The sequence below is a fragment of the Notamacropus eugenii genome, chromosome 3 (assembly GCF_028372415.1).
Source record: "Notamacropus eugenii isolate mMacEug1 chromosome 3, mMacEug1.pri_v2, whole genome shotgun sequence".
NCBI lineage: Eukaryota > Metazoa > Chordata > Mammalia > Diprotodontia > Macropodidae > Notamacropus > Notamacropus eugenii.
The window spans coordinates 207,874,322-208,018,500 of record NC_092874.1 but is presented as its reverse complement, the minus strand read 5'-3'; the positions used below and the strand labels follow the sequence as shown (position 1 = coordinate 208,018,500).

The 144,179-nt window shown below is 37.4% G+C and overlaps 2 protein-coding genes across 5 annotated transcripts; both read right to left on the bottom strand.

Annotated features, from left to right (window-relative positions):
• Positions 1-32,107: 32,107 nt before the first annotated feature.
• On the bottom strand, positions 32,108-82,466 carry LOC140533858 (aldo-keto reductase family 1 member C1-like). Of its 3 annotated transcripts, none has more exons than XM_072654185.1 (9): positions 82,282-82,466; positions 51,520-51,687; positions 50,141-50,257; positions 44,082-44,159; positions 42,715-42,837; positions 41,947-42,056; positions 41,380-41,545; positions 35,909-35,991; positions 32,108-33,106 (listed from the first exon to the last, which is right to left on the bottom strand). In XM_072654185.1, the coding sequence occupies exons 1-9, from the start codon at positions 82,288-82,290 to the stop codon at positions 33,064-33,066; spliced, it is 897 nt and encodes a 298-aa protein (XP_072510286.1). In that variant the 5' UTR covers positions 82,291-82,466; the 3' UTR covers positions 32,108-33,063. The 3 variants fall into 3 exon arrangements, with proteins under 3 accessions (XP_072510286.1, XP_072510285.1, XP_072510284.1); XM_072654184.1 differs by lacking the exon at positions 82,282-82,466 and adding an exon at positions 57,441-57,652; XM_072654183.1 differs by lacking the exon at positions 82,282-82,466 and adding an exon at positions 55,912-56,051.
• Positions 82,467-117,003: 34,537 nt separating this feature from the next.
• On the bottom strand, positions 117,004-142,341 carry LOC140533857 (aldo-keto reductase family 1 member C1-like). Of its 2 annotated transcripts, XM_072654181.1 has the most exons (9): positions 142,105-142,341; positions 140,419-140,586; positions 138,308-138,424; positions 136,902-136,979; positions 135,551-135,673; positions 134,776-134,885; positions 129,401-129,566; positions 120,965-121,047; positions 117,004-118,091 (listed from the first exon to the last, which is right to left on the bottom strand). In XM_072654181.1, exons 1-9 carry the CDS (start codon positions 142,189-142,191, stop codon positions 118,049-118,051), a joined length of 975 nt encoding a protein of 324 aa, XP_072510282.1. In that variant the 5' UTR covers positions 142,192-142,341; the 3' UTR covers positions 117,004-118,048. The 2 variants fall into 2 exon arrangements, with proteins under 2 accessions (XP_072510282.1, XP_072510283.1); XM_072654182.1 differs by lacking the exon at positions 136,902-136,979 and having other exon boundaries at positions 142,105-142,331.
• Positions 142,342-144,179: the final 1,838 nt, after the last annotated feature.

The following is a 144,179-nucleotide window of genomic DNA, read 5'->3' as shown; positions in this document are numbered from 1 at the left end:
AACCCAGATCCATTGTTGAAGGTCTCCCCATAAACCCCCTGAGGGAACTGAGCCTGTGAGGCGGCTCTGCCCCAACCTGAGCACCTGAACATAATCTCACACTGAATAGCAGCCCTACCCCCTCCCAAAGCCCTGAGGCTGGGAAGCAGCATTTGAGCCTCAGACCCCAAGCACTGGCTAGGAGGATCCAGAGGCGAGGTGGGTGTGAGGAGAATATTCAGAACTCAAGTCACTGGCTGGGAAAATGCCCAGAAAAGGGAAAAAAAAACAAGACTATAGAGGGTTACTTTCTTGGTGAGCAGGTTTCTCCTCCCCTCCCTTCTGATGAGTAAGAGCAGTGCTCACCATCAGGGGAAGACACAGAAGTCAGTGCTTCTACATCCCAGCCCACTCAATGGGATCAGTTCTGGGAAAAAGTCATAAAGAGCTCAAAAATTTTCAAAATTATGTTAGAGAGGTGGAGGAAAAACTGGGAAGAGCAATAAAAGACTTGCAAGCAAAGTATGAAAAACAGATCAGCTCCCTGCTAAAGGAGACCCCAAAAAATGCTGAAGAAAATAACACCCTGAAAAATAGGCTAACTCAATTGGCAAAGGAGGTTAAAGAAGCCAATGAGGAGAAGAATGCTTTCAAAAGCAGAATTAGCCAAATGGAAAAGGAGATTCAAAAGCTCACTGAAGGAAATAGTTCTTTCAAAATTAGAATGGAACAGATGGAGGCTAATGATTTTACGAGAAACCAAGAAATCACAAAACAAAACCAAAAGAATGAAAAAATGGAACATAATGTGAAATATCTCATTGGAAAAACAACTGACCTGGAAAATAGATCCAGGAGAGACAATTTAAAAATTATGGGCCTACCTGAAAGCCATGATCAAACAAAATGCCTAGACATCATCTTTCATGAAATTATCAAGGAAAACTGCTCTGAGATTCTAGAACCAGAGGGCAAAATAAATATTGAAAGAATCCACCAATCACCACCTGAAAAATATCCAAAAAGAGAAACTCCTAGGAATATTGTGGCCAAATTCCAGAATTCCCAGGTCAAGGAGAAAATATTGCAAGCATCTAGAAAGAAACAATTCAAGTACTGTGGAAATACAATCAGGATAACGGAAGGTCTAGCAGCTTCTACATTAAGGGATCAAAGGGCATGGAATAGGATATTCCAGAAGTCAAAGGAACTAGGACTAAAACCAAGAATCACTTACCCAGCAAAACTGAGTATAATACTTCAGGGGAAAAATTGGTCTTTCAATGAAATAGAGAACTTTCAAGCATTCTTGATGAAAAGACCAGAGCTAAAAAAAAAATTCAAACACAAGAATGAAGAGAAGCATGAAAAGGTAAACAGCAAAGAGAAGTCATAAGGGACTTATAAAAGTTGAACTGTTTACATCCCTACATGGAAAGACAATATTAGTAACTCTTGAAACTATTCAGTATCTGGGTACTGGGTGGGATTACACACACATACATGCACACGCACACACTCATAGAGACAGAGTGCGCAGAGTGAATTGAAGAGGATGGGATCATATCTTAAAAAAAAAATGAAATCAAGCAGTGAGAGAGAAATATATGGGAGGAGAAAGGGAGAAATGGAATGGGGCAAATTATCTCTCATAAAAGAGGCAAGCAAAAAATTTTTTTAGTTTGGGGAAAAAGAGGGAAGGTGAGAGAAAAACATGAAGTTTACTCTCATCACATTCCACTAAAGGAAGGAATAAAATGCACACTAATTTTGGTATGAAAACCTATCTTACAATACAGGAAAGTGGGGGACAAGGGGATAAAAAGAGTGGGGGGGACAATGGAAGGGAGGGCATGAGGAGGAGGGTACAATTTGACGTCGACACTCATAGGGAGGGACAGGATCAAAAGAGAGAATAGAAGTAATTGGAAGCAGGACAGGATGGAGGGAAATATAGTTAGTCTTATACAACATGACTATTATGGAAGTCATTTGCAAAACTACACAGATTTGGCCTATATTGAATTGCTTGCCTTCCAAAGGGAGGGGGTGGGGAGGGAGGGAGGAAAAGAAGTTGGAACTCAAAGTTTTAGGAATAACTGTCAAATACTGTTCTTGCTGCTAGGAAATAAGAAATACAGGTAAAGGGGTATAGAAAGTTATTTGGCACAACAGGACAGAGGAGAGGATGGAGACAAGGGCAGAGAAGAATGATGGAGGAGAGAGCGGAGTGGTGATGGGGGCAATTGGAATGCTCGATGTTTTGGGGTGGGGGGAAGGGACAAGGGGGGAGAAAATTTGGAGCCCAAAAATTCTGTGAAAATGAATGTTAAAAGTGAAATAAATTAATTAATTAATAATTAAAAAAAAAAAGGAAATCTATTTTACCCTTCAAGAAGGAAAGGAGGAAGGGGGTAGCAGAGGGAAGATAATAGAATGGACAGCAAATTGGAGAAAGGGATAATCAGAAGTAAACACTGTTGTGGGAAGATAGGTCAAGGGGGAGAGTGGAATAAACTGAGGGCAGGATAGGACAGAGGGAAATGTTGTTAGTCTTTTACAACATAACTGTTATGGAAGTGCTTTACATTGTTATGCATGGATGACCTATAATGCATTGCTTGTTTTCTCAATCAGGGTGGGTAGGGAGGGAAGGAGAGAATGTGGAACTCAAAGCTTTAATAATGAATGTTAAAGATTGTTTTAGTGTGAAACTGGAAATCAAGATCTTCAGGCAACGGAGGACAGAAATATATTTTGCCCTACAAAAAAATAGAGGGGAAAGGGAATGGAGGCAGGGTGGGGAATAGAATGGAATACAAGTTTGAGAAAGGGGTGGATGGGGTGCATGCTTTCGTGGGGTGACAGGTGGGGAGAGATGGGGAAAAAATTTGAATTCAAATTCTTGTGGAAGTGAATATTGAGACTGAAAAATATATTATTTAAAAAAAAAAAAACTCTTTGGATCTTACCATGCCTGTTCACTATTGTCCTATGGCTTGCTTTTCTCAGCAAAAAAAATGCTTGGGAAAAGCCATTAAGAATCAATTCTTCTACACTGTTTAATTCCTCAACTCAGTGGAGTCTAGCTTCTGATCTCATCTTTCAACAGAAACTGCTTTCTCCCAAGTTACCAGTGATATCTTAATTGTCAAATCCAATGGTGTTGTCTTGGTCCTCATCCTTCTTGATATCTCTGAAATCTTTGGAACTGTGGATCACTCTCCTCCTGGATTCCTTTTTCCACTCAATGTCTTCAGGATACTCCTCTCTCCTGGTCCTCTTCCTATCTGTCTGACTATGCTCTCTCCATCTCTTCTGCTGGATTTTCATCCATGCCATGTCCCCAACCCTATCCCCATCCACCCAGGCCCTCTTCTATTTCTTTTCCTTAATTTTTTCAGATTGTGACTTTACCAGCTTCCATGGATTTAATTATTATTTCTGTGCAAATGGTACGTAAATCTATTTTTTCAGCACTAGTCTCTCTTCTGAACAACAATCCCATATCACCTCCTACCTATTGAACTTCTGAATGGAATATCCCAGAACTATCTCAAAATCAATACATCTAAAACAAAACACCTTCCTAAAGTCATCATTCTTCTGAACTTTTCCATTCATCTAGTCACCCAGGTTAGCAACTTCAGTATCATCCTTGACTCTTATTTTCCCTCACTCTGCATATATGTTGTGTAAATTTAGGGAAGAGTTTGGGTGGGTGGCATGTGGCAACACTAGGATTAATAATCACTAGATTTATTAATACTTGTGATCGATCTCAACATAATAGTGTATGAGGAGATGAATAACAATTGAGGTAGGGATAGAATTGTATGCAGCCTCCTTCATGCACTGTTTCATGGGTCAGCCTGTAAAGTAGTGGTCTCATAGAAATATGACTGCAGCTCACAATCAAACAACCAGAGAGTTTCTGCTCCATGGGAATATAATGTCGCAGGATATAGATAGCAAGAGGAAGTCTCAACTGACTTCAGGTAACCTAACCTTAGAAACAGGCTCTTGTTTATCTACCTGTTAGTGTTATCAATAATTTATCATGGGCAACTAGAGTAGATTAATTCTGGTGGAAGATTAAAACTAAAAGAAACATTTTTATCTATTGGCAAATTTCCTAACCTTTTTACAAACTCACCTGGTTGTGTATTGGCTTGAATTGTAAATCAGACTTGTTCAAAAGTCTCTCTATTTGTTTATGGTTGACATCTGAAACCCCTATAGCTTTCACCAGTTCCTCACTCAACAGATCCTCCATGGCCTGCAGGAAAACAGAGAGTATATTTAACAGAGTGAAGGAAGGAAGGAAGGAAGGAAGGAAGGAAGGAAGGAAGGAAGGAAGGGAGGGAGGGAGGGAGGGAGGGAGGGAGGGAGGAAGGAAGGAAGGAAGGAAGGAAGGAAGGAAGGAAGGAAGGAAGGAAGGAAGGAAGGAAGGAAGGAAGGAAGGAAGGAAGGAAGGAGGGAGGGAGGGAGGGAGGGAAGGGAAGGAGGGAGGAGGAGAGAAAAGGAGAGAGGGAGGGAAGGAAGGAAGATAAGGAGGAAGGGAAGGATGAAGGGAAGTTTAAGTGCTTGCTTAACCTCTGTACTAAGCACTTTACAAATATTACACCATTTGATTTCCATATTGGCCCCAGGAAGTGGATGCTAAATCTGTAACCTTATGAAGTTGCCTCTCTGCCCCATTCTTCCTTTCAGGAAGAGCACTCACCAGAGCAGAACTGTAAAATCCATGCTTCACTGGGGAAAGGAGCAGCAGTCAATCCACTCCATTTTGGACAGTTTTTCCATGGGGATGAGTTCCATAACCTATAATATATCATGTCCCTATCCCATGCATGCTTCATATCTATCCATCCCAGACATCTTGCCATCTGTGCTGCTACAGGGTCATACTTCTCTTTCCATTCCTAATCCCTTCCTGAGTTTAAGATCTAGATTGTCTATTGTGTGGCATAGATGAATCACTTTCTCTCCAGGCTTCAATTTACCCATTTATAAATGAATGGCTTAAATTATACTATTATTGAATTCTTTGGAGACATAATTCAGTAAGTCAACAGAAAAGTCTTAGTTTATTATGTAAAGCAACCATTCTCTAATTCAGGTACACAGACCTTTATGGGTTTCCAAGACCTTTCTTAGGAGAACCAAGAGGTCAAAACTATTTTCATAAAAATACCAAGATGACCCCTGCCAATTAATATAATCCTCATATTTCCAACTACATATCTTTGTGAGGTTGGATTTTCTTCACATATTTTCAAATTTAAAAAAAATAAACATGCAACAGATTGAATGTAGAAGCAGGTTTGAGTATACAGCTGTCATCTATTAAGTTAAAAATTGAATAGATTTGCAAAAATATGTAAAATATGGACATTCTTTTTACAACATTTTCTTTTAAAATATAGTTCTTTTCATTAAAATATGCCATTTAAGATTTAAAAGTTTTATTTTTATTTTAATGCATTAACAAATACATTCTCATTTCTAATATGACAGATATTGATACATATAACTCACTAAAGGAAAGCTCTTCAGATCCTCAATAACTTTTAGAATGTGTAAGGGTCCTGAGAACACAAAAGTGTGAGAATTGTTGATATACAAGAACACTAAAGACCAAGAGATCTTGGTTAATTAATCACCTTCTAATTTGCCCTTCCTTGAAGGGATGGCCACAAGATTTTGGTTTAGGGCATGGAGGAAGCAGGGGATAGGTTGGGATGAGATGTTATTATCACTAAATCTGTAGGTTAGAGGAGAATTCAGTGTCCTTCCTAATTAGTAGCATATGTGAATATTTTGAAGATTCTGGATTTTTCAGCAAAGTGTTCTTTATGATTCATATGGCAAAATTTACATTTCAAGCTGAAATATCCAGTTTGTGGAAAGACAGTCACTCTTGGTGAAGACCCTACATCTTCCTAAACCAAAGACAGGATGCAAGCTGTCTTCATCTATGAGAATGTGGGCTCACCTCTCATGTGTCCAAGTAGTCTATTTCACTGGCAATATTCATCCCATTCTGGTCCGTTGGTAAGTCATGATCTCCTGCCTGTAAAGATAAGGAAATTAGTTTAATACACCTTTCTTTTTGTTCTTCTTATCATATAGAACAAGAGTCCTGTTTCCTCCACTTTCAACATCAAATCACTTGCCAAGACTCACAAATTCTTCCTCTATAATCTCATCTCCATTAATACCTTCCTTTCTCTTCCAACAATCAACGCCAAAGTTATGAACTTTGTTATATCATACCTCTTAGCCACTTTCTTTTCCTCTAGCCCCTTGTCCTTCCAAACTATCATTTTAAAAAAAATACCGATATTTTGTTTCATACATCAACATAATTTCTGAATATCTGTCCAATAAAATCCTCTTTTACCTCTCAGCAAAGCAGAATAAACTGTCACAAAACCTGCATCACATAATATACACAATATTCTTTGTCTGTGGTCCAAAGGCAGGAAGAGTTTATCATTATCAGTCCTCTACAGCCAAGCTCTTCCAGTCAATCCACTGGAAAATTACTTTTTCTCAAATAAAGAGTCTCATCATCAGATTGGTTCGAGTGAGGAATTTTTTGTTATATACCTCTGCCAGACCATTTTAGAGAGAGAAAGTGATCTATGTCTGAGGAGGAGCAACCACACTGACAAACTGACACATCTTTTATGTGCTGATGTGTACATAAATCAGGTTATCATTCTTTGCACAATATTTCAAATGTCTCATTTCCTACACAAAAAAACAAATTCCTTAACTTGGGATTCAACGTTCTCCACAAGCTTACAACCTCAGAATTGGAATGAATCTCAGGGTGCATTTTTCTCAAACTCTTTCTAAACAAGAAACATTTCTTCAATATCCCCAACAAGAGATTAGCCATCCTTTACCTGAAGACCTTCAATGAATGGAAGCATTTTATCTCCTTAGATAAGTATTGGTCTTTTGCCTATTCCCAATTGTTAAGAAGATTTTTCCTCATTTCAATAAAAAATGTTTCCTTCTACAGCCTCCACACATTTTTTCTAGTTGTTGTAGAGCCAGTAGAACAAGCTGATGAGGTAATCAAGTGAGAAGAGTACAGACAAAAAATAAGGGCCCAACACAGAGCCTTGATGTAACTCATAGTTAAGGGATATGATATAGAAGATGATATAGCAAAGGAGACTGAGGAATGTTCAGAAAGGTAGAAGGCAAACAGGGAGAATCCTGCATCATGAAAATACAGCAAAGCGATAGTTTGGTTGTGAAAGGGAGTAGAATATAAAGTAAAAGTTAGAGGTGATGGTAGGGTCTCGTCAAGGTTTTTTAAAGATGGTGAGACCTGGACGTGTTTGCAGGCAGCAAGGATGAAACCAATAAGTACAGAGAGATTAAAGATCAGAACAATGGGGGATGATTGAGAAGAAATATGCTGAGAAGACAAGAGGGAAGGCAAGGTTACAATGAAGGGCAACTGTAGAGGAGATGGCTTTGTTCAGGAGAAAGATCATCTCAATTTATGAGACTGGAGTAAAGGAGGAAAGAACAGGAGATGATGTCAAGGGGTATTAATGTGGTCTAGTCTCTGGGAGCCCCCTTGAACTTTCTTTGAAACCTCCAATCTGATCTATAATTTGTCTAATGCCATATGCTTTTCATTATCACTGTGGCCCAATCTCTACTACCCTTAAGGAGTCTAGTCCTGTTATCTCTAAGCAGCCTTCAGCTACTTCCCATCCTTAATCCCTTTCTCTTGATTCCTGGAGGTCAACCTTTAGTTTCACCAGTCTCCAGATCACTCCCATCAAGACCCTCACCAAACCCTTTCTCTAGTTACCCCAGACTATTTGGCCAACTCTAGATCCCTCCCGCAATCTTTCTGTATATGAGATCCATCTTGTCTCCATGAAAATGCTCAGATTCAATCCAGCACAGATTCAGTCTGGCCCACTGGTATTAGTTATAAATGCTCAAATTCGTTAGAAGTCTTCCCAGTGTGGAGGATCTTTAATAAACTTTATTTTAATTTAAATGAAAGAAGATTTGGGTCTAATTCGTTTAAGCAGGACCCAGCAGGTGACTATATTGGGTCCCTAGCATGCCTAAACCTCAACACTACGAGGCAACGTCCTCAAATGAGATCGTGGGGAAGGGGGAAATGTAACTGGTTAGAGGAGAGAAGAAAAGATTTGGAATAACCTCATTGGGAAGTGGGGAAAAATAAATTAGGGAGGAGTGAAAATACTATTACATACTGAAAGTTTTCAGTCACATTTGACTCTTTGTGAGCCCGTTTGAGTTGGTAAAGATATTAGAGTGGTTTTAACATTTCCTTCTCTAACTCATTTCACAGATGAGGAACTGAGGCAAAGAGGTTAAGCTCAGATAACATAAATTTGTAATGACCCAGGCAGCTCAATTGTGTTGCATTAATTCCTTCAGATCTGTTCAGCAGCAACTAGGAACAGAAGAGGAGGATGATAGAAGTAAAACAAAATAGGGTTTGTAAGACATAAGTGACAACATAATTTTCTGTAAGAATGTTGGAAGTCACAGGTTTCATTGCTGATGCATTTCTTCACCTTTGCTTCCTGTGAATTTTTGGGAGTCTTTATTGTTCTTCTTTCTAAATTCTAGCTAATTTCTGTGCTTAACAGATAGATATGTAAATAGTTTTACTCTTCCTTTTCTATTAAAAGTCCTTTTCATTAAATTTGTAAGACTACAAGCTGCTTAGCATTCAGGGACTGATAAGGACTTTCTGATTCACATTAGTCTATTATTTCTAATAGCAGCTATCAGAGATTCTGCCCCCAACAACCTCAGAATATGTTTCAAAGCTCGAATGTGAAATCACAAAAGAAACAAAGCAAGAAAAGTAAATAAATCAGAGAAACTGTCTGTAGCACCAGTAGCTATTCCCAGGAGGGATGTATTTCTAATGCTTATTATTGGTTTCTAACCCTGTAAGCTCTAAGAATAATCTAAGTTTTAGACAGGTTTTTGAGAGGAATGTGTATCTTAGAGGATGAAAATAACAAAATGTTGGAAATAGAAGAGATCTTGAGATCATCTAATCTAAATCTTGACCTTCCTCGCATGAGGAAATTGAGACACAGAGAGATTAAAAGAGCTGTATGAGGGCACAAAGCAAACTGGTGACCAAACTGTAAATAAACCTCAGATATTCCCACACAACTTAGTTCAATTCAACAAATATGGAATGAGTACCCACTATGTGCAAGACATTATTCTAGGTGCTGGGAATATTTTTTAAATTGCCATTGAATCAGAAAGCTTACCTTCTACAAGGGGATTCAAACAAATACAGAAACAGAAGGTAATTTAAGGAAGGGGAGAACACTACCAAGAAACAAAATTTTATTGCCTCCTCTGGAATACATTCAAAGGTTGCAAACCTGAGTACCACCCACTCCCTATGTTTAGGGGCAGGAAAGAGACTAAGTCTGAATGATGAACTTAATCACCACACTGTACAAAAGTAGTTCAACTATAGATCCTTCAGGCTATTTTGGCAAGCATGTTCCACAAGGTCTTTCTCATAGAAGGTATTCCAAGGTTATAAAAAGGGATAATTAAAGTATCACCATTATACAACCATGCTAAAAATTTTCTGAATGTGGGCTCTCCTAGTGAACAATGACATGGGCTGTATGAAATGACATGATCCATTATCCAAAGAGATTAAAGCAAGTTAATAAGCAAACAGGGGAGAAAGATAAAATTCATATTCAAAATTCAATATAGTGATGTCAAGATCAAAGGGACAAAAGAGGGAAATCTAACCTATACTCATACAAGAGTTTTTTAAATGGACATATACAACAAGTCTGATTTTAGAAAGAGTTAGGTATATCTGTAATTTAACTTGGCAGTGTAATGATTCAGTCATTCAAACAAGAATTTACTAAATATTTACTGTGTGGCATCCACTATTAGAGGCTAGATTTAAAGGGGAAATGAAACAGTTCAAACCCACAAGAACTTGGATTCTATTGGAGGAAGTCAATAAGAATATATAGAGATATGCAATATGTACATATATATGCACATACACATATTTATATACACACAAGCATCTATGTATAGGTATATGAGTATATATAATTTGTGTGTCTCTGTGTGTGTGTGTGTGTGTGTGTGTGTATGAAACAGATGTTAGTCAGTTGGGGAAGGAGGTACTGAGGGAATCAGGAAAGACTACATGTGTCAGATGACTCAAGTTGAATCTGAAAGGAAATTATGGTTTTCAAAAGTCTAAGATGAGGAAGGAATGCATTCCAGGCATGGGGAACAAATTGCAAAAGCAACAAGATAAAAGAATGGCAGGCATGAGGGTGAGTGCTGTAGTTGTGGTTGAGTTGTTTTCAACTCTTCCTGATTCCATTTGGGGTTATCTTGGCAAAAAGCCACTGGAGTAGTTTGCTATTTCCTTCTCTAGCTCATTTTACAGATGAGGAAAACAGGATTCAGTGGCTTGCCCAGGGTCACATAGCTACTGAGTGTCTGAGACCCAATTTAAACTGAGGGACAGTAAGAACATCTATTTGGCTAGTCACAGACTACGTAAGGGGAGCAATGTGTAAAAGAGTGGAAAATAGGTTGAAAACAGGTTGTAAAGAGCTTTCAATACCCAATAGAGGAGAGAAAGTCACACCTCCTGAAAGAATCCTTTCCCAGTCCTCCTTCATCTTAGGACTATAAAGGGAATTATGGTTTTTGTATTATTCAATATGGTATGTGTAATGAATATACCAATAATTTAGATTTCTTAGAATTGTCTCTTCTCACTTGTGAGTCAGAAGCTTATATAACGCAGCTTGAGATGATCATTCAAACCTTGAAAATGCTCTCACCATCACTACTTTCTTGTGCTTATTTACCTTAAGTGAAGCAGATCAAATACTATAGAACCATTCCCATCGCAGAACTCTGATCCCATGTTCCACCAAGTAGTGAACCCCAAGGACGTGAAACAATACTGTTCCCACAGGACTAGAGAACACCTGTGTGGTGGATTATTGTGCTTGTCCTGGGAAATCCCTCAGGCTCAGGAAATGATTTTTTGTCATCTACCTTCCCCATTCCCTTCCCACTTGTGATTGACATATATGATCTCTGCCTTCACTACAGTGAAGTGAAATTCTGATCAGAAGAGGTCCTGATTTGCAAATCTGTTACTCATAATGATATAACTTAAATGATCAGGAACTTGATTACTGGCACTTTGTCTCTGGACTGCTCTGTTTCATCAGCAGTTTTCACGGGGTTGGATGTAGGGTGAAGCCTTGAGCTTTCCAATACTGGGGAGAAGGAACTAGGTGTCACTTGACTTTTTTCCAGACTCTCAACTCACCTGTCTGACAGGTTTAATGTCACAACACAAGATTACACAAAAGGGCTTATTTGTTTTACTGACCACTTACTCTGATCATAGAAAGTTGCTACTGAAGGGAAAAAAAATCATGAACTTGTGACATACCAAATATGACAGGATAAGACATTCTTGACTGTTTGAATTCAGATACGAGTCAAAATTCCCCAGTCATGTAGTATCTGTTCCAATTCATAGACAGATTCAGGAATAGTAAGGTGAAAATTATTCCTTTTCGAAGGAACACATTGGGAGCCAGGAGGATCCCATACTAGATTGAGGCTAACATCGTCCCCAATGTTTACCCAAATGCAAATCTTCATCTGTTAACAGTACAGTATCAAATTCCCTCTGATGAGTCTGTTGCATTTCTCTGATACTGATTTAGTGCAGACACTTATACCCAAATTCAAACACAAAAAAAAAAAAATTTAGTTATGGTTCCAAGTGCCTTTTACATAAACAGCAAGTTTCACCAATCATGGTTTAGAGCCAAATACATTTAGCTTTATTCTCATGGAGCTGCAATGATCAACAAAGATTATAAGAATTCACATACATAAGGGATTCCATTTAACATCTTTCCTTCTCCGATTTAAACTTGCTATGTTGTAAAAAGCCAGTTGTTAGAAGTCCATTCTCCCCATTGTACATATACTTGCAACTTCTGAGCAAGCCAGATTCATTGTTTAGCAATTTCATAACCCAAACAAGTTCTTTTCCTAAGGCTGATGACCCTGCTCACATAGATTTTTTCCAGAATAAGAAAAGTCAACATGGACATCAGGGAAGGAATGATACTGGTGCCCCTGGCTTCTGACCACCATACCTGCAGGAGAACTGTTCTGAATGGGTAAAACCAATCTGGATAAGGTTTTCACCCAATCCCCCATTTTCCATACACAGTAATCAATGAACAATTTTATATTTTAGTATTAATATCAATTAATATCAAATAACTTAATTAGCAATTGCACAAATTCTATAAATGACAGCAAAATAATTATAACTGAAAATTCCCTTTAAACAGATATAAAACTTGGAAGTTTATGATTTCTTAAATCATAATAATTGAAAATATTATGACACATGGTCAAGGTTGACAGTACACCCCACAGTCCCACTGGAAGAAGAGAATTACCTTGACAAAGGGGGCAGAGCCAAGATGGCAGAGTAGAAAGATGCACACACTATAGCTCTTCCCCCACAGCACGTAAAATACCTGTAAAAAATGACTCTCAACAAATTCCAGAGTAGCAGAAGTCACAAAACGACAGAGTGAAAGATATCTCCAGGCAAAGGTTACCTAGAAGGCCAACAGGAAAGGTCGATCCCACATGATGCTGAGCCAAGCAGAGCCCTGCCTTGACCATGTAGCAGCAGGAGCAACAAGACCAGAACACGCCACCTGGTCAGAATCCACAGCAGGGAGGGTCTCAGATCCCTCAATCCACAAGTGCTAAAGAAAACTTGAAAGGTCAGTGAAAGAGTTTTCCAAGTTGGGCGAGAGGGCAGCAGGGATTCCCCCCAGCACAAGCCCCAGGCAGTGGTGGCAGCAGCAACAGTGAGGCTGCAACACTACATGGCACTGGTAGAGTCAGGCAGCAGCCTCCATTGTGGGAGCAGCTCAGCTTAAAGCCCCTGGGGGAATTCAGCAGCTGATCTGAATGTCAGCTCTGAGTACAGGCCCTGCCCCCACCTAAAGCACCTGGGGGACTTGAGCAGCTGATCTGAATCTCAGCCATGAGTATGGTCCTGGGGTGAGGAAGAGCACTAGGATGCTTCTCTTGACAAAGGATTCAGAAGTCAAGCAACTGGCTGTGAAAATACCCCAAAAAGGGAAAAAATATAAGACCACAGAAGGTTACTTTCTTGGTGAATAAGTATTTCCTTCCATCCTTTCAGATGAGGAAGAACAATGCATACTGTCAGAAGAAGTCAAGGCATCTGCATCCAGTACCTCCAAAATGAATATGCAATGGGCTCAGGCCATGGAAGAGCTTGAAAAGCAAGTCAACAGCTTGCAAAAGGAGACCCAAAAAAATGCTGAAGAAAATAACACCTTTAAAAATAGGATAACTCAGTTGGAAAAAGAGATCCAAAAACCCAGTGAGGAGAAGAAGGCTTTAAAAAGCAGAATCAGCCAAATGGAAAAGGAGATTCAAAAGCTCCCTGAAGAAAATAGTTCACTAAAAATGAGAGTGGAGTTCAGGGAAGCTAATGATTATATCATAAACCAAGAAATTATAGAACAAAACCAAAAGAATAAAAAAATACGAGGTAATGTGAAATATCTCATTGGAAAAACAACTGACCTGGAAAATAGATCCAGGAGAGAGAATTTAAAAATTATGGGACTATCTGAAAGCCATGATCACAAAAAGAGCCTAGACATCATCTTTCATGAAATTATCAAGGAAAACTGCCCTGAGATTCTAGAACCAGAGGGCAAAATAAATATTGAAAGAAACCACCAATCACCTCCTGAAAGAGATCCAGAAAGAGAAACTCCTAGGAATATTGTGGCCAAATTTCAGGGTTCCCAGGTCAAGGAGAAAATATTGCAAGCAGCTAAAAAGGAACAATTTGAGTATTGTGGAAATATAGTCAGAATAACACAGGATCTGGCAGCTTCTACATCAAGGGATCGAAGGGCTTAGAACAGGATATTTCAGAAGTCAAAGGTACTGGGATTAAAACCAAGAATCACCTACCCAGCAAAACTGAGTATAATACTTCACAGGAAAAAATGTTCATTCAATGGTATAGAGGACTTTAAAGCATTCATGATGAAAAGACCAGAACTGAATAGAAAATTTGACTTTCACACAGAAGAATCAAGAGAAGTATGAAAAGGCAAACAAGAAAGAGAAATCACAAGGGACTTACTAAAGTTGAACTTCTTACTTTCCTACATGGAAAGAAAATATTTGTAAACTCTTGAGACTTTTCTCAATATTTAGGTAGTTAGAGGGATTATATACATATAAACAGAGGGCACAGGGTGAGTTGAATAGGAAGAGATGATATCTAAAAAAATAAAATTAAGGGTGAAAGAGGAATGCATCAGGAGGAGAAAGGGAGAAATGAAATGGGGCAAATTATCTCTCATAAAAGAGGCAAGAAAAAGCTTGTTGAATGAAGGGGAAAAGGGGGAGGTGATAGGGGAAAGTGAAGCTAACTCTCATCACACTTTGCCTAAGGAGAGAATAACATGCACTCTCAATTTGGTATGGAAATCTATCTTACACTACAGTAGAGTGGGGGAGATGGGGATAGGTGGGGTGAGGGTGGTGATGGAAGGTAGGGAAAATGAGAGGGGGGTAATTAGAATTAAACACTTTTGGGGAGATACAAGGTCAAAAGAGTGAATAGAATGAATGGGGGGCAGGATAGAATGTAGGGAAATGTAGTTAGTCTTTCACAACATGACTTTTATGGAAGTCTTTTGCATAACTACACATGTATAACTCATATTGAATTGCTGACCTTCTCAGTGGGGATAAGTGCGGAGGGAGGAAGGGAGAGAAGTTGTAACTGAAAGTTTTAAAAATGAATACTTAAAAATTTTTACATGCAAGTATGAAATAAGAAATACAGGTAATGGGGTTTAGAGATCTATCTCGCCCTACAAGAAAATAGAGGAGATAGGGGTAAGAGAAGAGAGAGGTGTGATGGAGGAGAGGGCAGATTGGGGGAAGAGGTAATCAGAATGTACGGTGTCTTGGGGTGGGGGCAGGAAGGAGATAGGGAGAAAATTTGGGACTCAAAATCTTGTGAAAATGAATGTTGAAAACTGAAAACAAATAAATTTCTAAAACTTTTAAAAAAAAATCATAATCAAAGCTTATGCATAACCAAATGCTTTGTCAAATATTTATCATTATCAAATATTTATCAGTTATATACTAGATTTGGGACAAATACAGATGCATAAACATGAATAAATGTTGTTTACCAAGTTTGGAGGAGACACACATCATTAGAAGTTGAACAAATTTAGGCAATATAAACTTGTTTTATAGTAGTTGTTTATCAAATATAGGAGACACACACACACACACTTGACAAACTAGTTCACCCAAGTGCTTATCTTATTATAGAAAAACAGGTTACATAATATCTAAGTCACAAAATGAAAGCTTAAAACAAAATAGAATTGCTCATTGTAAGTTAATGAACTTATTCTCACTAAAAAGGAGATTCATATTAAGGAAGATCCAACAAAGGAGAATTAAATGAAATACTTACATAGGTAGGAAGAGAATCAAGGATGAGAAGAGTCATAACAGCACATAGACGAGAAAGTAAGGATCCAGGAGACAAAAGCAGCCAATAGTCTTATAATAGTAAATACGCAAATAAATAATGATAAATAATAAAGCCATCTGATAAATAATAAAGCCAGCTAATAAATCTCTCTACCAACTGTGTCCTAGTTTGGCACAAAAAAAAAAACTAAGGCTTAAATATAATCATAAGAAATCTTTTAGAAAGGTCAAGAAATTTTCTCATACTGCAAAGTTTGCATTAAAATTACAAATCAAGGTGGGGTGGCAGATCAAAGATGGCACAGTGGAAAGATGGACTTGAAGAATCTCCCCCCTCACCCACATAGCTCATGAAACACCTGTAAAAAAGAACTCTAAACAAATCCTAGAGAGCAGCAGAAGCCACAAAATGACAGAGTGAAAGAGATTTTCAGGCTGAGGCAGCCTGGAAGGCGGACAGCAAAGGTCCACCACACCAATGTCAGAGGAAGCACAGCCCATGGAGCCCAGTCCAGCCTTGGCTGCAAGGTACAGGCAGGGACAGTACAACAGCAGGCCTCCAGTGCAGAATCCCCGAACAATGGCTGCAGTTTCCAGATCCTTCAAACTACAAATGCCAAAGACAGCTTCAAAGGTCAGTGACAAAGTTCTCTCACTGGGGTAAGAAGGGAATGAGGTCTGGCCCTGCTGGCAGCAGCAACTGCAGAGGCAGCATCCATCTGGGGAGCCCTCAGCCTAAAGGTCATTGGGGAATTGAGTGGCTGATCTGTATCTCAGCCCTGAGTGACTGTCCTGGGGTAAGGAAGAGTGCTGGCATGGTGGAGGTACTGGAGGCTCTGAAGAGGGAATTCTAGTGAAACATCCTGGGCAGCACAGAGGGCCTGCAGGTGCCCACAGATAAGAACACAGGCCAGAAGAGGAGTAAACTCCTCTCCCTTGACTGTGCCACCTTGGAGGAACTGAGAACTTACAGGTCTCTAGAGTATACCCTCCTCTTCACAAAGGACTCAAAAGTCAAGTAACTGACTGGGAAAAAGCCCAAAAAGGAGGGAAAATAAGATTATAGTAGGCTACTTTCTTGGTGAACAGGTGTTTTCTTCCATCCTTTCAGATGAGGAAGAAGAATACATACCAACAGAGGAAGACATAAAACTCAAGGCTTCTGCACCCAAAAATGCCAAAATAAATATGCAGTGGTCCCAGGCCATGGCAGAGCTCAGATAGGATTTTGAAAACCAAGTAAGGGAGGTGGAGGAAAAATTGGGAAGGGAAATGAGAGTGATGCAAGAAAATAATGAAAAGCAAGTCAACAGCTTGCTAAAGGAAAGCCCAAAAATGGTGAAGGAAATAACACCTTAAAAATAAACTAATTCAATTGGCAAAAGAGGTCCAAAAAGCCAATGAGAAAAACAATGCTTTAAAAAGCAGAATTAGTCAAATGTAAAAGGAGATTCAAAAGCTCACTGAAGAAAATAGTTCTTTAAAAATTGGAATGAGGCAGATGGAAGCTAATGACGTTATGACAAACCAAGAAATTATAAAACAAAACCAAAAGAATGAAAAAATAGAAAATAATGTGAAATATCTCATTGGAAAAGCAACTGACAAGGAAAATAGATCCAGGAGAGACAATTCTAAAATTATGGAACTACCTCAAGGCTAAGATCAAAAAAAGAGCCTAAACATCATCTTTCACGAAATTATCAAGGAAAACTGCCCTGATATTCTAGAACCAGAGGGAAAAATAAATGTTGAAAGAATCCACCAATCACCTCCTGAAAGAGATCTGAAAAGAGAAATTCCCAGGAATGCTGTAGCCAAATTCCAGAATTCCCAGATCAAGGAGAAAATATAGCAAGAAGCTAGAAAGAAACAATTCAAGTACTGTGGAAATACGATCAGGATAATACAATATTTAGGAGCTTCTACACTAAGGGATTCAAAGGTTTGGAATACAATATTTCAGAAGTCAAAGGAATTAGGATTAAAACCAAAAATTACCTGTCCAGCAAACCGAGTATAATACTTCCGGGGGCAAAAATGGTCATTCAGTGAAATAGAGGACTTTCAAGCATTCTTGATGAAAAGACCAGAGCTGAATAGAAAATTTGAGTATCACACACTAGAATCAAGAGAAGCATAAAAAGGTAGACAGGAAAGAGAAATCATAAGGGATTTACTAAAGTTGAACTGTTTACATTCCTACATGGAAAGATAATATTTGTAACTCTTGAAACTTATCTCAGTATTTTGGTATTGGAGGGATTACACACACATACACACATACACACACACACGTATATAAATATATTGAGAGAAAGAGAGCATAGGATGGGTTGAATAGGAAGAGATGATATCTAAAAAAAATAAAATTAAGGGGTGAGAGAGGAATATATTGAGAGGAGAAAGAGAGAAATGGAATGGGGCAAATTATCTCTCATAAAAGAGCAAGAAAAAGCTTTTTTGAATGGAGGAGGAAAGGAGGGAGATGGGAGGGAAAAATGAAACTTACTCTCATCACATTTGGCTTAAAGAGGGAATAACATGCACACTCAATTTGGTATGTAAATCTATCTTACACTTCAGGAAAGTATGGGAGAAGGGGAGAAGTGGGTTAGGGGGATAATAGAAGGGAGGGCAAATGGGAGGATGGAGTGATTAGAAGTAAACTTTCAGGGAAGAACAAGGTCAAAAGAGAGTATAGAATAAATGGGGGCACGATAGGAGGGAGGGAAATATAGTTAGTCTTACACAACATAACTACTATGGAAGTCTTTTGCAAAACTACACGTATATAACCTATATTAAATTGCTTGCCTTCTCAGTGAAGATGGGTGGTAAGGGAGGAAGGGAGAGAAGTTGGAACTCAAAGTTTTAGGAGCAAACGTTGAGAATTGTTTTTCATACAACTGGGAAATAAGAAATACAGGTAATGGGGTATAGACATTTATCTTGCCCTACAAGACAAGAGAGAAGATGAGGATAAGAGAAGAAAGGGTTGTGATAGAAGGGAGGGCATATTGGGGGAAGGGGTAATCAGAATGTACAGCATTTTGGGGTGGGTGAAGGGGAGAGATAGGAAGAAAATTTGGAACTCAAAATTTTTGTGGAAATGAATGCTGAAAACTAAAAATAAAGAAATAAACATAAAAAATAAAATTACAAATCAAGAATAGATATAATGTCAATACAGGGAAAATGAGTCAAAGATACATATATCATGTTAGAGTATAACAAGTAGTAATATACAGCTCAAGGACTCCAATATGTAATTAAGTTATTACAAATCACAATAATGCCCCCAAAAATAAATTATCAGGACAGGCCAATCACATTGATACAATTGTTAGTATCTTCTGATACCTCACAGTGTGTGTGATAACACATGGGCATTTGACCCACAGGCCATTTGTCTTGATCAAAACTATGAACTTTTAAAGTCAGAATCTACAAAATGCTGCCAAGCATATGGTCTTTCTTGATTTTCAAATATACCTTTAAATTTTTGACCTTCATTTCATGTTTCAATAATCCTCTTTCCTGTATTTAATTAGCACAACAAAGGACATCTCAAACTTCAAACATTTCAGCATATACCTATTTTTTGTTCTGGATTAAACCCTTTGGCATCCAAATCAAAAGATGAGTCAAGCAACATCGTACAAATTACAATTACCATATAAAGGCAAAGAAGTGCAATAGTTAATATGAAAAATACAGGTACAATGGTATAATCAAGGAATATAAAAATAAAATCATACCAGGATTTAAAACTCAATTGTCTCTCTTCCTGGGAATTTATCTCCTGCTTTCTAATGTAAACAGACAAATTGTGAATATGCTCAGGTGTATCAAGAATGTGAGTATAGCCTATTCTCCTTATAAAGATATATATTCCACAACCTTAGCTAGGATGAAATTCAGAGCCAATCAGTTTTGGAGAGCTGTTGTTCTGACAGCAATCACCATGGTAGGAAATCAACAATATCTTTATTTACTTTCTCTATACATCAAGATAAGAATGTTTCTTATTAACATTTGTACCAAATTAGTATGATCATAATATATTTTTAAAACGTTCTTGCTCAGAGATTATTCTTAATATCAAATGAAACCTGAAGGGATTTGTGTGTCATTGTTTTTTTTAATGGATTTGAACAATGACAGTCAATAAAATTTCTATTCTTTTCAGAGTGATTTAAATAAGTAGCAATATCTTTTGATCAGTGTTAATTTCTCATAGTAATTAAGAGCTTGTGAGTCTAGAAATATCTAAGATATAGTTATCATTGAGATATCATCTTATGAGTGGTCAGAAACAAGAGAATACATCCATTATTTAGGAATATTCAAGTCTTCACAAAACCAGAGGGAAACATCCTCATATTCATTTACAAGATTCAGTGGTCTTCTTGTCTAAAACATCTGCCTTATTCTGATACTGTCAAATAATACAGTTCAGTCTACTGAGGAATTGATAAAAATATTAGTAATCACATCTAGTTTGTGAGCTGGGTGTGCTAAATGACCTCCAACGTACCTTCCAGTTCTAAATTTATAATCTTATGATTCTTTCAGATTAGAAAAGAAATTCCATACTAATTACAGAATGTATAAAATATGTATGAGTCTAGCTATCAAGATACACAAAATTATGTAACTATGGCTATAAAATTTCTTTGCAGAAATATAGACAAATAAATGAAGAGATAATCTTTGCTCTTTGTTAGGTCATGTTAACAGAATAAAAAAGGCAATGCCATCAAATTAATTTGCTAATTCTGTGCCACACCAATCAAACAACCAAAGGATTACTTTGAGGAGCTTAAAACATAAAAGTAAAAGTCATAAAAAAGAAAAAAAGCAAGAAAGTGAAAAGAAAATTTGAAAAGAAGTGAGGAGTGGAGTTTACTAGTACTAGACCTCAAACTATACTACAAAGCAGATGACATCAAAAACAATTTGATAACGGTTTAAAAAGAAAAGAAAAGTTAATGAGTTGTATCGTCAAGTCAATATTCACAGCATGGAGGATGGTGGTGACCATGAATATGCCAGCATAGTTCTCAATTGTAAATTATAAAACACTCTCCATGTGGAAGGTAGAAGAAAGATATTTATTTAGACACAGCAAGCCAAATTCCAGAACCAGAAAGCTAAATCTGTCATGGTGACCAAGAAATTAATAAACATGATCACTGCAGCAGGCAAAGCCATTCCCAACCCTCCCCACTTCTGCCAGGGCCTTCTCACAAGTCAACACTCATGCGACTGAGCCTTGCCATGCCTGCCTGCCTGCCTGCATCCTCTCTCCCCTGACCCTCACTTCCTCCCATTTCTGCTCCACCCTTCCTGTTTCAGCTGTTCAGCCATCTCCTCCCAGCACATATGACTTAGGTTTTCACGTGATTTAAGCAGGTCACATGTGCCTATTAATGAATGAGAAAGATCTTTCCATTTAAATTGCTATTACTTGAACACAACAGATTAGAAACACATTCTAGAGAAGCAAATGAAAATAGTAACCTAATATTTGATAAAGCCAAAACTACTGAGGTAATAACACTCTTTGGACAAAATCCTCTGGGAAAACTGGCAACTCTGTCACTCTTAAATCCAATTCACATACAAGTCAAGACATAATCTGTTATGTCCTTGGGCCTCTTGGAAAACAAAGGATGATCAACAATAGAATAGGATCAATTAACTCTTTTTTAAAAAAATATTTTTTTAAACCAATATCTCTAAGAAAGAACTGAAATCTATAATAAATTGGGAATTGATATAAATATGTAAGAATTAAAGCCACTGTCCAATTGAATAATGGTCAAAGGATATGAACAGGCTTTTCTTTAGGGATGAAATTCAACATATCTTCAGCCCTTAGTACAGTGTCTGGCACATAGTAGGCACTTAATAAGTATTTATTGATCTATTGACCTTTTGGGGAATGACTGAACAAGTCACGGCATAGGAATGAAATAGAATATTATTATGAAAGGGACAGCTCCAAAGAAACCTAGGAAGAGATGTATGAACTGATGCATAGTGAATTGAGCAAAACCAGGAGTACACTTTCTATCTTAATCACAACATTGTAGAGGATAATAACTTTTAGAACTTTAATCATAACAATGATGTACCTCTTGGTGCAGATTCAGAATTAAAACATATACATTTTAGATACAAATTTAATGTAATTGAAGGTACTTCTGTTTCAAGAGAGAAGTTTCATACGAGAGGGTAATTTTTGAAAAATAGTTTGTGGGAGTGATAGTAACAAAACAGAAAGAGGAAAGAAAATAGTAACAACGAATCATTTAAAAACAAAAAAAAAAGAGCCAAAACGGAACATACACAATCAGTTCATCCTACTGTACTAAATTTAATATATTTTAAAAGAAAAATTACCTCTAATAAATTCACAGCTTCATGTAAAATTCAGATTTTCTAGCCTTGTCTGGATATGCAAATATTTAGGTTTGTTTATGATTTTCTAGTTCATAATTTAAATACCTGTTAAAGAAATACCAAATCGTCTTAAAGTCTGTAAAGCCATTTGGAAATTGAAAGCCAAGTGAATGTGAACAAGTGTTCAAAGACGTGGTCAATATCACACATGCAGATGTTGCTGGCCTTTGGAGATCTAAGTAAGCCTTTTGTCCTGCACACAGAGGCTAGCCTGGAAGATTTGAAACTGTCCTATATCCAGAAAGTTACGATCAACAGAAACCAATTTAATTTCCCAGCAGAGAAATGATGCACAAATCCATTTTCAAAAGCAACCAAGAGATAGAATTCTAAGAAGAAACTTTGGAGTTTAAGAAACACAAGTTGGCAGAAATATAACAAATTAACCCTCACATAGTTATTGAGACATTAGGGAACTTTTCTATTTACAAAATAGTTCCAGAGGGTGCAAAGGACTCAGTTAAGACTATTTATCATAAACACTTATTGTCTATAAAAGTGCTACTTCCACTTTCTAAAGAGCAGATGAAAGAAAAGTAATAGATATTTACCTCAATGAACTCTGACCAAAAAAGACTGCCCATTGGTTGAACGAAGACTCTCTGAAACAGATACGGCCTCTGCATATCATGTTTTCAGGACTTCAGAAACCTGACAATCTTGCCTTAAAACCTAAAAGCAATTCTTTTTTTGCCTAAAACTTCACCTAGAGGTACTATTAAAACAAGAAAACACACAGGTCAAGAATATACTGATACTCAGTCTGGCTCTTCTTGTAAGTTCAGGTTTGGGAAAGTAGGCCTATAGTTATGATGAGGATGATCAGCTCAGGTATAAGGGTGAAGAGGGTAGGAGGTGTGTTGATGATGTATTTTTGCTTATTGTTAAAGTAATTTTGTTTCTTAATGGGAAGATCTTTCCCATTCATTAACAGCCCCTTGTAACTTGCCCTAGTCACATGGAAGTCTGAGTCACATGGAACTTGTGGTGGGAAGAGCTTGCTGAATAGGTGGAACAGGAAAGTGTGGAGCAGGAAGGGTAGAGCAGAAAGAGGCAGAGCTGGAGCAGGCCTGAGAGGAAGTTGGTCAGGCTAGTCAGAGCTGGGAAGGACTCAGTCAAGCAGACAGTTGACTGTGAGTGAGAGAAGGGCATTTTTACTTAGGGGATCCTGTTTATGAGGAGGCGTGATAATGTGTATAGACTTCTTGGTTACAATGATGGATTTCTGTTGCTACAATGGATTTGACTTTCTGGTGTTGGGATTTGGCTTTCTGGTGTCTGAATAAATGTTTTTCTTCTGTCTTCTATATGGCGAGTCTGTTATACTTTGTGATTCAAAACTATGCCAAGATATTCATTGTCACTGTTGGTCCTGTGAATATTGTTTTGTTTATATAGTGGGTCATAAAATCAGTGAACTCATTTGACCTGTGACCAAACTATCTTCAGATGTTACAGGTGAACAGGAAGTAGTTACACATATAGATAAACACCAATACTAGGGTTTGACATAAAATCTCTTACACATCAATATTTATGTTTATTGATGCACTTGATAATTACTGCATGATTGACTTATGTTTCTGTTTCATTATTATTATTATGCTTGTTTGTTTTTGTACTAGTGTGACTCTTATAGTATAACATCATCCATCAGGGAGGTATGTGCTGTACAATTTATTTGCATATAACCTACTGATTACATTTATAACGGTTTTTATGCATCTGGTGATATTGTTGTGGCTTGCTAGCTTTTTTTGGCTATTTATGTTAATTTCTTGTATTCAGTGAATGTGCATGCGCCTTTCTCATTTAAACATTTAGTTGCTGAAGCACATCAAGACATACTTTGTATTGTGCATGTATTCTTCATGTGGATTTGCATTGAACATTACCAAGGGAAGATTATCTGGGATTCTGGGATAATTAATCTTGTCATATTAAAGTATTGATGTTTCTTTCAATGCTATTTGTGTATAATGGAAGATGTCAGCTATGACCTAGTTGATTTTTATAAGGAGACTGCAAAATTTTTGGTCCTGTATAAGCTTCCTGCTTGAGAGAGAAACTCTTCCCTGAATCCCTTGCATTTCTTTCAAGTGGTTGGTGGGAGTGAGAGGAGGAGTAAGGTAGAGAAGGGGGTTTGTGTCTAAGGCAGAAGTTCTGGGATCCAGCCCTGCTCCTGCCTGCCGCCTCATTCTTCTATGTTCCTCAAAGGGAAACATACTCACATTAAATTATTTATATGCCTTACAGATGGATTTCCTCCCCCTTGAATGTTACATTAATAATTCCTGTGCTTCCACATATTAGACACTGATCTCTAGTCATGAAGTATCATGATGACTTTATTCTGGTATTCAGAACTTACCACAATATTCTAGCTGGGATGTGATCAGGGCAGGGTATGATATGTCACTAAGCTTCTACCAATATAGTTTAATGTCAGTTACCTTTTTTAATGTCATTTCATGTCACACAATAATGTGTTGAATATTTACTGCAGCCAATAAACACAAAAGCCAGAGAAGGAGGAGGAAGGGGAAGAGAAGGGAATAAGCATTTATATAGCATCCACCATGTGCCAGGCACTGTGCTAAGCACTTTACATGCAAACAGGTATCCTCATATTTCAATAGAGAAGGATAAAATGGAAAACAAAAAGAATATAGAATTGATTAATCTTTGGATAAATAGGAATACTAATTCACTGATGAAGGAATTGTCAACTGCTCTAAACATTCTGGAGAACAATTTGGATCTATGTCCGAGGGAGATAAAGTAATACCACTACTAGGTCTGAACCCCAAAGAGATCAAAGAAAAGGGAAAATGATCCATATGTACAAAAATATTTATAGCAGCTCTTTTTGTGGTAGCAAAAATTGGAAAGTGAGGGGATGCCCATCAACTGGAGAATGGCTGAACACATATGGTTGTGATGGAATAATATTGTCCTAAGAAATGACAAGTAGGATGGTTTCAGAAAAACCTGAGCAAACTTATATGAACTGATGTAAAGTGAAATGAGAAGAACCAACAGAATATCGTATTCAGTAGCAGCAATAGTCTAATGATGATCAGTAAATTAGTTCCTCCTTTGAATACAATAACCCAGACATTTCCAAAGCACTTATGATGAAAAATGCTATCCACGTCCAGAGAGAAAACTGATGAAATCTGAAAGCAGAATAAGACACATTTTTTTTCTTTATTTTTTTTCCTTTTTTCTTTCTTTTTACATCATAGCTAATATGGGAAATATGTTTTACATGATTTCAGATGTATAACTGATATCACAATGTTTGAATTCTTAAGGATCGGGTGAGGTATACAAGAGAGGTAAAAAAACATAAAACCATAATATTTAAAAATCAATAGTATTTTAAAGAAAAGAAGATAAAAACCAAAGCCCTCTACACTGTTAGCTAGTTTGTTTCTTTGCTTTTTTACCATCAGGAAGTGAGACTTGTCTTTGCTTCAAAATCTGAGCCAAAGTTAATTCACATATATTTACTTAGAATTTCTGTATCCTTTTAATTTACATACTATTTGCCAAGAAGAGTGATTGTTAAGGCTGGAATCTTGAAATGGAATTGGGTCAATGATATAAAGACTATGTTTTTTAAAATAAGAAATTGTAACCTTCAGTTATAAGGGTTTGACTTCTTTTTGCCTTTTTATGAATTTTTTTTCCTTTCCTCATGTAAAACAAAAGAGAGAAAGAAAAGAGAAAGAAAGAATGGACACAGAGGGAGAAGAGCTCAGAACAAAGACTTTGGTACAATTCTGCTTAGGGGAGGAAATTATATTATGATTCACTAAATGAAAAGAAGCATCAGAGAGGTAGGAGAAAAAACAGGAGGCAGCAGTGTCAGGAAAAACCAAGAATAGGGAATCTAGGAATAAGTGAAGGTAATCAACAATGCCAACTGCTACAGAGTGATCAAGAAGGAAAAGAACTGTGAACAGATTGGGCAATTAAGAGATAACCGACGACCATAGAGAAAATAGTTTCAGTTCAGTGTTGAGGTCAGAGACCAAAGTAAAAGATTTTAAGAAGTGAGTTAATAATACATAGGTAAAACTAATGAATATAGATGATACTGATTTTGTTTTCCCTAAGAATACTCTAATGATGTTCAACTGTGAAAAACTTGACCCCTCTGAGTAAGACAATGATCCAAGACAAATCCAAAGGATGCATGATGAAAAATGCTATCCACCTCCAGAGAGAGAACAGATGAATTCTGTGTGTAGGTTGAAGTGTACTATTTTTTACTTTCTTTATATTTCTCACCAAAGGAAGCCAAAGGAAGGGAGATTATAGAGGAAGAAAATATGGTCAATGATAGCAACTGCTACAGCACAAAGCAGTGTGCTGCCAGTATGAAGAGGTGGGATGGAACTACAATTATCCCTTCAGCATCTTGCGAGTTAGTGGCATTGATACCCCCTTGATGTGGATAATCTGTGTAAAAAATTTTGACTCTCAATTTGTAGTAGAGGAGTCTGAATTATTATGGTATTAAAAATAAAATATATTGATATTATACATTATTATACATATACTTGAAGCATTTCTGTCTTTTTCAGTGTCATCTGAAACTTCCACAAAACTCCCCAAAAATTTCCTTTAATTTCTTATGCCAATCCCAGGTATATCAAAACTGTGATAGGGCAAGTCACGATGTGGAAGGGATAACTATAGATCATCTCTTGCATACCAAGCTAATGAATTAATTTTATTTGGCAGGCAAAGAAATCACTGATGGGTTTTGAGTGCAGCAGTTACTTAAAGTGATTTGTACCTAAAGGAGATTATTTACATAAAAGTGTAAAGAATGGGCTGGAGGGGAACAGAAGGGAAAAAGAAGGTGAGTACAAAATGACACTACATAGATCCCATAGAAAGAGCTTTGTTCCAGCAATTATATGGTAAAGAAAGAATACAAGAAAAATAGTGGTGCCTATCTTTAAGAGATCTTAGTGTTCTATTGTATAATCTAGCCATGTTAACAGATTACACACTCATGAAACAGCTCATATATGTTTGTGAAGCAGCAGGTGGGCAAGTGCAGGCAAAGAGAACTCAATACATACTGAATTACAAAAGTTCTGGGAAATCCAGACTGAATGAAAAAAGAAATTATCAAGAGCTCAAGTCCTATGCTAGAGCTGGTAGAATTACAAATACAAAAGTGAGACAGTTATTTCCTACAAGGAGCTTACATCATGTCGGGGAAAGAGGACAATACAAGGGAGTTGTGGCCAGAGAAGGTCAGTTTTGTTTTGAAAGTCACAGAAATGGTGAGTGGATATTGATTCAATCAATTTTTTAGTAAACTATCTAGTGTTCTCTAGTGATCCAAAATATCATCTGTAAAAAGTGTATATTCCCTAAGTTTCTTTTGATATTACTGCTGTAGACAGCATTTCTATCACTACCCTGAATAGTAATGGACATCCATGCTTTACCTCCTTGCTTTATGATCCTTAATGGAAAAACCCCATTACAGATAATGTTGGCTCTTGGTTTTATGTAGATATTACTTATCATTTTAAGGAAAGATTCATTTGTTACTTTGCTTGCTAGTATTTTTTAACAGGAATGGATGTTGGGGCTTATAAAAAGCTTTTTCTACATCTGCTGAAACAATCATATGTTCAATTATGCTTATAGCTTGCCTAATACAACTGGTAAAAATCCCACCTGATCAGTCTAAAATCTTTGAGAAATGTTGCTATATTCTCCTTGCTAACATTTGTTTTAGGGTTCATCTCCCCCCCCCCATATTGTCTATTCTTGGTTTAAATACTAAGATCATATTTTTCACAGAAGGAATTTGGTAGGACCCATTTTTCCTATGTTTTTCTTGAACAATAATATTGGAATGAATTGACATAATCCACAAAGCATTCCATAAAATCCTAAGGTTTTGGGGGGGAGGGAATTCATTTATGGCTTGTTCAATACACATATATAAATATATACACATATATACATATGTGTGTGTGTACATAGGATTAGGTAATTTAAGACCTCTATTTCTTGGTCTGTTAATCTAGGCATTTCATATTTTTGTAAATAATCATGTTTCTTTTAGACTGTAATTTTAATCTGCATATAACTCAGTAAAATATTTCTTAACTATATCTTGATTCATTGTGAAGTCATTTTTTCATTTTTGATATAGGTGATCTGAATTTCTTTCTTTTCAAAAATTGAGTTAGTTAAGATTATATTTTATTGGGTTTTGAGAAGAAAAAAACACAGTCATAGTCTGAGATGTATTTTTTACTTTCAGTTTTGTTAGTCTCATCCTTGATTTTCAGGATGTCTATTCTGGGTCTAATTGGAAGTTTGTAACTTATTGTTTTTCCAAGGATTTTTTTAAGTATATGCTCAGTTCATTAATCTACTCTGACTGCTTTGGCTTCATCTCCAACATTCTGGTAGATTGTCTTGTTGTAATTATCTTTAATGAAGAGAAGGGAAGGAGAAATAAGCATATATAGTAGTACCTCTTACCTCCCAGGCACTGTGCTAGGTGCTTTACAAATATCTCATTTGATCCTCCAACAATCCATCAGCGTAGGTGTTGTTATCTCCATTTTATAGATGAGGAAACTAAGGCAAATGTAAGTTAAATGACTTACCTAGGATTACACATGCAGTAAGTATCTGAGACCAGATTGCAACTTGAGTCTTTCTGACTCCAGGTTGGTATTATACCCACTGTGCCACTTTGCTCCCTCAATGAAATTAGAGATTTTTTTTGTATGGTTTGTTCTTTCAGCCACCCATTCTTTAAGACAAGCTATTTCGTCCACAATTAAATAATTTTTTCATTGTCTTTTTAAAGTATTTTTATTGCATCAGAGTCCATTAAAAATACATTTGCTTTTCTACATTTATTTGTGAACTTTTGATGCCCAAATATATGATTAAATTATGGAAGTACTATATGCAATTGAATTATACCTATACTCCTTTTCATTTCCATTCAGCAATCTCCAGAGGTGCATGATATCTAATTTTTAAAAATTTTATTCAAGTCTTTAATTCTCATTTGTTTAGTTTTTGCTTATATTTATCTAGGTCAGAGAGAAATAAACTGAGGTAGTGGACTCCAATGTGTGTTATAAGTGGGGCGTGTTGTAGAATTTCTCAATCTTTTGGATTCAGGCTCTCTTGGGAATGTTTCATCCACCAGGCCATCCTTGGACTGGAGGGTAAATTAAATAGAAATGAGATTGGCACAATAAGGAAGACATGTGATGAAATGGGAAATTGTTATTGCATACTTTGAACTTCGCCCTATGTGGCTGAGAGACCAAACCTGTTGCTTAGAGAACAGATTTTGGTTAACTCCGGACTGCAAGTTACACTGACTAGAAATCTTCCAATGGAGGCATATCCATAGGTGGGTATAACGAGTTTTCTCCTTTTATACATCTTGATAAACCCGTGTGTCTTGTTTGAAAACTGCCTCTGTGCTGCTGTTTTTTCTTTCTTTTTTGAATCTTATATAATTCTATAATATATTCAAGGATTTGTAGGAGCAGACCACATTTTTTCACCTCTCCCCCCTACTAGATGACTTCATAACCTTTTTTTTTAGTTCTTGGTTTCTACTCTGTCAAAATGTGTGGTGTCACAAATGGGATCTCTCATGTTCAATTTGACAAGCCCAAACAAGGACAGAACTGACCTAGATGGGCTCACTCTATATGATGAGAATGAGGTGTTTAACCTTAGGGATCCAATGGAATGCAGTATTTGTTCCCTTCCTTGAAATCTGTGTAACGAAGGGGGCTGTGTGACATACTGACTCAGAATTTTCTCAGAGTAGGCTTAGAACAAGCCTAGTCACCCTCTTCAGTAAATGAGTAGTCCTCTAAAACTGATTACCTAAGCAGTCTAGAGGCAATGCTGCCACTTGTTAGATTTGACCATTAATACTGTCTCAATCTTTATCGGTTTTCATGCTTTTTTCCTCTCCCTGCATTTCTCTCAATTGTCCTCCCCCTGTATTTCTCTCAACCCTCCTGCAGTCATTAGAAATACACTAGATACCTGTGTCTAGTGGCAACTACCTTGACATCCAGGTGAGTATGGCACTGTGATCCAGGACACAAATGCAAAGGCCACCAGTTGAACCATGTGACCTGCCCAGAGGCAATCTTTTATCAGATATTTGTGTTGTGTTTTCCCATGTTCTAATATCCCTTTAGTTGACTGAGTGACATTGATGAACAGTTCACCTAACATCAGTCCTATACCTATTCACTTTGGATAACCCCAGGTTAACGAGGGAAGCTCCAACATGTGTTAGATAAACTATTAACCAGAGCTGGGTGTTTGTGGGCCAAACACCAGCATCCCAACAGTAAGATACACTTTTTTCTCCCACCCTGTGAGGTTCTCAGGAAAATGTGCCATATCATGTCTGGTGTTATTAGTAGGTTCTGCTACCTTTTAAGATTTCTAAGGGGAAAATGCAGCTGAACAATAAAGTGTACTGGAAAAAAAATGCAGAAAGGAAGTTTAAAATGGTGGTTGGGGAAGATGAATGAAGATTCATACTTGAAACAGTTCTCCCAGTGTTCGGCCTAGAGGTCGATGAGCTACCCGAGTCTAATCACCTTTCGCAGGTCTTTGGAGGCCAACTGGATAAACATATTGAGAGAAGAGACTTTCCAGAGTCAAACAAGGGTTAGGCTTTATTCAGAGTCTTAGTTATGTATCCATATGCAGGGTGAATTCTTCCTCAGGAGAGAGGAATCCTCCTCCTCCCAAGGGGCAAGGATCATACAGCAAGAGGATGGGAGCGGAAGAGAGGAGGGACCCTCCTCCCTCCAAGGGTCCCGCAGCAAGAAGAGCCCCCGGAGGGGACCCCACATCCAGAAGATGGCCTTCAGGATTTCCTGTCCCTACTTAAGCTCTCCCAGCCACATAGTTTGCACGTGAATACCGTGCATGCTCTCAGCCCCTAGCTAACTAACAACAGGTGTGCTCAGACCATAGGCCAATCTCAATGGTGGGATGCTCTCCCCAGCAAGTTTCCCACTGAAAAGAGGTGGAAATGCATGAGATAGCCCGTGTTTCATGCCTCAATCCCCAGCTGTTCCCTGGGGGGCCTCGTGAGAACTCTGAGGTTTAGAAGTCCTCACTTATACCTGCCCAAGGCTGTCCACATGAAAACTGAGCTTACACCCCCAACATCCCAGCTTTCCATAATCTGATGCTAAACTCTCCTCAGTAATGACAGATTTACTCTCACTTCAGACTTTTAGCTCAAGGTAAGGTTTTAGGAATTTGAAAAGAAAAAGAAAAATCTTCAAGATACTTTGTCATTTCAGTCATCAGATGGGAGTTACAGAGATAAAGTTAGACAAGGAAAGAAAGGAAATATTTTTCATAGTTTCTAGAAATTTATGGTACTATAAACTAATTAGAGGACCAATTTATAACTGAGATATGATATTATTACAGCAAATTTCCAAATTAGAGTTTAAAAACCTTTGTAAATGTTGAAATATTTTAAGGAGATGAGAATGTCAAACTTCCACTGTAAATTTTTGGAATGGAGATAATTTAAAGGAGTGCCCTCTATAATTTAAAATGTTGGCAACTAGTAGTCCTTGGGAAATTGACATTTTGATGAGATGATTTGCTATTTTTAAATCCAAACTAAATTACTATATGATCCATTTAAAGGAAGATAATCTTAATGTTTTACCCTCTATACGTAGATCATACCTTAATGAAAGAAACATTTGATATTTGGCATTATGGTGATATTCTTAAAAACTAAATGAAAGAATTAAAAGACGAATTATTCTAGACTGCTCTTTGGTATAAAATACCCAATTGATAAGGAATTGATGCTTTTATATGTAAGATACATAAATGCAATTGGATCAAATTGATGATATTTGACTGGCAATGAGTTTAAAAATCCATAACACTAGATATGTTATTGTTAGGCTTACAAGTTTATTTTACACACAATACTTTTTATCTGACAGATTTAAAACAACATATTTTTCATACAATAGAATTTTGGTAGATTATCTGAGCATTGATTATTAACATTAAATTGCACCTAGAATAATAAGCATTGAAGTTACATCTTCTTTACTGCAGACAGATCCCAGATTCAAAGATTTATTTTTGTCTCATGTGTTACCTCAGATATGGGTATTTGTCAGCTTCAGGGTTTTACATAGGTCAGTGTTCTTCTGGGCTTTGAGTGAACTATGATATTTTCATCGCATGTGTAATCACAGTATGTAATTGTTTTCTGAATTTCTAATGACTGATTTCTACTCATGCATATATATGATTGACTTACTTCTGTATACCAGAGTTACAGAAATTACAATATTTGTGCAGGATGTGAAAGTAACTGGGATTAAATCATAGAGAACTGTTGGGGACTGCCATTCTTAAGTGCACAACTATATAGATGGTGAAGTGAAGTCATCCATGATAGAATCTCATTAAGAAACTGGGTAGCTAGGATGCTCGAGGGCATATCAACATATAGGTTAAAGTACTTAGAATAATGGTAAACTGAGAAAAGAGGAAAACTGTGAGCTCGATACCACCTCTGATACATCCTCTCTAAGCAAAGGCTACCTTTCTTGGGAAAAATGGATAATACTTGCACTACTGCATGAAAATGACCTGGTAAACTTTGAAATGCTACATAAATGTGTACCATTATGTCTGTCTTACAGGGGGCAGGAAAGGTAAAGTTTATAATAGAACAACTACCTTTAACTTATGCCGTGGTGTAGGCTTTGCGATATTGCATGGTTTAACCATTATACTGGATTTGATTTTCATAAAAATCAACAGAATGTAAGCTATTTCTTTAAGAGAAACTTCACTGCCTCAGGGACACAAATCTTCTGAGTCAGAACTTCATTAATATTCATCATTATACGGATAGTTGGGAAGTTCCTGGAATCTAAAAAGGGACAAACAGACATGTTCAAGTATTATGCCTTAAAGAAATCTCTCCAACACAACAGCTCCAACAACCTACCTCCTCCCACACTCAATCTCCTCAAATACCCAGATTAAGAAATACCGTCTTTGTGGTAGATTGTTTTCATTGACCCATGCATCTAAATACTGAGTGAAGACTTAGCTATGGATCCCTCTTGCCTTGGATTCAAGCAGGCTTTGCTCAGTTTCCTTAAACAAGAAAACATTTCTGAGATACAAGGCAAATAAATGGGTGACATAATAGACCAGGAGAAAGAAATGGCAAAACATTTAAGTATCTTTGCCAAAAACCCCAAATGTGGCCACAAAGTGTCAGATGTGACTGAATCAACTGAACAGTAAACATAATACATCCTGGATCTGGAAACAGAAAAGTTGTAACTTGTGTTCTGACTTTTCAATACTGGGCAGTAGGACTATGGGCAAATTACTATAATCCCTCATCTTTAAAATGGAGAATAATATTTTTTGGTCTACCTGTTTTACAGGGTTATTTCAAGGTTGACTTGCGAATATGGGGTACAAAGGACTTAGCAATAAATAAATTACCATGTAATTGTCAATTATTATCATTAAGAAAGACCATATAACAAGGGGTATTTGGAAGGGTCTGATTTAGGAAACTGAAGCCAAGAGAGGGGAAGTGAGCTCCCCCTGAGTCAAAATGGTAGAGATTGGCAGAGAGAACAATCAAAGCTTAAATTTAAGACTTGAAATTCAGTATTTTTCCCATGATAACCATTACACTGCCTCCCTACACCATGGCATACCTTTATCCACATCAATCAACAATCAATAAAGCAGGCTTTGTTCCCATAGCATGAAGCGAATGAAGAGGAGGAAAAGCATTGTGGTGGACTTTGGCCAGGCTCTACTATGAACCCCATTAAATTCTGATTTTTTTTGTATAGAACCAGATAAAGGAGATATTCCAAGGACAATCAATAGCATAGTAAATATTCCACTATGCAGCAAGTCAGTCAGTCAGTAAGTGTTTTCTATACCTACCATATGTGAGGCATTGTGCTAAGCAAGGGGGATACAAAGAAAAACAAAAGACAGTCTGTGCCCTTGAAGAGCATGTAATCTAATGGGGAAGACTGTAATTAAAGAAATGTGTAAAACAAACTACATGGATGAAAAAATCCAAACAGAGAAGGCATTAGAATTAAGAGGGAGTGGGAAAGGCTTCCTGTAGAAGGTAGAATTCTAGTTGGCACATGAAGAAAGCCATGAAGCTATGAGGTAGGAGGCATGGGGGAAGATACCTTGTTTGCAAAAAGGCAAGGAGGCCATTGTCAACAGATTGAAGAGCACATGACAAGGAGTAAAGTGGGAAAAGACTGGAAAGGTGGAGGGGGGGGAGGTTATAAAGACCTCTAACTGCCAAACAGAGAAATTTATATTTCCTTCTGGAGATGATAGGGAGCCATGAGGGTTTGTTAGGTGACCTTTGTTAGGGTGAATTAATGGAGAATGGATGGGAAAGGGGGAGATTTAAGGCAAATAGACTTGTCCAAAACCTACTGCAATGGTTCAGGTATTAGGAGAAGAGGGTATGCACCACAGAGGTGGCAGTATCAGAGGAGAGAAGACAGAATATTCAAAGGATGTTACAAAGGTGAAATCAACAGGCTTTGACAACATAGTGAATATGAGAAGGTGTGAGGTGAGAGATAGTGAGGAGTTAAGGATGACACCTAGGGTCTAAGCCTTGGGGTTGGATGAGAGCTGTGCCCTTGAGAGTAATAGGAGAAGTTTGGATGTGGGCAATATATGGAGGAAAGATAATGAGTTCAGTCTCAGATACAAAAAACAAGGTTTCAAAGTTAAAACAGAGAAAGATATGTACCGTGCTTACTTTAATGACCATGTTTACATAATTTCCAAATATACCTAGGCTAACATGGGACCTGTCACCTAATGAGAATTAAAGCAGTCATGGAAACAGAAGTTGGGCTTCTCTGAACCTCACTTCCTAAGGAATTATAGAGTACAAGAATCCTTAAAGGAAATGAGTTTGGAGGAAGTCACACTAAGTTATCTTCATCTTTTCTTGAATGCCTGTGATTATACTCTTCCACAGTTACATTACAGGTCGCTATAGCGATCATCTTCACACAATCTAGGCCCTAGAGTACCCTTCAGGCCTAATTTGGACTCCTCAAAGATTATCTAATCCAAACCCTTCTTTTTCCAGATTTGCTAAGAAACTGAGATTCAGAGACAATAAGGGATTTTTTGTTTTTGCCTTATAGTTAGGAACCACCAGAGACATAATAAGAACCTAACTTTCTGACATAAGGTACTGCCCTATTTGTATGGGAGAAGTTTGGTTACTGAAAGTGGAAGAAAATGACCTGTTGTTCACCAAAACCGTAATAAAATCCATGTGTGGAAAAAATATATTTTTTTATTAAACTATCACACTAGATACATGAGAACCACAAAGAACAGCCACATTTGAGGGCAGACAAATGACTTAAGTTTCAAATATCTTATTGCAATTTTACACTTGAGACTCTATTACTAAAATGACTTTTTTTTATACCTGACCCAGAATAAGTGCATAGGAGAGGTCCAGAGTGCTGCTTCAGATAAAAGGAAGAGAAGATTTGATGACTGTAAAACATTATACCTTGTAAATATTTAACTTCTCTGTGAAGGACTTGAAAAAAGGACTCCTACCTCTAAAGAGCTGTCCCATGTCCCTGCAGTCACAGAAATCTGAGATAGAAAGATGCTAAGAGCAAAAACTCACTGATCAAGGATCAGGTAGCGAAGGTTTCTATTAAGGCCATCAATGACTTTAATGTCTTCTGGGGTCAACTGAAACTCAAACACCTGCCAGAGAAGAGAAATTGTTATAAGTAGGGTCTGTTTATAGCACCTCAGAATGAAACAGGCAAGCTGAATGATGGGACTTCTGTAACTCTGTTCTGGAGTTGGAGGTGTTTAGGGTAGGTGAAAACTAACTAATCCCACCTGATAGCTCCAGTCTTCCTGTGGGAGGAGCCACCCTTTCCTAACTCCACCTTTTAGAGTTGCAGAATTCCCCTTAATCTAGAACTTTCCATTTATTTATTCATGAATGCCTTAGGGATTCAGTATATTCATCCTATTCATTCAACAGGGTCATGTTTAAACATTTTAATCCTGCTTTATATAACAAATAATTGCACAAAATTTGTTGTAAATGTATTTTCCCCCGAGATAACAATCATATGTATGTTTGAAGACATATAGGTTTTTTTCTCAAAAAAATTCAAAACGATCAAACACACAATGATTTCGATGTATCTACTACACCAAACTGACCACTTCTGACTTAGTGCAACATGTTCTTGAAGTTTCTCCACTTGTCCACAAATTGTTTCCAAATAGCCATGGCCACAGGAGTGAAAAGTTTGAGTGAAAATATATTTCTAATAGGTGATCATATGCATGGCCATACTCTCATTTGCATTCTGTACATCACAGAGCTCTTTCTTTCTCCTTTGTTACCATATAATTCGATCTCATCAGTGATATAATCACATGATCAACATGCATTCTTTTTGCATTTGCATTCCTGCAGGGCAAATAAATGTCAGGCTGTTTGAAATCCATGATCACTTAAAAGTCATCTTGAAACTATCATGGACTATCCCAAGCATTCAGGAGAAACAAAACTTGTATTGTCTCTCATTACAATATCAAGGCAGCTTCCTGATTTAACTATATCCTCCACTTATGACAATATTATTCAGTTTAAATGAACTGGTCAGCAACACATCTCAGCATTTCAGTAGAATTTCTTTGAGGGTGTAGCCAGTATGGTGGTGGGAAAGAATGAAGTTATATCTGAAGAAATTCTCTCCTGAAAAGATTAATGTAGCTATAAAAATTGTTTTAAAATGAAGCAATATATACAATTACAACACAGATATATATATTTATCATTTCATACAATGTTTCTTATTAACCAGTAGAAAAGTTCATTTTTTATATCCTCTCTTTATTTTTCACAACAGGTTGAGTAGCTAAAAATTTTAAATGAACTTGCATCTTCAAACAAGATAGCTTCAAAATTCTCCTACCATTTTTCATCACACTATGGGAGCAAGCATTTTCACTTTATGCTTATTTTAAATTAAAATACAAACATAAACTTCATGTAGAAACAATTTAAATGTGTGTATCTATTGTTAAGTCAAATATGATAAAGTTCTGTTCAAATAAAAAAGTTCCCTATCAAAATTAAGATTATATATGAAAATTAGGTAATGTTAAACTAGGAAATTTTAAAAGAGAACCAAAAGGATGAAAAAATAGAAGACAGTGTGAAGTATCTCATTGGAAAAACTACAGGCCTGGAAAATGGATCCAGGACAGATAATTTAAAAAGTATTGGACTATCCAAAATTCATGATCAAAAAAAGAGCCTAGACATCATCCTTCAAGAAATTATCAAGGAAAATTGCCCTAATATTCTAGAACCAGAGGATAAAGTAGAAACAGAAAGAATCCACCAATTACCTCATGAAAGAGATCCCAAAAGGAACATTCCTAGGAACATTGTAGCCAAATTTCAGAGTTCCCATGTAAAGGAGAAAATATTACAAGCACTCAGAAAGAAACAATTCAAATATTGCAGAAACACAATCAAGATTACACAAGATTTAGCAGCTTCTACACTATGGGACCAGGGGGCTTGGAATATGATAATCCAGAGGTCAAAGGAGATGGCATTGAAACCAAGCATCACCTACCCAGCAAAACTGAATATAATACCTAAGGGGAAAAAATGTAACTTAAATGAAATAGAGGACTTGCAAGTATTATTGCAAAGACTAGAGCTGAATAGAAAAGTTGACTTTCAAATATAAGAACCAAGAGAAACATGAAAAGGTAAACAGGAAAGAGAAACCATAAAACACTTGTTAAAGTTGAATTGTTTACATTCCTACATAGAAAGATGACATCTGGCATTCATGAAATCTTTCTCAGTATTAGGATAGTTAGAGGGAATATATAAGTATATACATACATACATACATACATACATACATACATATATATATACATATATATATATATATATACTCACACACATACATGTATGTACATTCCAGGAGGGAATAACAAACATTCAATTAGGAATGGAAGTTTATCTCACACTACAGGAAAGCAGGGGGGAAGGAGATAAGAAAGGGGGAATAATAAAAGGGACAGCAGATTGGGGGAAGGGGTAATTAGAAGCAAACACTTTGGGAGAAGGACAGGTCAAAGGAGAGAATAGAATAAATGGATAGCAGGAAAGGATAGAGGGAAATGTAGTTAGTCTTTCACAATATGACTGTTATGGAAGTGTTTTGCATCACTATACATGTATAACCTACATTGAATTGCTTATTTTCTCAGTGATGGGGGGGTGAGGGAAGGGAGAGAATGTTCAACTCAAAGCTTTAAAAATGAATGCTAAAAATTATTTTTAAATGCAATTAGGAAATGAGATATATAGGAAATGGGATATAGAAATCTATCTTACCCTATAGGAAAATAGAAGGGAAGGGGATGGGGGTGATAGAAGGAAGGGCAGAGTGGAAGAAAGGGTAATCAGAATGCATACTATTCTAGGGTGGGGTCAGGGGAAAGATGGGGAGAAAATTTGAAATACAAATTTTTCTGGAAGTGAATCTTGAAAACTGAAAATAAATAAATTTATGTTAAAAAAATAAATTTTAAAAAAGGTTAGCCCAATTAAAAAGGAGGTACACAAGCTAACTGAAGGACACAATTGCTGAGAAATTCTTATTGGTCAAGGGAAGCTAATGACTCGATGAGATATCAACAATCCATCAAAAAAAATGAAACAATAGAAGAAAATGTGAAATGTCTCAATGGAAAAAAAAACTAACCTAGAAAATATATAAAAGGGAGAAAATTGAAAACAATTGAAACTATGATCAGAGACAGAGATCTTGGACATCATATTGCAAGAAATTATCAAGGAAAACTGCCCTGATATCCTAGAACCAGAAAGTAAAATCAAATTAAAAGAATCCATCCATCACGTCCTAAAAAAGGTCCATAAAGGAAGACTCCCAGGAATATTATAGCTAAACTCCAGAATTCCCAGATCAAGCAGATGATACCTCAAGCAGCCAGGAAGAAACAACTGAAATACTGTGGAGCCAAGTCAGGATTATACAGGATTTAGCAGCTTCTACATTAAAGGACTGAAAGGGCTTGGAATATGGTATTCCAAAAGGCAAATGAACTAGTTTCACAACCAAAAATCATCTACCTAGCAAAACTGAATATTTAACCCTCAAGGAGAAAAATGGATATTTAGTGAAAAAATGAGCTTTCAAGCATTCTTGATAAAAAAAGACCAGAGCTGAACAGAAAATGTGACTTTCAAATACAGGACAGAAGAGAGACATAAAAAGGAAAAGAGAAAAGAGGAAAAAAAACATAAGGGATTCAATAGTGGTAAACTGTTTACATCCCTAAATGGGAAGATGATATGTGTAATTTTTAAGAAGGGTTTCACTACTAGAAGGAAAGTACAGAGAGAGAGGGTTCAGGCATAAGTTGATTTTGATGAGATGACATTAAAAAAAAGAGATGGAAAAGAGGATTGCACTGGGAGAAGAGGAAAAGAGAGGTAGAATGGGAAAATTATCTCACATGAAAGAGGCTTAGGGAGGGAATAATATACAAACTGAGATAGATATAGAAATCTATGTTATCATATTGTGAAGTAGAAGGAGAGAGGGATAAGACAAACAGGGGAACTGATAGAAGGGATAACTGATGGAGGTAAATGGTGGCCTGCAAAACACTGGTGAGGAGGGTCAGGGCAAAAATAATGAGAAGAATCAACAGGGGAAAATAGGATGGAAGAAAATACACAGTAATCATAACTGTAAATGTGAATGGACTGTACTCACCCATAAAATGGAAGCAAACACCAAAGTGGATTAAAAACAAGAATCCTACAATATATGGTCTACAAGAAACACATCTGAAGAACAGACACACAGTAAAGGGAAGGGGCTGGAGCAGAATCCATTACGCTTCAGCTGAAGCACTAATTAAAACAGAAAAGTTAACAATTTTAAAATACAAAGAAATTCTGGATGCAATATCTGCATTCTCAGGCAGTCAGAAGGGTGGGGAGAATGATAGAAAGGGTGGGAAGGAGGGACAGAGTATACTTTTATCAGATGTCCCAAGGAGACATTTCAAATTAAATATCTGAGACATCTCAAATTTAATATATCCAAAAAACATCATCATCATTTCCCCAAAAAATAATATCAAATCCAATTTTCCCAATTTCTGTATAAAGAACCACAAATTTTCTAGACTCTCTGGTTCATTATCTTGGTGTTCTCCTCAATTCCTCTTTTTCTCTCACTCCACAAATGTATTCAGTTGCCAAATCTTGCTGTTTCTGCCTCACCATCTGACATCTCATCTCATCTGTCTGCTCAGACAGCTACCATCATCATTTATCACCTGGATTATTGGTTACTTTCCTTCAAGTCACTCCCCAGTTCAGTCCATTATCCGCATTGCTTACAAATTCATTAACCTTATATGCAGATCTCACTGTATCATTCCCTTATTCAATAAAATCCTTATCACCTTGAGGATAAAATATAAACTTTTCCACAATGTGGCCCCAATCTATCTTTCTCTTGGTTGCTCACACAGAATACTGCATCTCCTATCTTCTTCCCTTTGTACTAGGAAAGGCATTCTCTCTTCACCTCTACCTCACAGAATCCCTTTCTTCCTTTGGTATATCTCAAGTACCAACTTCTATATGAAGTTCCTCCTGATCCCCTTAACTGCTAATGCTCTGCCTACCTTACTACTATGCATTTATCTCATTTGTATTTTTCTTTATATTATACATATGCATGATATAATGTGAATACATACAAACCAGATATTGCAAAGTGTGTGTGATATTTTTGTCACATACACTGTCTCCTCAGAAAACTGAAGTGAACAAATTGTTTCTTGGAGATCTTTTGAGAATAGCAGAGAATGTGGGTGAAGTCTCACTTCTATCCACCAGATTGAATCCCTGAAGGCCACTAGACTCTTCAGGAATCATCTCCCTAATGACCAGTTTTCAGACTTCTCTATTTTTCATCATTTTCTCCAATATTCCATTCACCAACACCAGTATTTGTGCAGCTGCTTAAACCAACTCTGCCCCTGCTGCTTTACCTGAAAGTTCTCCTTGATCTCCTTTTCACTGCAGCTCCCTGCCAAGACTACCACCCCTCGTTGAATCTGGTATCGGAGAGCAACCTGGGCTGGGGATCGATTGTGCTTCTTGGCAATGGCTCCCAAGACTGGTTCTTTTAGGAGAACCGGAGATGTTTCATCTACCCTACAAGGGAAAACAAAGATTTTGAGATCTGTGCTCAGGGAAAAGGGGCAGAGTTCAATGCTATGTAGATAGTAATCACCCTTTAGCTTTTTTATATTTTTCAAAGTATTTCCATAAATGTATCATTTAGACCTCATAATAATACAAGAGGGAGGGGGGTTGAATTTATTATCTTCTCTTTACATACAATGAAATGGGGCTTAAAAAGGTTAAATTATTTTCTCAAGATCATGCAACTAGTAAAGTGCCAGAAGTCAAATGGGAGTCAAATCCAGTTTACTATAATCCCACAATCAATGCTGTTTCCACTAGTCAATGTTGCATAATTTGTAAGCATACAAAAATTTGAGTCATCAGTGTTATTAGTGATTAAGTAATCAATTACAGACCCCCTTTCTCACCATGGAGCCTCTCTCTGGGTTCCCAAAGCACTGTGTGCTATCAATATGATATCTTTTGACTTGCAGAACTCCAACAATTTGCTCTGATTCAGGTAAGGATGACATTCCACCTGCAGTACAATAAATACTGAACTTTTACCTTAGAAAAATAAGCTATATGAAGCCAGAAAGAACAATATTAAGCATTTTTACAACTGAAGGACTTGAGAAATACCCCAAATACACCCCAAATCACAGAGTATATGTCTACTTAGGGCCCTTTCCACATACAGCCATTAGTTCTGAAATAGGCAGAAAACATAGTTTTGAATAAAGGAAAAGACTAAAATCAGTTGATAAAGGATGTAAGCTTCAGATAATGCCATTGATGAATAGTTTGATGCCTGAAAGAAGTAGGAAAAGAACTTTCATTTAATGAAAAACTGTTTAAATGTGTTGAAAGAAACAGAGCTCTCAGGTATTAATTATCTGAGCAGACATGAATAGAAAATCAACACTTTAATAAAAATAGACTCAAAAGATCTTATGAACTTTATTAGATGAAACCTTGAATGTCTGAAAAGTTTTCCAGTTGAAAGGATTAAAGAAATAAGTTTTATTTATTAAAAACTAGGAAAATGTGAGTAGGAAGAAATCGTTTCAAGAACAAAAAATGAGATGTAAGATGATGATGAAGATGAGAATTACAGGGAATTATTATTCCTCCATTCATCTGTCAAGAAGAGGAAGGAGAGGAAAGAAACTGCACCAGAAAAAGAATTATTTTACCTGGTTGCAGACAGGTTTATATTTCAGCCCAGTTTTGTTCAGGATCATCTCCAATTGCCTGCGGTTGAAGTTGGACACTCCAATGGACTTCACAAGGCCTGCATCCTTACATTTCTCCATGGCCTGAGTACAGAAGGATTGTGAACCACTAGGGAACCTTGAAGAACATGTTGAGTAGAATCCCCCACTGATCACCTAGCCTTGGTTTTTTCACGTCCTTGCCTCAGATTTGAAAAAAGAACCTCAAGAGAGGATATACCACAGAATTAAAACCTGGAAGGGACTTTAGATACAACTTAGTTAAAACTTCTCTTTCTTTTCTTGTTTGGTCAAGGAAAGCAGCATCAAGAGAAATCATTGCCAAGTGCAACAAAGTGAGCAACCAAACGATGATTTGAGTACTGGTCTTCTGACCTCTTTGCTATACTGGTTCAGAAGACAGCTCTTCATCAGGCATATTTCTAGTTTTAAAAAGCAAATATTAACTGAATTTCTTCTATGTGACACAGACTCCCATATACATTTTCAATCAAAGTATGAAATTCTGGAAGTTAGGTGACAATTTCAGTAAATGACATTTAAAATCATAGGATCCAAAGGCAAGGTATTCCAAAATATCAAATTAGCCTTTCATTCTGAAATGGGTAACAAAATCTCTACTGCCAAGAAACAAAAATAGTAACAATCACCAGAAAAAGAAATTCCCCCACCCACAGCTTGTATCTACTTTCTCTTGTCTTTACTTTTTGTTATTTTCTAGCACACCAGTTATTCTCTCACTTGCCATCCCCATTCAATGAGTCCTGGGATCTTTCCCCTTGATCTGAATGTGACAAGATGTCTAAATTTCTGGGAGGTTAGAAGAAACCCTGGGAGTGCACCTCTTCTCTCCATCCTATAACCCACCTCAGGGGACCTAAGATCCTATTGTTACAAACAGAGGCTGCTTCAACAACATCTTAAAGTACAACATTCTTAAAGTACATAATTCCCTGGATTTTCTGATTAGTGTGTGAAGCCTCATTTAATCCCCACTGACATTCATTTTATATTAATATGGAATAATAGAGTATATCACTAGCGTCAAGAGACCACTATCTTTTAGTCCAATTGCCCTCATTCTTCAAATGATAGCTGAGATGACTGACTCAGTATCCTCAAATCAATGTCAGAGCTAAAGTTAGAGATTTATGTTTCTAGCCCTGCACATATTCCATTTAACAAAGTGTCTTGCACCTTTTCATTTGATAAAATTCAGTTCCAGCTACTGAGGATCTTCCTCTCCAGTTACAATAACTTTTAGGTGGGCTAACTTCACCTCAAAGCAACAGGATATTTTTTGTTGTCTCTTTCCACAATTCACCTACCTCCCAAGTATCACGCAAATCTACAGAGTCACCAATAAGTTTCTGATTTTCATCCAATGGAAAATTCTCTTTGAAAGGCTGTAATTAGAGAAGGAAAACTTGTCTTAGAGACATTCAAGCACATAAGTGATTCTATTCAATTCCAAGTACTATGTATGTTGCATAAGGCACAGTGCCACATACCACAAATAAAACATGAAATGGCAATGAATTTCTGGACTTATAGGAGCTCATCAACTAGTAGATATCAAATACATAGATTATTATAATACAAATCCAAAAGATCAGAGATCTAGACCTGGAAAAAATCTTAGAGATCATGTAAATCAAACCCTCTCATTGTATGATATATTTAAAACTCTATTGCTAATTTTACACAAAACATTTATCAATACACATTGAATTAAATCCCATAAAGGAACATATTTCCAGAATTAAGCAAAACTGCCTAATTTAATCACATGGTTCTGTATGTGCAAGTAACACTTTTTAACTTGATAGTATGTTGATATTTAAAAAGAAAAGATGTATCCTTTAACTTGAATAGCTTACAATTTTTTATAAAATTGTAGTCATGTATATCCATTCAGTCACTCACTCATAAAACATTGATTAATGAACTATGAGAGCTTAGTGGCCCTGAGCTAGACTCTGGGTTTACCAAAAGGAAAGAATTCACTATTGGACAGTTTTAGTAATTCCTATTTTGTAATCTGTGGCCCAGAACCAAACTGCTAAACCTTCCATTCATTTTTATTTCTTTGTCTTCCATAATTGTAGGGTTTTTTTGGTTGAAAAAATCCAGCCCCCCCAACACATTCATTCTTCCCTCTCTCACTCTCATCTTCTCCCTCCTCAGTTCAGTAAAGTCTGCTGTTCATTTTATCCTTTTTCCTTATGCTTCCCTTTGCAAGCACACATAATAGTATGATTCATGTATCCCTTCAACCTCAATCCTCTCTTTCTATAGATTATATCCTTTAAAAACCCATACAATTTTTCTTTCCTCCTCACTGACCAAAAGATATAGTGAGGTTCCCCTTTTAATATGTAAGCATTGGACCATCATCCTGACTCTTATGGCTACTTGGACTTGTTGACATTTCACAAATTACTTTGATCCCTTGCATTTTGTTTTGGACACAACTGGGGCTAAGTGACTTGATCAGTCGTACACCTGGTGAGAATGTGAGGCCAAATTTGAACTCAGGTTGAAATGTGAATTGAAGTCCTCCTTATTTGAGGGCCTGTGCTCTATCCACTGTACCACCTAGCTGCTCCTGCCCCTTACATTTCAAAAGCTGTTAAAGAAGGCAGCCTCTAGAAGTAGAGTCAGGCAGCCCAGCTCCCACATACTTACTCTAGCAAAACTAAACTTCATATCACACAGAATAAATGATCATAAACTAATGAGAAAGTATAGTAAGTAAAATCTTCTACTCCAGAATTACACAAAATCATTCAGCAGCTCACAGACAAGAAAAGCACTCCCTTTCCCTCCTCCTGAGCATAATCTGTAGTCTGCAATGTTCTAGGTCTAGGTTCTGCAAGAATGGAGGACTCACTTGAGAAAGCTCTAGGGTGAAGACCTGGAAAACCCTGAGGAGGAACAGCTAGAAGAATTGCTGACATGCTACTGAGCTTAGGTCAGAACAGCCAAGATCAAAGATAAGAGGATCTAAACACTCTGAAATGTGATGCCATAGATTACCCTGAAAATGCAGCTCTACAAATGTCAAAGAACTTGGGAAGCCAAATTCTAAGACATAGAGGTCAGTGCAACAACCCAAGGAATCATGGCAGAGCCAAGAGTAGTATGACAGGTCTATTCTAGCTCTACCCCAATAGTCCTTAAAATGCCAGTAAAAAATTACTCTAAACAGCTCCTAGAGCAGCAGAAGCCACAAAAAGAAAGAGTGAAAGAGATTTCCAGCCCAAGACAGCCTGGGAGGCTGACAGAAAAGGTCTATTGCACCAGACTCATAGGGGAGCATAGTTCAGCCTTGGTTGCAGGGCATGGACAGGACTAGAGCAAGATTCAGGGCATGGAATCACAGGCATTAGCTGTGGTTCCCAGATATCACAACTCAAAAATGCCAAAAATAGTTTCAAAGGTCAGTGAAAAAGCTCTTTCACCTGCGTGAGAAGGGAGTGTATCTGGATCTAGCCCAAAGGCGGTGGCAGCCACTGCACAAACAGAATCTATTTTTGGAACCCTCAGCCAAAAGACCCTGGGAGAATCAGGCAGCTGATCTGATCTCAGTTCTGAATGGCAGTCCTGGGGTGAGGAGAAGCTCTGACAGTGTGAAGTTGGTAGAAGCTCTGGAGAGGGAACCCTAAGCACAGATCCTGAGCAGAAAAGCTTGTAGTTGCTCCAGATCAGAGCAAAGGCCAGGAGAGGAGTAAACACTTCTCCCTTCATTGTATCCCCTTGGGGGAACTGAGAACTTACAGGTCCCTCAAGGATACCCCTCACTTGACAAAGGACTCAAAAGTTAAGTAACTGACTGGGAAAATGCCCAAAAAATAGGGACAAAAATAAGACTACAGAAGGTTACTTTCTTGGGGAACAGGTATTTTCTTCCATCTTTTCAGATGAGGAATAACAAAGAATATCATCACAGGAAGACCTAAAATTCCAGGCTTTTACATCCAAAGCTTCCAAAAAAATATGCAATAGTCTCAGGCCATAGAAGAACTCAAGAAGGACTTTGAAAATCAAGTGAGAGAGGTGTAAGAAAAATTGGGAAAAGAAATGATAGAGATGCAAGAAAATCATGAAAATTCAATTAACAGATTGCTAAAGGAGACCCAAAAAATGCTGAAGAAAATAACAGCTTTAAAAATAGAGTAACCCAAATTGCAAAAAAAGGTCCACAAAGCCAATGAGGAAAAGAATGCTTTAAAAAGCAGAATTAGCCAAATGGAAAAGGAGGTTCAAAAGCTCAATGAAGAATTCTTTAAAAATAAGAATGGAGCAGATGGCAGCTAATGACTTTATGAGAAACAAGGAAATTACAAAACAAAACCAAAAGAATAAAAAAACTAGAAGACATTTTGAACTATATCAGTGAAAAAACAACTGATCTGGAAAATAGACCCAAGAGACATGCTCTAAAAATTATATGACTGCCTGAAAACCATGATCATCTTTCATGAAATTATCATTATATTTTAGAACCACAGGGTAAAATAAATATTGAAAGAATCCACCAATCACCTCCTGAAAGAGATAGAAAAGGAAAAACTCCTAGCAATATTGTAGCCAAATTCCGGAGTTCCCAGGTCAAGGAGAAAACATTGCAAGCAGCCAGAAAGAAACAATTCAAGTATTGTGGAAATACAATTAAGATAACACAAGATATAGCTCCTTCTACATTAAGGGATTGAAGAGCCTAGAATATGATATTCCAGAAGTCAAAGGAACTAGGATTAAAACCAAGAATCACTTACCCAGCAAAACTGAGTATAATACATCAAGGGGAAAAAATGGTCATTCAATGAGATAGAGTACTTTCAAACATTCTTGATGAAAAGACCAGAGCTGAATAGAAAATTTGACTTTCAAACACAAGAATCAAGAGAAGCATGAAAAGGTAAACAGGAAAGAGAAATAACAAGGGACTTACTAAAGTTGAACTGCTTACATTTCCACATGGAAATATAATATTTGAAATTGCTGAGACTTTTCTCAGTATTTGGGTAGTTGGATGGATTATACACATATAGCCGGAGGGCACAGGGTAACTTGAATAGGAAGGGATGATATCTAAAAAGTAATAAAATTAGGGCTGAGATAGGAATATATTGGGAGGAGAAAGGGAGAAATGGAATGGGGCAAATTATCTCTCATAAAAGAGGCAAGAAAAAGCTTTTCAATGCAGGAGGAAAGGGGGAAGGTGAGAGGGAAAAAAGAGATGCTTACTCTCATCATATTTGACTTAAGGAGAGAATAACATGCACACTCAGTTTGGTATGAGTATCTATCCTACACAACAGGAAAGCAGGGAAGAAGGGAATAAGTGGGGTGTGGGAGGGGATGAGAGAAGAAAGGGCAAATGGAAGGAGGGAGTACTTAGAAGTAAATGCTTTTGAAGAGAAACAAGGTCAAAAGAGAGAATAGAATAAATGCGGGGGCAGGATAGCATGAAGGGAAAGAGAGTTAGTCTATCACAACATGACTATTATGGAACTCATTTGCATAACTACACAAGTATGGCCCATTTTGAATTGCTTACCTTCTCAGTGGGGATGGGTGGGGAGGGAGGAAGGGAGAGAAGTTGGAATTCAAAGTTTCAGGAACAAATGTTGAGAATTATTTTTGCATGCATCTGGGAAATGAGAGTTTACAGGTAGAAGGGTATGGAAATCTGTCTTGCCCTACAAGAAGGTGATGAAGATGGGGAAAAGGGAGGGCAGTGGTGTGATAGAAGGGAGTGGGATTGGGGAAAAGCACATTCAGAATACATGGTATCTTGGGGTGGAGAAGGGAGAGATGGGGAAAAAATTTGGAACGCAGAATCTTGTGGAAATGAATGTTGAAAACTAAAAATTAATTAATTAAAGAGAAAAAAAAACTCAATTCAAGAAAAAAAAAAGAAAAAACCCAAGGAATCCAGACCAAGACCAAACAGAGCCAACAACTTCAACCAAAAGCCCAGCAAGTGCCCTTGCCTGGCCCTGGAACAAAACCCCATTTAAGAAATTGAATACTGAGATGAGTAGATCAAACACGCAAAATAATAATTTAAATAATTATTGATAAACTAAAAAACATAGAAAGGTTTGACAGTGTAACAGATTAAGTTTATAACATACTGGTGCAAATATTCAACAAAAAGAGAACCCCAGTTACTGGAATACATACTCACTATTTAACAGAAACTGCTGGGAAAATTGGATAGTAGTATGGAAGAGATTAGATTTAGATTAAAACCTCACAACTTATGCAAACATAAAATTCAAATGTCTATGTGGCCTACATGTAAGACTACATCAAAAAATTAACTAAACAGTCTTGCTATGTTTCTAACCTACAGACATTTCTCCCTTCTGAGCAGATCTGGGGAACTCACTAGATCTGTGCTTGTCTTGGCCTGAACAATGGGTAGGTAGTAGCACTATTGCTCAGAACTCTCTAATTCAAGCAGTCTACCAGCCTTAGCCTCCCCAGGAACAGGTGTGGAGAAAAAATAGGCAACACCAATATTATGTGACATCTTGATGGACTAAAAATGTAGAGATCTCCAAATGTTCTAGTGGTCTAACATTAGAAAGTCCCTCTCCCCCATACAATGAGAGTATGAACTTGAGGATGGATTATCCTACTGCTGTAGCTTCTTCATGTTTTTAATAAGTGATACTGAAGGTTTTTCTACAAGGACTGCTTTCACAATGGTCAAAGACTAATTGTAAAACTTCATTCTCTTCTGTTTATCCCTCATTCTTGTACATCTTTTTTTCATTAACAGTAAATCCTACCACGTACGTTGCAATTACTTCTTTTTTCTCCTTTGACTGATACCCCAAGACTTTTCTATAAAATGCTTTTTTTTCTATCCTAAGTTGCTATACAACACTACTGATTGGCAGTGTACTCTAAGCTGCCTGAAAGTCGTAAAAACCAAATCTAAATTAAAGGAATATGAACTTGGTATTATCAAGAGCAGATTCCTTAGCACTCTAATAAATCTCTAAGTTTTTTCCTACTATCTTTGACCCACAATTATCGGACCCTGCTGACTGTATGCCTCTCCCTAGAAATCAAGAGAATTCTCCGACACAGGACTATGGGCATTTGCCATCAGGACCAGTCTCATCTCTTAAGGCTAAATCAGGATATCCTTAGGAAACGTGTACTTGTAGGTATCTAATTTAAATATTAACACACTGACACACAAGTCTATCAACACTTATCTGTAGTCCTTTAGACAAAGCCTGAGCAAGGGCAAAACATTTCTCCAATTCTTATGGAAGCAGAACTGAAAAATGCTAAGGCGGAAAATAGAGACATGTGACCCAAAAGTCTTTGTATACCTAGAGGGGGTTCTAGTACTTACTGTAAGAGAGACAGGAAAATGTATAATATAAAGGTCAAGGTAATCAAGCTGGAGGTTCTTCAGGGTCTCTTCCAGGGCAGGCCTGACCAATTCTGGGCGGTGGCATGTGCTCCATAGCTAAAGGGATTGAAGGAATATTCAAAGTAATGTTGTATATTCTTTATCAAAGCAATATCAACAGAAGGGACAAATTATGTCAATGACAGGACAGCAGACTGAGTTCCCAGAATAGCCAAATTACAGAAAAATTATGAAAAGCTCCTAAAGTTCGTTCTTATCACTTAATCTCTGTGCCTGTTCCTTTCTTTGTAAAATGAGAGATAATAAATAAAATGCTATCTAACTCCAAGAGTTCTTCTGAGGTTGAAAAGAGACATCACATGCTTTGTAAACTGCAAAAGTGGCCTCTTTGGGAACTCAAGAAATTTACCCACTAGAGGGAAGGTCCTGAACTGCCTGTTGAAGGAGGTTCTGAGTGAATGTACACCTAGTGTGGAGACATCTCTGAATCAGGGGGTTATAAAAGAAGTACTAGACAAGCCTGGAGCTAGAAAAGTAAAGAGGAGAAGAAGTACTCATGGAGTACCCCTGGGCCAAAACTACCTGACCCACTGAACAATGAAGTCACCTCCCAACTCAAGTTAATGCTAGAATTTTGGATATTCTTGAAAGTGTGTTTTGGAAACCTACTGAGATTTTCTTCCACTTATGCAAGGAAACAGTAGCTACAGAATCAAATGTCAAAAAGATGACAGACAAGTAGGCATTGAGATACAACACTTTCACCTTCACCTTGTCAGTTGGGTAAGTGCCTGGTTTTCCCTATATTGTTTCCTAAGATTGAACACAAAGATGATTTAGTACAACACAACAGACAATAGGCTAGACTTGCAATTTTCTATGCCTGCAGCTTGGTAGGAGGTTTTAGGAAATGGTAATCAACATTGCTATTACTTTAATCCCTTATTATTTTCTTTTCTCTCTATTCCATTATATAAACCTTTGTACAATTTAATTACCTGCCCCCAACAAATTAATGTAATGACTGGCATCTTCTGCAAGTCTCAAGGTCGAAGTGCTAAAAACCAGTCACCATGGGGGACCAAAGGAAAAGAATAAGAATGAGTTAGATCTTGCTTGTTAACTGAGTGGCCAATCTACTTTTGAAATTAAATGACTGAGAGTTAAATTCCATTGTTTCTCATCAACACTAGCTAGCTTTCCTCTTTTCCTTTATGCAGCAAAACTCATTTTGGTTGTTTAGATTGCGTTGGTTGGGAGGATTCCTCTTTGTTCCACATAGGATACTATTTATGGTTAATCACAGTTTTTTTAACATGAAAAAAAATCTCACAAAACTCAATCACTTTTTTGTATACCTTCCCTGTGCAGAATATGTCCTTTCTGGTCACCGTCCCATCTGCAATCTTCACTTGGATGGCCTGTCCAACTTCTTTTTCATTTTCATATAGAAAAGCCCCATCAATATGGCGGAAGCCCACTTGAATAGCCACCTTTGTGGCTATCACAGTTTCATTTTTGGGAACCTAGAGATTCAAAGGGACAGAATTTCAGCCTGGATAAAGACACCTTAACCCAATGAACCTCCTTCCCTAAACACGGTCTTTTAACTGTAGTTTCTCCTTCCCTCTATCTCTCCAGCTGCACTTTCTCTCTTGCTTGTCTTTTTCTTGGTCAAGTGCTACTCAAGTTCCTCCACACACACACAGCTGCATTTTGTTATTTAATTTCTGTAGATCCTGATGCTTGTTTATTTTTCCATTTGGCCATTCTAAGCCATTTTGCTGTTAGGCAATAGAAAGAATTAGACATTTTGAATGGTAGACCCAGGGTCAGCTGTATTCTTTGGCTTAGACTTTAGTCTTCAGATTTTAGTTTGCAGATCTGCTGCTACATTCCATACCTTTCCTCCTCCCACAGCTCACAGTTTAATAGAGTGTTTTGTTTGAAGTATATTGAATTCCAAGCTACTGGAAGGCACCAGAGTACTTTGCAAGAAAAGTGAGCAACACTAATTGACATTGCAAAGTCAGTAAAGGCCTAAAGGAGGAGAAAAGCTTTCAACAAAGAAAAGTGTGAGAGAAAACATTCAGTGCATTAGGGGAAAAATGAAAAAAAGATGAACTTCAGAGAATCACTACCAATCATGGATTGGGGAAAAAGAGAAAATTGACTTGATATCCACTATCCATGGCTATATACTTAAACTGAAATTCAAGAATCCCCTTAAAGGGCAAGACAGAGAGTTCAGAATTACTGTTAGGGAGTCTATACCTATAACCTCAGCTGTCATATTAATAAGGATAAGAGGGCAAAATCATAGAGTTAGAAACATTGGGAGTGAGATTTTGCCAACAACTACTTTAGGTACAGATGTGGAAAGACAAATGAATCAGAAAAGAATTAGAACCATCCGATCAATAAATAGGCGAAATAATGATATTGCAGTGTCACTGGCTACTTAGCTCAATATAACTTATTTTTGAATTATATACAATGTTTTGTACTTTTTGACATGTATGTATGTTGCTGTTATGTATTTTTTTTTGCCGTTCCTAGAGTTTGCCTCATTGGAAGCAGCTTGTAAGTGGTGCTTTGAATTCTGACAGGTATATTTTCTGTATACTGTATTTATATTGTGAGAGTTGTACTATAAGGAAAGCTGAGCATCACAGAATTAATGCCTTCAAATTGCAGTGCTGGAGAAGACTTTTGAGAGTCCTTTAGACAGCAACGACAGAGATCAAATCCATCAATACTTAAAGAAATTATTTCAGGCTATTCACTGGAAGGTCAAATACTGAAGCTGAAACTTTGTGTGGCCACAAAGTGAGAAGATGGGACACAATGGAAAAGACCTGATGTTGGGAAAGAGGAAAGGCAAAAGGAAAAGGGGAAAGCAAAGGAGGACATGGATAGACAGTGTCATGGAAACAATGAACATGAACTTGGACAGACTGAGAGATAGTGAAAGGCCTGTTGTGCTATGGGGCATGGAGTCAGGCATGACTGAACAGCAAGAGACACTAAATGTCACTTTAGGGTGAATGTTACATATCCTAAAATGATTTTCAGAAAAAAAAATTATGGGTTAGAGGAATATAGTACCAGGTTCAGCAGCTTCTCCCACAGACCACTGGTACTATTACCATATTTTTAAGGGAGAATAGAAAGAAGAAGAAAAAAGATTGTGACACAAAGAACAGTAACCTCTCTCCTTCTCCTTAAGGATTACTCTTCATCTAGGTTTCTCTCACCAGAGGAGGGCATGCATGGAATAACTAAGAAGTGAAGAAAAGGCTTCTCCTTCTTCTCTCTGTCTGCTCAAAGGAAAAGCTATTAAGTAAGGCTGACCAGAAGGAAGGAGAGCTTTGGAATCCATAGTGACGAAAAAGACCTTTAGGACAAAGGACCATGTAAAGGAAAGGTGCTCAACCTAATCTGGTCCTTCAGAGTAGAGGAAAGCTAGAACTCAACTCCTAAGGGCTCACTAACAAAAATGAATCAAAAATTACAATAAAAAGCGTTTATGAATGCAGAGTGTACAAACGCACAAACCAGAAGAGAAAAATGCAAAAACTTTTATAATGAAAACCACATGAAAAAAGCTTGCCCATAAGAAAACTTCTATTTTTTTTTAAATTATAAGAGTTTTAAAAAGGTATTACAAAAGAAATCAGAATTATGGAGAAGAGAACTGGGGAAAGGAGCAATAGCTTAAGAGAAGAGGTACAAAACTTTAGAAACAAACTCCCTAAAAATCAGAATGAACCAAACAGAAATGAATGATTTTAGGAGACAAAATGAGAAAATGAAGTGAATGTGAATGGGATGCATTTATCTGTAAACTAGAAGCTGAAATGGATTTGGAAAACAAAATCCAACAATATATTGTTTACAAAAAACATACTTGAAACTCACAAAGAGTTAAATAAAAGGTTGGAACAATAATCTGTTATGACTCAACTGAACACAAAACAGCCAGGGCAATAATGATGATTTTAGTCAAGGCAATAGCAAAAACTATAAAGAGATAAAGAGAAAACTATATTCTGCTGAAAGGTAATGCAATAACTGATTTCATACTTAATCCTTCCTTCCTCCTTGTTCGTCCTTTGTTGCCAGAGAAGATCATGTCATCAGAGAAATAATGACATGACTTGCACTTGACTTTGTTTTGAGTGAGGGAGGGCTGTGCAGGTCACCAGCCTCACTTCTCCTCCAGAGTCATCTGAATCCAGTGACCAGATATTCATCAGGATGACTGGAGATGACCCAGGATGAGGCAATTTGGGTGAAGTGACTTGCCTAAGGTCACACAGTTAGTGAGTGTCAAGTGTCTGAGGTGAGATTTGAACTCAGGTCCTCCTGACTCCTGCACAGGTGCTCTATCCACTGCACCACCTAGCTGCCTTCATATTTAATATACATGTAGTGAATGGCATAACTAATAAAAACAAAGGAAAAACTAAATGAATTACAAGGAGAAACAAACCCTAAAGCTATAATAATGAGTTACTTCAATTTACTCCTTCAGACCTAGATAAATATAACAAAAAATATATGAAAAAATAAGAACATGAACAGAATCTTAGATAAATTAGATATGACAGATATCTAATGTTTATTGAAAGGAAATGGAAATGAATGTTCCTATTTCTCAGCTGTGTGTGATTACTTAAGAATAAAAACAAATGGCAAAAAAGCATAAATGTTATATGTGTATATTGTATATGCTTACTTGTCATAATGCAATGAAGTTATATAAGAAATAAAGGGCCTCTGGAAAAAGTATTAAAAATAAACCATATCACAAAGCTCAACGTCAATAACATTTTGTCCAGAAAGCCTTCCCTTATTCCATCTCTCCCTCTCCCCACTTGGTTATTAGTCTGCACTTCAAACTTCTCATAATTCTTTGTGGTATAACTCTCTAATGCAATTATCGTATAACATATATTTATAGTTTTCTGCATTTGTGTCTTATTTCTCTTTTAGGTGGTCGGTTTCTTGAAATTAGGGGCAATGTCTTAGTTAAGAGACCAGAAAGTATTAAAGTGATTCCAGTTTGTACTCCCAAGATCAAAGGTGCCCAAATACCATGCTCTGTATTTTTGTCAGGGTAATCTTGCCTGGGCTTGTACCTTTCCCTAGCTACTCAGTCAATAAGTCCAGAACTTCACCCTATATAACCTCAACATTCATAAAATTTTAGGTAGAGAGCTGTACCTTAAAATGACAAGTCCCTTCACCATTCCCCCATCCCCTTTTCCCAAAGTCCCCATTTCACCAAAAGGCAGACAAAGCATATCTGACAGTGAGACAGTGACACCTAGGGAGAAAAAGGGTTCAGAGCTGTGGCTGTTTGTCTCTTCTCAACTGAGCTATTTTCCCACAAACCCTAAACTCCTTCAAGAGCCCTGCCATCCTAAATGAAGGAAGAAATAAACTGCCTGCTTTCTGGAGAACACTACGTGGAAGCAGAGAGATGGAAGGACTGGAGGAAAGCTTTTTCTCTTGGCTGGCTACCATCTGTGCTCAGATGTTAGGCAAAAGACACACACACACACACACACACACACTACCCCACTCCCACTATTACCTTTACTATCTAAAATATTCACAAAGCAGCAATATTCACACACAAACAGCACGAAATAAAGCTTTGCTTTCTGTGCACTCTTTTCTCCCCATTGTTCAGACTACTTCAATATCCAGGTGCCCTCATGCTGGTCCTGCGTTTCCTGCACCTGAATTTGCCTTCTCCTCATTCCCTGGAAGGCAGGAGAATCCATCCACCCATCTTCCAACATCCACACTGCTGCACAGGTTCCATAAGTAGTCGATGTTCATACAGCATCACTGGTTACTCTAAGGAGGCCCTCATCTGTGGTACAGATTTACTTCAAAGATGGTGAGAATATACAAAAAACAATGAACAGGCAGACTTCAGAAAAATCTGGAAGGATTTATAGGACCTGATACTGAGTGAAGTGAGCAAACCAGGAGAATATTGGACACAGTAACAGTCACATTGTGCAATGAATGACTTTGATAGACTTAGCTCTTCTCAGCAAGGCAAGGATCCAAGACAACTCCAAAGCACTCAGAATGGAAGATGTCACCTGTACATCTAGAGAAAGAATCTGAATGCAGATTGAAGCACACTATTTGTTTTCTTTTTGGTTTTGGTTTTTCTTTCTCATTGTTCCTCCCATATGTTGTAATTCTTCTATACAACATGACTAATGTGAAAATGTCTAATAAAAATGTTTATGTAGAACTTACATTGGATAGCATGCTGTCTTGTGAAAGGGGGAGGCAAGGGAGGCAGAGAACATTTAAAACTTATGGAAGTGGAGAAAACCAAAAAAAAATTATTTAAAAAAGATGGAGCATGTTCATAATAATTTTGTTATTGGAAGTGTAATTATGAAATGGTTTCTGCTTATGCCCAGAGAGCAATAAGAGCTCCTTGCCTTGCCCTGAGCGAGATCCCCCTTTCCAGTGTGATTCCCATTTCATCCCAAGCCTCAATCAAAGGAATACCAGGCAAAGTTAAGGATCCAGTCAACCACAGGCCAAAAATAATATCAAAATTAATATAATTAAATAAAAACAAAATTAATTTTATGTAATAATTATATTTCATGTGCCTTATACAATTTATAAATGTAACTAAAATAATGAAAACTAATATTAAACCTGGTAAATATTATTTAGCAGAATTTTTTTAAAAACACAACTAAGCAGAAGTAAAGAAAACAGCAGGACCTATTTTTCTCTGAGCCCTCTGCCTCCTGGATCGATCGTGTATAATAATACACAATCCCACATCTCTCTGCTCATCCATTTAAATATCATCTCTCACGATCTCAAAGATGGGAAAGGCAGATATGGCAGACACTATCTGCCACAGACGCTCCTCCCTCTCCTCGTACAGTCCTAAACACTTTTTCAAATTCTGGGCTTAGTGAAAAACCTTCCTCCCTCCCATCTGAGGGCTGATCTCACCTTAACTTTCTTTTCTCAGTCTGGGAAAAACTACAAACCCCAGGGTCTCCATACTCAACCAGTGGTGACTAAATTCGAGATGTGGTACTTTTACACAGTGTCAGGTTTACACAGAAATTCACTATCCTGCATTTGCTACGTAATTGTGTATTTCTCCCCCCAAAGAGTCTCTAACGCCAAACTGGGTAGCACAGGAAGGGAATTAGGATTACACACTTCATCTCCCCTTCCAGCGCCCACAAACCCCCCTGCTCTCTATACTTACACTTCTGGGTGCGTAAGTACCAAATCCCAGCACCGGGATGGTATTCCCATCATTCATTGTCACCCTGTGAGATCTGGAAAGAGCCATTTCTTTTCACCTCACAGGTCAGGTCAGCTCTGAGCAGTCGAAAAACCCACACAGAGGCAAAGACTAACTGACAGAAGCCTTGGCTTTATACACTTCTACTCTATTGCCCAACGAAGCTCAGAGAGAGGGGCAGGGTTTAAAGTTGCACAGGCAGGTGTGGAGGGAGCAGCAAGCCAGAAATCACTTCTTTACAGTTTCCCTAGAAGTGTGGCTGCATGGAAATGTTTGAGTAGATAAAGTATTCATTTGACTTCAATGTGATTGCTGTCCCCTTTTTCGGTAGTTGTTCCTAAAGAATGGTGGGGTCAGAGGGGGACGACAAGGGAGGGAGCGGGGGAGGGCAAGAGGAAGGAAGAAGGGGGTTTAGGGAAGAGAGATAAGGAAGTGGGAGGAGAGTAATGGGAAGGAGGAAGGGAGAGGAAAGCTAAGTAGGGGAGCTGATATGGGCAGTCTTCCTGCCCCTTTTCTCTGGAAGGCAGTACACACTGACTTTGAAAGGAAGCAATGTCCCTAAAGTGCCCCTGTAGGAGAATGAGTTCTGCAGGCACGGCTCCATCTGCCTTGCTTGCCAAAATCTCCTTGTGGTTACGTACTGGGTAAAAGGAATTACTTTTTTTTTTTCCTGTTATTTGTGGTTTTAAACAGGTTTATCTACTATTCTAGTCAGAGTAATATTGTCACTGAAATATTTATTTTTTCCTTTATCTTTGACACTTTTGAGTTTTGAACTGAATTAAGACCAGCATTTCCTAATATTTTTGAAAATTTTTCTGTCTTTTTATAATGATTGGTGTATGTTTTTTAAACTCTTCCACTGGGTTTACCACTTGAATTTTTTAATCTAGTTTCTAATTTGTTTTCTTTTACACTGATTTAGTTTCTGATGAGCATTTTCCTCTGTTGGGTTGATTTACACAATTTATATCACAAATAGTATTTTTTCAAAATCAGCTGTCCACCTGCTACTAAAATGCCACAAATAATGTGCTGAGATTATTCATAGTATGCATTGGAATATGCATATTCCAATTATATTGACTTGGGAGCTGCATTGCTGTTGAATGATTTAACTCATATCCACCTCTCTGTGACCCTATTTGGGGTTTTCTTGGCAAAGATACTGGAGTAGCTGACTCCGAAAGCCAAGCCAGAGCCCGAAGCCACATTCTGGTTTGCCAGGAGATATGACCTTGATGGAGTTGTCCACAAAGCTGAAATAGAGGTGAAATGGCAATGAAATGTCTCAATTATATAACCAGTTACAGGCATATGCATGTAATTTTAAGTGCAGACTCAGACCTGCTAACATATTCCCTTCAACACTTATTATTTTCCATTTTTGTTATCTTTGTCATTCTGATAGATATAATTTCAATAGAAGGAGTCTCAAACTTACTTTAATTTGCATTTCTCTAATTCTTAGCAATTTGGAGCATTTTTCATATGGCTATTAGTTTAAAAGTGTTTCTACAGTTTGAGATCTGTTACCAGTAGGCTCCTTTCCTTCTGTCCTTTTTAAGATTGTTGACCTCTATTCCTTCAGATTAGGTGGTTCTAAACCACCCCAAGATGTCCATAGTTTTCAAAGTGTTCTATGACCTTGGATGGGAAAAATTACATATTTATTTTAATATAATTCATTTCTTTTGTAATACTATGTATTTTATTTTATGTATTTAAAAACATTATTTTGAAAAAAAAGTTCACAAGTTTTACCAGACTGCCAAAGGGGTCCATGACACCAAAAAAGTTACCAACCCTTATTCCAGATGAATTTCATTATTATTTTTGGGGGGTTCTTTAAAATAATACTTGGACTTTTTGGAAATGAATAAGTAAATTACTCTAAATTATATTACCTGTTTTATTATATTGATTCAGAGTACCTGAACAATTACTATTTCTCTAATTCTTTATGTCTACTTTATTTTCATAAAGATTAGTGTAAAGTTATATTCATATAGTTCTGTGTGTCTTGGTAGCTAAACTTTCAAGTGTTTTATACTTTCTACAAAATTATTTTAAAGGGAAGTATTTTATGCAAATTTAAAAACTCTGAGGTACCACCTCACACATATAAGTTTGGCTAATGTGACAAAAAAGGAAACTGATAAATATTGGAGAAGGTGTAGGAAATTGAGACTTTAATGCATTTTTTGATAGAGTTGTGAACTGATCCAACCATTCTGGAGAGCAATTTGGAATTATGCCCAAAGGACTACAAAACTGCTCAGCGATGCCACTAATAGGTCTGTATCACAGAGATCATAATAAAGGACCTGCATGTACAAAAATACATCAGCTCTTTTTCAAGAGGCAAAGAGTGGAAATTGAAGAGATGCCCATCAATTGTGGAATGGCTGAACAGGTTGTGTTGTACTATAAGAAATGGCATAGGCACATTTCAGAAAAACCTGGAAAGACTTACATGAACTGAAGCTGAGTGAAGTGAGTGGAACCAGGAAAACATTGTATGCAGTAATAGCAACATTGAACAGTGATCAACTTTGATAGTCTTTGATACACTGATCTATGAGAATTCCAAAAGACTCATGATGGAAAATGCTATCCACATCTAGAGAAAGACCTGTGAAGTCTGAATGAAAATTGAAGCATACTGTTTTCTCTTTATTTCTTTCTCATGGTTTTTCCCTTTTGTTCTGATTTTTCTTTCACATTATGACTAATGGAGAAATATGTTTAACATGACTATACATGTATAGCTTCTATCAGATTGCTTGCCATCTTGGGGAAGGGGGAGGAGAGAGAGGGAGGGATGAAAAATGTGGAAATGAAAATCTTGCAAAAGTGAATGTAGAAAACTATCTTTACAAATAACTGGAAAAAATAAAATACTACTAAGTGGAGAAAAAATAAATGGAAATATTTTAAATGATTTCTCTTTCTATATCTTCCTGTTAGGTTTCATTGGTAATATACAAAAAGGCTGATTTATGAGATTGCATTTTGTATTTCACAATTCTGTTGAAGTCATCAGTTAATAATTAGTTGACACTCTAAGGTTTTCTATGTATCAGCTCTAAGTAATCATCATATCATCTACAAAAGGGCATTAGTTCTGTTTTCTCTTTACGTATCTTTATTCCTTCAATTTCTTTTTCATGTCTTATTGCTATTGGCGTCATGTCTTATGCAATATCAAATAGTAACTCTGATGATGGAAATCTTTGCTTTATCCCTGATCTCAATGGAAAGGCCTCCAGTTTATTCTCATCAAATGTCATGCTAACTCTTGGTTTTAGATAAATACTTCTTACCATGTTATCAAATTTATTATATTGATGTCACTACTTACTATATTAAGGAAAGATTTATTTATTCCTATGTTCTGCTGTGCTCTTAAAAGAAATTGGTGTTGAATTATATCAAAAGATTTTTCAGTATCTATTGATATGATCATGTGATTTTTAAGTTATTGCTCCTATTAATACTGTCTAAAGTAGCCTTAATTTTCCTAATATTGCATCATCCCTACATTCAGGATATAAATTCAGCAGGGTCATAGTTTATAATATTTTCATATGTTGCCGTAGTCTATTTGTTAATATTTTATTTGAAATTATTGCATCAGGGTTTTATCATTTTCTTTCTCTTCTGATTCTCCACAGTTTAGACATCAAGATCAAAAACAAACTTTCAATCTCAATAATTAAATCCTTACCTACTGCCTTAAAGGCAAACTGAGTGCCTTAAAAAAAAAAAGTTCCAAACTTAAGACACAAAACAAAAAAGGAGTAGATAAAGCTCTGGATCTGGTCAGGAAGACCTGAGTTCAAATCCAGCCTTAGACACTAACAACATGGAGTGACTCAGGCAAGTCAGTAAACCTCTGTCTGTTTCAATGTCTTGAACTATGAAATGGGATAATAATGGCATCCACTTCCCAGGGGTGTTGTGAGGATCAAATGACATCATATTTGAAAAGTGCTCAGCATGGTGCCTGGACATACTTGGCACTTAATAAATGCTTGTTTCCTTCTTCCTTTCACATAAGGGAAAACAAAAAGGATTCTATATGAAACCATGAATCTCAATAATATATAACTTTTTTATAAAATTCTTAACAAATTCTGTACATTGCTTGCAAAACTACCCTGCTTGTCTGTGCTTCCTTCTGAACTTCTTTTTCTTTGATGTTTTAAACTGTTAAAAAGGTGCTCCTTCTTTTTACATCATTACATTACATTCTTCTTAGCCTCTTTCTTTCTCTTTCATTGGCTTTCCCCCAATGAAAAGCAGAGAGAAAAAGAAAAAAATCTTGTAACAAGTAAGTGTAATATTGCAAAATGAAGTCCTACAGTGGCCATGTCTAAAAGTGTATCTCTGTACCTCCCAGCTCAATTCACTCTCTGGAGTTGGCCATCTCCACATCAGCAGATTTCCTTAGTTCAAGATGTCTAAACCCTAGCGCCTGAAGTCCTGATTGGTCGTATCAGCGATTACTATGTCAAGTGAGACTACAAAACTGAATTCATTATCTTTTCCCCATAACCTTGCTGTCCTCCTAAGTTCTCTAATACTCTCAAGTGTACCACCATCGTTCCAGTTATCCAGCCTTTAAAAATAAGTGTCTTATATGGCTCCTCACCTTCTCACTACTCATAACACTCTGTTGCCAAGGCCTGTCAATTTTGTTTTCTTAACACAAATTACTCTTAACTATATGCCCCCATCTCACCTCTGTTACTGAAATCACCTAGTGCAAGTCTTTATCACCTCTTGCTTGGACTATTGCAATAGTTTCTGGTTTACTACCCTTCCTCAAATCTCTTTCTAGGGAAGGTAGCCTACCCATAACAGCTATTAAAATTGTACTCTAAAGCAGCAATCCTCAAAACTATTTGGTATTACTAAGAAATAGAGGGGGAGATGAGTGAAATAGGTTAAGTACACAAGACTCAGCAGTCAATGATTATAGAAAACTCCTATTTGATAAAGCCAAAGAACCTACTTTCTGAGATAAGAACTCACTACTTGAAAAAATTTGCTGAGAAACCTGAAAAATAGTATGGCAGAAACTGGGTACAGACCAACATCTGACATCATATTAAAAAAATAAAGTCCAAATGGTTACACGATTTAGATATAAAGGCTAATACTATAAACAAATTAGGGGAGCAAGGAATAGTTTTTCTGTCAGATTTATGGAGAATGGAGTGATTTATGACCAAAGAAAATATAGAAAACATTATGAAATGAAAAATGGATAATTTTGACAATATTAAATAAAAAAAATTTTGCTCAAACAAAGTCAATGCAACCAAGATTGAGAGTGAAGAACACTGAGAAAGAATTTTTATAACTAATGTCTCTGATTCTTTTGAAAAACATATGGAGAACTGTCAAATTTGTGAGAACAATTCATTCCCCAAATGATAAATGATCAAAGCATATGAAAAGGCAGTTTACACAGGAAAAAAATTAGCTATCTGTAGTCATATGAAAAAATACTCTAAATCACTATTGATTAGAGAGATGCAAATCAAAACACCTCTGAGGTACCACATCACACCTATCAGATGGACAAAACAAGAAAATGATAAATATTGGAGAAGATTTGGAAAAGTTGGAACACTAATTCATTATTGGTGGAGTTGTGAGCTGATCCAACCATTCTGGAGAGCAACTTGGAACTATGCCTAAAGGGCTACAAAAATGGGCATATTCTTTGACCCAGCAATATCAGGTCTAGGGCTACATCCTAAAGAGATCATAAAAATGGGGGAAAGACATATGTACAAAAATATTTATAGCATCTCTTTTTGTGTTGGCCAAGAACTGGACAGGAAGGGATGCCTATCAGTTGAGGAATGGCTGAACAAATTATGGTATATGAATGTAATGGAATGCTATTGTGCTATAAGAATTGATGAACAGGTGGACTTCAGAAAAACCTCAAAAGACTTCTATGAACTGATGCTGAAGGAAGTGAGCAGAACCAGGAGAACGTTATACAGAGCAACAACTACAGTGTGTGAGGCTGACCTTAATAGACTTAGCCCTTATCAACATTTCAAGGAACTAAAACAATTTCAAAGGACTCATCATGGAAAATGCCATTCACATTCAGAGAAAAAACTGTGGAGTCTGAATGCAGAGTGAAGTAGACTGTTTTCTTTTTGTTTGTTTCTTTTGTTTTGCTTCTTTCTCATGCTTCCTCCTATTCATTCTAATTCTTCTATACACCATGACTAATGTAAAAAATTTTAATGAGAATATATATATATACATATATGTAAAGTATATAACAAATTGAAAGCAGTCTTGGAGAAGGAGGAAAAGAGGGACAGAAAGGAAATTTGATACTTACGATAGTGAATGTTGAAGACTAAAAATAAGTAGATTAACTTTTTAAAAATGCTGCATCTTTAACCCAGTCCACAACCTCATTATTTTGCATCTCAGGACAGAGTTTTAAGGAATTCAAAATCCAAGAGTCCTGGGTTACTCTAGTCTTAGCACTGTGGCACCACACTGCTGTCTTGTGTCCACTACTGTCCTCTTGTGTCCACTACTGTTTTCCTAGACTTATAAGATGTTCACTTTGTCTCTTTTCCTTTAATTAAACACCCTGGAGCTTCCTGAAAATTTATATTCAAATATAAGGCTGCTGAAGAAAGGATCAAAAATCAATTGGAGACTAAATAATTTAATTTGAAAAAACTGATTAGTCAAGAAAAAATAGAGAAATACTAGAGAACTTCATCAAAGAAAATGATGAGACAACATACCAACATACCTAAAAAGAAAAACATCTTTTATCAACAAAAGAAAGAACAGCTCAATAAATCTGGCATCTAAAACAACTAGAAATGAAACAAATTTTAAAACTCCAAGCATACATCAAAATAGAAAAACCAAAGAAGCAACTGATTAAAATTGGAAGCAGAAAATCATTTAATAAATAAAACAGGGAACAGGTTTTTTAAAACTTCAACAAAATAGATGAACCATTAGGAGTGTGGTTAGCAAAATGATAGAGGAAAATCAAATTTCCAGTATCAAAACAAAAAAGGAAGAACTCATAATAGATGAAGAGGAAAAAAGGTTACTATTAGAAATTATTTTCACTAATTAAATGTCAATAAAATTTACACATTAAATAAAATGAATAAATATCTACAGGAATACAAAATTTTCAGATTAACAGAATAAGAAATAGGCAATTTAAAAAATTCAAAACTTTGACAAATAAATTGAATGGGCCATAAATGAAGACTCAAAGGGGAATAAAAGAAAAAGAAAGAAAAGTAAGATGAATGCATTTACAAATGAATTCTTCCTAAGAAAAAATATTACATAAACTGCTCCTAAAAATAGGAAAAGAAAGTGTCAAAGGTGCAGCTCTCATGCCAGCACCCTCTTAATTCAGATTCCATGTTGAGGCAGAATGAGACACTTGGATGTCATTGCACAGTTCAACAAAGACAGTTTATTTTGCCCCAACAGAACAAGACTATGCTTCAAGGATACAGGGGCACCTACCTTCTCTGTACACAACTCCACTCATTTCCATCTCTAAATTCATTTGGCTAGTAGGTCATCAGGGTATGGTCACTTGTGATCTTAAGACACTAACCAAGTCTGAGAAACCTAGACTCTATGGGGCTGGGACTTTTTATATGTGTCAGTGATCAAGATGCTACATCAAGGAAGCTGGAACCAATCAGGTACTGGAGGCAGCTTTGTCCTATCAAATATCATCCTTTAGTAATAAGATCCTAAGGATCTTCTAGAGCAGTGGTGTCAGATTTGAATAGAAACAGATCCCCGGGAGTCACATATTGAATTAGAAAATTAAAAATTAACATTATGTTGCATTTCTTATACATTTCCCAATAATATTTCTATCTGGAGCTTTGCGGGCCAAGAGTCTGATACTTCTAAAGGAACTTTTAACATTGATATGTTTATGTTGTTACTGGACAGTCCTCCCAGCATGGGCCATACGAAGAGGAAAAGGGAAGGAAGAAGAAAACAAATAAAAATGTGGAAAAGAAAATAAAAGTCAGAAATTCTTAGCCTTTCCTCCCTCCATCAGAAGGAAAATCTCATGTGGCAGGTGATGCTATAAAGTTGATTTATATCAGAAAATTTTTAAATTCCTTAATGGGCCTATGTGAACTGTTTAAATCACATGGAAACCTAAGTCAAATGTGGCAGGAGAAGCTAGTTGAACAGGTGGAACAGGAAGGGTGAAGCAGAGCTGGGAGAAATTTGGTCGGGCTAGTCAGAGCTGGGAAGGACACAGGCAAGCAAACAGCTAGGTTCACGAGTGTTTGTTTCTTTGTGAGAAGAACCTACCAGGGGTGGAGAAGGCTTGGAAATGCCATTGTTCCCTGCAGGGCAAATGCGTATTGACTTCTTGACTACCATAACTGATTTGGCTTTCTGATTTGGGGATTTGGCTTTCCGCTGTCTGAATAAATGTTCTTTTTCTGCCTTCTGTATGCAGAGTCTGTTATACTTTGTGATTGAGAACTATGCTGGCATATTCATAGTCACCACCAATGCTGTGAATATTGCTTTGGTAATACATTTGGCATCAGGAACAGGATCAAGGGGTACAAAATTTCTATTTGGAGGCAGAAAGGATTTAGAGGAAGAAATTAACATCCCAGGAAGGGATGATTTACTGTATTCTTCCCTAGCAGAGGAATGGGCTAAAAGCACAGGACCCTGTGAAAACTGGGAAGCAAGGTTAGAGGAAGGGGAACCTAGATACTTGGAAAGGTATTTGCAAGGAATATCACAAAGACCAGGGAAGGAACTGGTAGGGGTATGTAAGAGATTTATTAACAGGTTATTGTATTATGTATGAAATCAGAGATGAGCTGCTGAAGGAAAAAAAATCAAATTGGAAAAGAGTTAGCTAGCTTGCATGGGAATTCTCAGCATTCTGGCTCTCCTTTAAAAGAGCAAGGTAGGGGGTCTCAGGTTGAAGAAAAGCCAAGAAGAAGCAGAAGACTGGAAAAAGAATTGTCCATGCAATATTTGTACAGACCCAGACTAGTCTCCATAACCACAGTTGCCAGGACAGTGTGTAGGCAGAAAAATGTAACTAAGTAAGAGTTAGAAAATGAAATAATGTTGCAGGGGGAGACTTCTAAATCCAAAGCATGCCCTTTACTAAGGCAAAAACAAGAGAACCAAGCAGGGAACACAGCTTTTAGGGAGATCATTGAGGATTTTACTCAGCATGATGTCAGATATTTTGAGTGAGTTCACCCAAAGGATGGAGAAATCATTAATACCTTGGATGGTAAGAATCAGTGATAAAGGAGTTGGAGGAGTATCAATAGATTGTGTGGACTGCTTGAAATCTATAGGTATCAGTCAGAATCCTTTTGCACAGCAAGCCTTTAGAGACTACAATATGTAAAGAGGTGACAATACGACTAATCTGCTAGCTTTGGTTGCAAAAGGGTGCAGTAAACAGTATCCTACTGACTCAGTGTGACCTCATGGAGATAGACCCTGATATTCACTTAGGTACTATATAAGAAAATTAAAAGAGCAGATAATGAAGACTGTCATAATGATTGGAAATGCAAATGCATACTATGATACCATTAGCAGTTTCCCATAGAAATATAATAGTGAAGATGGGGAAAGCACACAGGAAAGACAATACTGTAACTTGTTTATTCAGGAGAAGATGATTACTAAATTGTACCCTTAACGCATATATTCTATCAGGAATGAGGCTATGATAATGGGTTCATGGACTCCAGGAGCATGACTGACCCTATATATCCTGCTTCTGGTTATTTTCTACTTGTTTCATTTTAGCTATTTGACTGTTAAATTTGTTTGCTAGATTTGTTTTCTGCTAGTTTAGTATCCTCCATCTGAGTATGACTGATTGCCTAAGCCAGATGTCACCCCTTATCCTCAATTGCAATGTGTCATACCTGGTCCTGGCATCAATCGAGCTCCAGATACTAGCTAAAGAACTGACCTCTTGAATGGGACTTCTCAAGGCAGGGACAGCTCTATATCCAATCTCAGCAGAAAGTAGCTGTAGAATAGGAGAACTATGTCCCTTACCCCAAGATTTGGGGCCCCTTTTGCTTGAAGGGGGATAGGAGGGTTGTTGAGCTCAAGCCTCACCCTAAGATATTGGTTTATATGCTTATTGTGTGTGGTCCCTCTTATATTGCTGTAAAGTTCTGTTGACACCAATTGCCTAAGATATTGTTTAATATGCTCATTTTCTATTACACCTATTATAAATCTGTTCATACCAGTTGTCCCCCCAACCTATATAATGTATAGAAAATATCTTTGGGCCAAATGTAATGGTAATTTAAATGGAGAAATCTTGCTCATTCATTAACAGGCCCATGTGACCTGCTTAAATCACATGGTAACCTAAGTCACAAGTGGTGGGAGGAGCTTGCTAAATGAGTGGAACTGAAAGGGTAGAACAGAGCTGGGAGGAAGTTGGTCAGGCTAGGGCTGAAGTGGGAAGGACACAGGCTAGAAGAAAGCTAGGCTCATGAGTGTTTGTTTTTGGAAAAGCCCCAACTGGGAGGGGAAGACTTGGAAATGCCTTTGTTCCTACAGTGCTAATGTGTATTGACTATTTGGCTACCATGACCGATTTGGTTTTCTGGTTTGAGGGTTTGGCTTTCTGCTGTTGCAATAAATGTTTTTCTTCTGCCTTTTATATGGAAAGTCTGTTATACTTTGTGATTGAGAACTGCATTGGCATATTTATAGTCACCAGCAGGGCTGTGAATATTGCCTTGGGGTTACAGATGTCAAATTTTTGCAATTCATGATAGGTTTCTGAATGCAAGATGGTGATGATGAACCGAGGTGATGAGATCTCCAAAATAGTCCCAGATTTCTTCTCATGTGAGGTGGCGATGACAAACAGGAACAGGGTTACAGCATGGACAATTCTTGTATAGTCATCAATTCTATATCAGGCACCAGAGTTATTTGTATTAAACTGACTAAGAGATGATAAACCTCTTTCAAAAATTTTATACTGGAGCTGTGAGCTCTTCCACCCAGCATGCACTCACTTGTCCCCTGCCTCCAGGTGCGGCACCACCTCCTCTCTCTCTCTTAAGGGTTTAAACTTGCCACATCGAAGTTTGAAATGGATGATGATATTGCTGATCTTGTTGTTGACAATGGCTCTGGAATGTGCAAATCTGGCTTTGCAGGAGACAATGCCCCTTGGGTCGACTTCCTCTCCATTGTTGGGTGCCCCAGACATCAGGGTGTGATGGTGGGTATGGGTCAGAAAGACAGCTATATGGGGGATGATGATCAGAGCAAGAGAGGTATTCTGACCCTGAAGTACCCCATTGAACATGGTATTGTCACCAACTGGGATGACATGGAGAAGATCTGGCATCATACTTTCTACAATGAGCTCCATGTGGCCCCTGAAGAGCACCCAGTTCTACTCACAGAAGCCCCCCTGAACCCCAAAGCTAACAAAGAAAAGATGGCTCAGATTATGTTTGAGACCTTCAACACCCCAGCCATGTATGTTGCCATCCAGGCTGTGCTGCCCCTGTATGCTTCTGGTCATACCACTGGTAATGTGATGGACTCTGGTGATGGTGTAACTCACCCTGTGCATCTCTATGAAGGTTATGCCCTTCCCCGTGCCCACCTCCATCTGGATCTGGCTGGCCGGGATCTGAAGGACAACCTCATGAAGATCCTGCCTGAAAGAGGATACAGTTTCGCTACCACAGCTGAGAGGGATATTGTGCATGACATCAAGCAGAAGCTGTGTTACGTCGCCCTAGACTTTGAGCAGGAGATGGCTACTGCTGCATCTAGTACCTCTCTGGAAAAGAGCTCTAAGCTCCCTGATGGCCAGGTTATCACAATTACCAACAGGAGTTTCTGATGCCCAGAAGCTCTCTTCCAGCTTAGGTATGGAATCCTGTGAAATCCACAAAACTACCTTCAACTCAATCATAAAGTGTGATGTTGACATCCATAAGGATTTGCATGCCAATACTGTATTGTCTGGTGGTACCACCATGTACCCAGGCATTACCAACAGGGTGCAGAAGGAGAATACAGCCCTAGCTCCAAGCACAGGGAAAATCAAGATTATTGCCCCACCTGAGCACAAATACTCTGGATTGGGGGCTCCATCTCAGGTTGGAAAGAGATGTCACCATCTCTTTCCATCTTCCAGCAAATGTGGATCAGCGAGCAGGAGGATGTTGAATCTGAGCCCTCCATTGTCCACGACAAATGCCTTTAAATGGGCTGTTTGTGTTTTTTTATTTTTGTTTTTTTGTCAAAAGGGTGTGACATGATAATTGCCCAAAAAAAAGAGATGAGATTGGCATGGCTTTATTTGTTTTTTTGTTTTGTTTTGTTTTGTTTTGTCTTTTTGTGCATTCCATTTAAAAACTGGAATGGTGAAGGTGGTGAGCAGCCGAAGTGTGTTGGAGGCAAACATCCCCAAAGTTCTACAATGCATCTGCAGAACTCTGATTGTACATTTGTTTCTTTTTTTTAATAGTCATTCCAAATATTGTATAATGCATTGTTACAGAGTTATGATCCTCCTTAAAGGCTCTATTCTGCTAGAGCAAAGGAGCTAAGTAACAAATCCATATGGGGAGGGGAGAGGGGGGTAGTACTAGTACTGATTTACATGTAATTTAATGGAATCCTTTAAAAAAACTTTTTGTATCTTCAACCTTAATACATATTCCTTTCTTTTAATTGTCAGCCATATTGAATGGCCCCCTAAATTCTCTCCCTACCTCCAACATAGATGTAAATGAAGACTTTACAGTCTCCCTGAGAGTTTTATGAGATTGGAAAGGGGAGGAGCTTTACCTGTATATTGACTTAAGACCACTTGAAATAAAAGTGCACATATTCAAGAAAAAAAAATTTGATACTGAGGTTCTCCCTCCACTTCTACCCACTCAGCATTCTCTGGCCCACTTGCCAAAAACTCCCTGAAAGCCATTTTGGGGGAATGATAGAAATTTTTGCCCCCTAAGAAGTCTCTGGGAAATATCTGTCCCCTTCTTCCAGGGTGGCAAAATAAAGACTCTCCCTCACTTTCATCCAATGACTCAGAATTGCCACCAAGTCAACTAAAGGATTTATGTCTAATGTGGTCCAGGACCCAGGAAACCCCCTACCTTCCCCCCAAACTTCTGAATTCTCCCAAATGGCTCTGATGTTAACTTGAGTCTCATTTCAGTACAATAATTTGGACTGCCCTTTCATTGTGGCCTTCATTGTCTATACCTGCCCCATAGGCCACCACTTCTGAATTCCATCTGTACCCTTTCCACATGGCACAGGTACCTGGTATTCACTTCAGGCAACAGCTCTGACATCTGGAAAGAAAAAAATTTTTGAATGGAAAATAAAAAGGAGCAATTTGATACTTTAGGCCTGAAAGGAGTTCTTCAGGAAGTGATGGAGCGAGGTATGTGCCAAAAAGAAAGGTCTGAAACTAAAGAAAGGGCACGAACAAACTCCCAAAAAAAGGGTAAATTCATGTTGGGCTAGAGCTACTCAATATTTTTACTGTTATCTAATGGATATCTGCAGCTTCCCAGACATAAATGACCCTACCTGACTTGGCTGCCCCAGTACTCAGACAATTTCTCCTATGTCTCTTACATCTTGGACTCAGGCACCCCAAATTTCTTATAACAGTGTAATAAATGCAACATCACAGAGTCACAGATTCAGTTAGAAGGGAATTGGCAGATCATTTCTACTTCAAACTCTTCATTTTTTTAGGGTGATCAATCAGGCCTGGAGGAGTGAAATGACTTGTTCAGGGTCATACAGGTAATAATCAATAGAGTCAGGTTTTGAACCCAGCTCTTCTCACCAGCAGTCTAGTGCCTGTCCACTCCATCTTCCTATCTCTAATTCCCTGAGCCTGAAGAAATCTCAGGAGACTGCAGAAGGACAATTACCTTTACACTTTTGACCTGATGACTGGTAAATTGTTGGCCCTGTCATCCACCAACCAGTGAATGTTTATCTGGAAGTTCTCTTTTATTCAACTTGGTGTGGCAGACTTAGACATTACTGCCACATTTCTCTGTATCTGAAACTGAATCAAAACCTGTGGGAAAGACTCATATTTGGAGATTGTATGGAGTGAGCTAATTACACTGTTTCCCAACAAAAAGTATATTGCTTACATTAATATCTCTCCACCACCAAAATAATCATCCTAGTAGGTAGTTTTTATGATATCATCACCAAAGTCTGAAATTATTCAGCCAGATTCTGGTTGAATGTCACATAGGGAAGATCAAAGAACTTCAGCACTATGGTAATTGACAGCAGAACAAAAGGAATTTTAATAGAAAATACTCTTTTCCAATACACCCTTTTTTATACTTAAGACTTTAGGAGTTTGGTGACTACATACTATAGAGATTACTTTAGTGGGGAATGTGACAGATACCTCTGTTGTTATTCCAGTTTGTAGGGAACATATTAAACAATGAAGTATGGATGGAACTGGAAACACTATAGATTTTGTGAACTGCTGAACATTTATGTGAGCTGCCATCATCATCATCTTCATTGTCACAATCAAGTCTTCATTCCATTGGGAAATCAATACTCATTGGAATTTCTAATGTGCAGAGCAAACCTAGGATAACTGACTTTGGGACTAGGGAATTCTATTTTTCCCTCCTTTGAAGGCTGGTTTATGGCTCAGAGCCAAAGAGTCTTTCAAACTCTCTATGATTTGACTCCAAACCACCTTTCTAACTTCATTGTCAACACCTTTACAAATAGACTAACTCAAATAGCAAAAGAGTTACAAAAATCCAAAGACGAGAAGAATGCTTTAAAAGGCAGAATTGGTCAAATGGAAAAGGAAGTTCAAAAGCTCACTGAAGAAAACAGCTCTTTGAAAATTAGAATGAGGCAGATGGAAGTTAATGATTTTATGAGAAACCAAGAAATTATAAAACAAAACCAAAAGGATGAGAAAATAGAAGACAATGTGAAATATCTCATTGGAAAAACAACTGACTTGGAAAATAGATCTGGGAGAGAGAATTTAAAAATCATTGATCTACCTGAAAACTAGCATCAAAAAAAGAGCCTAGACATCATCTTTCAAGAAATTATGAAGGAAAACTGCCTTAATATTCTAGAAGCAGAGGGTAAAAGAGAAATGGAAAGAATTTATCAATCACCTCCTGAAAGAGATCCCAAAAAGAAAACTTCTTGGTATATTGAAATCAGATTCCATAGTTCCAAGGCAAGGAGAAAATATTGCAAGCAGCCAGAAAGTAACAATTCAAGTATTGTGGAAATACAATCAGGATACACAAGTTTAGGAGCTTCTACACTAAGGGATCCAAGGGCTTGGAATATGATATTCCAGAGGTAAAAGGAGATAGATTTAAAACCAAGAATTATCTATGCAGCAGAACTGAGTATAAAACTTCAGGGGGAAAAAATGGAATTTCAATGAAATACAGGATTTGCACGCATTCTTGTTGAAAAGACCAGAGTTGAATAGAAAATTTGACTTTTGTATACAAGAACCAAGAGAAACATGAAAAGATATAAAGGAAAGAGAAGCCTTAAGGAACACATTAAAGTTGAACTGTTTACATTCCTAGGGTGGAACAATTTTATTTGTAACTCGTGAGACCTATGTCACTATTATAGTAGTTAGAGGGAATATACATGTAGGTGTGTATGGGTATTTATGTGTATGTATACTATATATGTGTAGGTATATATATATGTATATATGTACATGGGTATATGTATGTATATATGTAAAGATATATATGTAGAGATATATAGATATGTACATAGACATAGGGCACAAGGTGAGTTAAATATGAAGGGAGAATATCTAAAAACATAAAATTTACTTTTGAATGGAATGTACTAGGAGTAAGCAAAAGGGTAAACGGTATTAATGTGGTATAGGCTCTGCGAGCCCCCATGAACTTTCTTTGAAACCTCCAATTTGATGTGGCATTTGTCTCACACCATATGCTTTTCGTTATCACTGTGGCCCAATCTCTGTTACCCTTAAGGAGTCTGGTCCTGTTATCTCTAGGTAGCCTTCAGCTACTTCTCATCCTTAATCCCTTTTTCTTGATTCCTGGAGGTCAACTTTTAGTTTCACCAATCTCCAGACCACTCCCATCAAGACCCTCACCAAACCATTTCTTTAGTTACCCCAGACTATTTGGCCAACTCTACATCCCCACCACAATCTTTCTGTATATGAGATCCATCTTGCCTCCAAAGTTCTAAATGCGAATTCACAAAAGAAACAAAGCAAGGAAAGTAAATAAGTCAGAGAAACTGACTAGCACCAGTAGCTATTCCTAGGATGGGTGTATTTCTAATGCTTATTATTGGTTTCTAACCATACAAGTTCTAAGAATCTAAGCTTTAGATGGATTTTTGATAGGAATGTGTATCTTAGAGGATGAAAATTACAGAACGTTAGAGGTGGAAGAGATCTTGAGATCATCTAGTCTAAATCTTGCCCTTCCTCACATGAGGAAACTGAGACACAGAGGGATTAAAAGATCTGTATGAGGGCACAAAGCTAATTGGTGACTAAACTGTAAATAAACCTCAGGTACCACACAACTTAGTTCAATTCAACAAATATGGAATTAGTACCACTATGTGCAAGACATTATTCTAGGTGTTGGGAATATTTAAAAAAGAAAAATATCATTGAATCAGAAAGCTTAAATTCTACAAGGGAATTCAAACAAATATGGAAACAGAAGGCAATTTAATGAAGGGGGGAACACTATCACTAAACAAAACTTTATTGCCTCCTCTGAAATACACTCAGAGGCTGCAAACCTGAGTACCACCCACCCCTTATGCTTAGGGGCAGAAAAGAGACTAAGTCTGAACCATGAACTTAATTATCACACTGTATCTTAAAACCCATAGGCCAAGGCATAATGTAAAGGTCCAAGTAGTTCAACTATAGATCATTCAGGCTATTTTGGAAACATGTTTCACAAGGTCTTTCTCATAGAAGGTATTCCAAGGCTATAAAAAGGGATAATAAAAGTATCACCATTATACAACCATGATAAACATTATGTGAATATGGGCTCTCCTAGTGGAAGGTGACATGGATTATATGAAAAAACATGGTCCATAATCCAAAGAGATTAAAGCAAGTTCATAAGCAAACAGGGGAGAAAGATAAAATTCATATTCAAAATTCAATATAGTGATGTCAAGGTCAAAGGGACAAAAGAGGCAAATCTGACCCACACTCATACAAAAGAGTTTTTAAATGGGCACATACAATAAGTCTTGTTTTACAAAGAGGTAGGTACATCTCTAGTTTAATTTGCTCAGTGTAGTGATTCAGTCAGTCAAACAAGAATTTACTAAATATCTACTATGTAGCTCTCACTATTAAGGGCTAGATTCAAAGGGAAAAAGGAAACAGTTCAAACTCACAAGAACTTGGATTCTATTGGAGGAAGTCAATATGAATATATAAAGATATGCAATATGTACATATATACACACATACACATTTATATATACATGCATCTATGTATAGATATATGACTATAAATAATTTGTCTGTGTGTGTGTGTGTGTGTGTCAAAGTGGCCATAACCCAGGTCTATGGCAGCCTTTACAGCTTCAGTCATTTGATTTGGAGAAGACTGCAACATGAGAAAAATTAAAAAAAATTCCTCTGTATTCATGAGACTCCCTACCCTAGTTATGTTATTTTAGCTTTAGTTCTAGAGATCAGTGAAGAGGTAAAAAATTAAAACTATAGGTATATCAGTAAGACTTAATTAAGGAAAATTTAAAGAATTAAAATTAACAAATTATTTATTAAATTTGCCATGTACTGTGATAGCACTAGGGATCCAAGCATAAAGTGCAAAACAATCCCTCCTCCCAAAGAGTTTACAAATACACATAAAAATATTTACAGCACAAATACAAAGTTATACATATATGCACACACAAAACAGGGTAGTTTGGGAGGAAAAGCAGTAGCAGTTGAGGGGAATCAGGAAAGGCTTCATGCAGAAGACAGTACTTGAGCTGTATCTTCAAAAAAGAGAGAGACCCTCTGAGGCAGAGATAAAAGTCAGGGTTCCATACCTCAAGGAGTTTACAGTCTAGTTAGTGAACCAACAGAAACATGATTACAAACAATGAGAAGCAGTGTAGATTGCTGAGGGGGATCACACTGAATCTGATGTCCAGAGGAGTGGAGCAGTGAGGTAGTGGAAAGGATAGAGGATCAGACTTGCAGTCAGGAAAACTCACCCGCTTATTACTGTCCCTGGAAAAAAAAATTTGTTTATTCCTACCTGCATTGCTTTGCTCATGGTTTTCCCACTGCCTAGAGTAGCCTCTCTCTCCTCTCTGCCTTTGTGAGTTCTGACCTTCCTTCTAAGCCCCATTTATGGCTCACCTCTTCCTCACAGCTTTCCTTCACCAGTGGCCAACAGTGAGCTCTCTCTCTTCTGAACTGTGTTTGTTGTTCTTGAGCTGTTTCAATCACATCCAACAGTTTGTGACCCTGTTTGGGGTTTTCTTCACAAAGATACCTGAGTGATTTGCCAAGCTCGGGGCACAGCTTACTTGCTGGCCCTTAGCTCTGGAAAGCAGGATGTGCCCTAATAGTAAATAGAGCACGAGTGGCCTTGGCATGGGGATCCTGACACAGTAAAATATTTTATGGTAGTAAAGAACTGGAAATAAGATCGATGCCTATTGACTGGGGAATGGCTAGACAAATGGTGGGACATGGGTATAATAAAATGTTGCTATGATATAAGCAACAACAAATACAATAAATGCCAGGAAGCATGAAAAGATGTAGATAAACGTACAACAAAATGAGCACAGCCAGACCATCGTGTGAAATTGTTCATATATATGGTACTATATTGTGTAATGAAAAATATCCAAATGTGAAATATGAAAAGCTGGGCTCTAACATTTGCTATTTTTGAAATTGTGGAAAAGCAGTCACCTCTCTGAACCTCAGCTTCCTCGTCTATAAAACGAGAATTACAAGATTTGCACTTCCTACCTCGTAGTGCTGTTGTGAGGAAAGTGCTTTATCAGTACAGAAATGTGAACTATACATATTCATTATATACCATATACTCTCTGCTGACCTCCCCATGTGGTAACAGAATGGAGGCCAAAAGTCACTTTGGTCCTACAGGTTCAAAGACGCAGGTGACCAATCAAAGGGGACTATCTCACCCATCTGTTAAATAAACTGAGCATGCTTTAAAATCCAGGTTATTTAAATTTTAAAAAATAGAGACCTCAGAAAACATAAGTACCTTTATCACTACTGTGCAGTTTTTATCCTTGGGTTATATTCATGGTGGCCTTGCTCAAATGACTCTTGCATGCATCATTGCAATGGAAACAAAATCTTTCTCTTCTCTAGTGACCCCCATTGCTTCATTGATCATGCCACCTGGAAGGGAATCTTGCTGAACTCAGTCTGCTATATCATCTGCTTTGAAGTCCAATTTGAGGAGAAATGAACATGAAAAGATCTATCAAGTCCCAGGAGCAGAAACTATAACTCAGAGCAGCTTTCTGGTTCCCTATGTTCTCACCAAACTCCCTTCTCTGCCCCACAGATACAGAAGCATCCCTTTTAATGGCAGTTGTTTCCCAAAAAGGCTTTTTGAAGGGCTCTCATGGCTGGTTAGGTAATGAGCCAGCAACTGCTTGTTAACAGACTCTCAAAGAGTAGTGATAATGCCTTGTGAAGTTGTGGAAATTCCTTTCAGGACATTTTTTTTTTTCAAATTGATTTTCCTTAAAATAAACTGCAGGAAAAACAGAGAAGGGCACAACAGTTGTGTTGTTTTGTTTTTTTTTTATATGACTAGGGTATGCTGATGACCTGAGTCCTGTGAATGTAGAGGGATGTTTTGACAAGGAGCAGATGTTGGGATTGGAAGCTCAATTCCGTGTGGACAGTCTTGGGCGGGTAAAGGTGGGAGCTTCTAAATCTTAGAGCTCTCACGAGACCCTCCCAGGAAACGGCAGGGAATAGAGGTGAACCGAGCTATCTCGAGTAATTCCGCCTCTTCCCGTGAGAAACGTGATGGGAGAGAGATCTCCCCACCCTCGAGATGGTCCCGGATCTGGGCACACTATTGTTATCTAACAGCACGGTATTGAGATGCAAACTGTGTGGCTGAAGGTTAAGTAGGATTGAGGAAGCCTGAAAGCTCTCTTAGCACGTGAGGAGCCAAGAGGACAGTAGGCTCCGTTTCTTTTCTCTTCTCTCTCCCCTCTCCCTCTCTCCCCGCTTGTACTTCTACTTCCAATCCCTTAAGAGCCTAGCCTCCTTAGGAAATCTCCCCTTCTTCCTCCTAAGGAAGACCCCCCTGCACTTGTAACTAGACCCTGAAATAAAGCTCAACCCTTGTTCGACTCTGGAACGTCCTTTCTCTCATATGTGCATCCGGCGTGGCCAGCCGAAGACCTCGGGAGGTGAGGTAAGAAAGACTCGGGTAGCCCACACAGGCCTCTAGGTCTGGCAAGCAGAGAGGCAATACATAATGCCATAATCCACTTGAATTTCAGAACCTGGTCAGCAGGGATTTTAAACTATTCAACCACCTGGATCAGTGATTTGAATGGGCTGCTACCTGGTGGACAAATTCAATATCACAATCCCTTGAAGTAGAATAATTATCACAGTGTCATAATACTTTAACTTTACTTTAAATTGCTAAATAACTTTAATTTACTAAACTTAAGAAAAGCAACCAATAATCTGTTCTTGACTGTTTCTTTTGCAGAGTCCATACAGTTTTCCAAGTACCACACACAGTCCAAATAACTATCACAGATCATCTGAGTCTTCACTCTCACTCACATCTCATATCCAGTCAGTTGTCAATCTTTTCAATTTCACTTCCACTCTGTCTTCACCATCTCTTTTCTTTTCTTCACTCACATAATTGACACCTTTGCTTGTATCCTTAACATCTCTTGCCTGGACTATATGGATTTCTTTGTAATACATCTATTCTCTTTCCAATCTGTCTTCCACAGAGTTGTCAAAATGAAGCTTTCTATTGTCTTTATGGTAAAATACAAAGTGCTCAGTGATATTTAAGACCCTCCACAATCTGGTCCCAAACCAATTTCATAGACATTACATACTCCCCCTTCTTGCATTTTACTATTTCCTACTGTTCCCTGTAGATATTCTTTCTCCTGCCTGGAATGATGAAATGAAATATTGGGAAATGCAGCTTAATTGTCATATGAGGAAATAGAGAGGAAACCGAAAATTTAACAGCCCATCTGTTAACTTTAATGGCTAGAGAGAGATTGAATGAAGTACAGAGACTGTGGACCAAGAGAACTGAATGAGTTAAATGTTAAGGAGAAAAAAATAGGAATCAGATCCTTACAGAAAAGAATTTAACTTTCATCCTTCAAAGAAACATAAAGAGAATTCTCAAGAGTCTTTGGCTGCCATTCTAAGAGATTTAAATGATGAAACCGTATTTCCAGAACTGAGCCGCATTGATTAGAGGTGATTCTCTACTCATAACTGATGCATTACAAATACATCAGTGTTGTTTATTTGTTTATTACACTTTTGATTAGTTGTAAAGTCAATAACCTCTATGGTTCCTTGAGCACAGGATATCAGGGAGTTTAATATAAATGTAGAGATAAAAACTTATGGTGGAAAAGTTTCTCCAATTTATTTAATAAATCATATTCAATAAACTAGATGGGGACACAGAGATTATTAATTAAATAATGAAAAAGATGTTATGTTGTAATTGATGAGGAAATGTCAGCATGTACCTCTTGATTACCTTGAAATTTGGGATGAGGTAGAAAGGTAAAATGGGCCCCTTCTCCCACTGGTGAGTTCTTCCCAAAATGTCCATTTTGAAGAAAGACCAGATTCATTCTCTAGACTTATCCACCTTGCCCATATTCAGGTACCTCCTTTCTCCTCCCTTTTCCACTCCTCTTTCATGTGTTGACTTCCTCCATGATAGTGTTAACTCCTTGAGGAAGGAGCTTACATTCTTTTTGCCTGTATTTGTATGCCTGGCACTGAGTACAGTATCTGGCAAATTGTAAGCTTTCAATAAGAGCAAAGAGATTTGGTGTAGTTGTTGATCACCTCAATGTAGCACATTGTATATCTGGTTCCCATGTAGGTTATGCAAAGACTTTAAACCCCGTGATAAATGCAAATTCCTTAATGATAAAGAGGAGACTCTGGACAGTCCTGAATGTGCCAGAGTAGCCAAAGTCATAGGCAAACTCAAGGTTGTTGAGTTGGATTGTATAGCATCTTTATGGAAGAGGGAGATTGTGCTGATCCTTCATTTTAGAAGAAGACCACATCAGAGAAATGATGACATGACTTGCACTTGACTTTGTTCTGAGTGAGGGATGCCTGTGCAATGTCACAAGCCTCACTTTCTCCTCCTGAGCCATCTGGATTCAGTGACTAGATATTCATCAGGATGACTGGAGATGACCCAGAAAGGGGGAGACTCCATTACTAGAGAACTGCCAAAATTTGGAAGTAGATTTCTGAGAGGTATTTGGATGTTGTCACAGGATATAAGATGTTTAGGTAAGAGATCCCTGATGGAGACATATGCGGTACATTTTAAGCTAGAAAAAAATAAATCTTAGTACATATTTTGAAAATGGGAGGGAATGAATGATGAAATCCCAAGTAACTGACCACAAGGGTCATGCTGACCCATATAACCTGATGAGTCTATTGGATAAAACTCTCCAGTTGGAAATGAAGAGCAACATTGAAGGAGAGATGGAGCACCTGATCTAAGGTAGGGCTCTGTGTGAGAGAAGGGAAGGAACAGGCAGCAAAGTTTGGAGCTTAACACAGGCATGTGTGATAGTGCTGGGAGTACAGAGCAAGTCACAATCTTACTTTTAGTCTGAAACCTTACCAGTGGCACTGGACTCAGGACAGGAAAAAGTGACTACATGGAAATGACACATGGTGAAAATAGTCACTAGAAGGTCACAAAGAAGCATATTATTACATATTTACCTTATTATTAATATCTTATCATTTTTTCCATGTCTTCTTTCCTATCAGACTTTCCCATTACTGTCAAGGACACCACCGTTTTCTCATTTCCTCTAGCTCTCACCTTCAATGTCATCCTTAACTCCATATTCACTTGGCTTATCATGCTCTCCACATTTTCAATCAGTTACCAAATCTTATTAGTTCTACATTCAAAATATTTTTTATATATGTCTGTCATGGCAGCTAAGTGGCCAAATGGAGAAAGCCCTGGGGTTGAAATCAGGAAGATTCAACCTTCCTGAGTTCAAATCCATTGTTAGATACTTACCTGGTAAAGACATTTAACCCTCTTTTACTCAGTTCCTCATTCATAAAATGAGCTGGAGAAAGAAATGCAAGCCACTCCAGTGTCTCTACCAAAAAACTCCCAAAGTGGAGTCATGAGGAGTTGAACATGACTAAAAGGACATCAGTCAACAACAAAATCTATGTCCCCTTACAACCTTAGGTCAGGCTCTCACCACCTCCCTCCTGGACTATTGCAATTACTTTTCAATGACTCCCCCTGCTTCAGTTCTCTTGCCACTCCAATCCATGTTCTACTTGCTAATGAGACGATTTTCCTAAATAGCAGATTTGATCATGTCACTTCCTACTCAGTGAGTGAGTTTGCAAACAGGGTTACATCCATCACCTCTAGGTTCACAAACACAGTTTGGGGAACCTTATCAAATGTATAAGTGCTTTGGGTTTTCTTACCAAATTATATAATTTTCTCTAATTTTGTTATCTGCATTAAGATAAATATTTTTTAATTGTGATCATAGTAAAATCATAAACAACTGTATATTGTCACAGCTTTCTGGGACACAGCATTCTCTGTTCATAATGTGAACATCCTTGGCCTCTATTTGCTACTTGTGTGAACTTAGCAATGTCAGTTCTTACTCTTAGGAGTTACATCTGTAAAATGAGGTATGATGCCCTGTACCTGTATATATTTTCTTCAGTTTTGTTTGAATTTATTATCCAGAGCCCTGGATCTAGAGTTCAAATTCAAACTGCCACTGGAACCTCTCTGAAATTGTTCATCTATAAAAGGAAGTCATTGGACTAGACCTCTAACAGCCCATCACAGTCTAGGTCTATGTTTTGTGATCCATAATCTGTTCAAAACTGCTTTTCTCAAACCTCCATTTTCCTCTCTCAAAAGCTAATGAAAATTTCTACCATGAAATAGTAAGGTGAAATAATATTTACTTAAGAATGAGATAATACTTACTAAAAATATTTATAAAACAAAGGGCTAAATCAAGAAAAAAATATTTTGAGCAACTATTTATCTAAGAACTTTATCCCCATCTACAGTTCTCAAGGGTACAAGTATAAATTTTGCAGTTCCCGTGCTGGCTTGTCAGCAGGGTGAATGCTAAAGTCTTGATGCCTTCAAGATGACCTAGTTTCTCAACTTCTTCTAGTGAAATCTCAAAGTCAGAAAAATGTTGTTTTTCTGGTATTACAATGCTGACGTTTCCATACTTGCAAAGTAGGGGATTTTCTGATATTAGCAGCAGGAATTAAGGGAACTTGTTGAAAGTCTGCTGGCACTACATCAATTTTTCTCTCTCCCCCTCCTCCTCTTTTGTTTGTTCTCTGGTTTTCTCTTACCTCTCCCATTTGACTCTTCCAAAATCCTTTTCTCCCACAGGGGTTAATGGCTGGCCTTTCAGCAGATATACTGAAAATGTCCCTCTTCCAACCAGACTTTGGTAGTATCTTCCATCACCCTCTGTACCCTAAACAGACTTGTCAGGGATAAAATTCCCAACGACAAAATGCTGTCCTTACAAGAGATGAAACTACATGATGTCTAAGATTTCTTGTAGTGAAATTTGAGAAGCCTGTTTTCAACCTCCTGTTTCCTTAAGCCTCACAGGCTTTTCCTTGTTCTGCTGTACCTCTGCAGTGTGGAAGGTTTGGGTTAATTAATCATTGTGCCTGGGGGAGGAGAGAAGGAATAAGGATGACAAAAATCATCAGTGACAGAAGAAAAAGAAAATAACATGTTAAAAACTTCTGGAAAAGAGATTACATAATGAACGAACACATGTAATTTCGTGATTCAAGATGTGGGCTTCTTTCCCACATCTCCTCTTCCTCAACTACTTTGTACACACCTGGTTGTGACCTTTGCAAAACATTAATGGAAAACACTTTATCAAATCAACCTTTGCTATATAATAGTCATCAGAGAAAGTACACAGGTTTTCTCATGGTTACTCAGAAATTCTTTTGCAGCACTTCTCTTGCCATAATCAGGAAAAGCACAGTAATTTGTCTGTGAAGTCTACAGTGGACATCAATCTCCCTCTCATTCTAAGGCTGCTTTTATAAAGAAGCAAAGAATGTCTAGGCCTCTAAGTTCATGCTCTTAAACTGTGTGCATCAGAAAGAAGGAGAAAAAGACATTTGAAAACTCTTTGTGGTTGTTCACCCAGGCTGCTTATGCTGTTTCTATGGTTGTGTTACTCTGAATTGTGTTTCTTTTTTTTTTTTGTGAGGTCACTAGGGTTAAGTGACTTGCCCAGGGTCACAAAGCTAGTAAGTGTCAAGTGTCCAAGGCCATATTTGAACTCAGGTTCTCCTGACTCCAGGGCCAATGCACTATCCACTGCACCACCTAGCTTCCCTCTGAATAGTGTGCCTTAAATATAGTCCAGTGTGGCAATGTGCCTTATGAAGTATTGGGTTAAAAAAAATCATTCTTTGACAAAAATACATGAAACAAGATACAATCAGCTGCACAGCATAATTTGAAAGGCACACAAAAGGACCTTCTGCCACAATTTGAAGTGATTTTGAAATATATTAATAATTCTTCAACACATTTGCTTCCTTAAACTATATGAAGGTAATAAATAGCCCAAATTAATTGACATTCTCAACTGCAAAGCCACAGAGCCAGCATATCAGAGCGAGATGTAACTTTAGATATCATCTAGTCAAATGCTGCCATTTTTATAAATGAGGAAGCTGAGAAATGAAGTGACTTGCCCATGAAACATAGCCATTTAGCAATAGAACTGGAACTTAGAGCTATGTTGTCTGAGTAGCAGACCACTACACAATACTCAAAGAATTCCCATAGCAGAGCAGTGTCCATGCTGCTAACAAGAGGAAAAAAGGGAATTAAAAGTCAGTTGAAGTTATCTGGATTAATTAGGTGATGAGAAAAGGATAAGGACAACATGAGCATGAATTGCCTTGCCTACTGATGAGAAAATCATACCCAAACTACATCCAACACATTACTGACATATATACTCAAGGTAAGTGACATTCTTGGTTCATTGATTACTTCCTGATGGCATTAGGTCATTGGGGGCTCCTCCATTTTTATAGAACTTGAAGTACTAACCTCTTTCCTTCTTTTCACCAGTGGCTAAATTAGAAACATTCACTAGATCTAAAGACTCCCTGTATGAGCTCCTATGTTTTGTGGCAAAGACCACTCCAGTGAGTGATTCTGTGGGAAATGCACTGGGTAAGTGGAAAAGGAGAAAACTGGCACACAAGACTTACATGTCCAAAAGAGATTTGTAGAAGAATGTCTGTACAGTTGACCAAAGAGAGGTTGGAGGTATCAGTCAGCACCCCGACATACACAGGGTGGCCTATCACAGCTACTTAAATCTGCATTTATACAAGGAAAGGCAACTTTTGAGGGGCCAACAATCACTTTAATTACATTCAACATACAGAAAAATATAAGCAGAGAGATAAAGATCAACACACAGAGATCTTACTCCCTGAATCAAAGCAATATAGCCATTCAACTTACATACTACCCTGGACTGAGAGAACCTTTACATCTGAGCAGTTGAGGGTCTGAACATAGGGCCACTCAGAGTCTCAACCAGGTAATCACAAGATCCTTCTCATAAGCAAACTCCCAAAGTAAAATATTAACCTTCCAGTATATATAATGAAGATTCTGCTCCTGATTGGCTCAGAGACAGCAAGCATCAAACCCAGATGACTCAGAACAACTGTGAACCATCAGGACTCAAAGGAGACTGAACCCTCACATGCTCACAATCTAACCTGAGCCTGAAAAATAACTCCAAACAAGCAAATCCCACCCTACTTGCTGCCACAATGTGGCAACGGGAGGCTGCAGTCTTCCCAACCTGCATCTAGATTAGGATAATGTAGTAGCCCCAAAGATGGCATCCCACCTTTATATTCTTGAACAGGAAAAGTGCAATTTCTAATGTGTTGGAAATGCTCCATCCTTTTCAGACATGCCAACATGGTGATTGGTGGAGAATAAGCTTCTAGAATTATGCTTTCGGATCCTTGAGTACAGTGATTAGTTAGAGGGGCTGGGGTGGTGTTAGAACATGACAATAGGATGTTTCCTAATTTACTCAATGTTGGTCAATTAAGGGGATGTGGAGAGTCTTAGGTATCATCCCAGATATTAGGAGGAGGAGGATGTTTAAGCCCAAGTAGACACTTATCTATTAAGGTTATAATTGTGGAAACAGATGGTAAACTTCTTGACTACTTTCAAGAATGAAAGCAAAGGTAAGCAATTAAAACTACATAAGTAAACAGGTTATTAACCAATTAATTTGAACGTGTCATTCCAGAAATTTTTGACTAGCAAGTGCCAGGAGAATAATTTTGGGTTATTCTCCTAAGTGAGGATAAAGGGAACATCTATGAAATTCTACATAGCTTTTCCCCTTAGGATTCTGCATATGAATGCTAACAGATTCTATACATGGCTAGGAAAAAACTTTTAGTCACAATGATGCTAAGGTGGAGAGAAAAATATTAGTATATAGTTATGCCTAAATGCATGCGTTCATTTATATTTTTTCTCATAAGGTATTTCACTAGAATGAGAATGATTTGAAGCAATGGCCTGAGAGCTGGTGTAAAAGCCAGGAACACCTGGATTCCACCTCCACCTGTGACCCTGGGAAAGACAACCTATTTATGCTCCAGAAAACTAATACTGTCAGTTGCAGAGAAAGTACCAACTTGAATTATTTGGAAGCAGAAAGGAATGAAGACATCATTTTGGAAGGGAGAGGAAGGGAAAAGGAGAGCCCCTCAGACTCAATCTTTGTCTTTGTCTCCTCCTCTCTCCTTGTCCAGAAGAGGGATTTGTGAACTTCAGAGTACTCCCTGGAGTCAGCAGAACCTGAGTTCAAATCTAGCCTTCGATACTTGACACTTACTAGCTTTGTGACCCTTGGCAAGTCCCTTAAGCCTAGTTACCTTGCAACATATGGATTTTTCATTGACTTATTCTAGCAGTATCCCTAGGACAACACCTGATAGAGATGTCTGCAAAGGAAGTCAGGACAGACTAGATGTGATGAGGAAAGACAAATTCAAGATTCTGCAAGAATCCCAACAGAAAAGATACAACATTACCTGGGGGAAATGTTTTGAGAATTTCAAGAGAAAGACATCCAGAACTTATATTGCCCCCCTTCCCACACATGCTATCTAAACCTGAGCCAACCTTTCCTTATTTACAGGTGGGAGACTATTCCAGAAACAGGATGGATGTTTTAACATTCTTTTATTAAAAATTTTGAGGCCCAAATTATTTCCCTCCTTCTACCCCTCCCCTACCCATTGAGAAGGCAAGCAATATGATACCAATCTAATTATACTAGTCATACAAAATATATGTCCATATTCACTGTATTGCAAAAACAAAAAACAAATCAACAATAAAAAGCAAGAAACATAAGGTGGAAAAACATATGCCTCCACCTACTCTCATCTCTCTCTCTAGAGTTTTTCATCATGCTTTAGATCATTGTCTTGGATTATTGTCCTGATTAGAGTAATTACGTTTTTCACACTTGATCATCACTACAATTTTGTTGTTGCTGGGTACAATGTTCTCCTGCTTCTGTTCACTTCATTCTGCATCAGTTCATATAAGTCTTTCCAGATTTCTTCTGAAAACATCCTGCTTGACAGTTCTTATAGCCAAATACTATAATTCCTTCACAATTATATTCCATAACTTGTTCAGCTGTTCTCTAACTAATGGGCATCCCCTCAATTTCCGATCTTTTGCCACCACAGAAAGAGCTGCTATAAATGTTTTTCTACAAATAGGTCCTTTTCTCTTTCCTTTGATCTCTTTAAAATACAGATCTTGAAGGGGGCAGAGCCAAGATGGCGGAGTAGAAAGACACACATATGCTAGCTCCGAACCAACAGCCCATAAAATATCTCTGAAAAAGAACTTCCAACAAATTCTGGAGCAGCAGAAGCCACAAAACAATGGAGCGGGTGAGATTTCTGTTCCAGAGAGCCCTGAAAACCTCTCACAAAAGGTCCTTCACGCTGCAGACCCGGAGCCGAGCCCAGCCCTGCCTTGGCCATGCAGCGCCAAGAGGAACAGATCCCAGCAGGCTTCAGGGACAGAATCTCCAGTGGCCACGCAGGTCCCTCCACCCACAGGCCCCAAAGGTTGGTGAGAGGGTCTTCTCAGCTTGCTGAGAGGGGAGTGGGGTGCCCCCATAACTCAGGCCCCCTCAGGAGGCAGCAGGAGAGGTGGGAGCAGACCTGGGCTCCCCAAGCAGGCAGGGGCCTGGATCCATTGTTGAAGGTCTCTGCATAAACCCCCTGAGGGGACTGAGCCCTTGAGGCAGCCCTGCCCCTACCTGAACACCTGAACTTGCTCTCACACTGAATAGCAACCCCACTCCTGCTGAAGCCATGAGGCTGGGGAGCTGCATTTGAATCTCAGACCCCAAGCACTGGCTGGGAGGATATGGAGGCAAAGTGGGTGTGAAGAGAATATTCAGAAGTCAAGTCACTGGCTGGGAAAATGCCCAGAAAAGGGAAAAAAAACAAGATTATAGAAGGTTACTTTCTTGGTGAACAGGTATTTTCTCCCTTCCTTTCTGATGAGGAAGAACAATGCTTACCATCAGGGAAAGACACAGAAGTCAAGGCTTCTGTATCCCAGCCCACTCAATGGGCTCAGGCCATGAAAGAGCTCAAAAAGGATTTTGAAAATGAAGTTAGAGAGGTGGAGGAAAAACTGGGAAGAGAAATGAGAGACATGCAAGGAAAGCATGAAAAACAAGTAAACACCCTGCTAAAGGAGACCCAAAAAAATGCTGAAGAAAATAACACCTTGAAAAATAGGCTAACTCAATTGGCAAAAGAGGTTCAAAAAGCCAATGAGGAGAAGAATGCTTTCAAAAGCAGAATTAGCCAAATGGAAAATAACATTCAAAAGCTCACTGAAGAAAATAGTTCTTTCAAAACTAGAGTGGAACAGATGGAGGCTAATGACTTTATGAGGAACCAAGAAATCACAAAACAAAACCAAAAGAATGAAAAAATGGAAGATAATGTGAAATATCTCATTGGAAAAACATCTGACCTGGAAAATAGATCCAGGAGAGACAATTTAAAAATTATGGGACTACCTGAAAGCCATGATCACAAAAAGAGCCTAGACATCATCTTTCATGAAATTATCAAGGAAAACTGCCCTGAGATTCTAGAACCAGAGGGCAAAATAACTATTCAAGGAATCCACAAATCACCGACTGAAAGAGATCCAAAAAGAGAAACTCCTAGGAACATTGTGGCCAAATTTCAGAGTTCCCAGGTCAAGGAGAAAATATTTCAAGCAGGCAGAAAGAAACAATTCAAGTATTGTGGAAATACAATCAGGATAACACAAGATCTAGCAGCTTCTACATTAAGGGATTGAAGGGCGTGGAATAGGATATTCCAGAAGTCAAAGGAACTAGGACTAAAACCAAGAATCACCTACCCAGCAAAACTGAGTATAATACTTCAGGGGAAAAATTGGTCTTTCAATGAAATAGAGGACTTTCAAGCATTCTTGATGAAAAGACCAGAGCTGAAAAGAAAATTTGACTTTCAAACACAAGAATGAAGAGAAGCATGAAAAGGCAAACAGCAAAGAGAAGTCATAAGGGACTTACAAACGTTGAACTGTTTACATTCCTACATGGAAAGACAATATTTGTAACTCTTGAAACTTTTCAGTATCTGGGTACTGGGTGGGATTACACACACACACACACACACACACATAGAGACAGAGTGCATAGAGTGAATTGAAGAGGATGGGATCATATCTTAAAAAAATGAAATCAAGCAGTGAGAGAGAAATATATTGGGAGGAGAAAGGGAGAAATGGAATGGGGCAAATTATCTCTCATAAAAGAGGCAAGCAAAAGACTTATTAGTGGAGGGATAAAGAGGGGAGGTGAGAGAAAAACATGAAGTTTACTCTCATCACATTCCACTAAAGGAAGGAATAAAATGCACACTCATTTTGGTATGAAGACCTATCTTACAATACAGGAAAGTGGGGGATAAAGGGATAAGCAGGGTGGGGGGAATGATGGAAGGGAGGGTATGGGGAGGAAGGAGCAATTTGAGGTTGACACTCATGGGGAGGGACAGGATCAAAAGAGAGAATAGAGGTAATGGGGGACAGGATAGAATGGAGGGAAATATAGTTAGTCTTATACAACACAACTATTATGGAAGTCATTTGCAAAACTACACAGATTTGGCCTATATTGAATTGCTTGCCTTCCAAAGGGAAGGGGTGGGGAGGGAGGAAGGACAAGAAGTTGGAACTCAAAGTTTTAGGAACAACTGTCGAGTACTGTTCTTGCCACTAGGAAATAAGAAATACAGGTAAAGGGATATAGAAAGTTTTTTGGCCCTACAGGACAAAAGAGAAGATGGAGACAAGGGCAGAGAGGGATGATAGAAGAGAGAGCAGATTGGTGATAGGGGCAATTAGAATGCTCAGTGTTTGGGGGTGAGGGAGGGGACAAATGGGGAGAAAATTTGGAACCCAAAATTTTGTTTAAATGAATGTTAGAAGTTAAATAAATAAATAGAAAAAAATAAAATAAAATACAGATCTTATAGTGGTATTTCTGGTTCAAAGGGTATGCACAGTTTTGTAACTCTTTGGGCATAATTCCAAGTCATTCTCCAGAAATATTGGGCCCATTTACAACTCCACCAACAGTACATTAGTGCACCTATTTTTTCCACATCAAGAGGGGATGTTTTATACCAACAATACCACCCTATTAAACACCCATTTGATTTTTGTGTATTTTTTAAATTTTGAACTTAAATACAGATTAAGAGGAGATAAAAGAAACAAACATATACTAAAACTAGAATAATACAAAATAAAGGGCAAAAGCATTGCCATGTGCACAGCTGAATGTGAGAGAGGATTAAAAAGCTACTATACATTGTGTTGAGAGATATTCATCTTTTCTTTGCCTACTTGTAGGTTTTCTTTTGTTCTCTGTTGTATACTTTTTACCTTGTTCTTTTTTCCCCCTTCCTCCCCACCTTCCAGAAGGCTACAATTATGTGTGGATATAGTTATATGTAGATATAAACACATACATACATGTATACACACACATACATATATATATAGACATATATACACAGATATACATATATACTCATACCTTTGTACCTATATACAATTCTTTGCTTATAAATATATTTAAATACTGATAATCCTAGACATATATAAACATATACATTCATATGCATCTGTGTAATACTATACTTATTTATCCTCTGTTTCTCTGAGGGTGGATAATCTCTTCCTTCATAACTCCAATCCTTCCATATTTTTCCAAGTCCATCAACTCATCATTTTCTACACCACAGCAATATTCCCACCTGAAACTATTTAGTTGCTTTAAATAGTATAAAACAACACTGATAAATATGGCTGACACATAGTGTTGTTTCCTTATTTTTCTGTTTTGATTAAATCTATTTTAGCCTTAACTTGGTCCAAAATCATGATTACAACCCCTGCTCCTATTTCCCTAACAGATTCTACTCCTGATCTCTCTATTTTGTATTTGTGAGAATCTCTTATTTCCTAACCCTCTTGATGCCTCCACTTTATTTTTACCCATTACCTTGCCCTTCTATGTCTTAACCTATCCTACCTCCAAGGATTCCTCCCTTCATTCCAAATCTAGAGTCAGAACTTGGATTTAAATCTGAATCTACTACATAAGAGGCATGACTTTGTTGAGGGGCAGGATGGAATGCTGTTGGAAAGTTCAGGATAGACCTTCAAGGCAACTGTTCTTTGAGACTGTGCTCATTATCATCCAGAATGGCTCTTCAAGCCCCTCTGAGGTTGCTGTCTCTGTGAGATAAACAAGAGAATTACAGAAAACAAGGGATATGTAAAATAGATGCCCTCTAGGCTAACAATCTTTAAGACAATAAGACTGGTCAAATTACTAGGATAGGGGACAAGTAGATTGTCATGTAGACTTGCAGTTTCTGCCTATAAACACCCTGACCCTTGGATCAATAAATGGAGTTGCCTTATCTTCTCCTGCCTGCCCATGCCTCTTTCTTTTTTGCCACTGTCACCGAGCCACGTAGGGACGCAGGCCATCTGCCACAAATGGCACCCAAACAGGGACCTGACCCAGGAAGGGGACTCACCTTTCAGTGATAGTGGTCCCCTTGGAAGGAGCTCCGAGTTGTGACAAAGCAACTAAAGTAAGAAGAAGCCTCGAAGTACCCCTGTGGGGGCATTTCACTTTTTCCGAGGTTCACCGAGACACAGTAAAATCTCAGCAATCACAGGCTTCTGGGGAGAATTTACTGTGTTAACAGAATCAAAAAGCAGATTCTGTTCATAAGAAATCAGAACCGACAAGGAAATAGCAAAGTAAGGTTAACAATGGAACAGATACTTTTAAAGGACAGAAACACTCAGGTAGGGGTGGATGTAGAGAAGGAGGACGGGGGTGAAGAGGTGGACTCCTGGTCAGAGGAAGCCTCAGAATCCCTGGAACCCTTGGCTCCCACAGAGCCACTGCCATTCTATACTCCTCCAGAAACCCCAGATCCAGATAGTGAATAGTTGAGACTCTTGTATTTAATGGAACCTCATATCCACTTGTAAACCTTTGCATAGTCTACATGAATGGTCAAAATGTGCAGGCATTGAGACATAAATTGTTTTCAGTATCCTCCTAGAGTTTTGATAGGACTAAAATTCATTCCAATCAATAAAACTCCAATAAGTATTGGAGAGTCTATATATAACAGAACCAGATTCTGTTGACACCAAAACCTTCCTTAGGAAATTTCAAGCTCACCTGGATGTATTCCGGGTATGGATTGCCTTTATGACTCAAGCCACCAAATCCAAGCACTGTCATAGACTTAGAGAGATTTTGCCCAAATTCTTGTCATAATAATATTGGACTATGATGATAACTTGAGCAAAGGTGGAAAGTAGCCCTGAAAAGGGCTCAGCAGCCCTCACACCAGTGGTACCAGTTTTCCCTGAATTCACCTTACATCCCATGGAAAAGAAGAAAGCAGAAGTATACACATGAGAATATAACTAGGTAATACAGGTTGGAGGTTTTTCCACTGGGAGCAATATATCTCAGCTCACTAAGAGGCAAGAAATAAAGTCCTGTTTCTTATGCAAAGAGTAAATTCCCTGAAGTCCCTAATGTAGCAAGCTGAAGATAAGGACATGATAGTACTACCAACTCTTCTTGTTGGTTTCATTCTAGAATCTTTCTTTCCCTTCAGAGCTGTGAAGAGAGATGGGCATCATGCACCTTCTCTCTAAAAGCTGGATGCTACAAGAACCCAGTATCTCTCTTCTCTTCCTCTGTCACCAACTCTGTTCCAGGGCATTTACTTCTAATTACCCATTCCTCCCATTTGCCCTCCCTTCTAGGGAAGAGCAAATCCCAGGAGGAGTTGCAAGAGAATTCACCTCTCTGGATTTTAAATTTTTAAAGGAATTAAAATAAGGGGCAATCAATTATGGACCAAGTAATCCTTACATTCAATCTCTTCTAGACAGCATTTCTCCAACAGCCCTGTGCCCCACTAATTGGTGTAATTTAGATAAAATCACTCTAGAAGGAGATTACTTAATGTGGAAATTTGAATTTCATAAAGTATGTTTGGAACAAAGTAAAAGAAATCAAGCCAAAGATTTAATTTGTGCAGAGGATTTTGGACTATCTTTTCTCAGTTTTTTGAATTTTTTTTATTGTCTGTATATGTATTCTGTCTCTATGTTCTGTGAGAGTGTGTGTTAATCTCTTTCCCAGGTTTTCTCTTTCCTTCCCTCTCATCCCTTCTCTCTGATGACTGCAATATCAGGGATGAGAATGGGAGAATGAAAGAGAGAAACTAATATTATATTGCTAAAGGCAGTTTCAGATAAGGTATACAAGGAGATAATATATGTGCAGTTTTAACAAAAGCATAAAAGTCTTGGAAATTGTTGGAAAGTTGTTGGTAAAACTCTCTCTCTCTCTCTTTCTACCTTCTAACCCTGGCCAGGTTGTGAAGGTGGTGAGAAAGACAAGAAGAAATCAAGGAAGCTTTTTCCCTCATATCAGAGAAGCAGACAGACTGACTAGAATTTTAATTATCTCATGCCTCACCTAAAAGAGAAAAGTTTTTTATAATAGGAAATAACCAAAAAGTAGTTATTCTGGTCATATTTTAAATGAAACATGTCACTCTTAATTGGATATTTAAGACAGGTCAAATTGGAAAATTGGAAAAATGCATAGATCTGAAAAACAGACACCTCAACAGAGACAAAGCTTTTGAACTCTCCAATAGAAAGGAGGGGACTTGGGGTCACTGGATAGTTGTCCAGAAGTCTCCCTCACTGTAGCTGATACATTCAAAAGCCCTCTCTTTCAAAGAAGTTCTTAAGGAGTGGACAGAGAAGTAAAATTTACTTGAGTAAAGGTTAAAACCATTAAGATTTTTTTTTTTTTTGCCCTGCAATCCTGACTCATCCAGCTAGGGCTACAGTGAATTGTTAAGACTGCTAAAGATAACTCTTATCATCTCAGATTGGATCAAGGGAAGAGAATGCTAAAGAATAGTAGGGAATTTAATTTACCCTCCTCAAGAGTAGGGGTTGGCCCACAGCAGTATGAGATCAAGCCAACCAGCCCCTACATTTAGTAAGCCCAGTCTTCTATTAATATTTATATGTGATGGTTTGGAAATGTAATTAATGACACCTAAGGTTCATTATTTGTGTTACTGTTGTGCTTCTAAATTGTAATAGTCTTGTATTGTAAAAATTGAGTAACCCCTGTAATCCAGAAACAGTGTTAAAGAAACCAATTTCTAATCTGAATTTTGTTGAAACTAAAAGATGTTGGGAAAATTGTGTAAAACCAGTTATGTTATTTTATATTTTATCAGTCCTGCCAACCTTGTCTTATGATGTTTTCTTTGTAATTGTCATTTGGAAAACCAGGTGTTTTCACCCTTGCCTGTTAAAGAAGTTTCAGTTAGAACAACCTGGCTATCATTTATAAAAGTTGTAAGACTGTTAACTAACTTATTTGGAGTTACTTTTTTAATGCTAAAATTGTTAATTTATTACTGTGTGTAGAAAGAAAGGAATTGAATCAAAACTTTATTTAGATTAGTTCTGCCCATTCAGAACAGTCCTCCTGTATGCTTGGGGATTGGCAGGCCAGGGGCCAATACCAATCTCCTTTATTTTGTAAAATTGCTAAGGACTGGAAACCATTCCTGTGCGTAGAGGCATCAACCCTAAGAAAGAAACTTGATTGGCTTATGCAAATTATAAACAATGAATAGGACTTGCTCAGAAGTTGTAATAAATGGAGAGGATTTTTGGCGATTGGCTTTTACCTCAGGACAAGTTTTAAATTTGAAAAGGAAAAGATCTGAAATGGAATTCCCTTATGTATATGAGTCCTGGTACATCTTCATTGCTTACTGCAACTCCATGAGAATAGAAATGACTATCTGGCTCTGAGTTGATTAATGAATGACATTTGAGACCATAAATATTTTTGTTTTGAGTTTGAATTTGGGTATGGTTGTTTGCAATCAGTATCTGAGAGAAATGCCACGAGCTACTCAAAGGAAATGTTTCCCACCTGACTATTCCTGAGTCTGGCTATGAAACAGATACTACATAATTGGACTCTTATCTGAATTCAGAGTCAAGAATGTTTTATCCTGTCATATCTTCTGCTTTAATCTAAATTTTTAGTCATTCCATGGCCTAAGCAAAAGTTAAAATTAGTGTTTGAACTTATTAACAAGTTTTTCTTCCAGAGTAAATGTAATCAGAGAAGGAGAAACTAGCCTCTAAAACAATGATGTACATCTGTTCAGTTGTAAGGTTCAAGTTTGAAATCTCTTCTGTTTAAGACAATACAGTTATGCTAGTGAAGAGGGATAACTTGCGAGCTATCTTGTCTATGGTGGGAATATAAAGGAAAGTGAAGCAGTCTGAATGATGGGATTCAGATTCTGGCAATCTCCCTTGAATCTTGCCACTTAACCTGGCTTTTCCTACTCAAATTTGTAGCCAGGTCTTCCTGAATCTTCCCACTTAATCTGGCCTTTCATATTCAAATTGCTTGCCCTTGGCCCAACCTGGCCTTCCTTTGTCTGTTATGCCAGGGAAATTGTCTTTTATTTATATTCCTTTTTATGCCTATTTGGTCTTTGTCTAACCTCCATGCCAGGTTTGTCTTTTCCAGAGTGCAAGCCATCAACTTCCAGATAACTGCTCAGACTATGTATCCTTTGAACAGGACCCATCGAGGCAAGGACATCTCTACATCCAGTCTCAGCAGGAAGAAATTTCAGAAGCTGAGACATTCATCTCTTACCCCAAAAGATCTTGGGTCCCATCTCATACACAACTGCCAGGGCCTATTTTAGAGGGAAATAGACAAGCAGACAGCTTGCCCACACTGACAGTTTTAGAAGCACAGCATTCTCACAACCAGTTTCATCAGTCAGCTTCCATGCTTCGCAAGCATTTTCACAGTACTAGAGAACAAGCAAGAAGCATTGGTAGCAAAATTTTGTCCATATTGCATTCCTTTTTTTGCCATCTCCATCAAATACATCTATCAATCCTCAAGGATGCAATCCTCTTGAAATATAGCAAATAGATGTCACACATGTCCCAGAATTTGGAAGGAATAAATACCTTCATGTGATTATAGGCATATATTCAGGTTATACTATTGCTACCCTACTGACTGGGGAATCAACAAAATTTACTACTGATCATCTGTTTAGGTGTTTTGCAACTTCCACAAGTTATAAAAACAGATAACAGTCCAGCTTATATTAGTCAAGCCTTTACAAAGTTTTGTCTGCCATACAGAATACAGCATAGAACTGGCATCCCATATAATCCTACTGGTCAGGCATTGTAGAACGTCACAATCATGACATAAAAATTCTCCTCCAAAACAAAAGAAAAGGGAAGAATAAGGAAAAAGAATAAGGAGAAGAGTTGACATGGTGTTGTATACCTGACACCAGATAGAGAGAGGCTTATGTCTGCTCAGAAACAGTTTCAAAAAAGGCAAAACACACCTCACTGACTGGAAAAAAAGTGAAGGTGAAATAGAATGACCCAAACTGTTAACGTGGGGGTGAGGGTATGCTTGTATTTCCACAGGAAATGGTGAAGAAATGATCTGGATACCAGAAAGAAACTTCTGACCTCTGCCATATGTTGGAAAAGATATGGATCGAGGAAAAAAAAGAAGCCATGATCATCAGACTGACAGGACAATGAAGACACTCATTCTGTTTCCAGGCACCCTCCCGCTGACCATTGCAGCAGAAGGAACTGATCAAAAGGGAGATAGATGGACTTTTGTACATAATCCACCTTGGGTTAGAGTGGTGACATGGGGAGAGGATATAGAGGAGGTAATTATGGTAGGACATGGGTCAAAGGTTTTTTGGGAAACAGATTGATATAGGTAGAATTTTTGCTTTTATGATTGGGAAATAATATGTTTCAATTGTGCTGTCACTAAATCCATTGGTTTTCATATAGCTAATACTAGCATTATATCTGTAATTATGTGTCCCAGGTTTGCTTTAATGCCTATCAAAAGTAAAGGCTGGTATATGTCTGTATCTAATCAAACTTTTAATCCGTTAATGTTTAAGACAGAAAAGATGTATAAGTTGCATTATTTTAGGCATTATGAGCTTTGTGGAAGCACTGGCTTCCTCAGTATCAGTTGGTTTATCTGTACATGCCACTTAATGGATGCTTTAAGGGAAACTGTTGTGGTGATAGGAAACAAAGTTGATGTTCTTGAAACAAGATTGTCCATGAGATGTGATTTTAGATTCATTTCTGTATGTGCTACTCCTGTCCATTGTAATAGCTCTATATTTAATTGGACTAAGATTAAAAATCATTTGAATGGGATATGGGGAATAGCAGTCTTGCTTTGAACATTGAAGATCCTAATCAGATTGCTAATAATATACATCGGGCCTCCAAGGAAAATCTTGACCCCAGTGAAACTACAAGTATGATTAGGGATCATTTTGCTAACACAAATCCCTTTGTATCCATTGGCTCATGTCTATATTACCTCTATCCTTTTGTTTCTCTGTATCAGGCCACCTATTTATAGGTGCCTTCTCTCTCATGGGAAAGGTCTTCATACCCAAGTACCTTATCTCCAGTTACAGCAAAAGAATAGGGGAATTGTTGAGGGGCCAGGACGGAGTGCTGTTGGAAAGTTCAGGATAGACCTTCAAGGCAACTGTTCTTTGAGACTGTGCTCATTATCATCCAGAATGGCTCTCCAGGCCCCCCTGAGGTTGCTGTCTCTGTGAGATAAATAAGAGAACTACAGAATACAAGGGATATGTAAAATAGATGCCCTCTAGGCTAACAATCTTTAAGACAATAAGACTGGTCAAATTACTAGGATGGGGGACAAGTAGATTGTCATGTAGACTTGCAGTTTCTGTCTATAAATACCCTGACCCTCGGATCAGTAAATGGAGTTGCCCTTTCTTCTTCCGCCTTGTCTGTGTGTCTTTCTTTTTCATCACTGTCACCAAGCCACGTGGGGACTCAGGCCATCTGCTACATGACTTAACAAATAGAGTAGGCCTTGAAGTCAGGAAGACCTACGGTAAAATTCTGACTTTTAACATCTGCTAATAGAAGCTTAACCAGGACAAATTTTACTTTCAGTGCCTTAGACAATTCTCTAAGACTGTAAGCTGAAGAACTCACTGGTACCTGGGACTTGCTTCCCTATACAGATGGCAAAATGAGAAAGAAAGGAGGAAACAAAGAGGGAAGAGAGAGGGATGGAGGGTGAGTGAAAAAAGAAAAGAAGAGAAAAGGGAATGAAAGGGAAAAGAAGAAAAGCTTGGTTCAGGGTGAGAAACATGCCATTCTTGTGGAAAGAAGTCAGAAACAAAGTGAGCAGAGGAAGGTGTTTATTACACTTCTCCAGATGTGCACGTGCTTCTCACAAATAACGCCCACGTCTACAGAAGCAAGAACAAGCCTTTATGCGTAGTGCTACTTTGTTTTTCCTTTCCAAGCTTTCCTGGGTTACAATATCTCTAATTCACCTACTATACATTACTGCCTGACATGTCTTCCCCTCCTGAAAATGGATCCCATGTGCAGAAAATGGAGGGATAACCTGGACATGGCCATGTAAATTTAGGTCTCAGTGACTGGTGCATGAACTCTCAAGTTTGAGCCATACTGCATGCTTCACTCCCTCTAAAGTCCTTGAGCTAGGAGTCCCAGACCATTAGGCTATGCTTATCTACCCACACCACACTCCCCAGCAAAGTTCCTGCATGGCAATATCTGTGGAAGCAGAACTTCATATAATACCAAATTCTTTATCTCACAAATCCCTACTCCTCCTCAATATGGATTCGGCTTCTACACCCTTAACTTACTTTCCACTTCCTGTTCAAATCTTTCCAGCATTGACTCACATTCCTTATTTTATAACCACCGTCTTGACATTCCTTACTTCAAATTTTGTTTCTACATCTTTAATATTCCCTTACTTTCTTTTTATATGAATTCTTCCCATTATCTATCTCCCCTTTAAGCAGGAAGGCTAAGAGGCAGATCAACACACTGACAAATTAGAATGGGTCACTCCCCTTTATAAATACAACAAAGGAGGTTCCCCCCCCCCCCCAAAGAAAAGATAAATCAATGAATTATCCATTTAAAAGTTTAATCTCATATAGCATTCTGCTGGGGAACATCATCTGACATTGTCTGGTACTTGTGGCTTGTTCCAGTCATCTTCAGCACAGTGTCTCAGGATCTTTCCCTTATTTTCCTGAAGAAATCTTTATGTCCATTCTCTTACAAAACTGACCTTAATACAATTTCAAATTACCAGTCCTACGCCTTATACCATTACTACCCCTAAAAAATCAAAATTGGAACCCTGGTCAATTGTACATTATTCATTCCCCCATGAAGAGGATGAGATTTCACTAAGGAATTAATAACAAGCTCCAGTACATACAAAAACACACTGAGTCCTCATTTTTAACGCAGTACATAACAAGTCATAAAACAGCTCCAACTTCTGGTCATGTTATGCTTCTTTTAAAGTTTTTACAAAATAGCCCACGAAGCATTCTCCTTTCAACGTTAATTAATTGTAACAAAACTGAGACAAGTATGATGTTAACTAAGTAACAGAATGATATTCTCACAAGCCCTTGATTTTATTGTCTCCATACTATTACAAAGAATTAAAGGACACTAACTTGTACAGGAATATATACTAGTAACTGATGTCAGGGCTAAATAGTTAGTTGTTTGGACTAAAATCCTAAGCCTGAGAGCTTAATTATAGACTTACATCTTACTGTAGTAATCTCAGATGTTCCCATACCAACCTATTATTTAATAGATCTGGTATTATGCTTGCAAAACTTTTGACTATAGAAATTTGCCATTAAGAGAGCAAAGGAACAACATTTCCCTAACTTCATATCAATTCCAGGCAGAAGTTGTATAGTCAGGCTTAAAGTCTGCCAGGTGTCATAATGGAGAAATTGAGTCAGGTGAATCCTTCCTCAGCTAAGGCAAAACAGTGGTTCTCCCAAACTTCCCAGAAGGTCACCCTCTGCAGTTCATATTTGCACCTCACAGGGTTGCTGGCATAATGGATCAGTAGCTCAGAAAGTCTTTCTTGATATCTACACCTGGAGTAAGACTAATAAAAACAGTCAGTTAACAGTCCTATAAAATCTTAAATAGAAAGCTCCAGTAATCAGCTTCAGATATGACTATAATCTCATATGGATTCAGGAACATCTTAAGGTGAGTCTTAAGTAGTTTATATAAATATCTGCACATGTTCTAATTCTAGATTAAAATAATATTTAATTTTCCAATAAGATTACACAAAATGAATTATATGTTTTAATGACCACTTGCTCTGATCAGAGAAATTTGCTGTAGAAGGGGAGAAAAGCAGGAACATGTGACATACCAAATATGACAGAATAAAGCATCCTTGACTGTGTTCAAATTCAGATAAGAGTCAAAATTCTCTAGTCATGCAGTATCTGTTCCACCTCATAGACAGACTTAGGAATAGTCAGGTGGAAAACATTCCTTTTCAAAGGAACACAATGGAAACTGAGCCAGGAGGATCCCATCCTAGATTGAGGCTAAGATTGTCCCCATGGCTTTTTCCCAGATATAGATCTCCATCTGTTAACAATATAGGATCACATTCCCTCTGATTAATTTGTGACATTTCTCTCTGATACTGACTTAATGAAAACAACTGTACCCAAATTCAAACTCAAAACAAAATTAGTTGTGGTCCCAAGTGCCTTTTACTGAAACAGCAAGTTTCATCAATCATAGCTTAGAGCCAGGTACAGTTATTTTCACTCTTATGGAGGTGCAATAAGCAATAAAGATTTATCAGAACTCACATACATAAGGGATTTCATTTAACATCTTTCCTTTTCAAATTTAAACTTGACCTAATGTAAAAAAAAAACAATTGTTAGATATTATTTCTATCTATTGTACATACACCTGCAACTTCTGAGCAAGATTCATTGTTTACCAACTCCATAATCCAAACAAGTTCTTTTTCTGGGGCTGAGGACCTTGCCCACACAGATGGTTTCCAGGGGCTTTGGTAAGTTTTCAAAATAAGAAAAATTGACAAAGGGAGGGGCTGACACTGGTGCCTCTGCCTTCTGACCCTCATACCTACAGGAGGACTAATCTGAATGGGTAGAACCAAGCTGGATGGGGCTTTCACCCAATCCCCACCCCTTTCCATAAACAGAATACAATTAACAATTTTATGAACAGACATTGGATGTTCAAATTTCCAAACGTGGAAAAGGAAGATTATCTGTCTTAGTCACAACTCTGGAGCAGACTGGTTGCTGGGGTCTGTATTGGGTTTCTATGGTTCTGGCTAAGGACTTTTACAAATGATCTCTGAATTCTCATTGGCAAAGGATTACCTAACCTTATTATGAAAGAAAATCATAATCAAAGCTAATGGCATTATCAAATATTTATCAGTTCCTTGCCAGATTTGGGATAGATATGCATGCATACACATGAATAAATGTTGTATACCGAGTTTGGAGGAGACACACATGATTGCCAAACTAGTTCACTCAAGTGTTGATCTTATTATAGAAAAACAGGTTACATAATAATTAAGTCACAAAATGAAAACTTAAAACAAAATGGAATTACTCATTCTGAGTTAACAAACTTATTCTCACCGCAAGGGAGTTTCATATGAATGAAGACCCAACAAAGGAGAATGAGATGAAATAGTTACACAGGTAGGAAGAGAACCAAGGATGAGAAGTGTCCTAAGAACCCATGGAGGAGAAAGTAAGGATCCAGGAGCAGAGAGTGGCCTATAGTCTAATAATAGTAAACACACAAATAAATAAAGATAAATAATAAACCCATCTAATAAAGCTCTCCGTCAACTGTGACCTAGTTTGGCACAAAAAACCTAAGGCTTAAATATCATCATAAAAACTCATCTAGAAAGGTCTAGAAATTTCCACAAACTGCAGTTTGCATAAAAATTACAAATCAAGAACAGAATATTATGCTAACATAGAGGGAAAATGAGTCAAAGATACACTTATCATGTTAGATCATAACAAGTAGTATTATACAGCTCATATATAATACATATATTAATATATAGTTAAGTTATATATATAATATATAATTTATTGCAATATATAATTAAGTTGTAATATATAATATATATATAATTAAGTTATTGCAAATCACAATAATGCCCCCAAAAAATAAATTATCAGGACAGGCCAATCACATTGATACAATTGTTAGTATCTTCTGATACCTCACCTTGTGTGTGGCAGCATCTAGACATTTGTCCAATAGGCCATTTTTCTTGATCAGGAACTATGAACTGTTAAATTCAGAATCAACAAAATGCTGTCAAACATAAGATCTTTCCTGATTTTTAAATTTACCTTTAAATTTGAGATCTTCATATCATATTTCAACAATCCTCTTTCTTCTATTCATTCAGCACGACAAAGGACATCTCAAACATCAAACACTTCACCATATACCTCTTCTTTGTTCTGGATTAAACCCTTTGTTTATCCAAAGGGTTTTTTTATCCAAAATTTTGGATAAAAATTGGATAAAAAATTTTATCCAAAATTTTATCCAAAATCCAAATCAAGCAATGAGTCAAGCAACATCATACAAATTACTATTACCATATAAATGCAAAGAAGTACAATAGTTAATATAAAAAATTCAGACACAATGGTGCATAATGAAGGAATTTGAAAATAAAATCATACCAGGACTTAAAACTCAATTATCTGGCTTCCTAGGATTTTTTCTCTTGCTTTCTAATGTAAACAGACAAATTATGAATATGTTCAAATGTACCAAGAATGTGAGTATAACATACTCTGCTAATACAAGCACATATTCTACCATCTTAGATAGTATGAAATTCAGAGCCCATCAGTTTTGGAGAGCTGTTGTTCTGACAGAAACCACCACTGTAAGTCTAGGAAATCAACAATATCATTATTTACTTTCTCTATAAGTCAAGATAAGAATGTTTGTTATTAATATTTCTAGCAAAGCAGTATGATGGGAATATATTTTTAAAATAGTCTTCCTCAGAGACTATACTTAATATCAAATGACACCTGAAGGGAGTTGTGTGCCATTTTTTTTAATGGATTTGGACAAAGACAGTCAATAAAATTTTTATTCTTTTCAGAATAATTTAAATAGGAAGTAATATCTTTTAGTCGGTGTTAATTTCTTATAGTAATTAAGACCCTGTGAGTCTAGAAATGTCTAAGATATAGTGATCATTGAGATATCATCTTCTGAATGGTAAGAAACAAAAGAATATGCCCATTATTTAGCAACATTCAAGTCTTTACAAAACCAGAGGGAAACATTCTCATATTCATCTACAGGATGCAATGGTCTTCTTGTCCAAAATATCTGCCTTATTCTGATACTGTAGAATAATCTAGATCTATAATCTGTAGAATAATCTAGAGGAATTGTTAAAAGATACTGGTAACCATCTCTACTTTGTGAGCTAGGAGCTAGGTTAAGGCCTTGTTCCTTGTCTAGATGTGGTTAATGACCTCCAAGGTACCTTCCAGTTCTAAATTTATAATCTTATGATTCTTTCAGACTAGAAAGGGAATTCCATACAAATTATAGAATGCATAAAATACAGAGGAGTCTAGCTATCAGGATACATAGAAACTATATAACTATAGCTATAAAATTTCTTTGTAGAAATACAGACCTAAATAAATGGAAAGATTGCCATTGCTCTTGGTTGGGTCATGTCAATAGAATAAAACAGGAAATACTACCCAAATGAATTTACTTATTCTGTAATCAATCAAACTACCAAAGAATTACATTGTAGAATTTTAAAAATTTAAAAAATAAAAGCAAAATTCATAAGAAAGAAAAAAAATAAGAAAGTGACAAGAAAATTTGAAAAAAGTGAGGAGAGGAGCTTACCAGTACTGCACCTCAAACTGTACTACAAAGCAGTAAACATTAAAAACAATTTGATAATGGGTAAAAAAAAAAGAAAAGTTAATGAGTTGTATTGCCAAGTCAATATTCACAGCACTGATGGTGATTATGAATATGCCAGTGTAGTTCTCAACTGAAAAGTAGAAGAGACTCTCCACATAGAAGACAGAAGAAAAATATTTATTTAGGCACCAGAAAGCCAAATTCCAGAACCAGAAAGCTAAATCTGTCATGGTGACCAAGAAATTAATAAACATGATCACTGCAGCAGGTAAAGCCATTCCCAACCCTCCCCACTTCTGCCAGGGCCTTCTCACAAGTCAGCACTCATGAGCCTGAGCCTTCCCATGCCTGCCTCCCTGCCTGCATCCTCTCTGCCCAGACCCTCACTTCCTCCCAGTGCGGTTCCACCCTTCCTGTTTCAGCTGTTCAGCAAGCTCCTCCCACCGCATATGACTTGGGCTTCCAAGCCTAATTTAAGCAGGTGATTTAAGCAGGTCACATAGGTCTATTAATGAATGAGAAAGATCTTTCCATTTAAACTGCTATTACTTGAATACAACAGATTAGAAACACATTCTAGAGAAACAAATGAAAATAGAAGCCTAATATTTGATAAAGCCAAAACTACTGAGGTAATAACACTTTTGGGACAAAATCCTCTGGGAAAACTGGCAACTGCCTCACTTGAATCCAATTCACATACAAGCCAAGACATCACCTGTTATGTCCTTGGTCCTCTTGGAAAACAAAGGAAGATCAACAACAACAAATAGAACCAATTAAGTGTTTTTTAACAAATATCTCTAAGGAAGGCTTGAAATCCATAATAAATTGGAAATTGATTTAAATATGTAAGAATTAAAGCCATTGTACAATTGAAAAATGGTGAAAGCATATGAACAGATTTTCTCTAGGGATGAAATCCAACATATCTTCAGCCCTTAGTACAGTGCCTGGCACATTGTAGGCATTTAATAAGTATTTATTGATTTGTTGATCTTTTCGGAAATGGCTGAACAAATCATGGCATATGAATGATGTAGAATATTATTATGAAAGGGACAACTTCAGAGAAACATGGGAAGAGTTGTATGAACTGAAGCACAGAGAAGTGAGCAAAACCAGTACAATTTCTACTTTAACCACAACATTGTAGAGGATAACAGCTTTTGAAAGACTTAAGAACTTTGATCAGAATAATGAGGTACCTCCTGGTGTAGATTCAGAATTAGACATATACATTTTCAGACACAAATTTATTTCATTTGAGTGTACTTTTGTTTCAAGAGAAAGGTTTCATTGGAGGGGGTAATTTAAAAAAATAGTTTGTAGTAGTGATAGTCACAAAATAGAAAGAAGAAAGAAAATAGTAACAATGAAACATTTAAAAAGAGAAAAAAGTCAAAAGGGAACACACAATCAGTTCATCTTACTGTGTTAAATTTAATATATTTTAAGAGAAACGTTATCTCTAATAGATTCACAGCTTTATGTAAAATTCAGATTTTCTAGCCTTGTCTGGATATGCAGATATTTAGGTTTGTTAATGATTTTCTAGTTCATAATTTAAATATCTTTTAAAGAAATACCAAAATGTCTTAAAGCCTGTAAAGTCATTTGGAAATTGAAAGACAGACACATGTGAACAAGTATTCAAAGACATGGTCAACAGTATCATGCATGCAGATGGTGCTGACGTTTAAAAATCTAAGTAAGCCTTGTGTCCTGCACACAGAGGCCAGACTGGGAGACTTGAAGCTGTCCTATGCCCAGAAAGTTATGACCACCAGAAACCAATTTAATTTCCCAGCAGAGAAATGATGCACAAATCCATTTTCAGAAGCAACCAAGAGATAGAATTCTAAGAAGAAACTCTGGAGTTTAAGAAACACAGGTTAGCAGAAAAATAGCAAATTATTTGTCACATGGTTGTTGAGATATTAGGGAATTTTTTTCTTTGCAAAATGGCTCCAGAGGGTGGAGATGACTCAGTTAAGACCATTCATCATAGCCACTTATTGTCCATAAAAAGGCTACTTCCACTGAAAAGATGGAAAAAAGTAATAGATATTTACCTCAATGAACTCTGACCAAAAGAGACTGCCCATTGGTTATACTAAGACTCTCTGAAACAGATACTGTCTCTGCATGTCATGTTTTCAGGTCTTCAGATACCTGATAATCTTGCCTTAAACCCTAAAAGCAATTCTTTTATGCCTAAAACTTCACTGAGAGGTACTATTAAAATACAAATATAACACGCAGGTCATGAATATACTGATAGCCAATCTGGTTCTTCTTGTATGTTCAGATTTTGGAAAGTAGGCCTATAGCTATGATGATGAGAATGATCAGCCTGGACAATCAACCAGCTCAGGTATAGGGGCACAGAAGGTAGCAGATATATTGATAATGTATTTTTGTTTATTGTTAATGCAATTGTGCTTCTTAATGGGAAGATCTTTCCCACCTGTTAAGAGCACCTTGTGACCTGCCCCAGTCACATGGAAGTCTGAGTCATATGGAGCCTGTGGTGGGAGGAGCTTGCTGAATAGGTGGAACAGGAAAAGGTAGAGCAGGAAGGGTAGCAGGAAGAAGCAGAGCTGGAGCAGGCCTGAGAGGAAGTTGGTCAGGCTAGTCAGAGCTGGGAAGCACTCAGTCAAGCAGGCAGCTGACTATGAGTGAGAGAAGGGCATTTTACTTAGGGGATCCTGTTTATGAGGAGGCATGATAATGTATATAGACTTCTTGGTGACTATGATGGATTTCTTTGTTGCTATGATGGAATTGGCTTTCTGTTGTTGGGATCTAGCTTTCTGGTGTCTGAATAAATGTTTTTCTTCTGCCTTCTATACAGAGAGTCTGTTACATTTTGTGATTCATAACTATGCCAACATATTCATAGCCACTTTTGGTGCTATGAATATTGCCTTGGTCATAACAAAAGCAGTGGACTCATTTGAGCTGTGACCACACTAACTTGAAATGTTTCAGGTGAACAGGAAGTAGTTCCACATATAGACAGACACCAACACTAGGGTTTGTCACAAAATCTCTTACATGTCAATATACATGTTTAGTGATGCACATGATAATTATTACATGGTTGAATTGTGTTTCTGTTTTTTATTACTATTATTATTGCTTATTTGTTACAGTATTTGTGTTATGCTTATAGTATAACACGATCCATCACATAGGTATGTGCTGTTCTGTTTACTTTTTTTTTCATATAAGCTATTGATTTACATTTACCTTATCTTGTGTGGGTTTATTTATATTGTTATGGCTAGCTAGTTTTTTTGACTGTTTATGGTCATTTCTTGTGTTCAGTGAATATGCATGCACCTTTCTCAAATGTTTAAATACATTTAAACTGCATGTTTAAATACATTAGTTGCTGAAACACTTTGTCAAGAAATGCTCTGTAGAGTACATGGATGGTTCATGTGCATTTGCATTGAACATTACCAAGGGAAGATTATCTGGGATTCTGGGATAATTAATCTTGTCATATTAAAGTGTTGATGTTTCTTTTGAGGCTACTTGTGTATAATTGAAGATTTCAACCATGACCTAGCTAATTTTTACAAAGAGGCTGAAAAATTGTTGACCCCTTATAAGCTTCCTGCTGCAAAGTGAGATTCTTTCCTCAATCATTTCCATTTCCTTTAAGTAGTTGGTGGGAGTGAGAGAAGTGATGTAGGGGAGAGGGTTTACATATAAAGGGATCCAGCCCTGCTCCTGCCTACTACGTCATTCTTCTATGTTTCATTCCTCAAAGGGAAACACGTCTACATTAAATTCCTTATATGCCTTACAGAAGGATCTCCTCCCCCTTTAAATGTTATATTAATAATTCCAGTTCTTCCACATGAGGGACACTGATTTCCAGTCTTGAAGTATCATGATTACCTTACACTAGTATTCAGAACTTAACACAATATTCTAGCTGTGTTGTGATCAGGGCAGGGTATGATATGTCACTAAGCTTCTACCAACATAGCCTAATGTCAGTTACCTTTTTTTTAGTGTCATTTCATGTTGCACAATAATGTGTTCAATATTTACTGCAGCCAATAAGCACAAAAGTCAGAGAAGAAGGAAGAAGGGGAAGATAAGGGAATGAGCATTTATATAGTATCTACCATGTGTCAGGCACTGTGCTAATCACTTTACATACAAACAAGGGTCCTCATTTTTCAATAGAGAAGTATAAAATGGAAAAAAAAAGAATATAGAATTGATCAAAATTAAAGCTGGTTCTTTGGGAAAATAGGGAAAGTAACTGTTGATGGAATTGTCCTACCATTCTGGAGAACAATTGGGAGCTATGCCCAAGGGAGAGAAAGCAATACCACTACTAGGTCTGAACCTCAAAGAGATCAAAGAAATGGAAAAATGATCTATATGTACAGAAATATTTATAGCAGCTCTTTTTGTGGTAGCAAAAATTGGAAAGTAAGGGGATGCCCATCAATTGGGGAATGGCTGAATACATATGATTGTGACAGAATACAAGAAAAATAGTGGTCCCTGTCCTTAAGAGACCTTAGTGTTCTATTGTATAATCTAGCTATGTTAACATATTACATACTAATGAAACAACTCAGATATATTTGCAAAGAACCACGTGGGCAAGTGCAGATGAACAGAACCCAATGCATGCTGAATACAAAAGTTCCAGGAAAACCAGAATGCACCAAAAAAAGCCTTTATCAAGTGCTCTAGTATGACAAGTTCTATGCTAGAAGCTGGTAAAGTTACAAATACACAAGTGAGATATTTCATTCCTTCAAGGACCTTTCATCCTGTTGGGGAAATATAACAAAGTGGCCAGAGAAGGCCAGTTTTGTTTTGAAAGTCACAGAAATGGCAAGTGGAGTCATATGGCAGTCATCTGACATGCCCTTTCCAGAAGTTCTGGCAATATTGATTTGATTACTATTGCCAGAGCAAGAGGCAAAAAACTGGAAAAGATGGCAGAGAAGGGGATATGTGGCAGGGCAAGGTATCTGGAGTAAATAGATAGAAAACATGATGAGGACTCATAGTAGACAGTAAATATATAGTAAATAGTGTATAGTAGCTTAGGTAATGTTTAATGTCCTCACCACTCAGGACAGCTCAGCCCCAGAACAGAATTCTAAAATGGAGTGGATTAACTACTCCTTATATCCCCTCCCAGGAAAGTATGGATTTTGAAAGTCTGTTCTGGGGGAGACTGGAATAGACAGAGAGAATGGGACACAAGAAAGTACATAGAGTCATGGATTTAGAGCTGAAAGGGACATTAGAGGTCATCTAAACAAGTTCCCACATTTTATAGACCAAGAAACTGAGTCTCAGATAATTAAAATGATTTGCCCAATCTGGAATTTGAATCCACATTCTCTGACTCCAAATCCAAAATCTTTTCACCATACTATGTTGGTATCTTCTGCCTCATTTTGTATTTTCAGCACTGTAACACTTAGCAGCACACCTGAGGACTGCTACTATGAATAATTTCAAGGGTCTAGTCACATAGTATAGTGAATTCTCTATTTATTCAACAATAAACTAAATATTGTTCCATAAGGCATAACATTCATAGCAACATCCTTAAGCAAAACATATCACCTAATATATACACATATCTCAGGATGTATTCAGTATACTCAGTATGTCATATGGAACATAGTATGTATTATTGCATCTCCAAAGTCAGGGGGTCCCAAGCTAGGGTCTTCCCTAGAACGATGCATCCTTAAGGGGTAGAAGAAAATACTACACTAGGCAGAGCCAAGATAGTGGATTAATAGCACAGACTTCCTAGAGTACTCCCACCAAGCCCAGCCAAAATACCTGTAAAAAATGGCTCTAAACAAATTCTGGAGCTGCAGAACCCACAGAAGGATGGACTAAAGCAAATCTCCAGCCCAAAAAAACGTGGAAGATGGACAAAAAGTGTCTATTCTGCCATGCTGGAAGAAGAGCAAAGACCAGTGTGGGCCACAAGTGCACAGAGGGGACCTAAGAAGACCTTGGTGAGACTGAATCTCAAGCACCTTTGGTGGTTTCCAAAATTCATGACACCAAAACATAAAGGATAAATTGGAAGGTCAGTGGGAAAAGCCTATGGGACCCATGCAGGATAGTGAAGTGGTTCAATACCAACCACAGGGTGGCAGAGGGTGGAGGGGGCAGAGGAACCCTTGGCAGCCACAACAGCAGCAGGGGCAGCTGCAGTCACTGTTTGTGAAGCACTTGGTCCACAGATTGTGGGGGAAACAAGCAAGTGACAGTACATTCCCCACCCTCATTGGAAGCAGAGAACTACCTTGAAAAAGAGCTCAAAAGTCAAGTAGATGACTGGGAAAATGGGCAAAAAACAGGAAAAGAATCAGACTATAGAATCTTACTTTAGTGACAAGGAAAAACAAAACATGTGAACAGAAGAAAACAAAGTCAAAGCTCCTCCATCCAAAGCCTAAAAGAAAAATATGAATTGGTGTCAGGCAATGGAAGCACTCAAAAATCACTTTGAAAATCAAGTAAGAGAAGTAGAACAAAATTTGGGAAGAGAAATGAGAACAGTGCAAGAAAATCATGCAAAACAGGTCAACTGATTGCTAAAGGAGACCCAAAAAATGCTCAAGAAAATAACACTTTAAAAAATAGACTGAACCAAATGGCAAAAGATATTCAAAAAGCCAATGAGGAGAAGAATGCCTTAAAAAGCAGAATTCGCCTGATGGAAAAGGAGGTCCAAAAGCTCACTGAAGAAAATAAGTCCTTAAAGATTATAATGGAGCAGATGAAAGCTAATGACTTTATGAAATATCAAGAAATTACAAAACGAAACAAAAAGAATGAAAAAATAGCAGACAATGTGAAATATCTCATTGGAAAAACAACTGACCTGGAAAATAGATCCTGGAGAGACAATTTTAAAATTATGGGGCTACCTGAAAGACAAGATCAAAAAAAAGAGCCTAGACATCATCTTTCATGAAATTATCAGGAAAACCGTCTTGATATTTTAGAACCAGAGGGTAAAATAAATGTTGAAAGAATCCACCAATCACCTCCTTAAAGAGATCCTAGGAATATTGTGGCCAAATTCCAGAGTTCTCAAGTCAAAGAGAAAATATTTCAAGAATCCAGAAATAAAAAATGCAAGTATTGTGGAGATACAATCAGGATAACACAAGATCTAGCAACTTCTACATTAAGGAATTGAAGGACTTGGAATAGGATATTCCAGAAGTCAAAGTAACTAGGATTAAAACCAAGAATCATCTACACAGCAAAACTGAGTATAATACTTCAGGGGGAAAATGGTCATTCAATGATATAGAGGACTTTCAAGCATTCTTGATGAAAAGACCAGAACTGAACAGAAAATTTGACTTTCAAGCACAAGAATCAAGAGAAGCATGAAAAGGTAAACAGGAAAGAAAAATCATAAAGGATTCTCTAAAGTTGAACTGCTCACATTTCTACATAGAAAGATAATATTTGTAACTCTTGAGGCTTTTCTCAGTATTTGGTTAGTGGGAGGGATTATACACACACACACACACACACACACACACACACATACAGAGCACAAGGTGAGTTGAATAAGAAGGGAAGATACTTAAAAAAATAAAATTAATGGGTAAGAGTGGAATATATTGGGAGGAGAATGGGAGAAATGAAACGGGGCAAATTATCACTCATAAAAGAGGCAAGAAAAAGCATTTTCAATGGAGGAGAAAAGTGAGGAGGTGAGAGGGAAAAACTGAAGCTTACTCTCTTCACGTTTGGCTTCAGGATGGAATAACTTGCACACTCAATTTGTTATGAAAACCTATCTTACACTACAGGAAAACAGGGGAGGAGGGGACAAGTGGGGTTAGGGAGAATGATAGAATGGAGAGCAAATGGGAGAAGGAAGTAAATAAAAGTAAACACTTTTGGGAAAGGACAAGGTCAAAAGAGAGAATAGAATAAATGGGAGGCAGGATAGCATGGAGGGAAATATAGTTAGTCTTACGCAACATGACTATTATAGAAGTCTTTTGCAATACTACACATATATAGCCTATATTGAATTGCTTGCCCTCTCAGTAGGGATGGATGGGTGAGGAGGGAGGAAGGGAGAGAAGCTGGAATTCAAAGTGTTAGGAACAAATGTTGAGAATTATTTTTGCATACAACTGGGAAATAAGAAATACAGGTAATGGGTTATAGAAATCTCTCTCAACCTACAATAAAAGAGAGAAGATGGGGATAAAGGAAGGAAGGGGTCTGATAGAAGGGAGGGCATATTGAAAGAAGGGGTAATCAGAGTGTAAGATGTTATGGGGTAGGGGGAGGGGAGAGATGGTGAGAAAATTTGGAATTCAAAATCTTGTGGAAATGAATATTAAAAACTAAAAATAAATAAGTAAATTTTTAAAAATAAAGGTGCCATGTGCAGCTGAAAAAAAAAAAAGATATGCCACACTATCTACGCCTAGGTTACAATCTCTCAATCCCAACAAAGTGTCCAAGTAAAGTCTTCTCTCATCTTGACTCAAGGCTGACTTCCACACTCCATCACTTCTCCACTGATCAACCACTCCCAGCTATGACCTGGGTTCACAGGCAGGCAGCTCTCTGCTCCTGATCCTTGTCTCAGCTCATGGGAACTGTTCCACTCCAACCTCTTCCTGCTTTTGTCTGACAGCAGGCTCCAGGAGCTTCTCCCTGAACTTTCTGTTTCTAGGAAAACAAAACTTAACAGGGCTATAACAATATTTATACACATTACCAGTGCCTTCATCTCAATTACTCATAAGAACCAACAGAGAGGACTTTTCTGAGAAATTAACACAGATCAAGGACAGGGTTCCCAACATCACAAACATTCTTTCTGTTAGGCCTCCCCACAATCAAGTTTCCCTAAGCTGTTCACGGGTCATTTATCTATCAGCTCTGCTGCTTCTCTCTCTGCTTCCCTTTCCAAGCAGTACTATATGTATACTGTTTCCCCTCAAAGATTCTTGATTGATTCAATCAAAGGTAAAACTCAATCAAAGGAACTTTTTTGACTAAAAGTCAATCCAGAAAAATAGCAAAAGATGTTACAAGCTGTTACGAGCACTTAGCACAATATTTGGTACTTAGTAGGTTTTTAATAAACTTTTATTTATTGTTTGATCATCCTCTGTCTTGCAGATCATGTGACCCCTGTGTAATTACTTTAAATGAACTTTCTCTTTCTCTTTCTTCCTGCTGAATTTTTTTTCATAAAGTATAGAAATGCTGTTTATTTATATAGGGATCATTTTTTATCCTGCAACTTTTACAAGTATATTGATTCAATTAATTTTTTACTAAACTATCCAGTGTTCTCTAAGTAATCCAGAATGTCATCTGTATAAAGTGTGTCTTCCCTCAATTACTTTTTATATAATTGCTATGGATAACATTTCTAGCACTACACTGAATAGTAATGGATATCCTCGCTTTAACTCCTTCTTTTACGATCCTTATTGGAAAAACTCTATTACAGATAATGTTGGGTCTTGGTTTTAGGGAGGTATTACTTACCTTTTCAAGGAAAGATTCATTTATTACTTTCTTTTCTAGTGTTTGTAACAGGAAGGGATATTGTAGCTTATAAAAAGCTTTTTCTACATCTACTGAAACAATCACATGTTCGATTATGCCTGTAGTTTGCCTCTTATAACTGGTATAAATTCCACCTGGTCATAGTGTATAATCTTTTAGATATCTTGCTAAAGTCTCCTTAAACTATAAAAACATTTGTTTTATACTTCTTCCCCCTCTGTATTGTCTGTTCTTGGTTTGTATATTAAGAACATATTTTTCATAGAAGGAATTTGGTAGGACCCATCCTCTTGCTATTTTTTCCAAACAATGTAATATTGGAATGAATTGATATAATTCACACAGAAATCCATAAAGTCCTAAGGTTTTTTTATTTGAGAGTTCATTTATGTACATATGTGTGTGTGTGTGCGTGGGTGTGTGTGTGTATGTGTGTGTGTGTGCGTGTGTGTGTGTGTGTGTGTGTGTATATGTATATATATATATATATTTAGGATTAGGTTATTTAAGACCTTTATTTCTTGGTCTGTTAAGGTAAGTATTTTATAATTGTGTAAATAATCATACTTCTTTTAGATTATAATTTAAATTAGCATACAAAATATTTCTTAACTATTTCTTGATTCATTGTGAAGTCTTTTTTTCATTTTTGATATGAGTAATTTGATTTTCCTTCTTTTCAAAAATTGATTTAGTTAAGATTATATTTTGTTGGTCTTTTAAGGAGAAAAAACACAACTGTTAGCCTTAGATTTCTTTTGTGCTTGCAGTTTTGTTAGTCTCTTCTTTGATTTTCAGAATGTCTCTTCTGGGGTCTAATTGGAGATTTTTAACTTAAGGGTTGTCCATGGATTTTTTAAGTGCATGCTCATTTCATTAATCTACTCTAAGACTGCTTTGGCTTCATCCCCAGTATTTTGGTATATTGTCTTGTTGTAATTATCTTTAATGAAGAGAAGGGAAGAAAAAATAAGCATTTATATAACACCTCCTACTAGCCAGGCACTATGCTATGTGTTTTACAAATATCTCATTTGATCCCCCAACAATCCATCAAGGTAGGTACTGTTATCTCCATTTCATAGATGAGTTAACAAAGGCAGATGTAAGTTAAATGACTTACCCAGGATTACACATGTAATAAGTGTCTGAGACCAGATTGCAACTTGGGTCTTTCTGATTACAGGCTGGCATTCTACCCACTGTGCCATTTTGCTGCCTCAGTGAAATTAGGGATTTTTTGTATGATTTGTTCTTCCAGCCACCCATTCTTGAAGACAAGCTATTTAGTCAACAATTAAATAATTTTTAATTGTCCCTTGTTAAATACTTTTATTGCATCAGAGTCAATTAAGGATACATTTGTTTTTCTGCATTTGTTTGTGAAGTTTTGATGCCCAAATATATAATCAACTTACGAAGGTACTATATGCAATTGAATTATAACTATACTCCTTTTCATTTCCTTTTGCAATCACCAGAGTTGCATGATATCTAACTTTTAAAACTTCTATTCAAGTCTTTAACTTCTCATTTGTTTAGTTTTTGCTTATATTTATCTAGGTCTGACAGGAATAAACTGAGCTAGTGAACTCAGATGCATGTTATAAGTGAGGTGTTTTGCAGAATTTCTCAGTCTTTTGGATATTGGCTCTCTTGGGAATGTTTCATCCACCAGGCTAAGAGGGTAAACTAAATAGAAATGACATTGACATAATGAGGAAGACATGTGATGGAAAGGGACATTGTTATTGAACTTTGTCTTATGTGGCTGAGAGACCAAACCTGTTGCTTAGAGAACAGATTTTGGTTAACTCAAGACTGCAAGTTACATTGACTAGAAATCTTCCAGTGGAGGCAGATCCATAGACGCGTATAAGAAATTTTCTCCTGTTATACATCTTGATAAACTCATGGGTCTCATTTGGAAACTGCCTCTGTTCTGACCACTCAAATGTTGTTTCCATGTTCCTTTTTTGAATCTTACATAATCCTATATTATATTCAAGAGATTTGGGAGAACAGATAACTTTTTTCAGCTCCTCTGCTAGATGATTTAATAAACTTCTACATTTTTTAGCTCTTGGTTTCTTCTCTGCCAAAAAGTTTTGATGTCAGAAGTAGGATCTCTAATGGTCAATCTGAGAAGGCCAAAGTAGGGCAGGACTGACCTAGATGGGCTCAATCTGTATGGTGGAACGAAGTGAGTAACCTTAGGGATCCAGTAGAACACAATATTTGTTCCCTTGTTTGAACTCTACGTATATAGGGGGCTGTGTGACACCCTAACTCAAAATTTTCTCAGAGTAGGTTTAAAACAAGCCTAATCACCCTTTTCAGTGAATGAATAGTCCTCTGAAATTGATTACCTAAGGAGTCTGGAAGCAATGCTGCCATTTGTTAAATTTGACCATTAATACTGTCTCAATCTTTATCTGTCTGTTTCTCTTTTTTTTTTCACTCCCTTTATTTCTCTCAACCCTCCTGTGGCCATTAGAAATATGCTGGATACCTGTGTCTAATGACAGCAACCCTAATATCCTGGTGAGTATGGCACTGTGATCCAGGACACACATGCAAAGACCACCAGTTGAACCACATGCCCTGTCCAGAAGCAATCTTTTATCAGATATTTGTGTTGTGTTTTCTCATGTTCTAATATCCCTTTGATTAATTGAGAGGCATTGATGAAGAGTTCACCTAATATTAATCCTATACCTATTCACTTTGGATAACCCCAGGTTAATGAGGGAAGATCCAATGTGCACTAGATAAACTACTGACCAGGCCTGGGCATTTATGGGCCAAACACTAGCACTCCAACAGTAGGAAACACCTATTTCTACCATTCTATGAGGTTTTCAGCAAAATGTGCCCTGTCACGTCTGCTGTTATTAGTAGGTTCTGCTACCTTGGAAGATTTCTAAGGGGAAAATGCAACTGAACAATAAAGTCTGCTGAAAAAAAATGCAGAAAGGAAGTTTAAAATAGTGACTGGGGAAGATGAATGAAGTTTCATACTTGAAACAGTTCTCCCAGCTTTCTATAATCTGATGCTAAACTCTCCTCAGTAATGACAGATTTACTCTCACTTCAGACTTTTAGCTCAAGGTAAGGTTTTAGGAATTTGAAAAGAAAAAGAAAAACACTTCAAGATACTTTGTCATTTCAGTCATCAGATGGGAGTTACAGAGATAAAGTTAGACAAGAAAAGAAAGTAAATATTTTTCTTGGTTTGCAGAAATGTATGGCACTATAAACTAATTAGAGAACAAATTTATAACTGAGATACAATATCATTACTGCAAATTTCCAAATTAGAGTTTAAAGATTTTTGTAAATGCTGAAATATCTTAAGAGATGAGAATGTGAAACTTCCACTGTAAATCTTTGGAATGGAGATAATTTAAAATAGTGGCCTCTATAATTTGAAATGCTGGCAACTAATAGTCTTTGGGAAATTGATATTTTGAATGAGATAATTTGTGATTGTAAACCCAAACTAAATTATTATGTGACCCATTTAAAGGTAGACAATCATAATGATTGACCCTCTATATATAGATCATACCTTAATGAAAGAAACATTTGATATTTGGCATTTTGGTGATATACTTAGAAAATGGACGAATAAGAATTAAAAGAGTAATTACTCTATACTGCTTTTTGGTATAAAATATCAAATTGATAAGAGCTGAAGTCATTTTATATGTAAGATGATTCATAAATGCATTAGAGCATATTGGTGATATTTAACTGGCAATGAGTTTAAAAATCGATACCACTAGATGTGTTTTTGTTAGAATTACAAGTTTATTTAATACAGAATGCTTTTTATTCGACAGATTTAATACAACAGATTTTTAATACAACAGAATTTTGGTAGATTATTTGGGCATTGATTATTAAAGTTAAATTGCACCGGAAATAATAAATATTGAAGTTACAACTTCTTTACTACAGACAGATCCCAGATTCAAAGATTTATTTTTCCTCATAAGTTAGTTCAGATATTGATATGTGTCAGCCTCAAGGTTGACATAGGTCAGTGTTCTTCCAGACTTTGAGTGAACTATAATATATGCATTGTGTATCATCACAGAATGTGGTTGTTTTCTTAATTTCTTAATTTCTAATGATTGATTTCTGATAATATATATTTGTGCGTATACATATATATATATATATATATATATATATATATATATATATATATATACACACAATATGATTGGCTTTCTTCTATACTTTTGTACCCCAGAGTTACAGAAATTACTGCATTCATGCTGAATATGAAAGTAGCTAGGATTAAATCACAGAGAACTGAAGGGTACTGCCATTCCTAGGACAGCTGATATACTACTATATAGATGGTAAAGTGAAGTCGTCCATGAGAGTTAAGCAGACTAAGGAACTGAGTAGTTAGGATGCTGGAGGGAATATCAACATACATGTTGAAGTACTTAGAATAATAGAAAACTGAGAAAAGAGGAAGCCTGTGAGCCAGACACCAGCTCTGACACAACCTCTCTGAATAAATGCTGCCACTCTTGGAAAAAAGTGGGTAACACTTGTACTACTGCATGAAAAGGACCTGGTAAACTTTGAAATGTTACATAACTGTGAACCATTATGTCTATCTTATTGGGGGCAGGAAAGGCAAAACTTATAATAAAACAATTACCTTTAACCTATGCCTTGGTGTAGGCTTAGCTATATTGCATGACTTAACCATAATAATGGATTTAATTTCCATAAAAATCAACAGAATGCAAGCTATTTCATTAAGAGAACGGCAATGCTTAAGGACCACACATCTTCTGAGTCAGAACTTCACTAATATTCATCATCAAAAGGATAGTTGGGATCTTCCTGGAATCTAAAAAGGGAGAAACAGACATGTACAAGTGTCATACATTAAAGAAATCTCTCCAACACACCAACTCCAACAACCTACCTCCTCCCGAACCAAACCTCTTCAAATACCCAAAATAAGAAATACAGTCTTTGTGATGGTTTGTTTTCTTTGGCCCATACGTCTAAACACTGAGTGAGGACTTAGCTATTGATCCCTCTTGCCTTGGGTTCAAGCAAGCTTTGCTCAGTTTCCTTAAACAAGAAAGCATTTCTGAGATACAAGGCAAATAAATGGGTTATAAAACAGACTAGGAGAAATAAATGGCAAATCACTTGAGTATCTTTGCCAAGAAAACCCCAAATGTGGTCACAAAGAGTCAGACATGACTGAATCAACTGAACTGTAAACATAATAGATCCTGACTCTGGAATTAGAAAAGCTGGAACTTGGGCTCTGACTTTTGAATACTGGGCAGTATGACTATGGACAAATTACCATAACATCTCAGAAGTTCAATTTCCTCATCTTTAAAATGGAGAATAATATTTTTTGGTCTACCTGTATTACAAGGTTATTGCAAGGTTCACTTGAGACTTTGGGTACAAAGGACTTTGCAACCATAAATCACTATGAAAATGCCAACGATTATCATTAAGAAAGGTCATGTAAAAAGCGGTATTTGGAAGGGTCTGATTTAGAAAAGTGAATTCAACAGAGGGGAAGTGAGCTCCTGAGTTAAACTGGCAGGAAGCAGGAGAGAGGGGAATCAAAGCTCAAACTTAAGACTTGAAATTCAGTGCTTTTCCCATGATAATCATCATACTGCCTCCCTACACCACAGCATACCTTTATCCATATCAATAAAGAAAGCAGGCTTTGCTCCCACAGCATGGAGGAAATTTAGAGCAGGAAAAGTATTGCTGTGGACTTTGGCCAGGCTCTACTATTAACCCCATTAAATTCTGACTGTTTGTACAGATTCAGAAAGAGAAGATATTCCAAGGGCAATCAAGAGCATAGTAAATATTCCACTGTGGCACAAGTCCGTCAGTCAGTAAGCATTTTCTATGCCTATCATATGTGAGACACTGTGCTACGCAATGGGGATAGAAAGAAAAGCAAAGGACAATCTGTGCCCTTAAAGAACACACAATCTAATGGGTAAGACTGCAAGGAAACAAATGTGTAAAACAAACTATATACAGGAAATAATCAAAAGAGGGAAGGTATTAGATTTCAGAAGTGTTGGGAGAGGCTTCTCGTAAAAGTAGAATTAAAATTGGCACTTGAAGAAAGCCATAAAGCCAGGAGACAGAGGTGAGGGGGAGACTATTCCAAGAATGGAAGAGAGCCAGAGAAACCACCCAGAGCTGTAAGATGGCGTGTCTTGTTCATTAAAAACCAAGGCGGCTGGTGTTACCTGATTGAAGAGTACATGGCAAGGAGCAAAGTGTGAGAAGACGGGAAAGGTAGGGGAGGGGTGGTTATGAGGGACTCTAAATACCAAACAGGGAATTGTATATTTCCTTCTGGAAATAACAGGGAGTGCATTTAGTGTTTGTTAGGTGGTCTTTGTTAGGTAGCTTAATGGAGAATGAACCAGAATGGGGAGAGATTTAAGGTAGGCTGACTCACCCAAAACCTGTTGCAACAGTGTACACATGAGGTAAAGAGGGCCTGCACCACAGAAGTGGCAGTATCAGAAGAAAGAACACAGCATATTCAAAAGATGCTACAAGGGTGAAATCAATAGGTCTTGACAACAGATTCAACATGAGAAGGGATGGGGTGAGAGATAGAGAGGAGTAAAGGATAGCACCTATGGTCTAAGCCTTGGGGCTGGGAAGATAGCAGTGCCCTTTACAATAATAGGGGCAGTTTGGGGGTGGGCAGTGTATGGAGGAAAGATAATGAGTCCAATTTAGACATAAAAAACAAAGTTTCAGAGTTAAAACAGAGAAAGTCCTAAGATATGTACCATGTTTACTTTAATTATCATGTTTATATAATTTCCAAAAATCCTTAGGCTAACATGGGATCAGCCACCTAATGACAATAAAAGCAGTCATGGGAACAGGGGTGCAGCTTCTCTGAACTTCACTTCCTGAGGAATGATGGAGTACAAGAATCCATATAGGAAATGAGTTTGGAGGAAGTCACACTTACTTGTCTTCATCTATTCTTGAATGCCTGTGACTACACCCTTCCACAGTAACATTAGAGAATGCTGCTCTATTGCTCATCTTCACAGAATCTAGGCCCTAAGTAGGGCACCCCTCAGGACTAATTTGGAGTCCTTAAAGATCATCTAATCCAAATCCTTCTTTCCCCAGATTTTCTAAGAAACTGAGATTCAGAGAGGATAAGGGACTTTTTCTTTGTGTCTCATAGCTAGTAAACTAACAGCAGAGATATAATTAGAACCTAAGTTTATGACATAAGGTACTGCTCTGTTTGTATGGAAGAAGTTTGGTTACTGAAAGTGGAAGAAAACAACCTGTTTGCACCAAAAAAATATTAAAATCCATGTACAAAAAAATATTTTTTTCTATTAAACTATCAAAACAGACATAGGAGGACTATATGGAGAACTGAACAGCCATGTTTGAGGGAAGACAAATGACTGAAGTTGCAAAAACCTTTATCCTTGAGCCTCAATTACTGAAATGGTTTTTTTAGATCTGACCCAGAATAAGTGCATAAGAGAGGTACACAGTTCTGCCTCAGATAAAAGGAAGAGGAGATTTCATGAGCATTATAAAACATTATACTTGGTAGATTTATAACTTCTCTGTGAAGGACTTGAACAAGGACTCTCTCTAAAGTGCTGTCCCACATCCCTGAAGTCACAGACCTCTGAGATAGAAAGTAAGATGTTAAGAGTAAACACTCACAGTGAAAGGGTCAGGTAGCGAAGGTTTTTATTAATGCCATCGATGACTTTCATTTCTTCTGGAGTCAACTGGAACTCAAAAGCCTGCCAGAGAAGAAAAAATATTGTAACTGGGACCTGCTTATAGCACCTGAGAAAGGAATAGGCAAGTCGAATGGTTGAATCAGTCACACTCTCCACTGAGACTTTGGTAACTCTGTTCTGGTGTTGGAGGTGTTTAAGCTAGGTGAAAACTAGCTACTCCCACTTGATAGCTCCAGTCTTCTTGAGGGTGGAACTTTCCTTTCCTAACACCTCCTTTTAGATTTGTAGACTTCCCCTTAATCTAGAAGTTTCCATTTAGCTGTTCACAAACCCCTTAGGGATTCAGTACATTCATCCAACAAGTTCATGTTTAAAATTTTTTAATCCTGCTTTACATAGCAAATAATTACACAAAATTTGTTGCAAATATATTTTTCCCCTGAGATAACAAGCACATGAATGTTTGAAACCATATAGGTTTGTTTCTGAAAAAATTCAAAACCATCAAGCACACAATGATTTCTGTGTGGCTACTATAGCAAACTGACCACTTCTGATTCAGTGCAATATGTTCTTGAAGTTTCTCAACCTGTTATCAAATTGTTTCCAAATAGCCATGGCCACAAAAGTGAAAAGTTTGAGGGCAAACAGATTCCCAATAGGTGATCATATGCATGGACATTCTGTCATTTGCATGGGCATACTCTCATTTGCATTTTGTACACCAAAGAGCTCTTTTTTTCCCCTCTGTTACCATGTAAGCTTATCTCATCAGTGGTATAATGACATGACCAAGATGCATTCTTTTTGCATTTGCATTCTTGCAGTGCAAATAAATGTCAGGCTGTTTGAAATTCATCATCACTTACAAGCCATCCTGAAACCATCATGGACTATCACAAGCATTCAGGAGAAACAAACCTTATGGTGTTTCTCATTGCAATGTTAAGGCAGTTTTCTGACTTAACTATATCCTCCACTTATGATATTATTCTTCAGTTTAAATGAACTGGTTGTCAACATTTGTCAGTGTTTCAGTAGTTTCTTTGAGGGTGTGACAGAGAAGAATAAAGCTGTATCAGAAGAGATTCTCTCCTTACAAAGATTAATGTAACTATAAAAATTGTTTTAAAATGAAGCAATATATGTAATTGCACCTTATGTACATTTGTCATATAATACAATGCTTCTTATTAGCCAGTAGAAAAGTTTATCTTTTATATCTTAACTATCTGCTTATTTCTATCAATTGGTAAGGTGGTTAAAAATTTTAAACGAACTTTTGTATTTAAACAAGATAGCTTATAAAATTCTCCTACCATTTTCCACTACATTATGGAAGCAAGCGTTTTCACTTTATTCTTATTTTAACTTAAAATACAGAAATAAATTTCATGTAGAAACAATTTTAAGACTGTGTCTATCTCTTGTTGAGTTCAATATTGCAAAGTTCTGTTCAAATATAATAGACGTATATCAAAACTAAGTTTATATATGATTATTATATCATGTTAAACATATTCCAAATTGTAACATTTCATTATGTTAGTTATATTCAACAAAGTTGGTGAAAATAACTTTAATATGAAGTCTTGCAGATAATTGGAAGAATATGAGGTCTTACTGGTATGCTTTTTTTAATTCTTAGAGTATTTCTCTCATAACATTCATAATTTTAATTAGAGTTTTATTTTGTATTCAGAGTTTTCATAATTAAGGGTAGAATAACATTTATTTTTTATAATTATAAAATGTAAATTTTAATTTAGAGCTTTTGTACAAAATATATCACTGGTATATTAAACACTTACTAAGTAAGTCTAAAACAATACTATAAACAGTCCATTAAATTACCCTGGTGGTTCACAACACATTTTTTTGTGGCTATTGGAAAGGGTTTAGGGAACAAAAAAGTTGAGAACCATTGCCTTAGTCAACACTTCCACAGTGTGAGAAGTAAATGCGCCTGAAGCATCCTTATACTTGTTACTTCTCTATTCCCTAATGCTATTGCTTTAACTCCTTTGTTCTGGTTTTGAAGGTGTTAGCAGGTTGGAACATGACATCTCCACTCATGTGAGTTGTCACACAACTTGAAAAATTTATAAAATATTTTAAAATCATTAAGATTCCTTCTCATATAGCTACCATGCCCACAAACAGGTTCTCCTAGTAAAATTCAGGCTGAAAAGCTCTATTCCCTCTGCCCAGTTCCCTTCTTCTTCATCAAGTAGCAACATCAAAGCTGTGTTTGTCTTCTTTGTGCTCCCTAGAGAAGATAATTTAGCAAAGAACCAACATTTAGGATCTATCACTTTATCTAAATTAGCTTTAGAACTAATTAAAACAGAAAATAGTAGAGCAAGTTAGGAACTCATCCGAACTCTCCCAAATTCACCTCCAAACAGCTATAAAATAATACCTCAAAATGAAGTCTAGAGCACCAGAAAAAATGAAAGGATGGAGTGATAAAAATTTCCAGCCCAATACAACTTGGAAAGTCAGCAGGAGAGGTTTGTCTCACAGATGAAAGTGGAGCACAGTCCAACGCAGGCAGCATCCAATCAAGCCAGCAGTAAGATCCTGAGCCCAGGAGCAAGTTAGTGGTCCTGGCTGGCACAGCAGGCCAGAGGCAAGAGGCCAGGTCCCACAGCCCTGACCAGCAGGCAGCTGAGAGACCTCACATGCCCAGAGCAGTAGACCAGTGGTGAGGTCCCTCTCTCCAAGCACAAGAAGCTTGAAAAAGTACTCCCTCCACCCTAGGAACAGAGTCCAACTTCAAGTCACAAGATTGGGAAATTAGCAATAAATAAATAAATAACCTGACCATTGAAAGATTCTATGGGGACAGGGAAGGTTAAAAAACAAACTCAGAAAAAGACTATCATCTTACAGCATCTACATGCAAAGCTTCAAAGAAAAAATCTGAAATTGGTCTGAAGACCAAAAAGCACTCCTGTGACATCCAAAAAGAACTTCTGGAAGAGCTTTAAAAGGTTTGAAAAAGTTGACTAAGAGAGGTAGAAGAAAAACTGGGGAAAGTAAGGGGAGTGATGCAAAAGAATAATGAAAAAAGAGTCAATAGTTTGGTGAAGGGAGCACAGAAAATACAAAAATACGTACAAAAATTCACTGGAGAAAACAGCTTCTTGAAAAGGACTAGCCAAGGGGTCAGAGTCAAGATACCAGACTAAAAGCAGGGACCTACTTGATCTACCCCCAAACACCTCAAAAAACCTATAAAAAAAGACTCTAAACAAATTCTAGAGTAGCAGAAGCCACAAAATGAAAGACTAAAGCAAATTTCCAGTCCAAGATGCTCTAGAAGGTCGACAGGAAGGGTCAGTCACACTGGGCAAAGAGTAGAGTGCAGTTCAGCATGGGCAGTGCCTGCATGGACAGAGTGAAAGCAGGTCTTGGGGCATTGAGTCACAGGCAGTTGCTATGATTTCCAGACCTCTCAATCCAGTAATGTCAAAGACAGCTTTGATGGTCAGTAAGAAGGGTCTCTCACCTGATTGAGAGGGGAGTGTGGTCCAACCCTACCCATAGTACTGGCCCCAGCCCGTCCCTGGCCCTAGGGTGGCAGCAGTCACTGCTAAAGCTGAGGCTACTTCAGGATTCCTCCACGTAACAAGGAGCTCAAAAGTCAAGTAATTGGCTGGGAAAATGAGTAAATGAGGTGTAGAGAAAAGAAATAGATTATAGATTTTTACCTTCTCAATGAAGAGGCATTTTCTTATGTCATTGGGGACAAGGAGGATCAACATATACATCCAGAAGAAGACAACAAATACAAATTGGTCTCAGGTCATGGGAAAGCTCAAAAACGATTTTGAAAATCAAGTAAGAGAACTAGAGGAAAAACTGGGAAGAGAAATAAGAGGGATGTAAGAAAATCATGAAAACAAGTCAATGACTTGCTAAAGGAAACCTCAAAAAAAGCTGAGGAAAATTTTAACACCTTTAAAATTACATTAAGTCAAATGGCAGAAGAGGTCCAAAAAGCCAATGAGGAGAAGAATGCTGTAAAAAGAAGAATGACCCAAAAGAAAAATGAGGTTCAAAAGTTCACTGAGGAAAATAATTATCTAAAAATTAGAATGGAGCAAATGAAATCTAATGAGTTTATGAGAAACCAAGAAATTGTAAAACAGAACCAAAAGAATGAAAAAATAGAATAAAACATGAAATGTCTCATTGGAAAAACAACTGACTGGGAAAATAGATCCAAGAAACATAATTTAAAAATTATTGAACCACTTGAAAGTCATGATAAAAAAAGGACCTAGACATCATCCCTCAAGAAATTATCAAGGAAAATTGCCATGATATTCTAGAGCCAGAGGGTAAAATAGTAATGGATAGAATCCACCAATCACCTCCTGAGAGAGATCCCAAAAAGAAACTTCCTAAGAATGTTGTAGCCAAAATCCAGAGTTCCCAGCTCAAGGACAAAATAATACAAGTAGCCTGAAAGAACCAATTCAAATACTGTGGAAACACAATCAGGATTACACAAGATTTAGTAGATTCTACAATAAGAGACCAGAGGGCTTGGAATATGATATTCCAAAGGTCACAGGAGATAGGATTTAAACTAAGAATCACCTACCAAGCAAAACTGAGTATAATACTTAAGGGAAAAAATGGAACTTCAATGAAATAGAGGACTCCCAAGTATTCTTCTTGAAAAGACCAGAGATGAATAGAAAATTTGACTTTCAAATATAAGAAGCAAGAGAAGCATGCAAAGGGTAACAGGAAAGAGAAAAAATAAAAGACATATTGAAGTTGAACTGTTTACATTCCTACATAGAAAGATGATATTTGGAACTCATGAGACCTTTCTCAGTATTAGGGTAGTTAGAAGGAATGTGCATATGTGTGTGTGTGTGTGTGTGTATGTATGTATATATTTGCATGTGTATGTGTGTAAGAGTATGTATGTGTGTATGTATATATATATATACATATATATATATATACATACACACACACATACAGACATAGAGAGAGAGAGAGAGAGAGAGAGAAAGAGAGAGAGAGAGAGAGAGACAGCACAGGATGAGCAGAACATGAAAGGATGATATCTAAAAAAAGAAATTAAGGGTTGAGAAGAATGTACTAGGAGAAAGAGAAAAGGAGAGGTAGAATGTAGTAAATCATCTCACATAAAAGAAGCAACAAAGAGCTTTTACAGTACAGGAGAAGAGGGGGAAGGTGAGAGAGGGAATAAGTGAGCTTTCTTCTCATTGGATTTGGCTTCAGGAAGGAAAACATACATACTCAATTGGGTACAGAAGTTTATCTTACCCTACAGGAAAGCAGGGAGGAAGGAAATAAGAGACAGGGGATAACACAAACGACAGTAGATTGGGGGAAGGGGTAATTGGAAGCAAACACTTTCGTAAAAGGACAGATCAAAAGGGAGAATAGAATAAATGAGAGGTAGGACAGGACACAGGGAAATATAGTTAGTCTTCTGGAAGGGTTTTGCATCACTACTCATGTATAATATATATTGAAATGATTGCCTTCTCAATGATGGTGCATAGGGAGGGAGGAAGAGAGAGAATGTGGAACTCAAATCTTTGAAAATGAATGTTGAAAACTGTTTGACATGCAATTAGGAAATAAGATATATAAGCAATGGGGTATAGAAATCTATCTTGCCATATAGAAAATAGAAGGGAAGGGCATGAGAGAAGGAGGGGAGGGTGATAGAATGGAGGGCACATTGGAGGAAAGGATAATCAGAATACATGCTGCCCTGGAGGAAAGTGAGGGGAAGATGGGGAGAAACTTTGAAATTCAAAATTTTGTGGAAGTGAATCTTGAAAACCAAAAATAAATAAATTTATTTTTGAAATAAAAAATAAATTCTAAAAAAAAGATTGGCCAAATGGAAAAGGAGGTACAAAAGCTCGCTGAAGGAGATAATTGCTTAAAAATTGTAATTAGGAAAGTGCAAGCTAACAATTCCATGACAAGTGATGAATCAAACAAAATGAAAAAATAGAAGAAAATGTGAAATGTCTCATTGGAAAAATAACTGACCTAGAAAACAGATCCAAGAGAGATAATTAAAAGCAACTGAAACTATGATAAAAGAGAGACAGAGACATAGAGAAACAGAAACAGAGAGAGATCGTGAACATCATCTTTCAAGAAATTTTCAAGGAAAACTGCCCTAATATCCTAGAACCAGAAGGTAAAATGGAACTTAAAAGAATACATCCATCACCTGCTGAAAGAGATCCCAAGTGAAAACTCCCAGGAATATTATAGCCAAATGCCAGAATTCCCAGATAAAGGATAATACTTCAAGCAGCCAGAAAGAAACAACTGAAATACTATGGAGCCAAGTCAGGATTATACAGGATTTAGCAACTTCTACATTAAAGGACTGAAGGAACATGATATACCAGAAAGCAAAGGAACCAGTATCACAAGCAAAAATCACCTATCTAACAAAAATAAACATATCAACCTCAAGGGAAAAATTGATATTTAATGAAATAGAGAGCTTTCAAGCATTCCTGATAAAAAGACCAGAGCTGAACAGAAAATGCGACTTTCAAATACAAGAGTGAAGAGACACATAAAAAGGCAAAAAGGAAAGAGGAAAAAAAACATAAGGGATTCAATAAGGTTAAACTGTTTACATCCCCACATGGGAAGAAGATATTTGTAATTCTTAAGAACTCTATCACTATTAGTCCAGTTAGAAGGAGAGTACAGAGAAAGAGAGGGTGTGGGCATAAGTTGATTTTGATGACATGACATGAAAAAGAGAGATGGAAAAGAGGATTGCACTGGGAGAAGAGGAAAGAGAAGTAGAATGGATAAATTATCTCACATGAAAGAGACTTAAAGGGGGAATAACATACAAACTCAGTTGGATATAGAAATCTATCTTCCCTTATTGGAAAGCAGAAGGGGGGAAGGGCAGATAAGACAAGCAGGGGAACTGATGAAAGGGAGAACAGATTGAGGGAAACAGTGGCCAGAAGCAAAACACTGGTGAGGAGGGGCAGGGCAAAATAATGAGAAGGATGAACAGGGGAAAATAGGATGGAAGAAAATAAAGAGTAATCATAACTATAAATGTGAATGGGCTATACTCACCCATAAAATGGAAGCAGACAGCAGAGTGAATTAAAAACAAGAATTCTACAATATGCTGTTTACAAAAAACACATCTGAAGCATACACACACAGTAAAGGGAAGGGGCTGGAGCAGAATCCATTATGCTTCAGCTGAAGGACTAATTAAAACAGAAAAGTTAACAATTTTAAAGTACAAACAAGTTCTGGATTTAATGTCTGCCTTCTCAGGCAGTCAGAAGGGTAGGGAGAATAATAGGAGGGGTGACAAGGAGGGACAGAGTGTACTTTTATCAGATCTCCCAAGGAGACATTTCAAACTAAATATCTGAGATATCATAAATTTAGTATGTCCAAAAAAGAAATCATTATCATTTCCCCTCCAAATAATACTGATTCAAATTTCCCAATTTCTGTCTACCAGGTTCATAATCTTGGTGTTATCCTAAATCCCTCACTTTATCTCACCCCGCAAATATAATTAGTGGCCAAATCTTGATTTTTAACCTCAACATCTCTTATATCTCATCTCCTCTGTCTGCTCAGACAGCTACCATCATCATTTCTAACCTGGATTAATGGTCACTTTCCTTCAAGTCACTCCCCAATTTAGTTCATTCTCCTCATTGCTGACAAAGTGATTAACCTTAAGTGCAGATCTCACTGTGTCATTTCCTTATTCAATAAAATCCTTATCACCTTGAAGATAAAATAAAGACTTCTCCATAATCTGGCCTCAACCTATATTTCTCTTTGTTGCTCACAAAGAACACCGTATCTCTTCTCTTCCCCTATGTACTGGCCATCCCCTATACCTGAAAGGTGCTCTCTCTTCACCTCTGCCTCACAGAATCCCTTTCTTCCTTTAGTATATCTCAAGTACCAACTTCTTTATGAAGTTCTTCCTGATCCCCTTAACTGCTAATGCTCTGCGTCCCTTACTACTATGTATTTAACTACTTTGTATTTCTCTTTATATTATATATTTGCATGATATAATGAGAATAAATACAAAGCAGTTATTTCAAAGTGTGTGTGGCATAACCACACACACTGTCTCCTCCAAAAACTGAAGTGAACAAGCAGTTTCTTAGAGATCTTTTGAGAATAGCAGAGAATGTGGGTGAAGTCACATTTCTATTCACTAGACTGAATCAGTGAAGTCCACTACACGCTTCAAAAATCATCTCCTTAATGACCAGTTTTCAGACTTCTCTATTTTTCATCATTTTCTCCAATTTTCCATTCTCCAACACCAGTATTTGTGCAGCTGCTTAAACCAACTCTGCCCATGCCTCTTTACCCCAAAGTTCTCCTTGATGCGCTTTTCAGTGAAGCTCTTTGCCAAGACGACCACCCCTCGTTGAATCTGGTATCGGAGAGCAACCTGGGCTGGAGTTCGATTGTGCTTCTTGGCAATGGCTCCCAAAACTGGGTCTTCAAGAAGAATGGGAGACTTTTGATCTACCCTGTAAGGGAAAACAAACCTTTTGAAATCTGTGGTCAGGGCAACAGATCAGAGTTCAATGCTATGTAGATAGAAATCATCTTTTAGTTTTTTACATTTTTCAAAGTATTTCCATAAATGTATCATTTGGACCTCATAATAATACAAGAGGAAGGCAGGATTAAAGTTTTTATCTTCTCTTTACAAACAATGAAATGGGGTTCAAAAAGGTTAAATTATTTCTTCAAGATCATCTTTGGCTATTTTAATTCCTTGGATATCTTTATCTTGTCTAATTGCTACAGCTAACATTTCTAGTACCATATTAAATAATAGTGGTGATAATGGACAACCTTGTTTCACCCCTGATCTCATTGGGAATGCATCTAGCTTATCCCCATTGCATATAATGCTTGCTGAAGGTTTTAGATAGATACTGCTTATTATTTTATGGAAAGTTCCCTTCATTCCTACATTCTCCAATGTTTTTAGTAGGAATGGATGTTGTATTTTGTCAAAAGCTTTTTCTGCATCTATTGAGATAATCATGTGGTTTTTGTTAGCTTTGGTGTTGGTGTGATCGATAATGCTAATAGTTTTCCTAATATTGAACCAGCCCTGTAGTCCTGGTATGAATCCTACCTGATCATAATGTATTAATCTCGTGATAAGATGCTGTATTCGTTTTGCTAGAATCTTATTTAAAATTTTTGCATCTATGTTCATTAGTGAAATTGGTCTATAATTTTCTTTCTCTGTTTTGTCTCTTCCTGGTTTGGGTATCAAAACCATATTTGTATCATAGAAAGAATTTGGGAGGACTCCTTCTTCCCCCATTTTCAAGAATAGTGTATGTAGTATTGGAATTAACTGTTCTTTAAATGTTTGATAGAATTCACTTGTGAATCCATCTGGCCCTGGAGATTTTTTTCCTAGGGAGTTCATTGATGGCTTGTTCAATTTCTTTTTCTGAGATGGGGTTGTTTAAGTATTCAAATTCCTCTTCTGTTAATCTGGGCAACGTGTATTTTTTAAAATATTCATCCATCTCGTTTAGATTATCGAATTTGTGGGCATAAAGTTGGGCAAAGTAGTTTCTAATTATTGTTTGAATTTCCTCCTCATTGGAGGTGAGTTCACCCCTTTCATTTTTAATATTAGTAATTTGGTTTTCTTCTTTCTTTTTTTTAATCAGATTGACCAAAGGTTTATCAATTTTATTAGTTTTTTCATAAAACCAACTATTGGTTTTATTTATTAATTCAATAGTTTTCTTAATTTCAATTTTATTAATCTCTCCTTTGGTTTTCAGTATTTCAAATTTGGTATTTACTTGGGGATTTTCAATTTGTTCTTTTTCTAGCTTTTTCAACTGCAAGCCCAAGTCATTGATCTCCTCTTTCTCTATTTTATTTATGTAAGCATTCAGAGATATAAAACTTCCCCTAATAACTGCTTTTGCAGTATCCCATAGGTTTTGGTATGTTGTCTCACTATTGTCATTCTCTCGAATGAAATTGTTGATTGTTTCTATGATTTCTTCTTTAACCCAACCCTTCTTTAGGATTAGATTATTTAGTTTCCAATTGATTTTTGGTTTTTCTTTCCATGGCCTTTTATTACATGTAATTTTTAATGCATTATGATCTGAAAAGGATGCATTGATTATCTCTACCTTTCTGCACTGGATTGTGAGATTTTTATGTCCTAGTACATGGTCAATTTTTGTAAATGTTCCATGTACCGCTGAGAAAAAAGTATATTCCTTTCTATTCCCATTTAATTTTCTCCAAAGATCTATCATATCTACCTTATCCAGAGTTTTATTTACCTCCTTAACCTCTTTCTTGTTTATTTTGAGGTTGGATTTATCGAGTTCAGAAAGGGGGAGGTTGAGGTCCCCCACTAGTATAGTTTTGCTGTCAATTTCTTCCTTCAACTCCCCCAACCTCTCCTCTAAGAATCTGAATGCTATACCACTTGGAGCATACATGTTTAGTAATGATATTGCTTCATTGTCTATGGTGCCTTTTAGCAGGATATAGTTTCCATCCCTATCCCTTTTGATTAGATCTATTTCTGCTTTTGCTTTGTCTGAGATTAGGATTGCTACTCCTGCCTTTCTTACATGAGCTGAAGCACAGTATATTCTGCTCCATCCTTTGACCTTTATCCTATGTGTATCCCCCCATTTCAAATGTGTTTCTTGTAAGCAGCATATTGTTGGATTATGGCTTTTAATCCATTCTGCTATCCGTCTCCGTTTTATGGGAGAGTTCATTCCATTCACATTCACAGTTATGATTACAATCTGTGTATTTCCCTCCAACCTCTTTCCCACTATTTGTGCTTTTAGCTCTCCCGTCTCCCTTCCCCTCCTCAATAGTATTCACTTTTCTCCCCCTCCTCCTGCAGCCTTCCCCTCCTTCTTTTGACCCCCCTCCCTTTTAGTCCCCTTTACTCTTATTGCTTCTTTCCTCCCTTTTAGCCACCCTCCCCTTTCTTCCCCCTTCCCCTCCTACTACCTATAGAGCTAGTTAGGCTTATCTACTTAAGATTATTGTTCCCTCCTTTGAACAAATCAGATGAGAGTACCTCTCAAACAATGCTCATCTCCCTCCCCTCCTTCCCTCTACTATAGTTTTGTACTTCTTCCTGTGATATAATTTGCCATTTTCTGCTTCCCCCTTTCCACACCTCCTATTACATTCCCTTCTCATACTTAAATCATATTTTTGACATGACATCATTTACTTTATGCCCGTTCCCTCTACATATATCCCTTTTATCATAATAGCTGCACAGTTCTCAAGATTAACAGGTATCATCTTCCCTTATAGGGAGGTAAACTGTTTGCCCTAATTGAGTAACAAGTTTTTGTTTTTGTTTTTTCCCCTCTGTTTACCTTTTTATGATTCTCTGGAGACCTGCATTTGAAGATCAAATTGTCTATTGAGTTCTGGTGTTTTGGTCAGGAAGCTCTGGAAATCCCTTATTTTGTTGAATGACTTTCTCCTTGCCTGAAATGTTATGCTGAACTTTGCTGGGTAGTTGATCCTTGGTTGAAGTCCCAACTCCTTTGCCTTACGGAATATTGGGTTCCAATTCTTTCGATCTTTTAATGTAGAAGCTGCAAGGTCCTGTGTGATCCTGACTGTGTGTCCTTGATATTTGAATTGTTTCTTTCTGGCTGCTTGTAGTATTTTCTCCTTCACTTGATAGCTCTGGAATTTGGCAACTATATTTCTTGGGGTTTTGAGTTTGGGATCCCTTTCGGGAGGGGAACGGTGGATTCTTTCGATGACTATTTTGCCCTCTGAGTCTAGTACTTCTGGACAGTTTTCCTTGATGATTTCCTGGAAGATATTGTCCAGACTCTTTTCTTCATCATGGGTTTCTGGCAGGCCAATAATTCTTAGATTTTCTCTCCTGGATCTATTTTCCAGGTCAGTTGTTTTTCCAATTAAATATTTTACATTTTCTTCTATCTTTTCATTCTTTAGATTTTGTTTGACTGATTCTTGTTGCCTCATTGAGTCATTAGTTTCTACTTGCCCAATTCTAATCTTCATCGTAGTGTTTTCTTCAGTTAGCTTTTCCATCTCCTTTTCCATCTGACCAATTTTTCCCTTTAAGGAGCTATTTTCTCCATTTAATTTTTGTACTTCTTTTTCCATTCGACCAATTTTCCCAGTTAGGTTTTGGGTTTCCTTTTCCATCTGATCAATTTTCCCAATTAGGTTTTGGGTTTCCTTTTCCATTTGATTAGCTCTTCCTTTTGGGAATTATTCTCTCCAGTTAATTTTTGAACTTCCTTTTCCATTTCTTCAATTTTCTTTTTCAGGGTGATGTTCTCATCAGTGAATTCTTTTTTTATAGTTTTAAAATCATTGGCCAGTTTTTCTTTTATATCCTTCTTCAGACATTCCAGGTAATCTAGTTGTGCTTGCGAGAAATTCATAGTCCCATCTGAGGTTTCAGATGGAAGTACAGTCTCAGCTCTAACCTCTTTGGTGTTTGTGTTTTGGTCCTTATCCCCATAGGAAGATTCTATGGTTTATTCACTTTTTGTCTGCTTTTTCTGATTCATGATGTTGGCTGAGTGTTGTAGCTTTTGGTTCTTTCAGTCAGAAGGTACAGATCTTTAAGTTGAGCTGATGTGTGTCTAGGCTAAAAGCAGGCTTTTGTTTTTTGTTTCCCCGATCAACACTGGGGTTAGCTTGTTAGGTATGTGGGAGGGGTGGTCTGTCCTCAGGATATCTCCTCAGCTGACTTGAGGCAAAGGCAAGGTCAGGGGATGGGGATCCCAGCTTCCCTATTTTCTTCCCTTTTCCCCTGGAGGGCTGGGGCACGCCTAGAAGCTAAGGCGTGTTCCCGCCCCTCCTTGGGCTCGTCTCCCGGCTCTGAGGCTTGCCTGGGTCTCAGTGCGAATTTTCTCTGCCCTGGGTCATCTGTCCCTCCAGCCGTCTCCACTACCATAGGAAGAATCCCCCTTTGCCACTTTTCCAGCCTCTGGTGTTATGAGACCACCCGCCCCCTTCTGCTGTTCCCGCTGATCCAGGATTAATCTGGGGAAGAATTTTATGGTTCCCTCACGGTCATCAGGGGGGAGGAGAGAGCACTTACTGATCACTCTGCCATCCCAGTTCCTGGAAGTTCAAGTAGTGACCCACCGAAGTCCATCTTCAGGCTGAAGATTTCAAGGGCTGCTGCGCTGATGTCTGGCACTCAGCGGCTCTCACCGGCTCGGCCTGGCTTATCTCCTGCTCCGCTGGTCTCTCCCACCACTCTCGGGCTCCTCTGGTCCCCTCTGCCCTGCCGCGCCGACCGCGCTGCGCTGTGCGCCGGGGTCGTACCCCGCGGAACAGATCCCTCCCGTGGACCCTCTGGTCCAGCCTGGGCTCCGAATCCGTCAAAGTCCATCACCCACTGGATTCTACACCTCCAAAGTCTGGTCAGACTCTCCCCTCAGAGATATCCAGAGGAGTTTTTCCAGGAGCTTAGGTGAGTCATTGCTTTCACTCCGCCATCTTGGCTCCGCCCCCCATTTCTTCAAGATCATGCAGCTAGTAAAATGCCGGAAGTCAAATGGGAGTCAAATTCAGTTAACTATAACCCCACAATCAATGCTGTTTCTACTACTCAATGTTGCATAATTTGTAAGTATACAAAAATTTGGGTAATCAACTTTATTGGTGATTAAGGAATCAATTACAGACCCCCTTTCTCACCATGGAGCCTCTCTGTGGGATCCCAAAGCACTGTATGCTACCAATATGATATCTTTTGACTTGCAGAACTCCAACAATTTGCCTTGATTCAGGTAAGGATGACATTCCACCTGCAGTACAATAAACACTGGTTTTAGCTTATAAAAATAAGCTGTATGAAGCCAAAAAGAACAATATTAAGCATTTTAATCATTGAAGGACTTGAGAATTACCTAGTTACACCCCAAATCACAGAATATTAGCACAATATGTGTCTACTTAGGACCCTTTGCACATACAGCCATTGGTGCTGAAAGGGGTAGAAAAAAGCAGTTTTGAATTAAGAAAAAGACTAAAATCAATTAATTAAGGATGTAAGATTCAGATACTGACATTGATGAATACTTTGATGTCTGAAAGAAGTAGGAAAAGAACTTTCATTTAATAAAAAACTTTAAATATGTTGAAAGAAACAGAGCTTTCAGATATTAATTATCTGAGCAGTTGTGAATAGAAAATCAACTATTTAATAAAAATAGACTCAAATGACCTTATGGATTATATAAGATGAAAACATGCATGTCTGAAAAGTTGTATAGGATAAAGGATTAAAGAAATAAGTTTTATTTACTAGAAACTAGGAAAAGGTGAGTAGGAAGAAATAGTTTCAAGAACAAAAAATGTGATGTAAGATCATAATGAAGATAAGAATCACAGGGAGCTATTATTCGTTCATTCTTTTGTTAGGAAGGGGAAGGATAGGAAAGAAACTGCACTAGAAAAAGAATTGTTTTACCTGGTTGCAGACAGGTTTATATTTCAGCCCAGTTTTATTCAGGATCATCTCCAATTGCCTGCGGTTGAAGTTGGACACTCCAATGGACTTCACAAGGCCTGCATCTTTACATTTCTCCATGGCCTGAGTAGAGAAGGATTGTGAACCACTATGGAACCTTGGAGAGCATGTTGAGTAGAATCCCCCATTGATCCCCTAGCCTTGATCTTTTCACTTCCTCTCCTCTTATTTGAAAAAAGGACCTCAGGAGAAAGCATGTCACAGAATTAAAAACTGGAAGGGGCTTTAGATACAATTTAGTCACAAATTGTTTTTTTTTTTCTTTTTTGGTCAAGGACAGCAGGATCTAGAGAAGTTATTGAAAAATACCACATAGTAGGCAAACAAGCCATGATTTGAGTTCAGGTCTTCTGACTTCTTTACTACACTGATCCAGAGGACAGCTCTTCATCAGGAATATTTCTACTTTTCAAAAAACATATTAACTGAATTTCATGTATGTGACATTGACTCCCATATATATTTTCAATCAAAGTATGAAAATCTGGCAGTTAAGTGATCATTTCAGTAAAAGAAATTTAAAATCATAGGAGCTAAAAGTAAGATATTCCAAAATATCAAATTAGCCTTTCACCCTGAAACAGGTGACAAAATCTCTGTTGCAAAGAGGAACAAAAACAGTAACAACCACCAGAAAAAGAAACCTCCCACCCCCACCTTTCATCGGCTTTCTCTTGTCTTTATTTTTGCTATTTCCTAGCACTCTAATTACTCTCTCCCTTGTCATTCCCATTCAATGAGTCCTGGGTTCTTTCCACTTGATCTGAATATAACAAGACAACTAAATTTCTTGGAGGTTAGAAGAAATCCTGGAAGTGTACCTCTTCTCTTCTCATCTCCACCCACCTCAGGGGACCCAAGATTCCATTGTTTCCAACAGAGGAGGCTTCAACAATATCTTAAAGTACATAGTTCCCTGAATTTTCTGATTAGTGTGTCAATTCTCATATAATCGACACATCTTCTTTTTATATTAATGTAGAATAATAAAGTAAATCACTAGGGAAAAGACACTTCACTATATTTTAGTCCAATTGCCCTCATTATTCAAATGACAGCTGAGATGACTCACTCAACATTCCCACATCAGTGTCAGAGCTACAATTAGAAGTCTCGGTTTCTAGTCCTGCACATATTCCATTTCACAAGGTGCCTTGCACCTTTCCATTTGATTAAATTCAGTTCCAACCACCTGAGGATCTTTCTCTCCAGTCACAATCACTTCTAGGCAGGGCAAACCACCTCAAAACAGCAGGATGTTTTTTATTTTCTATTTGCACAAGTCACCTACCTCCCAAGTTTCACGCAAATCTACAGATTCACAGATAACTTTCTGATTTTCATCTTTTGGAAGCATCTCTTTGGCAGGCTGTAATTGGAGAAGGAAAACTTGTCTTTTGGAGACTCTCAAGTGAGTGAGTGATTCTATTCAATTCAACCTACTTTGTATGTTGCATAAGGCACAGTGCCAGATGCCACAAATAAAACATGAAATGATGTTGAATGTCTGGACTTATAGGAGCTTATCAACTAGTAGAGATCAAATACATAGATAATTATAATACAAATGCAAAGCATCAGAGATGTAGACCTGGAAAAAAATCTTAGAGATTATCTATCTAATCAAACCTTCTCATTTTTTTATATATTTAAAACTTGATTGATAATTTGTTACACAAAACATTTCTCAACAACATTGAATTAAATCTCATGAAGAGGCATATTTCCTGAAACAACTGCGCAAAACTGTCTAATTTGGTTACATGGTTCTGTATGTGCATATAACACTTTTTTAACTTGGTAGTCTACTGAGATTTAAAAAGAAAAGATGTGAACTTGAACAGTTGAGAACTTTTTATAAAATTGTAGTCATGTGCATCCATTCAGTCACTCACTCATAAGGCATTTATTAAGCACCTATGAGTGCTTAAAGGTCCTGTGCTAGGCTCTGGGATTACTAAAAGGAAAGAATTCACTACTAAATAGTTTTAGTAATTGCTATTTTGTTACCTGTGGCCCAGAGCCACACTGTTAAACCTTCGATTCATTTTTATTTCTTCACTGGTTAATTAGCAGTCCATAGCTGTAGTTTGTTTTGCTTGAATAAATTCCCCCCCCCTTCTCCTCTAACACATTCATTCCTCTTCCCTCTCTTACTCCCATTTTCTCCCTCCTTAGTCCAGTAAAGTCTACTGTTCATTTTACCCTTTTTTTTTTACGGTTCCTTTTCCCAGCACAGATAGTTCATGTATCCCTTCATTCTAAAACCTTCTCTTTCTATAGGATATCTGTCTCCTTTAAACACTCATACAGCTTTTTAGCACTCTAATAAATCTCTAAGTTTTTTCCTACTATCTTTGACACACAGTTATTGGACCCTGCTGACTGTATGCCTCTCCCTAGAAGTGAATTCCCCAATACGGAGACTCTAGGCATTCACCACTATGACCAGCCTCATCTCTTAAGGTTAAATCAGGATATCCTTAGGAAACGTTTACTTGTAGGCATCTACTTTAAATATTAGCACACTGACACACAGAACTATCAACATTCATCTGTAGTCCTCTAAACAAAGTGTGAATAAGGGCAAAACATTCCTTCAATTCTCATAGAAGCAGAGGTGAAAAATGCTAAGACAGAAAAGAGAGAAATGTAGTCAAAAAGTCTTTGTACACCTAGGGGGGCTCTAGTACTTACTTTAAGAGAGACAGGAAAATGTATAATATAAAGGTCAAGGTAATCAAGCTGGAGGTTCTTCAGGGTCTCTTCCAGGGCAGGCCTGACCAGTTCTGGGCGGTGGCATGTGCTCCAAAGCTAAAGGGATTGAAGGAATATTCAAAGTAATGTTGTATATTCTTTATCAAACAATATCAACAGAAGGGACAAATTATGTCAATGACAGGACAGCAGACTGAGTTCCCAGAATGGCCAATTTACAGAAAAATTATGAAAAGCTCCTAAAGTTCGTTCTTATCACTTAATCTCTGTGCCTGTTCCTTTCTTTGTAAAATGAGGGATAATAAATAAAATGCTATCTACCTCCAAGAGTTCTTCTGAGGTTCAAAAGAGACGTCACATGCTTTGTAAACTGCAAAAGTGACCTCTTTGGGAACTCAAGAAATTTACCCACGAGAGGGAGGGTCCTGAACTGCCTGTTGAAGGAGGTTCTGAGTGAATGTACACCCAGTGTGGAGACATCTCTGAATCAGGGCGTTATAAACGAAGTACTAGACAATCCTGGAGCTAGAAATGTAAAGAAGAGAAGTACTCATGGAGTGAGGTGCTTTAACTGGGCCAAACCTACCTGAGGTCTCCTCCCAACTCAGGTTAATGCTAGAATTTTGAATATTCATGAAACTGTGTTTTGGCAACCTACTGAGATTTTCTTCCACCTATGCAAGGAAGCAGTAGCTACAGAATCAAATGTCAAAAAGATGACAGACAAGTATGCACTGAGATACAACACTTTCACTTTCACCTTGTCTGTTGGGTAAGTGTCTAATTTTCCCGACATTGTTTCCTAAGATTGAACTTCATTTTAGATACCTTTAATACAATTTAATTACCTGCCCCCAACAAATTAATGTTATGACTAACATCTTCTGCTAGTCTCAAGGTCCAAGTGCTAGAAACCAGCCACCGTGGGGTACCAAAGGAAAAGAATAAGAATGAGTTAGAAACAATTGATACAGTGTATTTTAATCATCTTCTAGTCTAAAAGTAGGTAAATATGTAGAACAAAACAAGACTATGAGAAAACCTTTAAATTAAGCCTAGGAAACTCAATTAAAAAGTATGTTGCTGAATTTCTACCAAATTGGAGTGCATATTACTCCTGTTCGGAAGCAGTTAAACCCATGTAACCTTCCTTAAAAAGAAGTGACAGTCTTGCAACTTTTTGTCCTGTCTTTAAGGCATTGTTCTTTTGTTTCCCCAATGATAAGATGCTTGTAAAGAATGACCAATAATCAACTACATATTTATGATTTGTATCTTTTGCTTTAAATCTGGAATTTAATTTTCTGTTAGACAATTTATTTCTGATTTTAAAAAAAATACAGGTTTGTTAAAAACGAATTTCCACAATAAGTATACCATTTTCTTTCAAATTAACTCCACTTTTGATCCATTAATTTAAAAAAATCCACTAATTGATCATCCCTGTACATTCTTCTCACGGTTTAGTCAAGAAACTTACATCCTTAATAAAAGTAGGAATAATTTAGATTTGATCTTCAATATTAAATTTAAACTGTTAGCACTGTTATGAAACAGTGAGTTAAAAATAGTGAGTCTGATGAATACCAAAAAAAATTACATTTGGCTTGCCATAATAAGAGGAATAATCTCACTGCTGCTAATCCTGAAAATATGGTTACAACAGCTCCTTAATAGTTTTTCCTGGAGGTGCTCATTTTTCTCATGGTCTCTGAGGTGATTTTTTAGCTATTTATTTGGGAAAATTAAATGTCTAGCTATTTTACAGTGCCTTATAGCAGAGTAAGCTCCTGAAGAACAAAGACAGTGTGTATTCTTTAATGAATATCCTGCACAAGGGTGCATCTTCTTATTAACTGAGTGGCCAATCTACTTTTGAAATTAAATGACTGAGAGTTAAATTCCATGGTTTCTCATCAACACTAGCTAGCCTTCCTCTTTTCCTTTATGCAGCAAAACACGTTTTTGTTGTTCAGATTGCCTTGGTGGGGAGGATTCCTCTTTGTTCCACATAGCATACTGTTTATAGTTCATCACATTTTCTTTAACATGAAAAAAATCCCACAAAACTCAATCACTTTTTTGTATACCTTGCCTGTGTAGAATATGTCCTTTCTGGTCACCGTCCCATCTGCAATTTTTGCTCGGATTGCCTGTCCAACTTCTTTTTCGTTTTCATATAGAAAAGCCCCATCAATATGGCGGAAGCCCACTTCAATAGCCACCTTTGTGGCTTTCTCACCTTCACTTTTGGGAACCTAGAGATTCAAAGGGAAAGAATTTCAACATGGACAAAGACACCTTAACCCAATGGACCTCCTTTCCTGAACATGGTCCTTTAATTAGTTTCTCCTTGTGAACCTCCTTATCTATACGTGGTCATTTAACTGTAGTTCCTCCTTCCCTCTATCTCTCCAGCTTCACCTTCTCCCTTGCTTGTCTTTTCTTGGTCAAGTACTACTCAAGTTCTTCCACACACAGCTGCATTTTGTTATTTATGTTCTTCAGGTCCCGATGCTTGTTCATTTTTCCATTTGGCCATTCTAAGAAGTATGAGACTATTAGGCAATAGAAAGAATTAGACATTTTGCCAGATACGTGTCTGCCCAGGGTCAGCTGAGTTCCTTGGCTTGGACTTTAGCCTTAGGGTTTAGTTTTAGGATCCGTTTGTACATTCCATACCTTTCCTCCTCCCACAACCCATAGTTTAACAGAATGTTTTGTTTAAAGTACATTGAGTATCAGGCTACTGGAAGACAGCAGAGTACTATGCCAGAAAACTGAGCAATACTAATTGACATTGCAAAGTCAGTAAGGCCTAAAGGAGGAAAAAAGCTTTCCACAATGAAAAGTGTGAGAGAAAACATTCAGTGCATTACAGGAAAAATGAAAAAAGATAAACTTAGGAGAATCACTTGGAAGTGTAATTATAAAATGGTTTTTGCTTATGTCCTCAGAGCAAAAAAAGCTCCTTGCCTTGCCCTGAGCAAGTTCCCTCTCAGTGTGGTTCCCATGTTGCCCTCAAGCCTCAATCAAAGGAATTAACTACTGGGCAACGGTAAGAACCAAAACAACCACAAATGAAAAATATATTAAAATTAATATAATTAAATAAAAATTAATCTTATGTCATAATTATATTTTATATGACTTATCTAATTTATAAATATAGTTTAAATAAGTAAAACTAATATTAAATCTGGCAAATATTCTTTAACAGAATTTTTTTAAAAACACAACTAAGCAGAAGTAAGGAATATGGCAGGACCTATTTTTCTTTTAGCCTCTGCCTCCTGGATCGATCGTGTGTAATAATACACAACTCCACATCTCTCTGCTCATTCATTTAAATATCATCTCTCACTATCTCAAAGAGGGGAAGGCAGATATATAGCAGACACTGTCTGCCAGGGATGCTCCTCTCCTCTCTTCATACACTCCTAAATGCTTTTTCAAACTAAGGGCTTAGTGAAAAACCTTCCTCCCTCCCCATCTGAGGGCTGATCTCACCTTAACTTTCTTTTCCCAACCTGGGAAAAACTACAACTCCCAGAGTATCCATGGCCAGCCAGTGGTGATTGAATACGAAATATGATGCATTTACCACAGTGTCAGGTTTACACAGAAATTCACTATCCTGCGTTTGCTACGTAATTGTGTATTTCTCCATCCAAAGAGTCTCTAACACCAAACTGGGTAGCACAGGAAGGGAATTAGGATTACACACTTCATCTCCCCTCCCAGCGCCCACAAACCCCCCTGCTCTCTATACTTACTCTTCTGGGTGCGTAAGTACCAAATCCCAGCACCGGGATGGTATTCCCATCATTCATTGTCACCCTATGAGATCTGGAAAGAGCCATTTCTTTTCACCTCACAGGTCAGGTCAGCTCTGGGCAGCCAGAAAACCCACGCAGAGGGAAAGATTAACTGACAGAAGCCTTGGCTTTATACATTTCTACTCTATTGTCCAACGAAGCTCAGAGGGAGTGGCAGGGTTTAAAGTTGCACAGGCAGGTGTGGAGGGAGCAGCAAGCCAGAAATCACTTCTTTACAGTTTCCCTAGAAGTGTGGCTGCACGGAATGTTTGAGTAAATAAAGTATTCATTTGACGTCAATATGATTGCTATCCCCTTTTTCGTAGTTGTTCCTAAAGAATGGTGGGGTCAGAGAGGGAGGACAAGGGGGGGGGGGGAGGGCCAGAGGAAGGAAGGGGGGGTGAGAAAGAGATAACAAAGTAGGAGGAGAGTAATGGGAAGGAGAAAGGGAGAGGAAAGCTAAGTAGGGGAGCTGATATGGGCAGTCATCCTGTCCCTTTTCTCTGGAACGCAGTACACACTTAGTTTGAAAGGAAGCAGTGTCCCTAAAGGAAAATCAAAGTGTCCATGTAGGACAATGAGTTCTGCACGCACAGCTCGATCTGCCAAAATCTCCTTGTGATTAGATATTGAGCATAAGGAATTTTTTTCTGTTATTTGTGCTTTAAATAGTTTATATCATATTCTAGTCATAGTAATATCACTGAAAATATAAATTTTTTTTCTTTACCTTTGATGCTTTTGAGTTTTGAGCTGAATTCAGCTCCACATTTCTTAATATTTTTGGAAATTTTTCTTTCTGTGATGTTTACTGTGTATATTTTTAAACACTTCCACTGGTTTCACCACTTGATTTTTTTTTATCTAGTTTCTAATTTGTTTTCCTTTACATTTAGTTTCTGATGAGTGTTTTTCTCTGTTGGGTTAATTTACAAGATTTATATCACAAATGGTATTTTTTTTAAAGTCTGCTGTTCAACTGCTACTAAAATGCCACAATGTTATGCTGAGGTTATTCATATTATGCATTGGAATATGCATATTTCAATGACAGTGGTTTAGGTGCTGTGTTGTTGTTGAGTGATTTCATTCATATCCAACTCTCAGTGGCCCCATTTGGGGTTTTCTTGGCAAAGATACTGGAGTGGTTGACTAGCAGAGCCCCAAGCCATGTCCTGGTTTGCCAGGAGTTAGGACCTTGATGGAGTTGTCCAAAGAGTTGTGACAGAGGTGAACTGGCAGTGAAAAGGCTCTTTCCACTGGGTCACCTAGCTGCCCCTTGGGTGCTATGCTTAATTATACAACCAGTTGTAGACATATGCATGTAATTTTAAGGTTCATGCTCAAATCTGCTAAGGCATCCCTTTGGACATTTATTGCTTTCATCTTTTATCTTTGTCATTCTAATATGTAGAATTTCAATAGATGGAATTTCAAAGTTACTTTAATTTGCATTTTTCTAATTATTAGTGATTTAGAGCATTTTTCATATACCTATTATTTTAAAATTGTTCATACAGTTTGAGATTTGCTGCCTTTGGCCCCCTTTCCTTCCTCCCTTTCAAGATTCTGTACCTTTGTTCCTTCAGATTCTAAACCTCAACACATGAACTCCAAGATGTCCACAGTTTTCAAGGTGGTCCATCAATTTGGATGAGGAAAATTATATGTTTATTTGAATATAATTGATTTCTGTTGTAATCTTGTGTATTTTATTTTATGCATTTAAAAACATTATTTTGAGAGAAGGTCCACAGGTTTTACCAGATTGCCAAACGGGTCCATGATGCCAAAAAAAAAGTTATGAAATACTGCTCCAGATAAATTTCATTCTTATTTTTTTCTAGCTCTTTAAAATAATACTTGGGTTGTTAGACTGGCATGGCATTGAATAAGTAAATTACTTTAAACAGTATTTTCAGTTTTATTATGTTTATTCAAATTACCTGAACAATTAGTATTTAGATTATTTTATTGTTATGTTCATATAGTTCCGTATGTCTTGGTACCTAACTCTCAAGTGTTTTATACTT

Coding starts and splice junctions, on each gene's coding strand:
- LOC140533858 (XM_072654184.1), bottom strand. CDS start 57,527: ATGGCTCTTTCCAGATCTCACAGGGTGACAATGAATGATGGGAATACC. Junction 50,258..51,519: donor ACATATTCTGCACAGGGAAG/GTATACAAAAAA, acceptor CAATCCCTTTAG/CTATGGAGCACATGCCACCG. Junction 33,107..35,908: donor CGCTACCTGATCCTTGATCA/GTGAGTTTTTGC, acceptor GTCCCTTTTTAG/ATTCCAGGAACTTCCCAACT.
- LOC140533857 (XM_072654181.1), bottom strand. CDS start 142,191: ATGGCTCTTTCCAGATCTCATAGGGTGACAATGAATGATGGGAATACC. Junction 135,674..136,901: donor ATTTGCGTGAAACTTGGGAG/GTAGGTGACTTG, acceptor TTCTCTACTCAG/GCCATGGAGAAATGTAAAGA. Junction 118,092..120,964: donor CGCTACCTGACCCTTTCACT/GTGAGTGTTTAC, acceptor CTCCCTTTTTAG/ATTCCAGGAAGATCCCAACT.